A 130473-nucleotide genomic window follows, 5' to 3' on the forward strand; every position below is an offset into this window, starting at 1 on the left:
AGACAAACAAAGCTGTCCCCTCTGCTCCCACTTTCCTGGGCCCGAAAGCCCAAGGTCACCCTGAGGAACTCCTGCAGGAGTAGATCCATCTACCTCAGAGCCTGCCCAGCCAGGTCTGGGCAGCTACCTCTCGCCTTAGGAGTCTCCGCCTCGTGACCAGACTCCAGGCTCAACCTCAAGCAATAGTAGGGGGAGGGCAGGCAGGGATGTGTATGAAACAGCAAGCCCCAGAGAGACAGCTCTGCTGCCAACTGGCCCATTCCCAACTGTCTCCTGGTGCCCACTAGTCAGTGACCCTGGTTGACTCTCCAAGCCTCAGTTCCGTGATTTGAAGGGGAGAGGGTAAGCTCCTTACTGGCTCTGGAAAAGGACTTCACAGACCCTCCCTTCTGAGCAAATGTCCAGAAAGTATCATGTTTCTTTGTGAGGTCCTCAGCACCTCTGACTCAGTTTCCCCACTGAGGGTACCCCCCATGCCTTTGCCATCGTCCAGGCCAGGGTGAGTCAGGATGGTAGGAGATGCACCCCTCTCTGCACATCCTGTTTTCTATTAATGGTTTCCAGGTGAGGCCTTGGTTGCCCTGCAGAGGAAGGTGGGGGCACTGGAGAATTTAGTAGGGGGATGAGCGAGAAGCAAAAACAGGAAGGGGGTGGGAGCAGGCCATGGAAAATTCACAGCCAGGAAACCCTCCGCCAGCATCTGGCTTACATTAGGCTAAGCAGGCTTCGGAGTCCAAAGCTGAGCAGAGATACTGTTATCCGCAGGCCGGCTGGGCGGGGTATAACGCTGGTGGGGAGGGACCCAGAAGGACCCAAAGGCTGACCAGAGACAATAGTCAAAGTAGAGGAGGAGGAAGTTAGGGGATGTGCCTGTGACATTAGGGCAGACCCTCCATGAAGGTTACTGCCTCCCGTAAAGAAAAATAGTTCCCATTTAATAGATGGCTGAGTCCCAGAGAGGCTAAATGATTTGTTCAGGGTCACACAGTCCAGGAAGAAATCTTTTCCATTTTGAAAGGGACAAAATGGAATGGAAGTTGAAGTTAGTTGTAAGGCTTGGGTGTGAGGCTCAGTATTTATCTTGCACGCACAAGGCTTGGGCTTCAATCCCCAGCATTACCACGACCATCCCGCTCAGAAGAAAGAGAACATGGGAAACAACTTTGGGAAAGAAAAGGCAATGAGAGCTGGTTGGCTATGCCTTAGAGGCTGATAATTCACTTTATGGAAACTGAGACACAGAGCAGCTGAAGCTACACTGAATTGCCCGTCAGCGCTGGTAGTTAAGAGGCTTAAGGGGCTACTGAGTACCTGTGGTCAAAGGCAAATAGCAGCCAGTGCTAATAGAACCAGGTTGCCCTGTGTTTCAGTCAGGGAGGACAGGGATAGGCAATCTCTAAGGGATGTGAAGCCTGAGGCATCAGCACTGGGGAGTAGCTTCCTTCCTGCTCCCAGGTAGATCTTGTCCAGCTCACAGCCCACAACCCTGGAAGGAGGCCCATGTCTTCCGCTGCCCGCTGAGCTTCAGGAGTTAATAATTAAGGGTTTAAGAAGATAGAAGCCTGTCTGGGAGGCCCCGCCTGGCCACTGGGCTGCTGCTCCTGAGAGATAGCAAAGGTTAGTGGGAGGCTCTGCCCAGCTCCGCTCGGAGGCAGGCTCTGCTGCTTGCCCTCCTGGGGGTATCCAAAGGGACCTCAGCCTGGCCCACAGGCATGGAAGCCTCTGACAAGCCCAGGCAGTGCCCTGCCCGAGGATCATGCCCAGTGTTCTTGGCCATGAGCTCAGGCACTGTCCGCTATGCCCCATCGGGTTTGGGCCCTGTACCTGAGAGGAACTTTAGAGAGGAGCCCTGGGATGCAAACAGGTGAGCTCTGGTCTTGGGACACTGAGGGGAGGAGGGAAGGGGGGTCAGAAGTGGCTTTGAACAATGGGTTGTTTTGAATCTGGAAGAATTTCAGGAGCTTTCTATAGGGTGGGCACTCAGAGAAGAGCCCTGATTGTCTGGTTTAACTTGAGGGTTAGACTAAAGGCAGAAACGGAAGCTCAGAGAGGACAAGATACTCATCGTAGGTCACAGTGAGAAACAGACACAACTGCAGAATCTGGGACTGATTCATCCAGGCTGTCTCCCAAGGCTCATGTGTCTCCAGCCTTAGCCTAGGGTCTGCGGCTAAGGGTAAGGAGCTGGGGATGGGAGAGTAGACAGGAGGAGGTAGTGTGGAAGGAGGAAGACGAGACTTTCAGTGGTTGGTGACTATGGACACATCTTTAAGTTCTCCTTCCCCACTGGCTGGGCCAGACACCTAAGAGGAGTTCAGTAACCCTTCGAGGGCTGGCTGGACGCAGCCGCAGCTTCCAGCAAGACCAGTGGCTCTGGACTGTCTCTTGGAGAAACTGCTGTAAAGAGCTTCTGCCTCACCATCCCCGGCTGTGTGACATCAGGCAGCTTCCTCAGCTTCTCTGAGTCCATTCCTTTCCAGTGGCACGGTGCTGCCTGGAGGAAACTGTACGGCTTGGGAGTTCACAGAGTCTAGATGAATAGACGAGAAGATATTTTTGGTTGGCAACTACTTGCCAATGCTCTTAGGGTGGTGACCACACGCTTGTCCTTTGAGGCCTCCCTCAAGGGCTGTCAGGATGAGGCCTCTGCCTCTGGCACCATAGACCTTTGCTGACATCTTCTCCCCTTTATCTGCCACTAATGCCACGGCTGTAGTTTATCTCTGCCCTGGCTTTTAAAGCAAGGCCCCTGTCCTGAACTCTTTGTGTCTTTTCCTGCTTCCCCTGGATAATAACCAGCACAAGGGGCAGGAAAACAGCATTTGCTCCAGGCTTAGCTGGTGAAGGGTTCGAGTCAACAAAAACATGTTGACATGGCTTTGGGCCAGCCCCTAAGCTGGGCTGGGCTGGGCTGGGTGGAAGAACACAGGCAGCTCCAAGAAGGGGTTGGTCCTTACCCAGGAGAAGGCATAGCCTGATAAACACTCCAGAGAGTGAAGAACACAAGAGACCCAAGCTGAGAGAGTCTGTCAGGTGGAAAGGATGCGCTGGAGGACTGTCCAGGTTCCTCCCGCCATAAGATGCCAGCCGTGGGAAAAGATTTGGATTCCAGCCTGGCTTCCACTTGCCAAGTCCTTGTTCCTATAAGCTGGGAAAGGAGCACTCTATCATTTCTTAAAAAATATTTGTTTATGTGTATATGTCCATGTGTGGGTTTGTGCACAGTCATGCAGGAGCCCCCAGAGGACAGAAGAGGGCTCAGGATCCCCTAGAGCTGGAGTCAGAGGAGGCTGTCAGCAGCCTAATGTGGGTTCCTCTGCAAGAACAACGCAAGCTCTTACTGGCTGAGCCATCTCTCCAGCCTGACTTTTGTCTTTTGAAAGGAGACACTATTAGTTGGTGAAGATGTGTCCTAGGTAAGTTGAGGCTCTGGCAGTAGAAGCCCTTGAAAGCAGGTCTGGATTCCATAAGTCAAGCATGGTGGCACACACCTGTGGTCACAGCCACTGAGGAAGTTGAGGGAGGATCATTCCAGCCCAGAAGCTGGAGATCAGTCTAGGTAATACATGACTCAGAACCCCTGAGAAGAGGGGATTAAGGGAGAGGGAGGGAGGGAAGGAGGTGGGGTTCCAGCCTGGAGGGACTCCTGCTTTTGCAGGGTCCTTAGACATCTCAGAAGGGGCAGCAGATTTGTATGGATGAGTGAATGAGATGTGTTCTCGAAAGCCCAGAGGGATCTGCAGACCCTGCCTGTGGGAGGTGGTCCTAGCAGCACTCCAGGGGGGTCAGCTATGGGCTCTACTCATTGGATCCTGATCTGAGGCTGAACTTCATTCGGGTCAGTAGTCTGGGCCAGGTTAAAAGCAGGGCAGAGGAACTAAGGGACAGGTGACCAGTGGCCAGGGATTCAAGCTTTTCACAGATTTTTTTTTTCTTTTTTCTTAAATACCTAGGACTGACAGGTGCTTGTGAGGCTGATGGAGTAGTCTCCAGAGCTTAGGATGGCTGGAAAGGCTGGGATGAGCAGTGTTCAGAGGTACATGGGGAGGGCCCTGGAAAGCAGAATTGGTAAACTGGGCAAAGTAGTGCTCTCTTGGGTTAACTTCTCAACGAATGGGACTAGTCTGGGGTCTACTCCACCCCTTTCCAGAAGTCAGTGTCACACAGGGACTGATGCAGAGCTCCTCACTCCAGAAAGTGGTAACAGGGCTAGAAGTCTGAGTGAGTGTGTAGGTGGTGTCTGGCCGCTTTGAGTGACAATCTGCACGAGGATCAGAGCTGAGACCCCCGGGAGGCCATTGTAGGTTCTCGAGCAAGGGTGGTCCAAAAGCACGAGGCAGAGTGTAACTGGGAAAGGCCGAGGCCAGCTCTGGCTGAGAGATGACGGGACCAATCCGGCCCTCGCTCCGCGGGATCACCGTCCCCACGCAGCTGGAGGGACGGGGCTGGGCCGGCAGAGGGGCGGGGCTGGGCACGTGGCCTGGGGCCGCCTCTCGGGCACGTGACCCGCCCAGGGCAAGGGAAGGGCTGGGGTGGGGCGGAGCCGCGAACCTTGGCGGCCAGCGGGACAGACCTGCGGTGGAGCGATTGACAGGCTGCAGGGCAGAGTTGGCTGTGCGCGTGGACGCTGCTGCGGCAACGCGGAGAGCGGGGACGCCGGGATGTGGAGCGGGTAAGTGCCCGCATGCCCGTGGATCTGCGCTCGTTCTGGGCCGCGCTGGCCGCCTGGAGTGGGAGAACAGGAGGGGTCACCGCTGTTGTTTGCACCCCACTTGAGAGATATCTGTACTCCTTGCCCTGCTTGCAGCGGAGGGTAGCATTGTACCGTGAGGACACGCTACTGCCTGAGAGCCTAAAGGACCTTGGCGGGACCGATCTGAGTTGCCCCAGGCTGGGAAGGTGACAGCGCCAACTCCTCCTAGTCCAGTTGAGCTCATGAGAGAAGTGGGGGATGGGGAGATGAGTGGTAGTATGTATACCCCAAAGTAAATCTGGGACACTCATTTAAAGGAGGGAACACCCATGAACTCTGGGGAAACAGTGCATTTGAGAAAGCTAGCTGTGTCTCTTCAAGGTCCCTGGCCAGTTGACTGGAACCTTCTGATTCGAGATGGAGACGGGTCTGTGCTGACCCGCAGTCTGGAGCAGAACAGCACAGACCCTGAGACTTGAGTGAGCCTTTCCCACATCCCTCACACCCACTCCCATCTGTTAGGACCATTATTCCTGTTCTTGGTCAATCAATTAGGAGATCCTGCCCCGTGTTCACAAAGGTTGGTGCCCTTTCTTGAATTTGAGCAAATACCTTCTCCCTGGCCTGGACTGGGGTGTTCCTACTAAGGACTATCCCAGGATGAGAGGAAGGAGGAAAGTCCCTGGAGAGTGAAACAGGTGAGATCTATCTCATCTCATGGGCCCCAGCTGAGCCTGACCCAAAATCCTAGGGGAGAAATGGGGCTTCCACCCCAGCCAGGGTACCAAACCTGAGTTCATGTGATGTGTGGATAGGCTTGAATCTTTTAGAGGAAGCAGAAAGCAGCCTATGTTTGCTGGAATTTCACTCCAGGGAAAGAGGCTAGCTAGGCTTGCAAAGTGTTTGGGTGGGTTCCTGGTGCCTGCAGAGATTGAGGCAATCCTGCTTGGGGATACATGCCTTTGATCCTGTCTGTTTGAGGAGCAGCCTGGTCTGAAGGAAGTTGTGAGCCTTTATGCTGGGTGGACCCAGGCAGTTGCTGTGTGACCCTCAGGGTACAGGTCCCCTTTTCTGGGCTGGGACCAGCTTGAGCTCTATGTGTGTGTCTGTCTGTGTACACACGGGGATCAGAGGAGATTCCAGGTGTCTGCCTCTTTCCCTTGTAAGTTCCCTTGAGACAGGGCCTTTCCCTTAACCTGGAACTTGTTTTTCAGCTAAGTTGGTGGCTAATATACCCCAGTGATCTCATGGTGCCATGTCCCCTCAGTGCTGAGCTTGCAGGTACCTATGGCCAAGTGGGATCTGAACCCGGAACCTCATGCTTATACAGCAAGCATCCTTACCCACAGAGCCCTCCCTCCAGCCCTTGGACATAGGGACCAGTGTCTGACCTTCTAGCATGCACTTAAAGCATTCCACTCCCTGCAGCGGTTTAGAGGGACCATGCTTGGGGTCATACATTGCGAGGTCACTCTACGTGAACCCCTCTAGAAGTCCATGTCATCTCTAAGAGGTATATCCTAGGTGCTGTGGACCCTAGCTCAGGAAGAGTTGGGATCTGGGCAGTCCAAGATTCCTGGGGCTTAACTTCCTGCTGTTAAGATGGACTGAGCTATCACTCTTGGGTGTTTGTTCGTGGTGGGGTCCTAGGCGGGGCTGAACCAAAGTGACTGGATCCTGTAGAAGCCAGGAGTAGAGATCCTTCTTAGGATCCAGAGCACAAACCTTGAACTGGCAACTCTAGTCTGATTTTTGGAATAGAGGAAGTGGGCACAGGGTCTCATCTAGCATAGGCCGGCCTCAGACTCCCTGTATAGTCAAGGATGACCACCTCTCTCCATTTCCCAAGGACTGGGATCCTGGCATGCACAGCAATACCTGGTTTATGTGGTGTTGGCTTGGAATCTAGAGCCTTGTGTGTGCTGGGCAAGTGTGCTACCAGATGAGCGGTAACTCCAGCCTCGGTCCTCATTTTGGTTTTCTTTGTTTCTGGACACACAGGTTCTTGCCATATAGACTAGGCTGACCCAGAACTCCCTTTTAAAGAAATTTTTATTAGTGTGCAGGGTGTGTGTGTGTCAGATGGGGGAGCGAGCACCTGTGTGACCGCACACATGTTGAGGTCACAGGACACTTTATGAAGTTGGTACTCTCCTTCTACTTTTACATGGGTTCTAGGAATTGACCCAAGGCCCCCAGGCTTACACAGCAAGCCCCTTCCTCACTTAGTCATCTCAGTGAGCCTGGCCTACAATTCTCGATCCTCTTGCTTAGCCTCCTTGGTGCTGCACTGCTGTGCGTAGTTGTCTAGCCTCACCTTAAGGGGCAGAGCCCAGACTGGGCTTCTCCTCCATGTCCTATAGTTTCATAGGCGTGTGGTCTTGGCCATGCGTCTAGATGATGGAGTGAGGATGATACATACATTAAAATTTCTGTACTCTGAATTTGGTCATCGGAGTCCAGAGTGTGGGTTCTGGACTTTTCTGTCACACTGAGCAGCCATATAACATTGATGTGGCCCTCTGGTCTCAGATTCCCCATTCACTGGGTGGGACCAAACTCTAATGAACTGCTAAGAAAAATAGTTGAGATCACCCAGCTTCCTAGGTGTCAAGGGCCATGCCTTTGCCCCAGGCAGTGACTAGGGAGTTCCAGAGTTGAATCTTGAGCAAGTCACTTCACTCTTCTGGGCCTTCCCTGCACGGAGGACTCCTGCCCTGAGACTTAGTCACAGGGGACCGAGAGCACTAGGGTCAGGCAGAGAGGACTAGTGCAGCCCCTGTGATCTCTCCATCCACCGTGGCCTTTCAACAGACGGAAGCATCATGCCTGCTGTTTCTTGCCCAGCACATTGGTGTCCAGGATCAGACCAGACCCTCCATAGAGCCCTGCCAGTCCTCACACTGGAAATAGAATCAGTAAACCTTGGGGAATGAGGCTGGGAAGGTACAAAGTGAAGAGGGTAGGGAGAAAAGGATGCCATGGCAGCTCCTGGGAGCGTCCTTGCAGCTATGGGTCAGGATATAGAAGCTGGCAGAGTAGGCACTAGACACATGCTATATGTCAGTGGTCTTAGGGGTATGTGTGTGTGCACACGTGTGTGTGCGCGCATGCAAGTGTGTGCACATGTGCACATGCATGTGCATTTGTGTGTGTGTGGTGTGTGTGAAATCTTGAATGAAGCGTACAGAAAGCTCCCCCCCCCCAGAAGCTTATACAAGCAGAACATGTGGCCCTCACTTAACCAGGCCTGGTCTGGCTCTTGGTGGAGAGACAGAGGCTTGAGTCCCCCTCTTGGGCTGATCTGGCTTACCCTGGGGGCAGTAGCAGGAAGAATCTGGCCTGACCACCTGTGTAGTCTCTTGATCTCTTCCTTCTACTTACTAGGGTCTGCTGCTGTTCTTAAAACCCTCCCCTATCTGCCCCTGTCTCCTACATTAGTGGCCTAACATCCCTCCCACCCTTTGCCCTATTCCCCTTCAGCCCACCCTGTCTCTTGCCTGTCCCTTGTGCCTCTTTGCCTTGGCTCACTGGATTCTGACCCAACTCCGGATCCCTACCATCAGAGAAACAAAATGTGTCCCCCCTTTCTACCCCTAAGCCCAGTCTCAGATGCTTGCTGTTCCTGCTGGTACCTCCCAACAGCTGCCACTGTCCTGCCTTTTCCCTTTAGCCACCCACAGCACCCTGTAGTTCCCAAAAGCCCGAGCCACCCCCTTTCGCTTCCCTGAAGACCCCCCCTCCCACTTCCTCATTCCCATTCCACTGTTCTCATTTAGCGTTCCCTTGCTTTTAAATTAGCTTAGTTAATCAATTGCTGTGCTGCATGCTCTGCCTGCCCTCCTACCCAAGTCCTGCTCCACCCCTGCCCATGCCCACAGACCCCCTATAATGCTTTGTCTGTGGCGTGTCCCCTCCCAGCTCATTCCTGCCCGGCAGGCAAGACAGCCCTAGGTATCATGCTTCACCACTCCACCCTTACTTGGGCTCTGTCTCCAACTTCCTCAAACCCCATCTGCATCCTGCCTCACTTCTGCGAAACCTCCATTCATTCCTGCTTGTGAGGGGCAGGTCACATGCTGTTTGTGCTGTGCCTGCAGTCTGGGTCGAGTTCCCATCCTACCACCACCTCCTTGCTGTGTATTCCTGTGTATTCAGGCCAGTCACCAACCTTCTCTCATGCGTGGTTACCTTGTTGTTAAAATTAGATTGCAGAGCCCTCCTCACTGCAACACTGTCATGATGCCTATAGTGGTTGGCTTGGTGGGCTGGTCTGAACCTGAACCAGGAACCTAGAAACCCTACTACGTACTTGTTGGTTTGGGCCTGAAGACTTAAGAGTGTGCTGGACTTGTAGGCTGCTAATAGAGAGCCATAAAACCTTCCCTGGCATCTTGTTGCTACCTGAACATCATATGTCTGTCATTCTTGGTCTCCTGAATGAGTCTGAATCCTGCCCCAGTACCATGGCACTGCCTCCCTGAGAGTCAGTTCCAGGCAAGATTTCTGTAGCTTCCTGGGGCATAGGATGTGTGCTGCCAGTCCTGGCCTCCTCCGGTTCCAGAGCTGCGCTCAGGGCCCCCTCTGCTGTTTATTTAGTGAACCATTGTGGCCTGGAAGAGAGAAGGGATTCTTAAGCGTAGAAAGAGCTGCAGAGGGCCATGCCCACTTGCTGAAGAGTCCAAAGAAGGCTGGTTTGTTCAGGCTGGGTGTAGAAGGGTTTCAAGTGATCCTATTTAGCTCTGGACAGGATCTTCTGACCCAACGAGGGTTTTTGAGTGTCTGCATAACTAACAAGCTACAGAGTTCAGGAGTTCTCCTTCAGTTATGCTTAGAGGATAGGGACAAAAAATCCTTGCTGCCTGCTGGAGTGAGAGTTGTAGCCACTGCATTCTATTTCCTGGGGAAGTGACCCAGGAGAGCATTTCCTGTATGTGGGGGCCCTAGGCTCCTAAGTCAGCTTCAGGATGGGGGATGCGGGACACCCATCTGCCTCTGACCTTGGCTGGTTTTTGTTTTTTGTCCCCCCACCCCCACCCCAGGAAGGGTTTTTCTGTGTAACAGTCCTGACTGTACTGGAACTCATTTTGTAGATCAGGCTGACCTCAAACTCAAAAAGATCTGCCTGCCTCTGTCTCCCAAATGTGTGCCACCATGCCCAGCTCTAACTGTGAGTCTTAATAACTGTCGTCCCTAGAAGAGCCATTCCCATCCCATAGTATGCCTCACAGAAGAATGTATTTCCAAACTGGGCGGTGGTGGCACATGCCTTTAATCCCAGCACTCGGGAGGCTGAGGCCAGTGGATCTCTGTGAGTTCGAGGCCAGCCTGGTCTACAAGAGACAGTTCCAGGACAGACTCCAAAGCTATAGAAAAACCCTGTTTCAAAAAACCACAGACACACACAAAAAGAATGTATTCCTAAGGACCCTGGACTGAGGCGGTACAGGGATGGTGGATTCCCAACCTACCGGAGATCTGTGGGGTTGACATACTGGTTGATGTGTGTGGGCAGTCAGAGTCTGGCTCACAGGGACCTGTGGAACCCTATTCTTCTTTCTCTGAACTTTATGGATCACCAGAACTGGCTTTGCAGCTACAAAGTAAAAAGGGAGGAGGGTCTGCAGACTGGAGTGTCTGCCAAACACACATACCACACACACACACACACACACACACACACACACACACACACGCTGGGGCTGGAGAGTTGGCTTAGTCGTTAACGTGCTATAGCAAGCAAGAGGACCTGAGTTTGAGCCAAGCATGGTGGCACACTCTTGTAATCATAGGGAAACAGAGTCAGGAGAATCCCTGAGACCCCTGTCCAGCCTAAGCAGTTAGCAAACCCCAGATCCCAGTAAGAGATCTTGAAATAACCCTGGAGGGGCCACATCCAAGGTTGACCTCTGGCCTCCATATCCATATACACACGTGCATATACCATTACAGACACATAGACACTGACACACAGACAAAACTCTCAATCTCTGGCCAGAGTTCTCATCCCGTACAGCTACCACAGCACTGTTTGGGGGCTCAGGCCTCAAGAACCCTGTGTCATCAGGACCTGCCCCCCCAACAATGTTATATTGGGAAAGTCTGTCTGTCACACACACTGGTGGCATGGTGAATCTCTGTCCTTATTTTATATCCACTGAGGCCCAGTCCCTGTCAATTAGGGCCCAATTCCAGGAGCCTCAAGGCCACATGTTGGGCCCATTCCAGAGCAGAGAGATGGCTGGCCTGGGCAGTGGACTCACTGCTATGGTCGCTAAGATCTCACTTTCTTTGTGTTACTCAGAGGGAAACTGAGGCTCAGAGGTTCTTTGAACTTCTCAGGGTCTTGAGGACAGGAGAGAGGGACAGTCCCCAGTTTCATTGGCCTTGTGCTCTTCCAGTGCAGGCTTGGCTGAGCCCCTCCCCCTGCCTTCCCACTGTTATCAGTCAGTCAGTCCAGCACCCCACCCCCCAAACCCGCCAAGCCGCTGTTCTGAAGCTGCTGGCTCAGGAGCCCCAGATTTTGCTGAGCAAGCGAATCCAGAGGTGCTGTCTCGGCACAATGGCCACTGGCCAGACCTTCCTCTCTTCCCCTCCAGGGTCTGCTTTCTAGGGGGTACTGTAGCTTGGAGGTGGAGGCTGGTTAAGGGCAGTACCCTCAGCACACCTCAGCAAGTGGGGAGTCCTGAGGCTTCTTGAAGAGGGGATGTTTGTCTGAAATCACACAGGAGGCCAAGGAGAGCTGCATTTTGCTCCTCACAAGATCCAGGGGTGGCAGGAAGTGGATATGGTATGCCTGGGCTATTTGTAGAATCTTGCTGCCTGCTGAGGTCTGGTGCTTCCTCTCTGGCCCACCTTTGTGAACACCTATCATATTGATAATGCCATTAACGATGCCATGTTATTGATGCAGTTCGATTTGCTTTAACTATGTTGAGGAAGGATCCCACTTAACTGCCTCTTCTGTATCCAGGTTTTTTGTCTAGCTCCTTCAATTCTTGGGAATGACAATCACTGGGACAGTCCCCACCTACAGTGTAAGAGTAGAGACTCATTCTAAGCATCGATACATTTATATTCATGTGTCTGCTCAACAAATGTGAACTGTGTTTGGACTTAGTGCTGGCCACCTCTACATACCAAGCACTGCCCTGCGCCCTAGGTTGGGGATGGTGGATAACAAAGGTGAATGAGTTCTGCCTTAGCCCCTAAGAGAGTTCATGCTTGGTCACTCTGCCCTTGTGATATTCCGGTTACAGCTTGTAGTGACTCTATTTTACAGATGGACAGACAGAGGCTCAAGTGACAGGTATGTGGCCTAGGCTTAGTCCCTGGGTTCAGCTCTGCAGGTCTTGAATCTCCAGTCTGAGTGTGCTGATGCCCTTGTTTGCCTTGCAGCCCATCCCAACCAGACGAGGGCCTCCCGACAGGCCTCTCAGCTGTCTCAGTCCCCTGGAAAAACCTTGGCCTCAGCAAAGGTCACAGGGAGTCCCCAGGAGGCCTGGTGGAAGCCTCTGCATCCCGGAAGGAGGCCCAGGGTGAAGAACACTCAGCAGCTGTTCCGCTGGATGTGTCACGCCTGCGCAGCTCCTCCATGGAGATCCGAGAGAAGGGCTCAGAGTTCCTGAAGGAGGAGCTGTACAAAGCCCAGAAGGTGGGTGCTCCAGGGTAGGGTTGGGGACTGAGGAAGAGCAGCCAGACTGAGTGAACCCAGATAGCTGTGGAAGGGAAGAGGGGTCATCACATGCCAGGCCTGTGCTGGAGTCCTGGGGACTCAAAGGAAGATGCTGGTTTAAACCAGGGCTCCAAGTGTCCTAAGCATGCGCTCCACCACTGACGTCTCAGAAGTCTTCAATTTTTTTTTATATCTTAACTCATCCAGAAATCTGCTTCTAGCTCTGCTAGGCTGCTGGGCTGGGGTGTTAACCTCATGCATGGGCTAAAGTACCACCGATTGTCAGACACCAGTGAGCTGGTGGTCCCAAGCTTCATACCAGGCTGGGGAGATGGTGCCTGCTTAGGGCAGGCTGACAGTCTCCTGCCTGCCCCAGGAGCTGAAGCTGAAGGATGAGGAGTGTGAACGGCTTTGCAAGGTGCGTGCACAGCTGGAGCAGGAGCTGGAGGAACTGACAGCCAGCCTGTTCGAGGTACGTTGGGCAGCCTGGGAATGGGTGGCCCAGGTAGCCAGTGTCTTGTGACCAGTCATGCAGAGATGCCCCCTCTTCTAGGAAGCTCACAAGATGGTTCGGGAAGCTAACATGAAACAGGCTGCATCAGAAAAGCAGTTGAAGGAGGCTTGGGGCAAGGTGAGACCCATCCCTGTGTGCCTAGTCCAGCCCTTGATGGGGTGTACTGGCCTCAACCAACAAGGGCATGCAACAGGTTCCTCACAGATCTACTCGGCATCAGGAACAGGAGAACCAGGTCTGGGACAGGCAGGATGGGTCTGAATTTAAGTAGCCCAGGGCCTCCAGACTCCGTTGGTGCTCCTATTCCACCATGAAGATTTGTTTTGGTCTGCTGTAGTCCAGGAGGACCCAATGGTTATTTCAGGTTTACCTTCTGACTGCAAAGCAGAAATGTGGGCCATGGCTGTAGAACACAGGCAAGCAGCTTCCTTTCTCAGAGCGCTTGGCAATCAGTAAATGTGGAGCTTGAGCTGTTCTTGGCTTCTGGAGATCTCTGAATACACAATAGAAGCTCTAAGAAGTTCCCAGAGAAGGCCTACAGCAGAGCCTCCTGATGTGACCAGAGGCAGGCCATGTCTCCTCTTAGCCTTGGTGTCCCTATCTGTAGAATGGATGACTTAGAGGTTGTTCTAAGGGCGAGGGAGAGCAACCAGGCTAGTTACTGCTGGGGCTGCTTGGCTGTCAGGCCGTGGTAGCCATGGTGATATTAATCCTGCATTGGGGTTGATGGTCATCTTGTCTGGGCCAGATTGATATGTTGCAGGCAGAGGTGACAGCCTTGAAGACACTGGTCATCACATCCACACCCGCCTCTCCCAACCGTGAGCTCCACCCACAGCTGCTGAGCCCCACCAAGGCTGGACCCCGAAAGGGCCATTCACGCCATAAGAGTACCAGCAGTTCCCTCTGCCCAGTTGTGTGCCCCACTGCAGGGCATATTCCTACCCCAGACAAAGAAGGCAAGGAGGTGAGGCACAGGCTATAATGGGCTCACAACAGGGAGGGGTGATCCTGCTTAACCAGCCAAGTGAGCATTCTGAAGAGCCAGCTTGACCCCTCCTGTGGGACCTACCACCTGTCTCTTCCCTCTCTGGGCTTTCAGGGTCCCTTGAACTATGAAGGGTGGGCAGGCTCCTCCGATTCCAAGCAGGAGGTGGTAATCTCTGAACTTGAGCAGTCTTAGAACCTGAAGGTCCTCTCTCAGGAAACCTCTTCAGAGATGCACTCCCTATGTTAAGAGTGACAGACATGTGCCACTGGACCTCTAGAAGGGACTACCTGGTGTTGGATGTCTAAGACCACCCTGTACTTATGTGCTCGAGGGTCCTCAGTACTGTGCTGAGGCAAGTATGACCTTAGAAAAGCATTTCTCTCCTGCCTCAGCAGGGAAAAGGGGAGGGAGGCTTGGTCCAGGCATGACCATGGGTCCTGGGGTAGGTGTTAGCTTCCGATACTTCACATGCCACATTCCCGCCATCCCCCTCAGGGGGAGGAACTGTGGGGGACATGAGAAGACCAGTTCAGGCTGTATCTGGTGAGCGCTGGACAGACGTGGGGTGAGATCCAGCTTCCTGGGGCTCTTGTTGAAGCCCATCCTAGCTCAGAACTCTCTCCTGAGCTTATAGGGAAGTGCAAGCAAAGCCCTCTCAGTCCCCTTCAGAGCACTGAACTTCTCATTGGACACTGACATTTCCTCCTTCCTCCTGTCTCTATGTCTGTCTGTCCATCTGTTCACCCATCCCCGGGCCCAGCCTGGGCTGCCCCCTCTACTCTCCCTGCTGCTGTGCGTGATCCCCAGCAAGGCCATCCACCTCACCTACGAGCCAACCTGGCAGCTCCCATCTGGGGAGCCGCCCACAGCCCCCAACTCTGCTTCCTCTCTCTCCTTTTCCCGACAGGTAATGGCTCCTTTAGAGGCCACCTCTTCTCTCCCCTCTGGGATTCACTGATTGTGCATGCAGCCCAGGGCAGGCCATCATTGCCTCCTCTAGTGGGCAGCAGGGAAACCTGTGAAATGTTCTCTCCTGTGTGCATGTACCTATATGTGCATTCCAGATGTACAGAGACCCATGGGTTCCTGTGGGGACCCCCCAGCTTCTTACAGGCTTGCTCTTGGTATTTTCTTCCAAACATAGTCAGTAGCAGCACTCAGGCCAAGGCCCTGGATCCAAGTCTGTAATTTTACAGTGCCAAGAAACTTAATGTACACCCAGACACAAACTGTGTTTTTCTAAATTCTTTGGTGCAAAGGGCAGATAGGACCTCTTCTTCCCCTGGACTCTGCTCCCCTGCATGGCTGCTGAGGACAGGCCTGATGGTCCACTGAGCCCTCTTGCATCTCCCTCCTCGCCTCTCCATCAACTTTGCCTTCTCTGAGGTGCTCACTCTCATCCCTGACTGCCCCCACTTGGCTCCCCTCCCCTGCAGGTAGATACAACCCTGTTTTCAGAGTTCCAGGCTTGGAGGGCATCACCGACCCTGGATAAGGACTGCCCCTTCTTGGAAAGGGTATACCGGGAGGATGTGGGCCCCTGCCTCGACTTCACAGTGCAGGAGGTGAGGTGGGCTGAAGGGCCCAAAGGTATGGCCAGCTGGGAACCCCGTCCATTAATTCCCAGTCACCCAGCACCTCACGGCTCTGCCCTGCTCTGCTACAGCTCTCAGCTATGGTGCGGGCTGCTGTGGAGGACAACACACTCACCATCGAGCCTGTGGCTTCACAGACTCTGCCAACTGCGAAGATGCCCACCGTTGAATGGAACACCACCAAGTAAGCTTAGTGCCCTGGGCCCCTCCTGCTTGGGTGGGAAGGTCCAAAATGGAGCCTCGGGCAACACCCTAGGGGACTAGGACAGGATCCTGAGTCTAGATAGGATATGGAGCCTCAGGGTGGGTGGGGACAATAACATTCAGGGTGACTGTCTCCTACAGTTTATGACCTAGCCTAGGGACTCCCAAGAGATGAATACGTCCTTGACTAGCATGTACAGTGTCATGAAACCCATCCCCAGCACTTTGTAAAACCAAGTGTAGTGGCATACATCTGTGATCCCAGCACTTGGGAGGTAGAGGCAGGAAGATCAAAAGTTGAAAGTCATTCTTGGCTATATATAGCAAGTTCAGGACAAGCCTGGGCTACACAAAACCTTGCTTTAAAAAAGAGAAAGCAGTAAAAAGAAGAGAGGAACAGTCATCACTGTCCCCATTTAGGACCAGGAAGTATCTTTGACAAAGATTCCTGCTGCCAACTGGGGTATCTCTTCTGGCTGGCGTCGTCCGTGCTCCCTCTCCCTCCTCTTCTGTCCCACAGAGATACTGGACTCTGCTTTGGTGTATAAGTGACTGCTAGCAGCTGGCTCTATCTCTTGCCAATAAATTATTCACAGCCCTGGTAGTTTACCTGCACACTGCTCAGCCAGCACTGAGCAGGGTAGCAAAGGAAGTGAGCAGTCAAGGAAGACTGAGGGTCAGGCATGTTCCCCGCCCTTGGCATTCCAGAGCTGGCCTAGGGACTGGTCCCACAAAGGAAGCCTGGCCACACAGAGGGAAAATCTGAGCCAGCTTTACAGGCAGAGGGAACAGAATGAATGCAGGCCAGGGAAGACGGAGTGTAAACACCTCAGAGTCAGAACCTAGCTATGGATCGGGGAGCTGGGGTTGAGTCTCTAGGAGTTGTTTGAGGCCAGAGGGCCCCTGCCCTTTAGGGTACCAATTCACTAGGTGGGCGTTTTAGGGGTCACCAGCATGTGTTACCTTAAAAGAAAGTTTTCTGATGACCTTTCACTGAAGGTTCAGCCTCGCAGTGAAAAAAAAAAGGCAACAAACACAATCAACTGTCCTTTACTTGGGATTCTGTATTTCCTGGACAATAGGGCAGCTACAGGGAAAGATGAGTTAGACATGGCCTTTGGAGATGCTCCTGGCTGCAAATAGAGAAGAAAGGTAAAGAAAGTAAGAGCGTTGGAAGAAGCTGAGGGAATTCAAGCAGAAGGAATGATGTAGGCTGGGGACATGGCAACCAAGTGCAGATGTGGGGGAAGGGGCCCGGATGTGGGGGAAGGAGTCCAATAGGTGATGCTCTAGACTTCATCATGAAGGCAGGAACCAGTGGAGGAGTGAGATTTGTGAGTAGGAGGCTGGACAATGGGCACTCAGGACCACAGAAACCTAGTATGTGGGTAGCTGAAGGTGGTGAGTTTCCCAAACCTGGCTGAGGAGAGAGGTGGCATGGGAGGGGTTTCTTTGTGAGGCCTGGTGGACAGGTGACGACACAGGGCTGGTTGTGGATATAGGAGACAGTCAGACCAGAATTCAGTTAGGGAAAGAGGTGATTGGGTATAAGGTACCCAGGAATCGGGGGGGGGGGGAGTTTTAGAGGCTGTAGAGAGGGAGGCTTTGTTATACTTGGTATGATATGAGATTGACGACCAAGCTCCTCTGCCTGTGTGGAGAAAGGAACATGGCTGGGTGGTAGGGGTGTAAGGGAGTAGGTATGGATCCAGCTGTGTTCAAGGTCTTTCCTGAGGACTCTTGCCCCATCCCACATATTTGTTTGGCCCCCGGGCTCCTTTGGAAACTGGGAGGAGAGGGAAGGGGAGGCCAGGCCCTACTTCCCATCTGCTTCCTGTGCTAACTCTGTGCATCCTCTGGCTGGTACATGTTCCCTGCCTCTGTGAGTCTCATTCAGCATCTTACGCTTCCTCTGTTCTCCTCAGCACGTGTGCCCTGAGTGGACTGGCCTGTACCTGCCACCACCGAATCCGCCTCGGGGACTCCAAGAGTCATTATTACATCTCACCATCATCCCGGGCCAGGGTGAGTCATCCTTCACAAGTGCCACTTGGCTTGTTTGGGACCACAGGGACTAGAACTCTGGACCGCTGGCCTGGAAGCGCAGCCTGAACTACTGTCCTCAGAGGTGCAAAGACTGACCCTGACCATAGCCAGGCCAAATGTCTTGTTTTCCTATTGCTGTGTGACAAATGACCTTAAATATAGGGGCTTAAGATAACAACCTCTCACAACCCAGTTGCTATGCAACTAAAGATAACCTTGAACTTTGATCCTCCTGCCTCCACTTCCCACGTGCTGGAATTATAGACATACTCTATACCATGCCTGGTTTTTACCAGGTTAGAGATTGAACCCAGGGCTTTGGGTATGGTAGGTTAGCCCTCTACCAGTTGGCTATATCCCCATCCAAAAGGTAATATACTCTTTTTTGTTTTGTTTTGTTCTGAGACAGGGTCTTTCTATGCAGTCCTAGCTGTTGTAGGACTTGCAGTATAGACCAGCCTGACCTTGAACTTAGAGAAATATGCCTGCTTCTCCTGAGTGCTAGGATTTAAAGGTGTGAGCCACCATGTCTGGCTGTTAAAACACTCTTATTCTCTCACCTTTCTCCTGGGCCAGGAGACTGGACACTGATGCACCAGGCAACCCCAGCCCAGGTTGCAGCCTGCAGTCAGAGCTCAGCTCAAGTAGGTTCCTTTCTGAGTTAAGCTTCTGCGGTTGTCGGTAGGATTCAGTTCTATGTGTCCCTGAAAGTCTTTGTAAGCCAGGGACACCCTCAGCTTCTACCACATGGCCTTTAAAAACAGGGCCACACAGTCTAGACATGGAGTCTTTGGACTGAAGTGTAGGCAGCTCCTACTTTGTATCTGCAGGGTGCCCAGAGCCTGTTCTGTGACTTTAAGTCCCCTTTATCTCTTCCTAGCCCAACCCACAGGTCAATAGAACCTAGTCTCTTGCAATAGTATATGCAACACTTTCTTTTATTGTGATCTTGGTGTCCGGTGCTGCCTGGCAAAGCTGTGTAGTGGAAGAGACCTGAGCTGAGGAGGGTCTAATGGTTTGTTATGTGATTCTTGGCTCAGACAGACTTAGGGATGAGGTGTTGACCAAGAGCACAGCCGTGGAGAGAAATTCTACCACTCTGCCACTCCGTGCTCAGGAGCCTCTTGTGGTTATCTCCCTCCAGCTACTCACCCCGAGTCAGAGTTGCGTTATCTCCCCTCCCCCAGCCTTGTTTCCCCTTCTCAGCACCAGGCTCAGCCACACCTGGCTGCTCCTATGCTTTCTCGCACCATCCTACCTTTGGCAGCCTCCCCCAACGCCAGTTCCCTGCACCCTTTCTGGCCTCTTGGCAATTTCTATGGGTTTGGAGGCCTAGCAAGAGTGCCAATCTTACCTACAGTCTCTTTCACTTACCAGCCTCTGGTTGCCTTACATGTAGAGCTTCCCATTTCCAGAATCCTGTGGAAGGACTCTTGTGGGCCCAGCTGCCTGTTCCTCGGCTGGTTTTCTAGATGCAGAGACTGCACGGGCATTTCTGGAACTTTACAGTGGGGTAAGGGAAGCAGGACGAGGCAGGGAAAGGAGGCCAACCAAGACAGGGCTTGGCTTTGGCTTGATCCAGAGGGAGTCCTGAGCTCGGAGCTCCCTCCCATCCTAGCCAAAGAGCTGGCCTTGTGTTCCTGCCATAAAACAAGGCACCATGGGTTCAACGTCACCTAAACCCTCAGAAGCAGTGAGATGGGGCCAGGCCTGGGGATGGCCTCTGGGCTAACAACAGAGCCCCTCTTCTCTATGAGAGTCTTTGGGGCTGCGTCTGTGCAGTAAACGAGCCTCTAGCCATACTGGGTTCTCAGCTTAGGGACAAGGCAACCTGGGAAAGCAACTCTAATTGGTTTTCATGGACTAACACGAGTACCTAGTTTATGTCTGGTGGGTCCAGACTTCCTTGCTCAAAAGGAGCCAGGTCTACAGGGGACTAAGCTTGGATGCTGACACAGGCTGCCTGATTTCCTCTGTCAGTTTGACCACTTCCTAACTCCGCACTCTACCGGTCTTTATCACTGGCAGAATGTGCATGGTGAGTGTGTCTCGCTTGCTGCATTGCTTACAGATGGTTACAGCAGTTATTCTTAGGAGCTGTGGGAGTCTTGCGACTGTTAATTAAACCTTGGAAGCCGAGCTCTAACAGAGTCAGAGAGCACCCCCTGGCTCTTCCAGGTACCTGGGACTTACTGTTCCAGGATAGGGTCTCCATTGGCTTTTGGAGGGGATCCTAGGGTATGGGGAATCTGGTGGGTCACACCCTCTCCATTCTGCCCACAGATCACTGCAGTATGCAACTTCTTCACCTACATTCGCTACATCCAGCAAGGCTTGGTTCGGCAGGATGGTGAGTGCCCCCTAGTGTTCTTTTCTGGGATAGTTCCCAAGGGAGGGCGATAGGGCAGAATCGGGCTAGTTAGGTGCCTTCCAGGACTAGCTGTCTGGCAGCAGCAGAGGTAGGACCCTACAGTTCCTTCAGTAGAAGGCCAGCAAAAGGAAGTATTGTACATTAATAAAGTGTCCCAGATCCTCCTTGGTGATGGATTCTGCTTCACTGGGGCAGCAAATCTGGCACCTTCCACATATCTGGGTCATGCTGCCTTTTCTTCTGCCTAGAAATCCTTAGGGCCAGCAGAGACAGCATTCCTGTTACTGGCTTTGATATTCAAGGTTCTTTATGATGAGTCTCTCCTGTGACTCTTTCTTCTTTATGGCCACCAAAACATGGATTCCCTGCCTCCTGGGTCCTTCCTTCTCCAGACACAGGGATGCCCTGGGCCCTGCTCATTGCTCTGGGTCAAGGTGGGAAAATATTTGCAAATATAGAAGTATAGTTCTGAGCCCACAATGATGACAGCTGTGTGTCAGAGGGTGTGTGTCTGACCAAGCAGAAAGGGTGCTCAACCACTGCCCTGCCCTAAGTCAGAGGAAGCCAGGGCAGTTGCCTGAAGTGACCATGAACTGTCTCTGTGTTTGCAGCTGAGCCGATGTTCTGGGAGATCATGAGGCTTCGGAAGGGGATGTCGCTAGCCAAGCTTGGCTTTTTCCCCCAGGAGGCCTAGGGCATGGCCCCAGGCCTGAATTAGGCTCTGAGCTAGAGCAAATGGCTGCCTTGGGGCAGATAGCAAGAAATCCGGGAGCCTGCTTGAGCCAGAAGCTGAAAGGACAGATAAACAGTCACGCTGTTGAGACAGAACTAAGTCCCACCCATTCCTCCTGGGACAGACGGAAGTCAGCCTGCCCTGGACTTCATGAGATGAACCTCTTACCCACTGGGCTCTGTTGCCACCAAGAGAATTTCCAAGAAAGCGCCAAAGACCAAGGAGCTCGGAGCCATATCGGGGAGAGGCTCAGCCCTAGGGAGGGTACCCTTGAGCAGCCAGTACCCCCTCTACAATTTCCTGCTGCTTACGAATGCTCTGTTGCTGTCTTCAGAAAGGGATTGTTCTAGGGTGACTGGATTTCCAGAGTATGCTCCGTTACAGCCTCTAAGCCCTGGGTCACCAGCACCCCCTTGTGGCCATCTCTTACCCTGTTCCCAGGTGACCTCATTAGACTGCCCAAGTGTCTCCAATCTAAACACGATGGAGGGATAACTGCCCCCGAGTGCTCTGAAAATGAGTCCAAGCCCGCCCCCCGCCCCTCCATTCCTCTGCATAGAGGCCTCTCTTTCTCCTCCCTCCCTAATTCAACCCTGTCTCCAGGAGGTCCTGGTCCTAAAATTGCCAAAGGCCTGAGCCCTTTCTTCCCAAAGTGTGCCACCAGAGGAACCTCAGGATGTAGTTGTGGGCAGGGGCCCTGAATGTGGGACTGGATGGATTGTGCAAGCTACATAGGATCCAGACCCTGTTTTACCCATCATAGCCCCCTGGGAACTGGGCTTGGGGTATCCAACCTGGACGTGTCCCTCACCACGCCCCATTTCCTTCAAGTGGAATGTAACACGATCTCTATTTAATAAAGGAAGGCTTTGTTGGTAGGGGCTAGGCAGCGGTGGCCTTCACTCCTGCGCCCTGGGGCTCTGGCCAGGGCTTGGGCATCTGAAGGAATGAAATCAAATCCTTTCCTGACTGCCCTCGTGCTTGGGATTAAACCCAAATCCTGACGCCACCCCCACTGCTACCACCACTTACTTGCTGTTGGAAGACTGTTGGAGTTGTCCTTAGTGTTCCAGTTCTGATCTGTGAATCTCCTAGCCCTCAGAGATGGCCCTCGGTCTATTAGAAGCCCGTAGTCAAAGCATCTAGGCTTCCCAGGGGCTTGGCAGGACAGTGCAAGAATGATTGGTGCTACCTGCCATGGGGCAGATAGGGACTTCAGAAGTGCTGGATTGGCACTCTTAGATGGGTCGTTAGCAAGGCATGACAGACACAAGTGGAAAGAGGTGAGGGTCACCAGAATCCCCAGGGACCTCCAAGTAGGTCTAAGGAGACGTCCTGTGGTTCCTGCCTCTGCCCCACCTGTAGGGCCCTTTGTGCTTTCTTTTAAGGAGGCACAACAGATTCTGGGTGCGGTCAGAGGTTGTCAGTAGCCTACAGGAACTTCTCTATTGGCCTGCAGCCCGGGTGCGGCTGAGATGGTAGATGAGCTGGGGGCTGGCCTGAGCTCTGTCAAGGTCCTCTGCCCTAACGGGTTCTCCGGCCAGTAGCCTGTTCCCAGGATTCTCCTGCCTCCGCTGCACCCCTTGTTCTCCTGTCCCCTCCCTGCTCCATTGTAACTCATCCTTTCCTATCTTCTCAGTCCCTGTAGACACCTGGTCACTAACCAGACCCCCGTCACATCTACTCATTCATTTAACAACACAGGGGTGATCTCTGTGCTGGACACTGGCGATAATAAACACAGCAGTAATGCATCCAGGTCCCCGGATGGAGGAAAGTAAAGACGAAGAAGGGCGGGGAAGGACTTGGTGGACCAGATGGCATCCTCCGCGTCAACTCTGTGCACCTGGGGACAAGGGAGGAGGAAAACCTGAGCTCTGGACTTAATCAGTCCCTCACCTCTGTGTTCCTGGCTCAGCCATATGCAGAATCCCACCTCACAGGACCAAAGAGACACCAGGAGGCACTCCAGAGGCCTGTGGAAACCCCTACTTCACTGACTACTTGCATTTCTGTTACAAAGCTTTGGCCAAGATCAGGCCACAGGTGGGGCCATCAACACAGCCACACCTTGGTAACAGCAATGAATAGCTTAGCACTAGTCATAGCTCCCAGCCCTCTCTGAGCCCATTGTTTCAGCCTCTTAGCAACCTTAAAACATGCTCTTTTCCCTCACAGAATGGACAGAGGCATTGGGGAACACAAAGAGGTCTTAAGGTTGGGGTTTATTTAACTCAGTGGTAGAGGCTTGCCGAGCAAGCATGAGGCCCTGGGTTTAGGCCCCTGTTCCGGAAAAAAATCAAAGAGGTCCTAACTCTCTGGGGCCCATAGTATTAGTGTTTTGTGTTTTATACTAAACACTCAAAATGTGCTACGTTCTTTGCCTCTGTAATTGACACAGAAGGCTAGGGGTGTAGATCAGCAGTAGAGTGCTCAAGGCCCAGGATTTGATCCTCAGCACCACACACACAACAAAAGAAGTGAGGGGCTGGAGAGATGGCTCAGAGGTTAAGAGCATTGCCTGCTCTTCCAAAGGTTCTGAGTTCAATTCCCAGCAACCACATGGTGGCTCACAACCATCTGTAATGGGGTCTGGTGCCCTCTTCTGGCCTTCAGGTATACACACAGACAGAATATTGTATACATAATAAATAAAAAAAAAAAAAAAAAAGAAGTGAGATTGCATCTGGGCTTCAGGCCAAAACAGATTGAAACAGGGCTGGCATTTGAACCTAGGTTTGCTTTCTATCCTATACCCTGTTACGGTTGACTGTGCTATCCAACCTGTGAGGTAGTTTGGGGCTCTTACTCTTGAAGCTGATAAGGGAGGTTAACTACCATCGGCTACACAGTTGTTCTTATATTTTCTAAATAACCCTTTTGGGCGTTATTTGGGCATAGGAATCATTTGAGGCCTCCTTGGATAGCCCTGAGTCTGGCCTCTAGGCATGAAGGCATTGAACCTGACTAAGCACATTTACCTGGTGACGCACCCTGAGATATCTCACTTTACCATCTGCCAAATCTGCCCGATTTGAACCCTGCCAGTGCTGGGACCTTGGAGCCAGTTGCTTTTCTCATTTATGAGTTGGGATTATGATTTTTTCCCCCTCATTCTCTTCCCTCATTCGATCATGCATGCATGCATTCATTTGGTGTTTATGAGTTGTATGTTTGTGTGTGTGAGTACACACGTACCATGGTGCACATGTCATAAGACAACCTCTGGTGTCATGTTGGTCCTTGTCCTCCCCTGAGTCTTTTATTGTCCATTACTGCATAGTCCAGGCTAGCTTCTGGGAATTTTCCCACCTCTGCCTCCTACTTTCCCATTAAGAACACAGCTGGATCAAGCTTTCCACAAGTTCTTTGGGTCTGGACTCAGGTCATGAGGCTCACACAGCAAAGTGCTTTGCCCACTGAACCATCTCCGCCATACTGTGTTTTTAAAAACATGCAATCTTGTCCATTTTTAAGTGTAGAATTATCGTTGTTTGGTATATTCATACTGCCATGAAACCAATTTATAAACCTTTTGCATCTTGCAAGACAAATGCTACGCCCATTAGACAGCTGCCTATTTCCACTGCCCCTAGATTATGGGAACCAGCATTCCACCTTCTGCCTCTGTGAATCTGACTCCTCTAGAGACTTGCTGTAAATGGAATTATAGCATACTCATCTTCTTTTGACTAGCTTGTTTCATTTCATGTAATGTCCTCAATATCCATCCATGCTGTAAGACGGCAGGATTTCCTTTTGAACAAGGCTCTCCCTTGTTCTGCAGTATGTGTAACACCCTGCTGTGCCTGTCCATTCACTGAAGAAGACACAGGCTGCTGGTACCTGTTGATGTGTATGCAAATATCTCTTGGAGACCCTGCTTTATAGTCCTTTTGAATAAATAACGAGAAGTAAGCTTGTTGGCTCACATGGTAGTCCTATTTTTTTTTTTTTTGAGGGCTGGAGGCGCATCTTTAATAATCAAGTACAGTGAGGAGAATGGAGAGGAAGGGAGCAGCTACACCAGCTGCTGCTCTGCTTGGTGGCGGCCTTGTTGGCCAGGTCCTTGGCCTTCTCTGTAGCTGCCAGTGCCATCTCCTTTGTTTTTTCTTTGGCCTTTTTGGCTGTCTCAACGAGTGTACTGGAAGGAGCTTCCCCTTGTAACTTGGCCAAGATGTACTCAAAGCCCTTCATCGTCTTGGTCACATTGTTTTTGAACCGGGCAAGGCCAAATTCCTGGACAGCTCGAGAGACACCAAATAAGCTGGAGGAGACCCAGGCTTCCCGACGGATTTCGGTCCAGCCGCTGTTGTCAGAGCTCACACAGTAAACACATCGTTCCTCCACCACCATCAGCTGGGCGTGGTTGATGTTCCAGGTGTAGGTGGTCATGGTCTGGTTCTGTGGGTCCACAATCAAGTCCTCCAGGATGTACACCGAGTGAGCAACGTTGGCAGGAAAAAGTCGCTCTGCCCAATGTGGCATCCTGTTGGTCTTGGTCAGGAGTCTCCGAGACAGAAGCTTCTGGTCAGGGGTCACCTCCCGGTGTACTATGTCTTCCGTTAAGACATGTTTGCTATAGGGATTCGGGTACCGTTGCCAGAGGCAGCGAACATTTGGTCCCAGGAACTTCGGAGCACGCTCTGGCCCAGGAAATACTTCACCATCGTCCCGACCCGGACGGGCTCAGCACCCGTGCAGCATCAGGGTGAACAGCCCGGGGGTCGGGGGCACGTGGCTCGGCGCACGCCCACTAGGCTCGCAGCTCAGTCACCGCCGCGCCGCGCCCAAGTCCCTACGGCCGCCATGAGGGACTATAAGCGGTAGTCCTATTTTTTAGAGGGCCCTCCATGCTTTTCCATGGTGGCTGCACCGTTTTAAAGTTCTAGCAACAATACCCCAGGGTTCCAACTTTTCTGCCTCCTGACCAAATTTATTTTATTGGTTTTGGTAGTAACCGTTGTATGAGATGTGAGATGGCTTTGATCTGCACCCCTAGTAGTAATGTGTGTGTGTGTGGGGGGGGTCTTTTCACCTTCGCTGCACATGTCTGTGTCTCCTGTTCTTACCAAGGGGTGTTTTACGGAGATGTGTTCCACCGTAGTGGCCGATAGGCTTGTGGTTGCTGGCCTAAATGGTTCCAAACAGCTTTTACAAAATTCTACAGTGCCCATGGTCTCCACTCCTCCTTTCTCAAAAGAGCTGCACCCTGAACTACTAACCCAGCTCATGATGTGATCTGTAACTCAAGCCAAACCCTAGAGTTCTGACTTGTGTCCTTTTTGACTGAGCTCTGGGACTGCTCTTTGTCGGGTCGGTGACTCCGGAGCTTTTTCTTAAAGCCACTGCTTGCCTGTCCAGCTTGCTGAGCCTCCCTGGCACTGCACAAACATCCCTTGGATCCAGGACAGTAGCTAGTGGCTCTGTAGGGGGTGGCAATTTCAAGGCATCCAATAAGAGGTCTGAGTGGAAGCTCCCACTAGTAAAGGATTCAGCTTGGACAGAGGCAAGGGTCTGCATTCAGGGCATTCAGGGGACTCTCCTCAAACCTCAAGTTTGCCCCCCCCCTCAAAAAGTAAAATACTCCAGTTGGTTGGCTTCCCTCCCCCTCCTATACCCACATACCCTGGCAATGACCCAATGGCAGCTCAGGAATGTCGAGTGATGCCTCTCCCTTTCTGAGTGGTCTGAGAGGCCTCAGCTGCCCGGATTTGGGGATTTGGGGACAATGGAGCCTCAAGTTCCCCCAAACCCTGACTCCCTGCAAGGTGCAAGTTCTCCAGCACCAGAGATCAGAGTGACAGAGTGACCTAGAGGTGACCCCAAGGCCTGCAGAGAACTAAAGTGGGAAGCTGTTTGTGTAGGAGGTAGGGAGAGGACACTCAAGAGTTTAGGCTTTATGGGAACACACAGCTAGATACAGGTGGGAAAAGGGCCCCATATCACCTAGAGATTCCATGTGGCCAGAGAGGGTAGTTCAGGCCTTGTCCTTGGTTTATCTAACCAATCTATCCAGCCTTCCCTTTGCTGACTGTCCTGGTAAGGCTAGGACACAGGGATTTTACTTACCCAACCCCTAACTGCCTCCCATACCTGAGTCCAGGCCAGGACCCCAGGGAAGGAGCCCTTTGATGGCTCTTGAGCCAGTCATATTATAATACTCAAATGGGCCACCAGGCTTGGATGCAAGAGGTATATGTATTCCCTGGGAAGAGTAGGCTCTCTTCATTCCAGTGCTCAGTGTGACCATGTGAGGGCAGCAGTACCTGCTGTCCTCTTTGGCATGGGCTGCTGTATTCTCTTGGTGTGCAGAAATGGGGTTCCAGGATTGTGAAGAGCCTGGTAGAAAGGAATTAAACTCCTGTCTGCGGCAACATCATGGGTCTCTGGTTGTCCTGGCTAACCAAATCAAGAGTTCCTTGAACTACAGAGAACTAAGAGGTCCCTTTCTTCAAGCTCTGGTTTCCTGCAGCACAAAAGTCATGGGTCTTCCATCTCTGTGAGTTCTGCAGCCTAAAACACATTGGCAGTAGATTGGACATGTTCATAAAATAATTCCAGAAATTTCCAAAATGCCAAGCTGGAATGTGCCACACTCTCCATACGAAGAAAGCAGTGCGTCTGTAGGCTGGCCCTGCTGTCACCTCTCCTCATGTCACAGGTCCTGACTATCTCCCCACCATTCTTTAGAGAATTGGTCACCTCTGCCTCTCTTCCTGCCCTGTGTGTTTAGGCTTGGAATGGTTGCAGCTGGGCTGAATGCCTTCAGCCTTTTATTCTTGTCATTGTTCCCTAAACAATGCAGTGAACAATTATTTATAGAGCATTTCCATCACATTAGGTATTATAAGGAATTCCGAGATGGTTTAAAGTGCATGGTAGGGATGTGTGAAGGTTTCATGCAAATACTACCTTAGATAGGCAAGGAGCACAGGTTGATTTTGATGTCCACAAGGTGCCTTACAGGCCAGGTCTCCTGCAAACTCTTACACAGGCCAAGAGGAAATGTTAGCATACTGGAGAAATACACTTAAAGGTCTGGAAAAGATTTTCTCCAACCCGCAGGTCTGCCTCACCTTTCTGTCCTGAGTCATGCTAGGGTGGAGTGAGGGAGTCTGTTTTAACTAGCCCTCAGGGAAGTTCTGATAGAACTTCAAGTTTGCCAATCGTGGCGCCTGTTGGCATGAATGCTTAAGTTTTAGGGACTTGGTGTAGACATCAAAGTAATTGTACATTTGGGAATGTAACTACACTCTCAAGAGGATTTCAGTAAGTCAAAAATGCTACAGAAGTGGGGGCGGGGAAGCGGGAGGTAGTAACAAGCAAGCCACCCATTGCAGACTAGTCCATTCTAGCGATGCAGGCACCAGTGCTGCCTGCCCCCTCCTCAGTGACCATCCTGGGCATCCCAACCCTGTATGCAGCCAAAAGGGAGAAGAGGTTATCCGCCCCAGCAGAAGGCTGTAGAAGGCCTCCTTGGGTGGATGTTGAGGGTTTGTAGGGGGGCGAGGTTCGTTGTTTGAAGGCTGTTGTTGACAGTCACCCTGAGGTAGTGTTCTCACCTCTAGCCACCGGGATGCGTGGCTAAAGCCACGTGACATATCTAACTGCACTTCCCAGCCCCTTGGGGCTCAGACCCGGGTTCCTCTTGGGCCCCTGAGGGTGTGCCCGGGCGCAGCGGCCTGCAGGACTCTCATGCGTACCGGGTCCCCATTCCCCTCACCCCGCTTCGGCGAGTCCGAGGAACTGGGGGCGGGACAGGGGGCTGGGCCGGGTGTGGTGGCCCCCGAGGCCCTCGCGGGTGGGGTGAGCCCCTTCGCGACACCGCCCTCCCCGGATAGCCAATGGAGGTGGAGGTGCCGCGCCAGGATTGGAGCGGGCGCGGGACTGGCCAGCGCGGGGGCCGGGACGAGGGGCGGGCGAGGCGAGTGCTGTCAGCGCGGATATAAGGGAGGGAAAAGTTCCCTGCGTGGAGAGCCGGGCAGGCGCACGCTCGTACGGCGGCCGCAGCGGCAGGGCGGAGCCGGCAAGGCGGGCTACAGAGGAAGACCCTCGATCGCGACCTCGCCTTCCACGGTGTCTCTCAGACCTCGGCAACGTTCCGGAGTCCGGAGGACTTGTGCACAGCGGCCATGGGTGGCGTCGAAAAGCTCGGCAGGAGACAGAAGCCGCGGGAGGGGCCCACACCGCTGGGGGCGCCCCTGCCCATCTTCCGCTGGGAACAGATCCGTCAGCACGACCTACCAAACGACAAGTGGTTGGTCATCGAGCGCCGTGTCTACGATATCAGCCGCTGGGCACAGCGGCACCCAGGGGGCAGCCACCTCATCAGCAACCACAGCGCGGAGGACGCCACGGTAAGCTAGCCCACAGCCAGCGGGGTGGAGCCTGGCGCTAATGATGGGTGAGAGACGTGGGTCATAGGTTCCTAGTCTCATTCCACCTGCGGACCTTAGCATCCTTTCTGCTCTTTCTGACCTTTGACTCCCACAGCCTGGCTCCAGAGTTGAGATGGAACCAGGGCTAAGGAGGTCCCTTTCTTGCATGGAGGACCCGCGGTTGGGTCAGTCTGTGCAATAGGTCTCTCGGGGAGGAATGGGCCCATAGGGTGGGTGTGCCGTGAGAGGTAGATCCCACCACCCTAGGTAAGGACCCTCACTGTCGTACTGAAGGTCTCATCTCTGCTGTGAGTCTCTCAGACTAGTATCTGGTGCTTCCAAGTGAGAGGGGCAGGGCTGGGTCCCTACCGACAGGGATTTGCCTTCAGAGACTAGGGGCTGGGCAGCAGAGCTTGGGCAGGGTGTAGACTGTTCTGAGGGCCAGTGACTCACCTCTGCTGGGCTGGCAGCTGCACGTGGGAAGACTTTGCCAGGCTGGGTGGGCCTCCACGGGAAGCACAGTCACCCCAGGCACAAACTGGCCCCTGGGGACGCTGGCTTCCCATTCTCAGTCCACGGCTAGACAAGGAGGGATGTGGCTGGCCAGAAGGACTATCTGGCTGGAGCCCAACGGTAAAGCAGTTTCCTAGACCCTTCCTCCCTCAGCCACCCTATGTGGACAAAGGTTTGAGGCCATGATGCTCTGCCCTCAATTGTCCAGAACTGTGGGTTATTCACAATGGGTACCAGGAAGATCTTCAAGACTGGAGAGAATGAATTCCTAATGGAAGAACTTGGTGGCAGCAGAGGAGATTTTGCCCTGTCCCAGGACTGTCACTGTCCCTCTCCACCCCCCATTTATTCCAAGCAACTGAGAGGCATAAGAGTGAGAAGGTTCTTGAAAATCATCGACCTTGGACCATAGCATGTATGTGCATGCATGTGTCTGTGTGTGCATGTGTGTATCTGTGTGTGCCTGTGTGTGTGGGTGTACATATGTGTGCGTGTGTGCATGTGTGCACATGCGTGTGTTCCTGTCTTTCTACCAGGGCATGGTGAGCACGAGGTGCCACAGCCTCTCCCACAGAGCCCTGGCAACCCTGTGAGGATTGTGTTATAACATCGGATAGGATGCTGGGTAGGAGAGGAGAAGGACAGTAGAGAGCACAGACTGATAGGTTTTTTCCTGCTCAGGGCCAGGCCTGGACAGGGGCCCTCCTACATGGGATTCCTAACTTTATGCCCTGAGACCTCCATCTAATGGTTTTGCAATAGCCACCATTTTGATTCATAGCCAGTAAGATCTGTTAGGAAAACATCTCTCTGCATCTTGTAGCAGGGTTCTGGCTTTGCCATTGAAGGCTATGAGAGGTAATTCCTCTGAACCTCAGTTTCCTTATTGATCAAGTGGGGAGAGCTGGACCCTATGGCAAGCCAGTTAAGGGCAAGACCATCCCTTCTCAACCATGCTGCTATGTCGCAGCTGTGTGTTTGGTAACTGCTCTTTAATATATGTGTGCGAGCTGGAGAGTGAAGTGGGACCATCACAGCATTCCCAAGCCTTTGCTAGGTAACCTCTAGCCCTGTCTGTAGCAAGAAGAGATTGCTATAGTCCCCAGACATTGGGGTGGACTTGCTAAAACGTCCTGGTATGCTTAAATCAAAGGGTTGGGAGGAACCTGGGTTCAGCAGACCCCAGTCTTTGTCTGTGATGGACCCACAGGGAAAACCATGGATTGGACTGGTCCAGTGCCCTGTGCGATCAAGTCTAGATGTCAGTTGTCCCATCCCAGACCCTGCAGCTCAGGTTGGGGGTGGGAGGCTGCTGTCCACTTACATCAGCCCAGCCGCCCATCAGCTGTTCTCATGTCCAGGCAGCAGAAGCCTTCCTGCCAGGAAATTCCCAGAGTTCTTATGCCATGAAGTCAGCTTGTGACCATCCTGGGATACAGAGTCTGGTGCCCTGGGGAGAGCACTCTGGGCCCTGGGCCAGGTTTGCCTAAGAAGTCATGGTCACCCTGAGACAAGAAGAGCCAGTCAGAGAGTACAGCCCCTGCTGTTCATAAATATGTGAGGATCACACGCCAAGCACCTACTTTGTTCTAGACTCTAAATTCAATGTTTGTTATTGGTACTGTTTCTTAATCCTAAGGCAAGTATAGCTGCTGTTATTCCACTTTACAGATGAGAAGACATATGCAGAGAAACAAAGTGACTCGAAACAGTGGCAGGTGTGGGATTTGAATGCACAGCCATGCTGTTCCTCATCTTGGTTTCTCCGTGATGGGGTCCCCTAACTCTGTCCATGAGTATCTCCTATGCACCCCCATCTCTGCAGCTGCAGCTGTGAATAAAACATTTGCAGGGACGGAGTGTCCAGCAAATGGATCAGCTAAAGCAAAGACACAGACCACATCATTTATACCCGAGGAATGCAGCATGGCTGAAATAGAGAACAGTCACGGGGAGGGGGAATCAAAAGGTAGACGTGCCAGACTCACTAGATGCTTTTGTCCTTAGAAGGACTTTGGTTTATTCTAAAGAGGGAGAAGATCCAGGGAGGGGAGAGAATGGAAACCAAAGGGGTCTTCTTTATCTTTAAAAGGATCCTGAAAGGTTGGGACGAAGCTTAGTTGGCAGACTACTTGCCTAGTATTTGGGATGCCTTAGGTTCCATCCTTAGCGCCGCATAAACTTGCTTGTGGTGGCATCCACCTGTAACCCCATCACGAGGCAGAGACAGAGAACTTGGAGTTTAAGGTCTCTCTCGGGTATGAGGCAAGTTTGAGCCCAATCTTGGATTCATGAGACCTTGTCTCCAAGTCAAAGGACCCTTGGGGTTAGAGAAATGCCGAGTGGTGAACGGTGCATGCCACTCTTTCAGAGGACCTGCGTTCTGTTCCCAGCACCCACATTGGGTGACTCACAACCACTGGTAACTCCAGCTGCAGGAGAGCCAACATCTCTGGCCTTTGTGTGCACCCATGTTTACATATTATCCTACAAACACACACACACACACACACATAATTAACAATAGAACAAAATAGAATCATCTTCTAGAAGGGCAAAGGCTTTAAGATATCAAGGTAAGCAAGATGGGGACCTGCCCTCTCTTTGGGGAGGGAATTCAGAACAAGTGATCGTGTAATTGGGCTCCAAAGAGTGAATGTGGATACAAATAGAGTCCAGCATTGTGGTGCAGGCATTTAATCCCAGCACCTGGGAGGTGGAGGCGAGACCATGAGGAGTTGAGTATCCTCCTCAGTTACACGTTGAGTTTGAAGCCATCCTGGACAACATTAGATCTGATAGCAAAACAGAACCAAAAAGAAATATACTCGAGTTATCTCTGTGTTATCTTTAGAGAAGGAGCTGACCTGTCTGCACACTGTGACTCTATTTCCCATTCATTGTGGCAGGGATAAGATGGCTTTCATTTTGGTTTGACTGTGGGGACGGTGCTGGGCACCTGGGTGACTGGTTAGCACTCAACTGGTGTAGTTATGGGGAAGGTGAGAGTTTCCCAGCAGTCCCTGGTGCCCATTAAGCTGAAGCACTGTCAGCTTGAGAAAAATTCAAAGTCCAGCAGACCTGGCATCCATCTCCTTGTGACCCCTTGGGAATGATGAGCTAAAAGTAGGACTGGCTGATGCCACTGTCAGAGGCTGTGTCATAGAACTTTCCGCCAACAGTTATTGACTAGGCTCATTCTGAGAACTTTGGATGTGATCATTGACTTATTTCTAACAGCCTTCTGAGGTTGGGTCCTATCTGTTGTGTAGATAAAGAGACTGGGGCAGAAGATGAGCAATGGCATGGTACCTTAAAATGACAAAACCTTCATCCCTGTCCGTGTCTGAATGGGAGCTGAGAGGGAACAGGATGATGACCAGGAAGCTCTGAGGTCTAGAGAGGGCAGGATGGCCTCAACCACCCAGAACCAATGCCCACACCCTGTTCCCACCAACCACACCAGCTACTTGAAAGTCCTACTTCAGCGAGTCGTCATTCTGTGGGGCCTGAGTGGGCACTGGTTTGTTTTGTTTGAGTCAGGCTCTCATTATGTATTTTCCTGGCTGGCCTAGAACTCATTATATACATGAAGCTGGCCTCAAGCCCACAGAGATCAATCGTCATTTCCCTCCCGAGTACTGAGATTATAGGTACAAGCTACTATACCTGACTCTGGTAGGCTTGACAGGTGTCTTTTCCTGTGGGCTGAAGTGCCCACCCCTCCCTGTGAGGAGGGAGACTGGCAGGAATGCAGTGTGCAGAGTGGGAATAATGGTGACCTCAGAGTGTCAGGCAGCCTTCCCCCCTTTCTTCCTGAAAGGGGAGGCTTCCCTTGGCTGTCTTGGAGTTTCTGATAAAAGAGTCAGGTTTAAAGGGCGGTGGTGGCAGAGACAGGTTTGAGGCCAGCCTAGTCTACAGAGCGAGTTTCCGGATAGGCTCCAAAGCTACACAGGGAAACCCTGTCAAAAAAAAAAAAAAAAGGTCAAGCTCCAGTGGTAAAGCCAGAGTTCATTCGTAAAGAGGATCACGTGCCAGAAGACTGGGTCATTTTCAGGTATTTGCTGAGAAAGCAACATCTCTGAGGCCAAGGGTCCTGGCTAGTAGAGAATCAAACGTGTGTTCCCACCCTTCACCAGGACCCCAGGGATGCTGAGGAGCCTGGGGCAGCTTCCCTTGAGCTGGGCTTTGCTGCACAGGCTAGAGCCGCACACACATACTGATACGGAGCTATGTGTCCTTGCTTCCTTGTCCTTGCCTCAGTTTCTCCATCTGTTGGGGAGGGTTACTAATAATGTTTTCTCACGCGTCGGGGAGAGGGTGACAGGAACAGTTTAGTGCAGAGCCTTAGTCCCTCTTGTCTGTTTTCCATTTGGATGGCAAGAGCGGCGGGGGTGTCCGTGGAGACCCCAGGCCCCCCTCTAGCAAAGGTGGAAATAGGCAGCAAGTGCGGACCCAGATCACCAGAGCTGCAGCAGCTCTCCCTGCTTCCCCACCTCCCCACCTTTGTGGAACATTCTCCTTTCTTTGGCTGGAGACCAGAACTTCTTCCCTCCCTTTCATGCCCGGGGTAGAAGGAGGTTGTCTCCCCCATCCCCCAGCCTTCCTGTCCCTTAGGCGGAGACTCAACTAGGTCTTGACCCAACACAACACATTTTTACTCCTCTACTCAAACGTGCAGCCGTGGCTGTCAGCAGCAGGTGCGCAGCAGAGCCCTGGGGTGCAGCAGAAAGCTGGATAAGGGGCTCCTGTTATTCCCCAGGCCTCTTCTAAGTGCCTTACCCCCCAGCAGCCTGTGAGGTTGCGTTAGTGTTTCCCATCTTTCTGAGAAGGACATGCAGAGGGAAGGGGGGCAAGCCTGTCTGGGGCTCCTACATGGAGTCACAGGTTCCATCTGCAGGACAGCTGTCTCCAAACTGTACCCCACCCCAATCCCCAGTCAGATGCTGTGCAGAGCTCGTAGTGAGCTGGGGTCAGACCAGGGGCTCTGCTTGTCTGGACTCTGAGGTTTACACATTCTGAGGTTGTATGGACACTATAAAGAACAGACTCAAGTTCAAATCCCAGCTCTGCCACTACAAATTCTTATACTGGGACAGGTGTCTCAAGGGAAAAAAGTTCACAACCCTACCCTGGGAGGTGAGGAAGGCTGACTCTTGTCTACTTATCATCTGCATGTGGAAACTTGCCCTAAACCAAACCAGGTCTATCTGTAAACAGAGCCTACAGGGCTCACAGGGAACTTAAGTTTGCTATGCTTTTTTATTTTTATTTTTTTCAGATTAATAAAAAGTTATGTGCATGAGTGTTTTGCCTGCATGTACATATGTGCATCACATGTGTACCTAGTGCTCACAGAGGTCAGAAGGTGTCAAATTCCCTGGAACTGGTATTTATGATGCTTGTGACCACCATGTAGGCGCTGGAAACTGAACCTGAATCCTCTGCAAAACCAGCCAGTGTTCCTAACCACTGAGCCATCTCTCTGGTCCCCCGTGGTGTGCCTTTTGATTCGGGCAGTTTTTACCCACTCTTCCCTGAGACTCAATGAAAGATTTCCAGTTTCATTTACTTTTGACTCTGTGTGTGTGTGTGTGTGTGTGTGTGTGTGTGTGTGTGTGTATGTGGTGTGAAATCACAAGGTTTGATACATATATCCCTTAACCTTTCTGAGTCTTCCTTTCTCCCTGGCCCTTGGTCCTTGATCCCACAAAGGAATACTCCAAATGACCCAAGCTAGAGTCCTGGGAAGGTCCCTGCTGGTTCTCAGAGTCCAGGAACCCACCCTGTGAGTGTTCTCCTTGGTGCTCACTCACTCCCAAGGCCCCAGCCTTCTGTCCAAGGGCCTAGGGCCACTTGCCTGTCCCCTTCCCACCAGCTGGAGCCTTGACCTACCCACCATAGAAGTTTCTGACCTGGCCCCAAGGGGGCTCACACCTTCTCTATCACTTGTGGACTGAGCTGACTGCAAGACCCTTGAGTGAACCTGGTTCTGCTCGCCTCCCTACAGTACAGAACCATCTGGTGTTCGTGTCGGCTGTGACCCTGGGCACACTTCTAAGAGTTTGACTCTCACTTGTTGCGGTAGTGGGTGGCTGTGTGTGTGAGAGAGGGGGCAGCAGAGAGAGGAGAGAGAGTGTCTGTCTGTCTGTCTTCCCATGCCCCAGGCTCTGTGCTCAGGTAGAGAGGTTTCAAATCACCATCAGCTTTATACAACATAGATGAAACTTGAGGATATTAAGCTGTGTGGAATAGGCTAATCACAGAGGGACAAATGCTATCTGACTCCATTAAAGTAAGCTTCCTAGAATAAGGCTAGAGCCGTAGGAACCAATGGTGGGGTTGGGGCTGTGGAAGGAGAATAAGGAGTTGAATGGGTATAGCCTTTCATCTGGGGAAGAGGAGATATTCTAGACATGGGTGGGCACACATCAGCACAAAGGCCCTTGATACCAATGGACATTACACCTAAGAATGATGAACTTAGATGTATTTTGTAGATATTAATAATAATAAATATAATAATAGAAGACTGGGGATGTAGCTCAGTGGGTAGCACATTGCCTAGCACCCACAGAATCCTTGGGTTCAATCCCTGGGAGTGCACAAACCAGAAGTGGTGGTGTGCACCTGTAATCCCATCACTCAAAGGCGGAGTCAGAAGAATCAGAAGCTTAAGGTCATCCTCAGCTACAAATGAAGTTCAAGGCCATCCTGGACTATGTATGATGATACTGTCTTAGAAACAAAGATGACAGTAAAGTTTATGTTGTGCAGTCCAATATCAGAAGGGTCCTGAAGATAGGAAGTAGAGGCCTTTGCCCGAGAATGTACAGGCTCAAAGTCACATGGAAGTGGAGTCAAGAGAACCCCAGTGAGCCTGGGTCCAGGCAACTTCCTGTAGAACCCCATTCTCCTGTGTCCTTGCCCCTCCTTCATCTCCAGAGGAAGTAAGGGCTATGCTTTTATAACCTCTTCTGCTGGGTGGGGCCCAGGGACCCATCCAGCCTGGGTTATTTCAGAAACCACACCTTCCTAGCTCCCCAGTTTCTAGCTGTCTTGGGTCAGTGACCCCCTAGATATGATCTCTAAATAAAGTCTCCTTCCTCCAAGGACTCTTCAGAAATGTCCTGCCAGTAAGTGTAAGGACTATGGTCGTTTTAAGCTTCATTTTATTTTAAAATTATTTTATTACTTATTTTCTCTGCATGTGCATGTGTACTGTACACATGTGGGTGTGTGTAGGAGTGCCCACGTGCATGTGGAGGCCAGAGGAGGAACTTGGGTGCCCTGCACGATCACTCTCTACTCCATTCCTCTAGACAGACTCACTGAATGGAGATGCACTGGCAACCTGCAGGCTCCTCCGTCTCTGCCCTCCCCCACTTCCCACCCAGTGCTGGGGTTACAGACTCACATAGCTATGCCCAGATGATTTCTACGTGGGCACTAGGGATTTGAACTCAGGTCATCATGCTTTTACAGCAAGTGCTCTTCCCACTGAGCCAACTTCCCAGCCTTTTATTTTGATAGACACTTAATAAAGCCCCTGTTCCTGTGACCAGTGGGCTATTTCAACACCTGTATACAATGTACAATGATCAGGGTAATTAGCTTGGTGGTACAGTGGGGTGACTGTAGTTAACAACGTCATTTCTGTTTCAACCTACACAAGCTGGTAGACTCTTGGACAACAGGAGGACCCTGTTCTTTGTCAGACTTCTGCAAAGGTGTCTTTTTTCAGCATCTTGGAAGGGCCCTCAGTCCCCTTTCCTAGGGCCATGGGGACAATGGCATCCAGTCACCCTCTCTGCGTTTGAAATTGCAACTGTAAAAGTCAGGTGACTGCCTGCGGCTAATGAATGGGCGCGATGTGATATCATAGGCAAACAATGAATGGTCTAAGCACACAGCAAGAGCAAGGTTGAGGAAGAAAGGATGAGGGAGCCCAGTCACCTTTGTCCTTATCTGTCCTATCTCTCTCTTTTGTTTTTTTCCTGTATAGCGGCTCCTCATCCCTGCCTCAGTTATTATAGAAAGACACAGGAGTGCCAGGCTTTTCTGTTCTTAAGATTATACTATCTACTGAGAATGCAGCTCAGTTGGTAGAGCGCTTGCCAGTCGTGCGTGGAGACTCTGACTTCAGTTCTCAGCACTTGTGTGAACTGGGTAGGCATGATGACGCATGCCTGTAGTTCCAGCACTAGGGAGGTTGAGGCAAGAGTATCAGTCTAGGTCATTTAGCAACTATTTAGCCAGGGCTACATGAAACTATGTCTCCAAAAAAAGAAAAGAATAACCAAATAAGTTTAACTGCTCAATATCTTCCTCTCATGAATCTAAGAGCTCAATGTGTATGGCCTACCACTGACTGGCCTCAAGTGACCCAGGGGTCTTCAATGACAAGTCTCCCCACACACATTTTACCCACTGTTGTGTTGATAATTGGATACATTTAACAATTGTGATCCAAATCTTATATTCTGTAGAAAATACTGTGGCATACAGAAAGCTTTTTGGAAGGCCTAAACCTTTTCATGGATGGACTCAGTCTTTCTGCAGTTCTTTCAGGCATATTGAGAGGAGAACCCTGTGCTGGATGAAGCAGATGGGGCATGGCAAATGAGGGGTGTTGAACAGGATACCTGGGACCTGGGGCAGACTAGGGAGGGCTGATAGGTAAGGTTGATCCTCCCGGGTTTTTTTCTGACTGCCCAACGTCTAGCCGACTTTCTATCTGGCTGGCTGTCCATCAACAGTTTCTTTCTGTTAGTTTTAAGAATTAGATTTATTCAATTTTTGTATGTGTGAGTGTTTACCCTGCATGTATTTACATGTAACACATGCATGCTTGGTGTCATGGAGGTAAGAAGAGGACATTGGATCCTCTGAAACTGGAGTTATGGATGGATGTCGGCCCGCACATGTGTGCTGGGAATCTAACCTGGGTCTTCTGCAGAGCAACAAGTGCTCTTAACCACTATGCCATCTCCACAGCAGTGCAACCGCCTTTCCACCCCATTTCTGTGATTCTTCCTGGGTGTTATATGATTTGTGTTTCTATTCACTTGACTGTTTGTTCTCCTTCAGGATGCCTTCCACGCCTTCCACCAGAATCTCCATTATGTGCGCAAGTTCCTGAAACCCTTGCTGATTGGAGAGCTAGCCCCAGAGGAGCCCAGCCAGGATGGGGCTCAGAATGTGAGGGAACAGCTGGAGGCTTGGGGGCTTTGCCTGTTGCCTGTAGCAGCTTGTTCTATATTACTTCTGGGGTACTCAGGATGGGGGCTGGGTCTGCAGTCCCTTTGGGGCCATAGTCAAAAGGTGAAAGTCATAGTGATGTCCTGTAGAAGTAAGGATTCCAGATTTGACTTAGCTAGGTACTTGCTGTGGGTCTCCAGGTGAGGCCTCTTTCTGCCCCAAGTTCTACAGTGAGGATGTTTTTGAGTCCCAAAGGATCTCTCTATTGGCTATGGTTTTCTCTGCTTCTCACCCACCCCACACCTTTGGGATCAGGGAGAGACTTAGCTGCTAGCTAGTGCCCCAGCTTACACCCTGGCTGGTGTTTTTGTTCCTTTATCCATTACCTTTGCTGATACCTGGGCCCAGCAATGGGCAATGGGATGGCTTAAGAAGCAATGAGAAGTTTCTGTGGACTCTGGTGGTCGTGCTTCCTCATCTTCTGGACTACTCTCCTGCCACAGGCCCAGATGATCGAGGACTTCCGAGCCTTGCGCCAGGCAGCTGAGGATATGAAGCTGTTTGAAGTTAACCACAGTTTCTTTGCACTCATGCTGAGCTTAATCCTGGTTATGGAGTTGCTGGCCTGGCTTATCATTTACCTCTCGGGCACCGGCTGGGTGTCCAGCATCCTTGCTGCCATCATCCTGTCCTTATCTCAGGTAATTCCAAGACTATGCAGCAGATATGGGGTCCAGCACATGTGGAAAACTCAGGACAGTTTTTTTTTTTAATGAATGAAAGAAAGGATGGATGGATGGATGGACGGATGGATGGAGGATGATGGATGGACGGACGGATGGAGGATGATGGATGGGTGGGTAAGTAAGTGAGTAAGTGAAATGTTAGAGGCCTTTAAGATGTGCCAGGTCCAGAATGTCACAGCCCTGTGTGTGATAGGACTTGCGTAGGTGAAGAAAAGGCCTAACATGAAGGTCATGGCAAAAACTCCAGCAACAAAAAACAGATTAGCAAGAGAAAAGCCTAGAAAATTTATCTGATCATAGTCTTATATGGCCAAAGAGCCTTCAGATTAAAGAGCAAAAGACCAGGGGTGAGCTGATGTATGAAGCATGAATAGCCTGTAGGAATGGCCTCAGACATGAGAAGTCTGATGGAAAGAGAATGAGAGGGTCTGAGCCAGTGGAAACAGACTGGCTCAGAAACCTGGCAAGGCCTGGCTGCTCAGACTTTTCTTGGCCTCTTTCTGAGGCATTCTTCCCTCCCAGGTATGGGATGGAATGCTTTTCCAAACAGGTCTTACGCACTCATCTCAGATGAGGTGGCCCTCTGTAAGGTCAGGACCAAGGCAAAAGGGAAATTAAGAGTAGTGATTTCAGGCTTTGGGGGAAGAGCAGCCCTGTGTCTATGGCCTGCCTCAGGTAGGGGAAAGAATTCTAGGTTCTTTCATTTGCCTTGGGGGATGCAGGGAAGCAGGAGATAGGAATCTATGAGAAGAACAGAAAGTTGGCTTCTGCAGCCTGTATTCAGAGGAACAGTCTTTCTGAATCTCAACCTTTGCATACACGCATACCATCAGACTCAGGTGCATTGGTCCAGTAAAAGAGGCAGCTGGTTCCAGCAGAACATCCATAGTAGGTGAAGCATAAGCAGCGGGTGGACCCCTAGTACCAAAAGGGGCCTAGGTAGCGTCCTCCACCCTTGACCTCTTCCTCCCCCCAGGCCCAGAGCTGGTGTCTGCAACATGATATAGGCCATACCTTCATCTTCACGAAGTCCAGGTGGAACTATGTGGCCCACCAGTTCGTGATGGGGCATTTGAAAGTGAGTGTGAATCTGGGGGAGCGTCCAGGCATGGAATCGGGGCTCTTCTGGGTCTGCTCAAATGTGTGGGTACCAAGTAGGGGCACAGCCCGACTCCACCCCTGAGATCCCTTCTCCACACAGGGCTTCTCTCCCCATTGGTGGAATTCCCGCCACTTCCAGCACCATGCCAAACCCAACATCTTCAACAAGGATCCAGATGTGGGTCTGGCACCTGTCTTCGTCCTGGGAGAGTCATCTGTGGAGGTAGGTGGCAGGGATCATGGACACTCAGGACAGGCCTGCAGCTAAGGGGCCTTAGCAGGGACTGAAACCCCATGCTTGTCCCCTAGCTTAGCCTTATTCCAGCTCTAGGTTCGGTCCTTCTCCCATCTCCTAGCCACCTGGGGATGAGTGGCCCAGTGGCTAGAATCTAGAGTTGCCGTTGACCTTAGCCTCAGCCAGCCCCCTGACTTTGGCCTGGAGAGCTGCTCTCCCCAGCTGACACCTGTCTCCACAGTATGGCAAGAAGAAAATCAGATACCTACCTTACCACGTTCAGCATCTGTACTTCTTCCTGAGTGAGTACCTGCCAGCCCTCTGGGGTGGGGCAGGCCCTCAGCCTATGCTACCCACCCTCCCCAGAGTCCCTCTACCTGGAGTCTTAGAGTGTTCTGTAACTGCTTCTGCAAACAGGGACAGGGTAGACTCAAGGACAGAAATGTGTAAGGCTGGCTCCTGACCTATACAAGGGACAAGGGAGGTGGGAGACAGGGACAAGAGCCAGCCACCAAGAGACCAAGTATGAGTCAGGCCCTGTGGGAACTGTGAGGTCATCTCAGTGGATAGGTCCGCATTTATATTCTCTCCTCCACCCACCTCACCCGGGTACCCCATCCCTATTACTGCATACCCCATGCTCCCTTCTTGCAGTTGGCCCACCATTGCTCACCTTGGTGAACTTCGAACTTGAAAATGTGTGGCACATGCTGTGGTACATGCAGTGGATGGTGAGTGTACTGCTCGGGACCACAAGTATCCAACTTTCTGGGAGAGGGCTTCAGGGGACAGTCCTTTCCATCCCCGAGTGTGAATGGGTGTGTGTGGGTGGGTGGGTGGGGGTGTGGGTGTGCAAGGAGAGAGTATGCACTTTGGGGTATGCGGTGGATCTCTTCTGTGAATGAGCTCCCCTCATGGGGAGAGTCACTGGACTGACTGCCAGGCACCTGTGTCCCAGGCATGGGCTGCCCTACTGCACCCTCAAGGTCACCACCATGGTCAGCTCTAACTGGTGACATGGCAGGGACCTCATCCTTTTACTTAGTCATGAAAGCAGAAGCCTGATGAGGGGCAGTGGCCTATCTGGAACCCTGAAGCAAATGCAAAAGAGAGTTGAATGACCCCAGCCCTTCCTCCTGTCTCCCAGTTCCCCCCATCCGTGGAGGCTACTCAGCACTGTCTCTGTCTTCCTTGTAGGACTTGCTGTGGGCTGCTAGTTTCTACTGCCGCTTCTTCTTGTCCTATGCTCCCTTCTATGGTGCAACTGGGACACTGTTTTTCTTTGTTGCCGTCAGGTATGGGCAGATTCAGGGTGGCAGGGAGTGGGGAGGTTTCACGCAGGCGGGGGACCCTGACCACAGCCCTCCCTGCTTAGCCTGTTGTCCCAATGTAGGATGGGTGCCAGTACCACCTCTTCAGGTGGCTGTTACGATAATCAAATTTTAGCAGGGTGGCCAGACCCTGGGGCTGGTGAGTCTGAGGAAAGCAGCTTGACTTGGTCATGGGTCTGTGGGTGGCTCTCAGCCTCTATGCTCTATGAAGTTTCTTTAAATGTCAATGCAGAAGCAACTAGATAACTCTATTGTACAGATGGAGAAGTTGGGGCCCAGGTCTGGGTTCAGCTGTATGTATGCCAGCCTCCACTCTGAGCTGGATTTAGGGCAGTACCAAAGCCTCCCTCACAGGGTCCTGGAGAGCAACTGGTTTGTGTGGATCACGCAGATGAACCACATCCCTAAGGAGATTGGTTACGAAAAGCACCGGGACTGGGTCAGCTCTCAGGTAGGCCCTGGGGAGCCTAGTTGGAGGACATGCCAGCTGGGGAGTCATGCTCTGGGAGGGATCGGGCCCTGCTGAAGCTGCCAGATGGTGGGGTCAAGGTTCTGAGCCAGCTTCCCTCACTTGTACCCCTCCTGCCCCTGGCAGCTGATAACCACCCGCAATGTGAAACCTTCGTCCTTGGTTAGCTGGTTCACTGGGCACCTCTGTTACCAGATTGAGCACCAGTAAGTGTGGCCTGTAGGGCTTTCTGGGTACAGGGTGAGGCCAAAACCAGGGTCCAGGACTCACTTCTCTGTGATCCCTGGAAGATATGGCCTAGAGGGTGAGGAGTAGGTGGGCTGCCTCTGGCAGCTCCCCACTCAGATCTTGCCTTCCCTCCCAGCCTCTTTCCCACGATGCCAAGGCACAGTTACCCCAAGGTGGCCCCCCTGGTCAAGGCGTTCTGCAGCAAGCATGGCCTGCAGTACGAGGTGAAACCCTTCTTCACTGCCATAGTGGACATCATCAGGTAAGGCTGCGCTGAGCTCCTAAGGTTGCATAGACTAGTCTCTTCCCAGTCCATGCTCACTCTTGACCCAGTCAGAGAGGAGCCCTCCCTCACTACTGGCTTTCTAGACCTTTCCTGATCAACTTGTTCCCCAGCGTAGAGATCTCATGGAGCCCTAGAAATATGGCAGTGAGTCAGACAGGCTTAGAGGTTTCTGCCTCTTGGGAACTGAAACCAGTGTTCTAGCTGGGGAAACAAAGCAAGCATTTGTAGGGCTGGGGAGTTGTCTCAGTAGGTAAAGTGCTTTCTGTGTAAGGATGAAGACTTGAGGTCAGACCCCTGGCACCCATGTGAAAAGCCAGGAATGATGGCATGTGCCTGTAATCCCAGCACTGGGGAGGCAGAAACAGGGGATCCCTCTAGGGTTTATTGGCCAGTGAGCTCCAGGTTCAGTGAGAGACCTTGTCTCAGAAAATAAGATGGAAAAGAAATAAGAAGATGCTGGACATCAACCTCACACATGTAACATGCATTCACACCACAAACACACGCAGGTGCGTGGTCAAACAATGAGTGCATGATAAAATTTGAGAACCATTTTAAATAACATGTAACGAGAATGAAACCTAGGGTGGAGGCAGGAAAGGGGATGTGGAGGGTCAGGCGGAGGGTGTAATATTGCTTGTGGCATAGCAGGTGCAGAGTGTGGAGAATCTGCCATGTGAGCAGAAGCAAGAAGCTGGGAGACAGCTGGTAACTGGGGAAAGGGCACCTGGCTGAAAACAGAGGCCCTGCGGAGGTCCTCAGGCAGGAATGTGCTGGTTTGTGGGAGGAGAGGAGGGAGACCACCTCACTTTTAAATATTACAAAGATGCTCTAAAGTGCGCATGTACTCTGAGCAAGAATAGAAGCGGAAAGGGGAAGGCCAAGCTGCTTGTAGGGAGGCAGGGCTTAGGGGAGGGCTCAGTCTCCAGGAACAGCCTTGGAGGTAAGAAAACAGAGGTTGGATTCCAGACCTGTGACATCTGTACATTGTTCTTTTCCTGTTCTTGTCTTTGGGATTATGATGGGGGCAGGTTCTGTGCCCCATGTCTTGGGTTGCAGAGCCCAAAAGGGAGAGGCAACAGGGAGAACCAGATGAATGATGGCCAGACCCACTGAGGCTCACAACTGGACTTGGCCACCTGCCACTCACCTCCCTGTTGCAGTCCAGATTCCACTCTGGTTAATGAGTACCTGGCCCCACACAGCTGCCTGTCTTGGGGAGGGCGGGGGATGGGAACCCACAGGGATGTCTTTACTCAACATTCCTTATGGGACACGGGGATGCTAATACCTTCCAGTTGAGTCCCTGACTCCCATTCCCAACTCTCAGATCCTTGAAGAAGTCTGGCGACATCTGGCTGGAGGCATATCTCCATCAATAAAGACAGCGCCCTCTTGGGTGGCAAAGCAGGAAAGTATACAGACTCCAGCAATCACTAAGTCACTGGGCAAGATGGACAGCCCTCTTCACCCCCTGCTGGGGCAGCCTGCCTGGTCCTCGACATCTTCTGTTCAAGAGCCCTATGGCTGTGGCACTTGTTCAGCAGGACCAGGGGTAGAACATAGCATGTTTTCCTAGAGCAAGAATGGGAGGAAAACTTGTTATTTTTATATAAAAAGCAACTCAGACACATGGAGCCAAGTGTTGAATTTTCATGGATTTTCTGCTTCAGATTTCCTGGAGGGGGTATCAGTGTGTCGAGACGGGGCGGGATGTAAGGAGTTTCCTTCCATGCTGGGGACTCTGGGTCATGGCGGCAACAGCTGCTTCCAGCTCAGCTCCACCTCAGGGCTTGGCCCCTTTCTGTTCCTACAGTCAGCAGCACCCTGGGATGAGTTATATCTGAAGGACCTGGGGTTGAGGGTCACATCTGCAGAAGCCTCTGAGTTGCAGGATGGAAAGCCCATGTGTTGGTACTGGCCTCCTACAGTCTTCCACACAGGAGGGTCCAGTAGTGGGGAGTTCTGCCAGACTTGGCACAACAGTTACAGTGCTGAGTGGGCAGGGACTCGGGTGGCCATTCTGTCACTAAGTCCTTGGAATATGAGGACCGTTTCTTGAGCAGGGGCTAGCCTCCCACTTGGCCTCCAGCTGTCCATCTGGATAAGCTGACCATATCTATCAACTTTTGGACATCTCTACAGGGAGATTTTGCTTAAATCTTGCTTCTCCACTCCCAAAGTACTAAGAATGTTTCCTTCTGTTTATACTAAGCACCCCAGTTTGGGAGGACATACACACTCAGTGCTTTAGCCATACGAGGCAAAGTTCTCCACCACTAACCTAAACCCAAGCTTGGTGAGAAGAAAAGAGAAGGCCCAGTGGACCCTTTCACCCCCAGCACAGACACTCCATGACTCCAAGCTGGGCTGCAGATCTTTAAAGAAGTTTCAGCAGTTTTAGGCAGTAGCTAACCCAGCAGAAATACCGAGCTAGGGTCTCCTGAAGGAGCAGAGGCCGCCTCACCAGTTTGGGGGGGACGCCCCACACCACTCTTGTCCAGCACTTCCATTGCTCCGGACCGCTGTCTTTGAGAGGGAAGGATACAAATGGTGTAGTTCTGCTCACACAGTTCTCTGGTCCTGCCCTGTTGTCTGAGGTTTTTTGTCGCGTCCAGTTCCCGCAATCATTATGTCCCAGAGAAACCACACAGAGGTCTACTTTAGTTATAAACTGATTGGCCATCAGCTCAGGCTCCTTATTAACTCTTATAACTTATATTAGCCCATTATTCTATTATATGTTAGTCACATGGCTCAGTACCTTATTCAGCGAGGCAATCACATCTTGCTGCTTCTGTGGCTGGGATAGGACGGCAGAGGAATGGGCTTCTTCCTTCCCAGAATTCTGTTCTCATTGGCCCACCTATACTTCCTGCCCGGCTACTGGCCAATCAACATTTATTTAAAATATAATTGACAGACTACAGACCATTCTCCCACACCACTGCCTCATGGAACGTGAATGTTTCAAGACCCAAAGACATTTGAATGTTCACAGAGACCGTGAGGCTGGTTTCCTGGCCTCTTCCTCTAACCCGGGGATGTCCTCTTAACCCATGGAGTTCCTTCCCTGCCCAGCTCAGCTCACTGTCAGTGACTGGTGGGTCCCCAGAGCCTGGCCAGAGAGGATGACAGAGACACTGGAGGTGTAATGTCCTTCTCTCACCCTGGACCAGGAGAGCATGTGATGGGTCTTCCTCCATTTACATTCCCTTCCAGGCCTGCAGTAAGCAACAGAAAGCTCCCTATGACCTCATTGCCCAGGGAAGTGCCAGCAGGAACCTCCTGGAGAAGGCTAGGGAAGCAGAGGTTGGTAGCACCACCATCTGCTGGGTACCCACCTTGATCTACTCCATTTAGCTTCTACCTCCCTTTCTTTGGAATTAGGTGAGGGCTAAGTCATGCATGTGTGAGGACTTAAGGCTGCTTGATCTCAGGGAAGGAATCAAGCTCTCAAAGCTAAAGTATCACTTCCAAAGTGGTGAGAAAGAAAAATGATGTCCCAGGAAGGCTCTTAGCAAAAGGCTGGGCTCAGAAGTGTTATTTCTAAACCTTATGCACATGATCCCATGCCCCTGGGCTAACTACTTGGTGCCCCGAGACACCCTTGTTTTCTCTAGACTTCATTTTTCTCCTCAGGTACTATCCTGTGAGAGGCACTTCTAAACCCTGTGCCCATACCTGAAGCTACTTAGGCTGAGACAGGGGGATCACAAGTTCAAACACAGCCAAGGCAACTTAATAAAATCCTGTCTCAAGATGATAATAATATTTTAGGGTCTGGGGATGTAACTCAGTGGGAAGATTGTTAGTCCAGCATGTGTATGCCCTGAATTCAAGCCCTAACACTAGAAAGAAACTACTTCCTGCCTCAAAAGCACCGTCTTTCTATATTGACTGTTCCCACTTCAAGAAGTCTCCTCTCTGTCTAAATCCTTAGTACCACATAGGTGTGACCAATTCAGGGAGGTCTCAGAAGGGCTCTCCCTCCGCATACTGTCTGGCAGCATTTTGTCTCCACACTGGCAAACGGTCAGCGTTATATTGGTATCTCTGACATTGCTTAGAGACACGTCCTGTTTAGAGGAATCATTACTGAGCCTGCAGCACCACCCAGGGGTATCCACACAACTGCAGTGTGGACCATGTTTCATGCTGCCCCTAGTGGTGGCTCAGGGGATTGCGCTCTCCCTCCAAATCCAGAGTTATCTAATACCTCGTGGAGACCCCTCCCTGCCTTTAGGTCTCTTCCTGGAGCCGATTACTGTCCCTTCTTCCTCTCTGTCATCTATGTTAGCTCTTGGCAGTGGGTCACCTCCACTCACCTGAGTCCCATTTCCCTGCCTGTATGCTTCTCAGAGCAAAGATGCAGAGATCATAGACAATACTTATCAATGGGACAGGAAAAGGCCTTGGTGGCACCTTTGAAAGACCCCACTTTACCCCTTTTTTATTGTCTATACAGCAGGCCTGGGTCAAGAAATAAAGTTTCCTGGGGGAAGCCAGGGCTTATTCCTTCAGTCCACCGACAGCTAAGTCTCCCACCAGCTCACAGGAACCAGCCACTGCCTTTGTGGGTGTGGCTGGCAGTGGGGAGATAAAGGCCTTGAGAAAGGACTGTGCAAACAGACTGTGTCCTTAAAGACCTCAACACTTTCCAAGCCCTGCTTCCTGTTACTGGTTCTCTTCATTAACTCTTGAAGCAAATGGTTTGAAGACCCAAATGCCTTCAAAATCCAAAGAAAAGCATCAGTAACAGCAGAAGGCAGTAGGGCCAAGACTGTGATGTCCTGGTCTTGAAACACAATGTGTTCCATTTATCGCGAAGCCAGTCTGGCTAGAAGTGTAAAATCCTATCAATCAATAGAACACTGGTGTCCAGAAATGTACAGAAGTTTCCTCCAGTCCATTCCTAGGTCATCAGGTGATCTGTGGGGACCCACTGCTGTCTGGTCCATCTCGCAACAGCTATCCTCACCACAGGCCTTCCCAAGTCAGCACAGCAAAGCCAGCTGAGCCTCAGTGGGCTCACAGCATGGTAGCTCAGGCTAGTCCAAGTGGCTGCAACCTTTGCTCCAAACCTTCTTGCTAAGGGTCTCCCTCCCCCCACCACCCCCGGTGGCCCTAAAGGCTCCCACGTGTTCAGATGGATGTATGAGGAACTAGTCAAGCTGCTGATCACCTCTGGGCCTCCAGCTAAACACACAGATGTGCATGCACAGATATCCAGGCTGCTCCAACAGTCCCACCTCTGGGGTCTGGTGCCTGGCGCATGCTCATTCTACCTCAAAGCTGGTAGGGACTGTTTTCAGTAGCACCCTAATCCTTATCATCTCCTCCACCCGTACTAATCACCCCACTGTCTGCCTCTACCCGTGGGGTCTCCTGTACAGTATAACATTTGGCATAGTAGAGGAAAGGGAAAGAAATAGCCTTGCTAACTGGGGTAGAAGCACGAATTCTTCACGTATGCTCTGAGTCATCTGTTGTTGCTGTGCTGACTCAGGCTGAGCAGCTTCCCCACTCTGGTCTTAGCCCTTGGCCTGGGAAGTGTTAGGGTTTGATAACTCCAGGCTTTGAATATTAGGGTCATAACTTTAGTAGGGGACAGAAACCCACAAATTGGGGGATACTGGTCAAGAGTCTCAGCCAAGCACTGTAACAAGAGAGGAACAGGTACAGCCATCCTCAGCTCTGGACCTTAGGTAGTGCTCAAGGACAAGGCGAGAGGTAGGAGTGTGTGTAAGGTAAGGTAGTTACCACAGAGGAGACACAAGCTCAAGATGGGGGCCTAGATTTCCCTGGTATCTTCACAGCCAAGACCACCCAGCCCTGCAGTGTTCTCTTCAGTCACCCTCCTGCACCCCAGATCGCTGGGTGTCAGATGCCATAGACCCTGGATTCACAGTTGGCAGGCTGATGCAAAGGTGAGGGGCCCACTTGTTTGTCCCGGCCATCCGGCTAGCTTATACCTGAAATAACCACACAGAAACTGTATTAATTAAAACACTGCTTGGCTATTAGCTCTAACTTCTTTTTGGCTAACTCTTACACATTAGTTTAACCCATCTCCATTAATCTGTGTGTCGCCACTCGGCAGTGGCTTACCGGAGATTCTAACCAGCGTCCATCTCAGGCAGAGGATCCATGGCTTCTCGGACTGCCTTTCTTCATCCAGGCATTCAGTTCTGTCTTCTCTGCCTACCTAAGTTCTGCCCTATCAACTAGGCCAAGGCAGTTTCTTTATTCATTAACCAATGAAAACAACACACAAACAGAAGGAACGCCTACACCAGCAGGCAGGGCTCCCCCAAGCAGCAAGTGGAAGAAAGGCATAGGTGAGTAGCGAGGATATGTTCACCAGAGTCTGCCACCTCCAACGTCTCCAGTAGACTTACCACTCAGGTGAGGCCAGGGCTTGTGCAGTCAGATAGAAATCAGCAGCCTTGGAGCCATTCTACCCAAAGCCTCTCTTTTCTTCAGCGTGGAAACTGTGGCACCAAAGGTCCTGGAGGTGAGGTGGCAGAGGACTCATCCAGGGCGACTCAGTGGATCAGTGACAATGTCTACCACCCCAGCCCTGTTCCATCCAGCCTCAGTGTAGTCACTGGGAACCATTCCCACACAGTGTCTACTATCCATCCCTGTCCCTCTCTGGCTAGGTCCTGGTCATCCATGGGGATGCGATCTCTGCTGGAGCTCTCCCTGGCCTTTCTGGGAGCAGCTACAAGGGCAGCAAAGAACCTCTGGAGTGCTGGCCGCCATGTGCCTGATGTCTTGCTCTTCCCTGACACATCTGGAGTGAAATGGCCCGCTGAGCCTGTCAGAGATGGGTGCTCAGAGAGCAGCAGCATGGGTCCAATCACAGGGTGAACTGGGCAAGTACCTCTGGTGTAGATTATTGTGGCTTCCCAGGTTGGATCAGACAGACCTAAGACCAGAGTCCCCTGTGTGTGAACAGTAACCAGGGCTGGGATGCTATAGGCCTTCCCCAGGCTATAGACTCACCAAGCCTCCACGTGGGCACAGCAACACAAAATAGACACCTCTGTTTCCAGAACCTTCACTGCCTCTCCTGGAGAGGATCAGGGTTCTGTTTGCTACTCGCCTTAACAGTTAGGCCTTTCTCCTGTGGGGCAAGTGCCTCCCTTCCATACACACATCCATGCATTACCATACCCATGCATACCCGTGACATTAGCATACAAGAGCATTAGCCATCCATTGTTCTTACTCAGCTACAGGCAAGTGAGAATAAAATTACATTTTTTTTTATTTCCCAAGAAAAGTAGAGGAGGGGAAACAATGTGATACAAATTATGATCAGCTCCTTACAGGTTCTCTGCCTCTCTCTGTGGAGCAACAAGCAGTTGGTCTCTCTTGACTGGGGGTCCTGGAGGACTTCCCCTGTTGTAGGCTTAGCCTCTCTTTCCAATTTAAATATTGGTTAGTCCAGTTAGATCTCAGGATGACACAGCATGGGTCCCTTCCTGATACAGCCAGCAGACATCCCCCCTCCCACCTGCCCTCACATGTCCCTCATGCCCTCAGCCTTCCTGACCTCCCCCTTCCCTCTACCCTCTTGCATGATCCTCGCTGGGTATTCCCAATGGCCCTCCTGAGAGACGCCACCCCACCCTGTTCCTCCTAACCTGACAGCAGCAGCCTCAAGCCACAGCTTACAGTATGGCCTTGATGGCGAAGCCTAGCTCTACCCAAAGGGCCTTGGGGGAGCCTGGCAAGGGGCATCTAGATTACCCTCAAGCCCAGCTCTCTCTTGCCCTCCTATCAAAACGCATTCTGTAGGAAATGTTACCACAACAACATCTAAAACAAACAAACAAGATTGTAAAAATAGGAAAGAAGCTGTGAGCGGTCAAGTGCTGGCCATGCTGGCCGTGCTGGTCACCCTGTCCTGGGGAGAGCAGCTCAAGGGCTCTCCTGCAAGGTCCACATTCTCTAGTCTCTAGGGACTGGCCCCCACCCTGGGGTCTTGGGGCTTTGAATTAAGAAGCATCTGGTCGGAGTGGGAGATAGGTCAGGCTCCAGGCTGGCCAGTCCCCTCCTTCCGCCTGGCCACCACCTCTGCTGAGCCCATACAAGGGACAGTCCCTTTGGTCTCTGGAGTTGGGTAGATGGTGAACTAGAACCTACACAACCCCAGGGCCTGGAGCTGTGATGGTGGGCGTGGGAGAACTTTTCCTTGGGCCTCAAAGTCTAAGCTGGCCCTGGGCAGCCAGAGGGAGGCCCTTATGTACCAATCCCAGCCGAGGGAAGGACACCCAGAACACAAATTATGTCTTCACCCAAACAACGAGACCATAGGCTGGCAGGGAGTATTGAGTCAAGTCCTGGACCCTGCTCCACAGAGCGGGTCTGTGGGGACAAGGGAGTGAGGATTAATGTCTGACGGTTAGGCTGCAAGAGCAGAGTCTTATACCAGGGATTTTTTAGGTGCAGAAGTTAGAGGCAGAGATGCAACCGCTAGCTTCAGCCACTCTCTCCCGCTCTTTGGGAGAAGAGCCTGGGAGGCAGAGGCAGAGGGCACAGGGCTAGGACTAACAAAGGGGGAACCCCATGAGGATAGGATGGGGGGGTGGGGAGAAGAACAAGAAAGGATGCAAGACCAAGTATGGGGAACGTGAGCCAGTGGACACTTTAGTCTCATGAGAACCCTTCAGAACAAAAGCCCTCCCCTCCCTCTGGCCGTCACTCCAACTGTGCCCCTCTCCAAAGGGTGCCCTGAGGACTGCAGCTTCATTTATGGAGGTAGGCATCCAGCCACAGATCCCCAGACTTCTTCAGGGACCTGTAAAGACACAGAGAGAGGACCAGGGCTCAGGAACCAGGATGGAAAGGTGCCAAGGCTTCTCGGCAGTGGGACATGAAGGAGGTCATGCTACCCATCTCAGCTACTGACCAGAGCTTGCCACTTACCACACGGGCAGTGGGCAAGGAGAGAGAGGAGGCCTTCTTCCAGCCCTGAGTGGACCAGAGGCCAGAAGTCCCTACTGTGAGCTGGGGTCTCTACTGTAAGGCTTGCCATGTGCCTCTCACCCCCTCAGCCCCACCGCACCTCTGGCCCCTCCCCGTGCCTCAGAGCCCTAGCACCTGCCAAGCCCACCCCTCACCTCACAATGTCCAGCAGGGCCCTCAGCAGTGACTTCTCCTGGTACTTGATGCCGTGCTTGGTGCAGAGAGACTTCACTAGCGGGGCGACCTTGTGCAAGTTGTGCCGTGGCATGGTGGGGAAGAGGCTGAGGGGGCAGGTAGGCAGAGTGAGTACAGGGCAGGCCCCATGCTCTCCACCTCCCCCCAACAGCCCAGGGAGGCAGGCAGGTCTGAGGCCCTATCTGCAACCCGGAAAAGACTATGCAGCTCCCACCAGCTGTCTACAAGGGTTATTAGTGATGTACAGAGGGGCGATTTATGAGCAGCGGCACTCCAGAAAGCCATATTGGTACTGCACAGCCAGAGACATGGGTCTCTGTGTTATGGCTCATGCCTGTAGTCTCATTATGGGGTGGACAAGGCAGGAGACTCCTGTAAGTTCAACTCCCCGCTTCAAAAAAACAAAAATCAGATGGGAGATGATGAGAAGAATGATCAACGATGAGACAAAAGCAGATGCACTAGGGACAGTCCTTCGGCCACCCGGGTATCAGACAGGCTATCGATCAGGTCCTCAGTTTCCCGGTCAATAAAGTGGGAGTGAGTTTCTCTGCCCTGGGAGATGGTCTTCAAACTTTCTGTATCTGCAGAACAGCCACACAGGAGAGAGCCCCTCTCCTGCCCAACTGTGTTCTCAGATGGTGCAGTGGCCTTGCCAATGAGAGAAGGTAGACCTGCATGGCACCCTTGGCCCGTGGGTTGGTGACCACTGCCCTCCTACTCCTTGTCTTTCCTGCCCCACCCCCACCTGCTGGGCCACACTCACTGATGCTCAATCTGAAAGTTGAGATGCCCGCAGAACCAGTCATTGAAGAAGGACTGCTCCACATTGCAGGTGGCTGTCAGCTGCAGAGGGGACAGGGGATAAGTGGCTGGGGATAAGAAGAAAACCAAAGGACCTAGACTTACCTCATAAAGGTCACCTTACCCAGGGTATCAGGGCCACCTCTCTAGTCATACCATTCTACCTGGAAGCCTTAGCCCACCCAAATTCCCCGAGGATCCTCTGGAAGATTCCTGCCATTCCTTCCATATTTTCTTCTGTGTCGTTCACTGGGTTTACTGGTGCCAGAGCTCAAACCCAGGACTGCATACATGCTAGACAAGCCTCAGCTGAGCTACATCCCTAATCTTTCCCACCACCCTTTCCTGCTTAGCTCGGAGGCTGCCAACAAGCTACAAGAAGAACTAGGGAAGCCCAGCATAGCCCTGGATCCACCGAAGTAGCCAAGTCTGGGTGAAGGCACGGACAGTGGGGTCCGGGCTTTGCTGGGTCTCTCACCTGGCTGCTGAACCAGTCCCGGTAGTGATCAAGATCAATCTCCATGACGATGTGGTTCATCTGAGTGACCCACACGAACCAGTGACTCTCCAGAAACCTAGAAGACAGTGCAGCTAAGCCTCAGGGCGGGAAGCCACACAGAAATAGACACGCTGTACCTACCCTACCCCCATGGCAGGTAGGGTACAGGCTTCACATCACAGAGTCAGTGCTCTCAGAAGCACAGGGTGAGCCAGCAAAGCTGGGGTACCTGATGAAGTTGAGGAAAACCAGGGCTCCCAGGATGCCGTAGAAAGGGATGTAGGTGTAGAAGAAACGCACATAGTAGCTGATGGACCAGGCCAAGTCCTATAGGGGAAACATGATTAGACTTTACCCGCCCTACCCTATTTGGCATAGTGTACCTAACCACAGAGGCATGTATACACACAGCTCACTCCTTGGCACAGGTGCTCAGAAAAAAACCACAGCAGGCTGCTAGGAAGTTGGAACACTGGGCCATTCGCAGTCTGACACTTGCTTAAGCTACCTATTTACATGGAGTTTGCATGGTGAGTTTCAGGAAAGAAATGGGATATTGGCTAGCAGGTAGCCAGTAAGTCCAGAGGACTGTAATATGAGCCCCCAGCAACATATGGTCAGTCACAGGCCACCCTCACCCTTGTGCCTGCTCAGGGCACCTGGATTTCCTTCCTTTCTCAGGAGGGAAAGGGCCAGGAGACACATACTGCCCCTCCCTGCAATCCAGCCCAGGTCACTTCTCAGGTTGGACTCTCTTCTTGGGCCCTCACCCTCCTCACTTTGTCTGCCCCTCCTTGGAGTTGGTAGCAAGGTCCTAAGCTTGGATATCTCTTGGGAAGCCTCTGCCCTCTGTCACGGGCTCACAAGCCGTCATTCTGCCGAGAGATCCATGTCTCTCCACTTCCTCTGCCACTCAAGTCATGTGTCTTGACTGGACACAGCAAGAGCCTCCCATGTAATCCAAGTGGCCATAGAGCTTTGCAGGATCCAGAAGTCCTCTTGCCTCAGCACCCCGACTCAGCTCTCTGTTTTGGTAGTCGGGAATGCTCGTGCCCAGCCTATGCTTACACAGAAAGTTATTTCATCAAGGACCGGCCTCTCTGAGGCAGTGGGAAAACCCTGCAGAAGGGCTGGAGAGTTGGTTCACCGGATAATAGCACTGGCTACTCTTCCAGGGGACAGGTTCAATTCCCAGAACCCATATAGAGGCTCATGGGCATCTATAACCTTAGTTCCAGGTGACCTAATGTCCTCTTCTGGCCTCTGCAGGCACCAGGCAGTGCACAGATACACATGCAGACAAAACACTCATACACATGAAATTAAAGACAAAACCAAAACCAAACCAAAGATCTTGAAATGACAACAATCTGGCACACTGGTGACTTAGTTCAGGCACAAAATGGAGAAGAAAACCAGGATCATATTGGTGATGACAACATGGCAGATTCCAGAGTGATTTAGAGAACAAGGGTGGCCTTAGTCAGTGCTTTCTTGGTTGCAAGGAATTCAATAAGGAATTGAAGCTGGTCCTTAGTGCCATTCCAGGTGATCAGAGTGCTGTCAGCTAAGTAGGAAACGGGATGAGCATCTCAGGAGGGTCGAGGTAGGAACAGATGCAACAGCTAGAAGTGGCTGAAGACAAGATGCTCATATCTGGCAAGGTGCTGGTTTTGGTCAAGAGGAGGCATAGCAAGCTCTAGTCATACTTTGATCACCCCCCAACCTCATACCCTGGGCTGAGTTTGAACTCAGGGTCTGATGCATGCTAGGCAAGCACTCTGCCACTGAGTCACATCCCCAACCCCATTTTAATCTAATATTTTAATCATAAAGGCAGTGCATAAGTATGTATGTATGTATATGTGTGTGCACACACACACATGCACACACACACACACACAGAGAGAGAGAGAGAGAGAGAGAGAGAGAGAGAGAGAGAGAGAGAGAGAGAGAGAGAGAGAGAGAGAGAGAGAGAGAGAGAGAAATGCATGGCCAGGTATGGCTTGGGAAGTAGAGGCAGGAAGATTGTGAGTCTAGCTTGGGCAATATAGTGAGGTCCTATTTCAAAATTAAGTAAGTAAGTAAATAAATGTATGGAAAGCCTGAGTAAACAACAGGGAGACTATCAAGGTAATTTGCCTCGAATAATCAGTTCCAGGAAAGTGGGGTCTGAAAAGTATCCCAGGCAGTGCTGTGGGTGCCATGAGCACTCTTTCAAACTCTTAGGGCTTCCCATCTCCATTCTCAAGGCTAGGGTCTCCCAGCCCCCACAGAATGTACCGGTACAAGACAGTTCTTCACCAGGGGCTTTGTGGGATGTTTACCACCCCTCTTGGCTAGATGCCAGGCTAGCATCATCTTCCCACTGCTAACTCTGATAATCATAAATGTCTCCAGATACTGCCAATGGCCCAGCAGAACTGTCCAGGACCTGGTTACAGCTGCTCTGGATGCAAGGCCTGGGAGCCTGTCAGAGTCCCCTGGCTTGATTTCCCCTCCTGCTCTTCCTAGTTGATGCTTTATTCTTTGTGAAACAAACAACACACACACACACACACACACACACACACAAATAAATAAATCTAGGGATGTAAAGGTGACTCATTTTCTCTTAACTGAGGGCCTGAATTTGATCCCCCAGGATCCCCTGCATGAATGGTGATGTGTGCTTGTAACCCCAGCATTGAGGAGACAGGATCAGGAAGACTGTTGGGGCTCTCTGGCAGCCAGTCTAGCCTAATTAGTGAGCTCCAGGCCAGTGAGATCCTGACTCGAAGGAGGAAGATGGTGTTCCTACAGATGACACCCACGTTTGTCGTCTAGCTGCCACAAACATGGACACACAGTAACTGTAATGCTCATTACAGTACAAAACACAATAGCTGTATGTGCGTGCATATGCCTAGGATGTGGGTACACACACACAGAGCGAGCGAGCTGAGACGTCCTACAGATATACGGCGCTGCTGTGTGAAAGTGAGGTGACTCAGTGTGGGGGTGTGGGTAGAGGGATGTGGCATCAGGAGCTCACTATGTCCCTTGGTGTCATACTGGGCAAGGCACAAACTTTCAGTCTCAGTAATTCTCATTGTGAAACTTTGCCGTTGTCTTTATTGATGTGGGGCTCTTTTGTTTGTTGTTTGTTTGTTTTGTTTTGAGACAGTCTTATCTTGTATCCCTGACTGGCCTGGCACTCACTATTAGACCAGGCTGGCCTCAAACTCACAGTGGTCCTCCTGCCTCTGCCTCCTAAGTGCTGGGATTAAAGGCGTGTGCCACCATATGCAGCCACTAATGTGATTTCAAAAGGCTAAGAACACATAGTAAGGGGCCTTGCACCTGTCTGCTCTCTTCTGAGAGCAGGGACCAAGTTTTCACCCCAGCTTCAAGTCTCTGCCTGTGGGAACTACTCCCCAGAGCTTACTCTACCATGGGTAGGTATTCATCTTATACAAAAATCACAGTTGTACCACTATGTAAAACCAAGCTTGCCTCCTCAAACCCACACATAGCCTGCCTCCATCGCTGGAGGAACCTCTAAGCCTATTGTTTTAGGTAGAACATGCCCTCTTTGATGGCTAATTTTGGTTGTCAACTTGACTATATCTGGAATCAACTAAAAGAATCACAGAAGAATGAAGCTTTTGCTTTTTAAAAGCCTGCTGGCCCTCACTCTTGCTGCCAAGTTCATCTATCCTTTTGCTGTGGAATCCTTCACTGATGTTAGAATCCACTCTCTAGGGATCCTCTGGGACTCCAGCACCAAACTGGGACTGCTGAGACATCCAGTCTCAGGGCTGAATGACTACCAGATTCATGGCTTTTCTGTCAGAAGACAACCATTGTACTCCTCTGTCCACTGCCTATAAGCCACTCCATCATGTGTGTGTGTGTGTGTGTGTGTGTGTGTGTGTGTGTATTCATTTTATCAGTTCTGTTCCTTTAGAGAACTCTAACACACCTTCCAGACTCATACACTGACATTCTAACCCCCAGCACTTCAAAAGGCAATGTCTTTGGACATGGCTAAAGTCCTTGCTAACAGAACTCATTAACACAAGGTCATTCCACAGGGGTCCTAATGCAACAGGACGAGTGTCATCCTATGAGAAAGGAACAAAGCTGGGGGTACAACTCAGCTGGTAAAGTGCTTGCAACTTTAATGCCCCAAACCTATGTACAAAAGTTGGAGACCATGGCACACACTTGCAATCTTGGTGCTGGGGAGGTAGAGTCAGGCAGATCCTGGGACTTGCTGGACAGGCCAGCCTAATCTGTAAGCTCCAGGTCAGTCAGTGAGAGACCCTGCCTCAAAGGAAGTGACGCCTGAGGTTTCTGTGGTGGTTTGAAGAAGAAATGCCCCTACAGAGGCTCATAATTTGAATATTTGGTTCCCAGCTGGTGGAACTGTTTGGGAAGGATTAGGAGGAGCAGCCTTGTTGAAGGTGCTTAGTCACTGGGGATGGGTTTTGAGGTTTCAAAAGTGCACATCATTCCCAATTAACACTCTGCCTCATAGTTGTGTCTCAAGATGTGAGCTCTTAGTTACTGTTCCAGTGCCGTGCCTGCCTGCCTGCCTGCCTGCCACCATGCTCCCCGTCACGGTGGTCAAGAACCCTCACCCTCTGAAACTGTAATCCCCCAACAGAGTCTTTCTTTTATAAATTGTCTTGTCATGGTGTCTTGTCACTTGAATAGTAACTAAGACTGTTGTCATCTGGCCTCCACATGCACACACATGCAAACACATGCACACACATGCAAACACACCTATACATATACATGGATGCACAAACACACACACAAATACACATTAGTAAAACAGGGGAACATGGGAACAAAGATACAAAAAGGCCTAGAAGGAAGATGATGCAAAGAAAGACAAAGGAACCTGGTCATCTACCAGTTAAGGGGAGGGGCCTGGGTCCCCACCCCTACTCCCCAGGCTGCTGTCAATTGGTTTAGATTTTTTTTGCCTCCAGGGAGTAAGAAGATATGTTTCTATTGCTGAGGCTCTCCACTTCCAGTGGATAGTCACATTACCCCCGGGAACTTTCTAAAGAACTCTGCAAGGGCAATGACTGCCAGGTAGACTCCCTCCAGGTATGTACTGGAGGCATCTCACAATTGACATGCTGTAGCCTTTATGACCTTCTTGGCTCATGGCTTTCTTGGCTCTGGTGGCCTCAGAGACGGTCCCTTCCTAAGACTGATGAAGCGGTTACGCTTAGGAAGAGATGTCTGGGGATTTGCAGGCCCAGAGAGGCGCCAGGAGCTCAGTGCCCCAGCCACACTCACCCACGGCTGGCCAGCATCACTTGACTTACCACCCAGTCCCTGCGGACGATCATGGTTTTGATGATCTGGTACTGGAAGTACACAGGGATGAGCAGCGGTGGTCCAACTGTAGAGAGAAAAGATGGCCTCTCAGAGGTGAAAGAACTGGACGCCACCTGCAGGGCAGCTCAACAGTCAGGTGTCTGGGAGTCTAGAGGAAGGTAATGGGTCCAGACAAGTTTGCACAAGCTGGCTGCTGGCACCACCATTTTGGCGCTTTGAGAAGGGTATGGGAGGAAATGGGGCAGATGGGCACACCGGGGTGAGAGCACGGCTGGGGACTTCTGGTACTCGCACTCACCCAGGAAGAAGTATTCATGCTGGTGGTTGTAGGGCAGGTAGTTCAGCTTCTTCTTGCCGTACTGAGGAGAGAGGAAGGGAGTACAGACGAGCCTCAGTCCCCCACCTCCAACCTTCTTTCCACGCACTGACCTCAGTGGAGACCTCATCTCTTTCCCACCTATCTGCATCTGGGTTCAACAAGGCTTCTGCTGCCAATTTCCTTGAGCCTGGCTACACTGTAGTGTTTTTTACCGGAGTTAGGGTGACTTATGCTTAGCCACCTATCTGCAATGGATCAATTAAGGAAATGGAGAAAACAGAGAAGGGAGATTTAGTCAGTGTGATCACACTGTGAAGAAATGAATTAAGAGGTCCAGTAAAACACACTACACCACACCCCTATCCATCACTGGGATCCTAAAAGGAGGTTTGGGTTTAAACCAAAAGCAAGAGGTACATATAACTAAGCGGATCTGGTCAAGATGTGGCCCTGTCCATCACTGACCTATCTTTGTCTCTGTTCCAGTCTTTCCTGCAAGGCAGTCTGACAAGTTCTCAGAATTGGGTGAGATCTCTCTGGGAGAAAAGCTCTTCCCTGGCTGGCACCAGGCTTCAGCCTTTTCCTTCTCCCAGCATGTAATTCCTGGGTAATTTCCAATTTCTTGGGGTCTATTATTCAATAGTCTGAGAGCCAAAGGGAATGGGCATAAGTTTCTATCTTAGAATACCTTCATTCCTGCCAGCATCGTGAGGCTAAAATCCCAGGCCAGCCCTCAGTTTGGCTGCCAAAGTTCAGGCTCACAGTTAATCACTACCCAAGGCCATGAGAAGTAGGCCGCCTGTTTGTCTGTCTTTTCTTTCCTTTCCTTCTTTTTTTTTCTGTTGTAGTTTTGTTGGAAGTGTTGGAAATGGACTTCAGGGCCATGTTAAGCAAGTCCTCTGCCACCGAGCTACACTCCTAACCCTTGGCTGAACTTGGAGATGAACAATAAAAAAGTTTACATAAGCCTAGGTACCCCACGAGGAACTTCTGGGACTGCCTCTACCCCTACCCGTTCGGGAATGACAGAGGCTCCCAGGTCTCAATGGGGCACTCCCTGGACACTGTTAACAGCTAAGAGAAAGCAAACAAGAAAGAAATTCTTAACAGTCACAGTCCTGAAAACATCTATTCTTGAGATTTTAGAGTCATTTCTCAAGGTTAATCTCTTCCTCAGCGGTTCTCGACACAGGAGGAAGCCAGTTAGGCAGAAGAGGCCCTACATGACTGAAGAGATGGTTCATCTGTTAGGAGCACTTGTTCCAGAGGACCCAGGCCTGGTTCCCAGCAGGTGACCCGCAGCCATCTATAACTCCAGCTCCAGGGATTCTGATGCCCTCTTCTGACCTCTCTTGGGCATCATGCACTCATGTGGTGCACATACACAAGAACAGACAGAACAGTTATATACCTAACATAAAATATGCATGGAATAAAATAAACAGAAGCAGCAGCAGCGTCACCCTTTAATCCCAGGGCCTGACCCTAGGGAGCAGCCCCCCAACACTGCCACAGATCAAGGAGCACCCGCTCTTTTCGCTTGCAGTGCTGGACAGGGGGTGGAGTGGAGTGGAAGGGGAGCGTAAGTCTGTGCTAGGAGTCAACAGATGCAAACGTAGTAGATGCTGCTTCTTGCCAACACAGAGCCCATGCAGGTCCCCATGTCTCTCTGAGCATGTTTGGATTTTAAGTTATTGGTTGTTAAGCGTTGTCAATGGGAACTTCATAAACATAATGACAAGCTGACTCCCGGACAAGGCCACCCTGCCCTCTCCAGTCCCAAAACTTATGTCGCCCTCCTAGAACACTTCTGGGGATCAGGAGAGCAAAATGAGTTACAGATGAAAGAAAACTTGGATGTCTCCTAAACTGACACCTCTGTCCCCCAAGTGAAAACAGAGTGAGAAGTGTGTGTCAAAAATCACAGAAGTCCATGGGCTCCCACAAGGCAGAGGTATGGGTGGGAACAAAGTCCGGTCTGTCCCCAGAATGTGTGTCTCGATGCCAGTGGCCATGGTCACACGCCTGCCGAAGGACAACCAGAAATGATCCCTTTGTTACTTGTAGCCTCCTGTGTCTTGGCAAGGACCTCATGCATTCCCAGAAAGTATGTCGTGGACACATAGTCTGCCATTAGAGTCAGGCCTGAGGTTGGCCTAAGATAGGTCAGAGCCAGGGAAGCCTCAGAGGGGCCTTTGATGGTTTCCCAGGAAAGGTAGGGAACGTGAAAGGTGGGCACAGAGGGACGAGAGATACCCCCCCAATGTGCCCAGTGAGTTTGGGGAGCAGCCGCCAGGGGAACATGAAGACAGACCCTGAGTCCTGCTCTGACCTCCTCCCAGGAGTCAGTGAACTGGAACCCAAGCCCAGACTCTGAATGCAGGCTTCCCAGCCCTGGTTGTCCCCTTTATCTGTTCCCTCTGGAGACAGTATTGGCTAGTTTTATGTCAATGATAGGAAGTCACTGGAGAGGAGGGGGCCTCAACTGAGATCAGACTACAGGCAGGCCAGCAGGGCCTTGTCTTAGTGATTGATAGGAGCGGATCCTGCCCATTGTGGGTGGGGACGCTACTGGACTGGTGGTCCTGGGTTCTATAAGAAAGCACACTGAACAAGTCACGGGGAGTAAGCTAGGAAGGATTTCCTTACGGTTGGAAAACCCGCTTTAGATGCAGGTGCACCATGCCGTGCAGTCCTCCATGGCCTCTGCATCAGCTCCTATCTTCAGGTTCCTGCCCCATTTGAGATCCTGTCCTGACTTCCCTCAGGGATGGACTATGATGTGGAAGTGTAAACCAAATAAACCCTTTCCTCCCAACATGCTTTTAGTCATGGTGCTTCATCATAGCAATAGTTACCCTAACTAAGACAGAGACTGAGCATCAAGGACGATCTTCAGGTCAGCAGAGGCCAGAAGGCCCCTTAGAGGACTATGGGAGAGGGTCACCAGGGGAGACCATTTGAAGGTTGTATTTGCATAGCCAGTACTGTTTCCATTGGCTTATGGTCACTATGGGGGCTAACTGAGACCGTAGGGCTGCCTCCGGCTGTCTCCAGTTGGTAAGCATTGTTGGCTTTCAATATCCCTGATTGACCCAACATGGCCAGGACACCACAGGCAGTGGCAGGTCTCAGAACCAATCTCTATGGATGCACAATCTTAGGGATGCAGGAACCCAGAATTTGGAAACAACTCTCCTTTAAGCCAAACTGCTTAACCTCTGTGACCTTTGGGTTCCTTGCAGCAAAGTGGAGGTATAGTGCATACTTCATAGGGATTCTAGAAGCCCAATGAATGAAGGAGATACAGAGGCATTATGGGATGGTGAGCAGTGTCATTTATAGTGACATATGCATTCACAGAGTGACATGCTGACACAGCACTGCATGCCTGTTTCCAACTCAGCAGCCTCTGAAGGGACAGCTCCAAAGGGATGTTAGGGAATGGCTGAGCCACCTCTCTTATTCAAAGCTCATTTAGATGGTTAATACTGACTATCAACTTCCTGGTGAATCTAGATGGAGTTCCTTAAGGTTGGAAAACCCGCCTTAGATGCAGGTGCACCATGCTGTGCATTTGGGTCTTAAACTGAATAAAAAAAAAGCAAACTGAGCACCAGCATCCACCTCTCCCTGCTTCCTGACCAGCCTTCCACCCTGATGGACTGAATCTCCGCAAACTGTAAGCCAAAGAATCCTCCCCCCCTCCACTAAGATGTTTCTTGTCAGGCTTTTCAGTCAAAGCAATGAGAAAAGAAACAGGCACACCCACGAGAAAAGAAACAGGCACACCCACAGAACACAAACTGTGTCTTAGGGACACCAGGCCCTGCCCTGTGATGCTTCTCCAGCTTGTTCTACTTGGCTCATGGCTTGTCAAGTCAGAGGATCAAGAAATCGATGCAGAGAGGAGCTTTAGAACACTCTGAGTTAGGAGGGTGCACATGTGGCTTCTTTTCAGAAAGCTGGACTTACCAACAGAAAGAGTACCAAGGGCTGGCAAGCTGGTGTCCTGGGTGGTAGCTCTACCATGACTTTGAGTATGTCATTTTCTTTCTGCCTTAGAGGTTCTAGTTACATAATGGCCGATGACAGCTCCCGCCTCACAGGTTAAATGAAGAGTATATGGTGTTGTGCACACCCGGGGTGCAGGTCCACAGACTCACTCAGCAAGTTATTCTTCCTTCCAGCTGGCAGGTGCTGAGGCCAAACTCTGGGGACCAAAGGATCCTACTCATCTCCTCTCCTGTCCCACAAGGGAAGGAAGCTGGGGGAGTCAGTGCAAGTTGAGGGGAGGAGCCAGGAAAACAAACGACATTTTTACTAACTAATCTGTTGTGACCAGAGCCCAAGATGGAGATGGTGGCACACAGAGCTCTCATCTAACTGGGACAGCTGAAGACCACAGCTGGAACCAGCAAAGGGCAGGAAGCAGAACGTACTGCCAGCCCTGGTGTGACGAGCTTCTTCACCACAGGCCAGATGTGATAGTTAGTAATGCCTGTCAACTTGACAAGATCTAGAACCACTTAGGAGATAAGCCTTCGGGACATGTCTGTCAGGAATTACTTAGGACAGGTTAATTGAAGTGGGAGACCCCCTTACCTGTGGGTGGCACTATTCCTTAGGATGCAGTCTACGACATATATAAAACAGAAAGCAAGCTGAACACCAGCATTCACCTCCACTTCATGACTAGGAACACAGTGACCAGCCAGCCCTGTTCCTTCCACCTTGCCTCCTCTAAATAGTAGCGACTACCCTGGAAATCTAAGCAAAAATAAGTCCTTTCTTTCTTAAATGGCTTCTTGTTAGGGTTTGGGTTTTTTTTTTTTTTTTTGTCACAACAATGAGAAAAGTAACTAATATATAGAACTGGTACCAAGAAGCGTGGCCATTGGGTGATAATCTTGACCATGTGGTTGGTAGTGCTGGGGACTGGCTTGTGGAAGGAATGGGGAAGAGTTTGTGACGTAAGCTGAAGAAGCCCCAAAATGCTGTAAGCGGGGCTTCCTGGGTCAGTCTGTGGGGAGTCTGGAAGATCAGAAGGTTGAAAGACTGAGGGCTGGGGAGGGCTGGCTCATGAGGTTTGGGAAGGGGACAAGGGCTCATTCAGGAAATGGGCAGGAGGCCACTTGTGTGGTATTCTGGCAACGAATCTGACTATGTCCTGAGAACTTAGGTGAGGCTGAATTCAATAGCAGTGGATTAATTAATGTGTTTGGTGGAGGAAATCTCAAGGCAGAGGACGAGCTGTCTGTGGATCAGGTCAAGTTTATATCAAAAGAGCGACACGGAAGGGCAAATGGTAAAGATTCTAGTAGGCTAAGGGAATGGGCTCAGATAAACAGAAAACTGTAGCCAGCACTTAAACTACAACGGAGGCTGTGACTGTGACTGCTGACAGAGGCTGTGACTATGACTGTGGACAGAAGCTGTGATTGTTAACAGAATACCTAACTGTCTTCACTGTCATAATAGGAAAGTTGTCCTCGGGTGAAGGCCCCACCTATCAAAGGCTCCAACTTATAAAATGCAATCCCATTTGAAAAGAGAGATCCTGAACCTGTAGAGATAGCTGGGCAGTTAAGAGCACCTGCTGCTTTTTCAGAGGACCTCGATTTGATTCTCAGAATCCACATGGCATCTCACAACCACCCGAGATGTGAAAATGAGGTATAAGTTACAACGAGACATCTCTTCCTCCATTGTGTTCAAGATGCCAGAATCATGGGATACCCTCCAAGGAACACTGCATGTACACAATGGAGCCAGCTTGAGAGAGAGGCTAGGGGTGTGCAGGCAGCACTGTGGCAGGGACAAAGCTCCCCAAGCTCTATTGCAATCCCTAGATGCTGCAAATGGAGCTTTAGATTTTGGCGTTTGCCATGCTGGGTATCAATCCTACTTTGTTTGCTGTGACCATCCTTTAGGGATGTGAATGTTTACTCTGTGCCAATGCATGCTGGAAGTATGGAATGGAGGCTTCAATGTTACAGGTGCTCACAGTGAGGAGGCTGCCTGAGTTTCAGAAGAGACTGTGCATGTACAGTTATTTTTAGTTGTGTGTGTGTATCTGTGTGCATGTATGTATGAAGGTGTCCACGGAGGCCAGAAGAGGGTGTCAGATCCCCTGGAGATGGAGTTACAAATAGCTGTGAGCTGCCCAGCATGGTTTTCTAGGATCTGAACTCTGCTAGGAACTGAACTTGGGTCTCCTGGAAGAGTAGCATTGATCTCAACCAGCTCCTGCACTGCAACTGTTAAAGACAACAGAGACTGTTGGGAGTTGGACTGAATGCATTTTGCACTGTGAGATGCCATGAACTTCAAGAACAGCAGGGGAAGGCTGTGGCCTAAAAGCGGCGTGTCTGGGTTTAAGAGATGGCACTGTGATAGTTAATACTGATTATCACCTGGACAGGCCCTAGACTCACCTGGCAACACCCAGGAGGGGTTATCTAGATTAGATTAACTGGGGTGGGAAGACCCAGACTAACCGCAGGCAGCGTTACCCCACATGTTGACCTCCTCGACTGAATAAAAGGAGAAAGCAAGCCGAGTATCAACATCCATCTCTGTTCCCAACTGCAGATGCCACAGCTAGCCAGCTTCCTGCTCCTGCCATCACTGCTTCCCTACCTCGATGGAAAGTACTGCCTTTATCTCTAAATCCTAATAAACCCTCCCTTCTTTAAATGGCTTCTTGTCAGGCATTTGGTGGTAGCAAGAAGAAACAGAAATAATGCAGCAGACACAGGCAAGGTCATGGAGAGGGACCTTTTGGGTTTGAAGCGAAGCGTCTGAGGAATAACAAGGGCCTTCCTTGTCTGTCCAGAGTTGAGGGGTGGTTTGGCAGGAGTTGCCACAAGGTCAGTTGCTGCCTCTGAGAACTCACAAACTCATGTACAGAGCAACGAACAACGCGGCCACAGCCGGCACTGGAAGGATGCTAGATGCCCACCCAAGTTCCCAAAAAAGAGGGCCGCATATGCCCTAGGAGCTGGGGTGGGGACCAAAGGTCCGCCGGAAACAGGAAGGTAAGTAGAAAGTAGGGCACTTCACAGATGCATAGAGGGGGGAAGCCCTCAGGCCGGAAGGCTGGCAGGCTCCCACTTCTGGGAACATATTAACTATACCATGGGAACAGTGACATGGCAAAAGGGAGGGGTGGCAAACAAGACTGTTGAGTTTACCATTAGGCTGAGAGTTCCCACCCAGTGCTGAAACCCCAGGCAGAAATAAGAGAGTGGTGCCAGTAGAGAGAAGGCATTGGCCTCCTTATTTATAAGAGTGTGATTGACTGATTGCCTTCCCAGGGCAGCTGAACCAAAGGAAAAGCTAAAACCATGAAGAGGCCTCAGGAGACACTACCTGGGCACAACGAGCCAGCCATCAACTGCTTCCTGCATACTGAGGAAGCCCTGGCATCAAAGGGCACAATGCACATTTTAAAAGGAGCATGCATGAGATATTATGCAAAGCAGAAAGCTTTGTCCAGGTCACACAGCCAGCATCTGAGGGAGGCCCAGCAGTCTGGAGTAGACATTGGAGTATAGGAGAGCTCACTGCTGTTTGGGAAGGGCGACTCAGCCCTTTAGGGGCTGAGGACATTGACTGACTCTAGAGAATGTAGAAGCAGATCATTTCACACCCAAATCCTCCCGGGGAAAAGTAACAAATCGAGGTTCAGTGACACGGCTCAGAGGCTACAGGAGCTTGCTGCCAAGCCTGAAAACCTCAGTCCCATCTCCAGAATGGCAGAAGAACAGAACTAACTCATACAAGTAGTCCTCACATAGACCACACACAAATTAAATGCATCCTTGTAACACACCCCCCCACACACCCCAGCTAAAAGTTGAGATGTGCAACTATAAAACACTGAAAATATTATGTGTAGAGAACTTTCCTAAACTGAAAAGAAATCCAAAAGAGAAACTGAATGCACATCGCACCAACCAAAGGACGCCCTCCCAGAAGCCATAAATATGAGCAGGTAGTGCAAGATTGCTCTTAATATTTCAGTGACTCCAATTCCCTTGTGGCTAGTCTGCTCTGGTCATCCACATCTGAGGTAAAGGCCTTGGCGGGCATCAGCTTTTTGGAGCCTGGGATGGAGGCTTAAGGCCCTGAGGCATAGCCATATGTGGCTCTGTTGAGCCCATGTGCTGGACTTGCAGTCACCCCTAGTAGAGATCAGGATTCCCTTTAGGCAAGCATGGTCTCCTGAGTACTTGTACACAATTCAACCAGAAACCCAGGAAATGTGGTGTTTCCCTTATAAACACCTGATCACCCGAGAGAGGCTTTCCGCGGACCCTGTGATGCTGGCCCCCATCTTCAAATGCCACTGCCAACAGGACAAGCCAGCTCCCACGACCTCCCTCCCAAAGTCAGCCTGCATTTGAGAAGTGAGATGGGATGGCTACAGTGCAGCTGATCTGCAGAGCTGGAGATCCTCACTTCCTTTGTTTGCCAGGAACTTGGGACTATCTGTGAGAAGAGCTATCGGCTTTACCGCAGATGTTAAGGAAGACTTTGTCCTCACTATCAGGAGACCTCAGAGCAATCAGCTCTACTATCCAAACACTTTTAACCAAAGGCTAACAGGCCATATCCTAAAGCAAAGACAGGTGTTGGACAGAGAATGAAATCCCTGCCTAGCCACAGTTCAGAACTGTGGCTGATGTCCTGTGCATCTTGGGTCAGACCAGGATATAAATCAGAACTGAGGAGGAGAGGCTCTCTCATCTATGTTACGAGTCTTGGATACCAACACAGTTAGGATACTCCTTCTATGACCCTGCTCCCATAACTGCCTACTGAGGGCTCTGTTCTGCCAATCACTGTCATTTCCCATCACGATGTTGGGACTGAACCAAGCCTTGAGCATTTCAGGCAAGGTCTCTGCCACTGAGCTATACCCACCGCTTGACTTGTGTCCACCCTCCGTGTATCGCCAAGATACAAACATGGATAGATGTTTTCCCTCTTCCTTTCTTCCTTATTGTAAATTAAACCCTACCCTACTTTTTAAAAGTATAGAACGATCACCCCCCCCCCCCTTTTAAAAGACATTTCTTGCTATGTAGACCTGGCTGGCCTCAAACTCACAGTATTTCCCCTATCTTAGGATCCTGCTGTCTGAGATTAGAGGCATACACCACCATGCCTAGATTGAGCACATTCTTTAAGAGCATCAAGGGTGCCTTATTTTACTTCTCTATGTAATGTGTTTGGATGTTTTGCCTGAGCGTCTGTGCAGTATCTGCATGCCTGAAGAGGCCAGAAAGACTAGAGTTACTGATAGCCGTGAGCTGCCATGTGCAGGCGTTGGGAGCCGAACCTGGATTCTCTAAAAGCACAGCCAGTGTTCTTAACTGTTGAGTCACCTCTCCAGCCCTAATTCATTTCTTAAAAATTAGCATTCTTTAAACTTTTCCCCCATTTATGTACATGTGTGCGTGTGCACGCATGCCACAGTACATAATGCATGTGCAGAGGACAATTTAAAGATTTAATTCTCTCCTTCCATCATCATGTGGGCCTCAGGGATCAAGCTCAGATTATCAGGCTTGGCAGCCAGCATCTTTACCAACAGAACCACCTCACTAGCCCTTTATTTTGTTTTCGACAAAAGCCTCATTAGCTGGACCAAGTTAAGCTAAATTTGAAATCCTCCTGCCTCTATTTCCAGAGTTCTGAGTTCTAGCCTTATCACCATGCCTGGTTGGATGTGCCTTTAGTGGAAGAAAATGAAGTGGCTGGGGGTGCAGAATCAGAGGAGAAAACTAAAGAGTTCAATGGCAGAACATGTGCTTAACACGTGTGAGCACAACACTTACCCCAAAGAGGGAAGTTGGGATCAGTAGCACAAAAATTTCTCATATGAAATAATATGCATCCTGCTAGAATATGTAAAATGGAACAGAACGGTACACAGCCCCCAAGAGTGAGACCAATCCCCTTGCACTCCTAGAACACATTAAAGCAGGGAGCTGCAGAAGAGAAGGCCTATGTTATTCGAGTTTTGTTTCTAAAGAAAAAGGTAGACGCATGGCATGGTAGTTTGGATAGGAATGGCCCCCACAGACAGGAAGTGGCACTATTAGGAAGTAGCGTGGCCTCCAGGAAGTGTGTCATTGGAGGCAGGTTCTGAGGTCTCAGAAGCACAAGTCAGTTTACTTCCTGTTGCCTGCAGATCAAGATGTAGAACTCTCAGCTCCTCCAGCACTATGTCTGCTTGCAGGCTGCCATGCTTCTCGCCATGCTGATAATGGACAAAACCTCCGAAGGTGTGAGCCAACCCCAATGAAATGTTTTCCTTTCTAAGAGTGGTTGAGGTCATGGTGTCCCTTCACAGTAATAGAAACCCTAACAAAGACAGATGTTCATATACACACAGAAAACGTTGAGGGCTGGAGACAAGGTTAGTAGCAGGTACTTACAAAGCTATCTAGCTTCTCACTAACAGTGGTTATTATTGGGTCCATAAACTTGAGGCCAAGAGGTAATAAAGATAAATAAAACACTGAATTACATTGCTATACTGTTTCAATATTTACAACAAGTATGTCCTATGTTTATAATAAGAAAATAAAATGATAGTAAAATAAGTGTCCCAGAAAAGATCTGAAGGCTTATCCTGGGCTAATTTGTGAAAGACCAGACCCTATGACACTTCCTGTCTTCTGTCTGAGCCTTGCTTTCTCATCTGCTCTTAAGGGCGGCTTGAAAAAGCTGCTGTTCTCCAGATAACACTTCCTGCACACAGATTGGCCTACTGGACCATCATGGAGGCCTAGGATTCTGCCTTCTTGAAAAACTTGACCCAGTTTCTTGTGGGCAGAAGGGACGAATGCACTGAGCATACTCATGAGGTTCTGTGTCCAGTTCTCTCAAGGAAGGCCATTCTACGTAGATTGCAGCTGGGCTAACTCAGGGCGAACAGGAAAGGGTTCTGAGCAACAGAAGGTGTGGATGTCCTGGCTGAATGCTGACCCTACAGGACTCCTTCCTTCCTCCCATGACACCTCCTAACCAATGCCATCCCCTCACTCATACCTCAAGGGGCTGCCACTCGCCAAGGACAAACAGGTGCCGGCTCTTTATGTCTGGATCCTTGTGGAAGATGTTGGGCTTGGCATGGTGCTGGAAGTGTCGATGGTTCCACCAGTTGGCGGAGGCACCCTATAAGAAAGAAATGAGGTGAGCCACGAAGGTCAATGGGCCCCTGACCTTGCAGTGATGGGTCTTGTCAGGAACCACATCCTGGTACTTCCCACACAAATGACTGGCTTCTCCATCACAGATGGGGATCATGCCTGGAGTCCCTGGAAATCAGATGACAGCCCTGCCACTTCTGAACCTAGAGTACTGGTCAGTTTTGAAAGAAGTTAAGTCACTTCTCCAGCCTCAGTTTCCCCAGTACTGAGCAAGGGGAAAGGGCTTAGAAACTGGGAAATTATCTCTACCAGGGCACCAGCAGTTTCTCTCCTGACTCATGTGCCAGAGAAACCATGATGTTCACACACACACACACACATACACACACACACAGAGAGAGAGAGAGAGAGAGAGAGAGAGAGAGAGAGAGAGAGAGATTCAAAAATAACCATGACAGAAACGAGTCAAATGTCCCTGAAGTGGAACTGCAATGTGATATCCATACAACAGGATGGTTTAGCTAAACCATAAGAAGGAATGACCTGGGCCGGCCAGGAGAATGGCTCAGTGACTGAAGGTGCCTTCCCCAAAGCCCGAGGGCCTGAGTTTGATCTCTGGGACTCACATGGTAGAAGGAGAGAACCAACTCTTAAAAGTCGTCTCTGACTTCTGCATATATGCTGCGCTGCCCCCTCTCCCCAGTTAATAAAATCACAAATATATGAAAAGAATGGACCACCAACACATGATATAAGCACGAGTGATCCAGAACTACTGCACAGAGTGAAAGAAGCTAGTTAAAAAAAAAAAAAACAAAATTCCCACAGTTCATGATCTCACCGACGTGAAGCTCGGTGGAGGAAAGCTGATGGCTAAGCAGGGATGGGAGCAGCGATGAGGAAACAGGGTTGGGATACTGAAGGGGGCTGGAGATTGTGGGGACTTATACAGTGGGTGATGAAGATGCTCTACAATTGTACGCTGGATATATAATCTGTGAATGCTCTCCCAATTTCACTTTAAATGAGCAAATGGCTCTCTGTGTGTATTATATCTCAAAACCACTATTTTATCTAAACTTTTCCCATGGGTCAAAGGCTTCCATGTAACACCTGAAACTACCAGAGGAAACACCTGAAGGTCTAGGCACAGGCAGCCATTTTCTGACCGGACACAGCCAGAATCGGCAAGTGTGGTGGCACTGAAGAAACAATTGCTAGTGATGAGACGGGAAAGGGAGTCAAGCTTTGCCAACTATTCATCCGACAGGAGAGGAATGCAGAAGAAGGGTACAGTAGGAGACGCCAAGAGAAGAAATAATCCATTCAATAAGTAGACCGGTGAATTGACGCTGCTGCCTGAAAAGTGAGTACAGACGGCTAGTCTATGACAAAAGACGCTCACAGTCCTTGGCAACAAAGGAGACGCAAATCACCATGCTGAGACTGAATCACCCCAGTTTAAACAGGCACCACCGAGAAAACGAGCAATGAATGCTGCTGAAGAAGTGTGTGTGTGTGTGTGTGTGTGTGGGTGTGTGAGTGTGGTGTGTGTGTGGTGTGGTGTGTGTGTGGTGTGTGTGGTGTATGTGTGTGTGTGTGTGTGTGTGTGGTGTGTGTGAGTGTGGTGTGGTGTGGTGTGTGGAGTGTGTGGTGTGGTGTGTGTGAGTGTGGTGTGTGGTGTATGTGTGTGTGTGTGTGTGTGGTGTGTGTGGTGTATGTGTGTGTGTGTGGTGTGGTGTGTGTGGTGTATGTGTGTGTGTGTGGTGTGGTGTGTGGTGTGTGTGGGTGTATGTGTGTGTGTGTGGTGTGGTGTGTGTGAGTGTGTGTGTGTGAGTGTGGTGTGTGGTGTGTGAGTGTGGTGTGTGTGGTGTGTGCGTGCTGTGGTGTGTGTGAGTGTGTGTGTGAGTGTGGTGTGTGTGGTGTGTGTGCTGTATGTGAGTGTGGTGTGTGGTGTGTGAGTGTGGTGTGTGTGGTGTGAGTGTGTGTGTGTATGGTGTGGTGTGTCTGTGGTGTGGTGTGTGTGTGAGTGGTGTGTGGTGTGTGTGCTGTATGTGAGTGTGGTGTGTGAGTGTGGTGTGTGTGGTGTGTGTGTGTGTGGTGTGTGAGTGTGTGTGTGTATGGTGTGGTGTGTCTGTGGTGTGTGTGGTGTGTGTGGTGTGTTGTGTGTGAGTGTGGTGTGGTGTGTGTGGTGTGTGTGAGTGTGGTGTGCTGTGGTGTGTGTGAGTGTGGTATGTGTGGTGTGTGTGAGTGTGGTGTGGTGTGTGTGAGTGTGGTGTGTGTGGTGTGTGTGTATGGTGTGGTGTGTGTGTGGTGTATGTGTGTGTGTGGTGTGGTGTGTGTGAGTGTGGTGTGGTGTGTGTGGTGTGTGTGAGTGTGGTGTGCTGTGGTGTGTGTGAGTGTGGTGTGTGTGTGGTGTGTGTGTGTGTGTGTGGTGTGTGTGTGGGGTGTGTGTGTATGGTGTGGGGTGTGTGTGTGTGTGCTGTGGTGTGTGTGTGAGTGTGGTGAGTGTGTGTGTGGTGTGGTGTGTGTGTGTGGTGTGGTGTGTGTGGTGTGTGAGTGTGGTGTGGTGTGTGTGCTGTGGTGTGTGTGAGTGTGGTGTGTGTGTGAGTATGTGTGTGTGGTGTATGTGGTGTGTGTGAGTGTGGTGTGTAGTGTGTGAGTGTGGTGTGTGTGGTGTGTGTGAGTGTGGTGTGGTGTGTGTGAGTGTGGTGTGTGTGGTGTGTGTGTGTGTGTGTGTGGTGTGTGTGTGGTGTGTGTGTGTATGGTGTGGGGTGTGTGTGTGTGTGTGTGTTTGGGAGTGCTGATTCAGCGCTGGTGGGAAAGTAGATGAGTCCAGATACTATGGAAAACAGTATAAAGGTTCCTCATAAACAAAGCCAAAAACTATTACATGACCCAACTCTACCACTCTTGGGATAGATAACAGACAGACTGTCAGACAGCACATGATACTCCTGATCACTGAGGCTCTACGAAGGACAGCCAACTCTCCTGGACACGGTGGCTCACACCTGTAATCCCAGCACTTGCAAGGTAACAGCAAGAGGATCGGGAGTTCAAGGTCAGCTTCAGCTAGGCTGGAGACCAGCCGGGGCTACCTGTGACATGATATAAATAAATAAATGAATAATAAAAGCTGAGTGTGGAATCTGCCCAGGCACCTTTCAGTGGATGAACAAATAAAGAAAACAAGGTATATAGACAACAGAATATGATTCAGCCATATTATGACATTTGCAGAAAAGGAACAGAACTGGAGATCATGTTAAGAGAAATAGCCTGACTCAGAAAGACAAAAGCCATACATTTTCTCTTAGATATGGACTCTAGATTTGAAAATGAAGACACGAAGGAAAAGTGAGACCATCTGGGAAGGAGAGGGAACCAGCATGAGGGGAGAAGGCAGCAAGGGGGGTGGTAAAGGAGGAATGCAAACAAGTATCTTGTACAATTGGGTGAAAATGTCCTAATGAAATCTTAAATTTTCAACAAATCATATAGGCTGAAAAAAAATCAATATAAGTCTACAAAAAATATACAGGCAGTTGAGTATGGCGGGCGGGGGGGGGGGAGAGATCCCAAGTTTTCTCAGGATGGGAATATATCTCAGTTGATATGGTGCTTGCCTGTCGTGAGTCCCTTTCAGTGAACACTGACATCCAGGAGGAGCCAACATTTAGATGGCATCCTAGTCCCACAATACAGGAAGCACAGGAAAGGGGACTTATGTATTTATTTGAATACCACGGGTTGCTATGGCACCAGTTCTTAGAGCCTTCTTCAGAGGTGTGTCACTTAACAAACTTGCCAGGTGGCCCAAGTCTTTTCTGTCCCTTCAGGAGCAGGTAAAACGTTGACCCATAGATGGCTCTGTGCAAAAAGGTTCTCACTTGGAGGGTGTTTTAGATACAAAGCTTCTGAACACTGACAGCATGGGCGGTAACAAGGAGGAAGAGCCGTGGCCTTTACAGTGACCTCAAGCCCCGGTAGGCAGCAGGCTTCGAAACCCATCCCAGCAAAAAGCAGCATAGTGGAGAGGGAAAGCTCCTAGGTTTAAGGAGTCGAAGACGCGTTCACATCAGAAGCCCTTTTAAAAGGAACAAAATTCCCAAGAGAAGCATCGGATGGAAAAAGCCCTGACACCATACACCTAGGAGCAAGGACTGTAACAAGCTGGCTTCAGCCGACAGTGCACCGACCTAGAGATATCTGTGGAGTGAGGAGTGAGAGTCACCGAGGCTGCGCACACTCCCTCCCTGGACTTGGGACCAGGCACCACATTTCTACTGTTCATGCTAGCAGTCCTGCTTTGGGTCTCTCCCATTCTTCACCAGCCAAAGTTCTAGTTATCCTTCAGCAATTCCTCTTCTAGGGGGACAGAGAAGCAGCATCTGTCTGAGGACTCCATGTTCTCAGAATAAGGGGCGATTGGTGTCTGCTCCAAGGCAGCTGCTGGGCTGGGCCCGGGGGGGGGGGGGGGGGGGGGGGGGGGAGCCGCAGTCGGAGGCAGTGGTGAGCCAAGAGGCAACATGCTTATCTGAGGCCAGGCTGTCCTCAGACCTCCTTGGCCTCCCGAATACTAGGACTAGGTCATCGGATGCACACCACACCTCGGCACAAGTACCAGCCAGCGGGGCTGGGTCATCGGATCACAGCCTGGGGCAAAAGTTTTTCTTTTGCCAGTATGCACTCTAGCAACTGCATCTATAATACGTTCAAAATCTTCTTTGGTGCTCATCTTGTTTTCAAGTGAGAAATTCTGAGCTTGAGACACTTAAATAGTTGTAGGTTGGTGGCAGAACAGGTGCCTACCTAGCATGTGCAAGGCCCTGGGTTCAATCCCCAGCACCACAAAGTTCTTAATAAAGGAAAGGCATACTGATTTTGTTTTGATAAAAATAAAATACTTCTATTTAAAATAATTTTTACAGACTATTTTATGTTTTGGCGTTCTGGAGTTAAAGGCGTAATCATTTAAAAAAGAATATATTAGCCAGGCTTGGTAGCATGTGCCTTTAATCCCAGAACTCAGGAGAGAGGCAGGTACACTTCTATGAATTTGAGGCCAGTCTGATCTATATGGGGAATAGAAGGCCAATCGGGGCTACATAGTGAGACCATGTCTAAAATAAAGGGGAGAGAGAGAGAGAGAGAGAGAGAGAGAGAGAGAGAGAGAGAGAGAGAGAGAGAGAGAGAGAGAGAGAGAGAGAGAGAGAGAGAATGAACCACCACACCCAGTTTATATGGTCCTGGGGATGAAGCCATTGCTTCAAGATACTCAGAAAGCATTCTACCAACTGAGTTATATTCCCAGCCCCCAGAGTTCCAATTTTACAAGCAAATGCTCTATAGAGAAGCCAGCCCTCCGCCCTGCCTTTGTCTGATGCAAGAGCTGTGTTTCAAGCTGTCCTTCAAGGACTCCAAGGCCTTGAGGCAGGAAAGGCCCTCAGGACCAGAACCTGGAAAGAAGACACAGTCCATCTTTGTTGGTGGTATGGGGAGAACAGGAGCAGTGTGTAAAATGTTTCTTTTCTACACAGAGGAGGATTTTAGGACACAGTGGACAGTGCAAAATAAAACAAAGGCCTTGTGTGGACACCCTCCTGAGGTTCTGGGAAGAGTCCGGTTCCCAGCCCTTCGAGGCTCAGGGCCAGGCAAACTGCTAGCTGGGGAACTGCTGAGCAGATCATTGCTGGCTCACTCACAATCCAGTCCAATAGCAAATCAAGAGTGTAGTGGGGTCATGGCCAGAGAGCAGAGATACTTAACCTGGGCACAGGGCTCCTCCCCAGCTGAAGACAGGAGAGCAGAAGTATTGGGGACCTAGTTTTTCTGAGGAAGCAACTAGATGCTATTGGGATGGACCGACTACGGGAGGCAGTGGGGTTTGTTTGAGAGAGTATGTTATGGTTTGAGCCTGGCACAGCTCCATGAACTTGCAGGCTGAACCTTCAGTCCCATGCCAATGGAGCTCTTTTAGTAGTCAGGAGGAACTTGAGGAGATGGAAGAAGTAGATCAATGGAAGGAGACATAACTTTGAAGGCTTTTCTGCTGCCTTTCTTCCTCACAGTCTTCTTCCTGCTCGACTTGAGTTAAGTAGCTTCTACCAGCAGTTTCTGCCTCACCATGGGCCCAGAACTGACAGAGCCGAGGGCTGTGGGGTGACACTTCTGAAACCACAAACACTGAAAAAAGTCCTCCCTCTCCTACAGTTTGCGTCTTGTTACAGCCATGAGCACAGTTGGAAAGAAATGATTTCCCAAACGGGCAGCACCTATCAGATTAGCTCAAGGTCATTGGCAAGCTTAGCTTTGTAGACTCAACTCCTCTCCCGTGGGGCAAGGCCTCATGGAGCAGAACCAACTTACTGTCTCCATTTTTAAAGAACTTCAGTCCTTTGGGTTGGTTAAGTATTAAACAGTCTGATATCACTCGCTGAGGACTTACCTAAAAAATGACAGTAGAGGTGATTTGCAATTCCTGACTTACAACGGCTTTTGATTGTGTGGCAGACAGCCACAGATCATTAAACAACCAACACCCTGCATGGCCTTCCAGGGCTAAGCAGTGAGGTTTGGTGGATGAAGGGAATTACCTATGTTTCTAACTTGGGATATTTTCCATTTACAAAGAATTGATCTCATAGGGTGATCACCAGGCTGCTGATGATAGTCCCCTCTACTCTCCAGTCTTCCCATTTTCAATGTGTGTGCACGTGAAGCTACATGTTTGAGGGGAGGCTCCACGCACGTGGAGGCCGGGCAGTTTTAGGTGGCATCCTCAGAAACACTGTCCACCTTCTCTGAGACACAGTCTTGCACCGGCTTGGAGCTCAGCAAGTAGATCACACTGCCTGGCCAGAGAGTCCTAGGATCCCTCCTGTCTCTGCCTCCCTAGTGCTGGGATTACAAGAACGTGACGGCCTTTTTACATGTGTTCTGGGTATCAGACTCGGGTCTTCCTTACTGAGTCATCACCTTTACTTACCTTTAAGTGACCGATGACGAACTTGTGGACAATGTGGTTCCATATGGATTTCTTATAGACAGAAAGATGGCCATAATCGTGTTGCAGCCATCCAGCTTGGGCCTGGGGAAAGAGGGTTGTGAATGTCATTGCAGCATCAGCAAGCAGTCACGAGGGATCTGAGGGGTGGGGATGTTCAGAACGTGGTCAAGGGTGTCAGGCCTCACCTGAGAGGTAGTGAGGATAAAGGAAGTGATAAGGGTAGGAATCCAGCCGTTGCCAAAGTATGAGAGGGTGAACCAGGCGATGCTTTCCATGACGATGATGTGGGACAAGAGGAGAAAGAAGAACAGATGGTTGGTTTTGAACAGGTTCATGTCCTCGGCAATCTTCTTCAGGGCCCGGAAGTCCTCGGTGATCTGGGACTGTTAAGCATGGACACAGAAAGGAGTTAGCCACTAGACCCTCCAGGAAATCAGGCATTCAAGCACAGGACACACCAGAGTTGTGGCAAGCACCTTGAACCTTGTGTGATCACTTACTAAAGATATCACAGCTGGATAAGAGGCAGAAGAAAAAGTTGGACTCCAAAGCTTGTGCTTTTAATCATACTAAGTGAATTAAGCCAGTCTCAGAAAGACAAATATTTTATGCTCGCTCAGTTCTCTCGTGGATTGTAGATTTTATAAGTAGATAACATCTTATATGTACAAATGACACTGAACTAGAAATAAAGCTTTACGGGAACAAGAGGGACTAATAGGGCTGGAACGATGGCTCAGCAGTTAAGAGCACTGGCTGCTCTTCCACAGGACCTGGGTTCGATTCCCGGCATCCAATTGGTGGCTCTCAACTGTCTGTAACTCCAGTCCTAGGGACTTCCGACAGCCTCTTCTGGCCTCCAAGGGTACTGCATGCACATGATGACATAAATGCAGGCAGAGCGTTCAAACTCATAAAGTCAAAACAAAGTTCTTAAAAAATTAAGGGACTAAAGGAGGTAGAAGGAGGGGTTTGGGAAGGGAGTGGGAGGATATGGGGCAAAATGCTCCAAGGACACTGTATATGTGGGTAAAAATGGCCTCCTATAACCCCATGCAATAATAACAACAACAATAATCGATAATAAGCAGCTTGTATCTCTAAACCAATGTTCTCAGAAGTGTTATTCACTACAGGCAAAAACCAGAAACAGGAGCTGGAGAAATGGCTCGGTGGTTAAGAGTGTAGCTCTCACAGATGACTGGAGTTGTTTCCAGCATCCACGTCGGGCCCCTCACAGTGCCTGTTCTTACAGCTCCAGGGGATCTGATGCCCTCTTTGGGCCTCTATAAGCATTCACATGTACATGTGTACACATACACACACACACACACACACACACACTTTTTTTAAAAGTAGAAACAATCCAAATATCCAGTGATGGACAAGGAGCTAAGTTCCAGGTATGGCTATCCTTCTGACATTGCAACACAACATTGTCGTATACAAAGTCCATACTTGAGAACTTTTCCTATTCAAGTTACAACACACACACACACACACACACACACACACAGTAATGCTTTAAGTTTATAATTTTGTGTTAGCCTGCAGGTTGAGTATACATGATTATGTTTTGTACATAGACTGTTCAGCCTTAAAAACAAAAGAAAATTTGGCACATTCCTACAATGTGTACTATAACAAATGAAGTTTATGCCAAATGAAACAGGCCAGTTATAAAAGGACAAATGTTTGCATTAAAATGTTATAATGAAACCTATTATTCTGTACAGTCAATATATACTAGTTGCCAGATATAACAGCTCACACCTATAATCCCAGCACTTGAGAGGGGGCAAAGCAGGAGGATCAGGAGTTCAAGGCTAGTCCGGGCTGCATCAGACCCTATGTCAAAACAATAAAGAAAACAAAATCAATGAAAATATATACTAATACAACTCTGTTTTGTTGTTGACAGGGTTTCTGTGTGGCTTTGGAGCCTGTCCTGGAACTCACTCTGTAGACCAGGCTGGCCTTGAACTCACAGAGATCCACCTGCCTCTGCCTCCCAAATGCTGGGATTAAAGGCGTGTGCCACCGCCACTCAGCTTACACCAATCCAATTTTGTAAAGGACAAATACAGTATGATTCCACTTATGAGGTGCCTGGAGGGGTCAAATGCTTTAGAGACAGTGGAATGGTGTTTGGCAGGGACTGCAGGGAGTGAGGAGCTATTGTGAAGGTCATAGATTGCCAGCTGGAGATGATGTGAATGTTCTAGAATGGATGGCGAAGGTAGCTTTACAACAGTGCAATTGTTCTACACGCCACTGAACACTACGCCTCAGAAGAGAGCACTTGCATCTTTCACTACCTGACTCTGTGCAGGTACAGGATGGCTCCTGCTCATGACCACTGAGGGTGCCAGAGAAGCCACAGTGAGTGTTGAGCACAGGGGCCAGGAAGGCAGATAGTCCTCTATGGAGGACCAACCAAGAATCCAGGCCAGGAACGAGCCTATGTCCTGCCAGGCTTTGCTGGGGCCCTGAGGTAGAGGCTAGGAAAGAATTACTCCAGCCCTGGAAGGGAACAGAGGGGGCCAGCCTGGTCTGGTTTCCCTCAAGAAACTTCTCTGCCCTGGATGGCAGTTGGAGATGCCATCTCCCTTGGACAGGCACAGCTGTTAGTGGCCAGCCCTCTCCTACTGGCACCAAGGCCACACGTAGTATGCCTGTTGAAGGGATACTCTGAGATCACGGTGTGCCTCAGAGGACCTGAACCAGCTGACTCTACAAGATGCCAGGCCAACAGGCTCAGGACACAGGGATGGGTCCCCTCAGCCCCTCTTAGGGCTAGGAGAAGCCTAGGCTCCATAAGAAGGGGGACTCTAGTAGGGAAAGGTGAGGATTGAGGGGAGAATGAGGAACCCTCAAGCGTTGGGGAAACTCTGAAACATGCTGCTCTACACAGTTCCATCACGCACGCGTGCCAGGTCTGGTCTATAAGCTGCTTCACCACCCAACACTCAGTTGGTGAGGCCTGGGGTGTTCTTTTTATATACTGCCATTTGAAGTCCGGCACTCAGTAGGGCACCGGACTCAGTGACTGAAGCCCAGCACGCAGTGGGGCATCAGACTCAATGACAAAGGAGTAAATGATGGTCTTTCTCAAAGTGACTCGTTCCAAACAACCACCCTTCATTAGCTGATACTGTCTCACCATTCTGCCCTTTCTTACATAGTCGTGTACCAGACCAACACCTGGCAGCTTCGTTGAAACAGGGGGCAAAGAGACCAGCTGGGAGAGAGGGGATGCCATTAACTGTCACCCAACCGGAGACTTCAGGGGATGCTCTGAGGTCCTCCCTGACCTACAGTGCTCAGGGTCTCCTGGACGGGCTGGAAGACTCCTGTCGCAGCCCTGACAGTGGGATCCTGGGGAGAAAGTACTCTCACCCCTGCAGTTCATCCAGCCTCGTCCCACTCCCACCAAGTCCCACTTACGCTCTTGCCACGGTCCAGGCTGGGCTCCTCTGGGGCCAGCTCACCAATCAGCAAGGGCTTCAAGAACTTGCCCACGAAGTCGAGGTCCAGGTGGAAGGCACGAAAGGCATCCTGGAAAGCAGAAAAGCAGCCAGTAAAGCTGAGCCCCAATCCTCTGCAGGAAGGGATGGTGCTGAGCAGCATCTCCGCCCAGACAGCACATGGCTTCCCACCACCCGGTGGTAAGGGCTCACCCCAGACTCAGCCCCCGGATGCATTCCCATTGCAGGTCTCCAGCAGCAAACAGGAGCCATCCTGAGCTTCTGCACTGGTACCAGGCCTGCTGAGCTGTCCAAGGGTCTATGGACAGACAAGACTCCAGGGAGATGTAGTCAGGTAGGCACCGGACTCAGAGAAGACAGTCCTGGCCTGCTCCTGAGCTGAGTGTCTTCCACAAAGTACACCAGCCACCACTCCGGAGATCTTATCCACGTGGTCACAATTACCAGTGAAGGAAGAAGACCCAAAGCGGGGGGTGGGGGGGGGGTTAACTCAGTGAAAAAAGCGCTTGCCCAACATGGGTGAGGACCTCAGCTGGATCCCTAACATTCTGAAAATGAGTACAGCATGGAAAATGTACTTAGATGATATTCAACAGTAACAGGAAGAAAGATAACATGAAACCATGTAAAATAATTCCTGAAAACCTTGTCACAGGGTTCAAGATCTAAACTATTGCTAAAGGCATAGGTTATGCCTTGTTTTATTTTCATTAGCTTGCAAATTCCTCTAACGTTACTATTATGTTCTGCATTTTAATCTTTCTTGTTCCGAAGATGAAGTAAAAATATGATTAATTCTGGCAACATTAGAAAATGCGCAGAAGAATGAAGGAGACAACTCATCACCATGTGGGAAGTGTTTCTACATGCTTCTTTTCCATAGACCATAAATGACAAAGATTATCTCCACAAAATCAAGCATCTCTCCTGGAGGTGAGTCTGCACCAGATGCTCCAGGGTGTGTAACTGGATGCTCCAGTTTCACGTTTACCCTGCCTTCCACCACGCATTCAAATTGAGGCACTGCAGGATTGAGTTGAACATATGGTACCAGAAAAAGCAACCAAAAAACCAACATAGTGAGGCAGGGAGATGTAAGCGTGGGGCAATGGTCTAAATGGAGACATATGAACCACAGGCTTTCACTAGAAAGGCTCCTGTTTGGAGGGAAAACAGATGTTACACAAGACTTTTAGGAGGCAGATGTGAAAACAAAAATGGGCATTGAGTTTTTGATCCAGTGGGGATTATTAACTTTTCAAGGCAGGGTTTCGTGCCATCATCCAGGTTGGCCTTTAAGCTCATATGTAGCTAAAGATAACCTTTATCTTCCTGCTTTAATCTCCCAAGTGTTGGGACACAGGCATGTGCCACCGTGCCTGGTTTATGCAATGCTTGGGACTGAATCCAGCAGCATGCTAGGCAAACAAAGATGAACCACAGCTCCGGCCTCTAATTATTTTTGTGAATGTGACAGCAGGATTATGATTATCAGATAACATCCTTAGGCTTGGGAGAAGACGCTGAAGAACTCGGGGGCACGTAATATGATTCTGCAACATTTTTGCTGTTTTACTTCTAAGACTTCTTTAGATTTATTTATTTTATGTGAATGAGTATTTTGCCTGCATATAGGAATGTATATTCTATGTGTTCCTGGAACCCAAGACAGTCAGAAGAGAGCACTGGATCCCTTGAAACTGGAGTTACAGATGGTTGTTAGCTACAATGTGGATGCTGGAAAATGAACCCAGTCCTCTGGAACAGCACTGTTCCTAACCACTCAGCCATCTCTCCAGCCTGTTTTACTTCATTTTTTTTTACACATGTGTTTATTTGTGGCATACCCAGCAGATGTGGAAGTCGAGGACAATGTTTGGATTGTCCATTTTCTCCTTCCACCATATGGGTCCCAGGGACTGAACTCAGGTCACCAGGGTTGGAAGCAAGTGCACTAACTGATGATTCGTCTTGCCCACCCTGATTCACTCTTTTGAGACAGTGTATCATGTGGCACAAACTGGCCTCAAACTTGAGTAGCCAAGGTTGGCCTGGACTCCTTATCCTCTTGCCCCTACCTTCTGAGCACTGGGATTAAAGGCATGCACCACCATACCTGGCTTTGATACAACTTAACTTGTCTACACATAAGGAGAAAGCAATGGAGTCAAACATGACTACTGGTGACTCTCGGTTTAGAGGAGGCAGTTTTCTTTAGCTTTCGGCCTCTGCCTTTAGAAAGAGGGCCATATCAGTAATCCCATCAAGGCCATCACGTGAACCACAAAGTAAGATTTGGTTCCAGAGAACAAAAGAGGAGCGTTTAAAAACAAACAACAAACAAACAAACAAACAAACTCCTAGCTGAAGGGAAAGGGCAAGATTAAATCAAGGGACCAGTTCAAAACCAAGGCTCTTTCAGAGAGAGAAGCCTGCTCTCAGGAGCCTCAGGCAGGCAGTGAAGAGGGTGGACCAGTTCTGCTAGCCTCAGGCTTTTCTACAAGAAATAAAAGCAGGCCAGGCGGTGGTGGCACACGCCTTTAATCCAGCACTCGGGAGGCAGAGGCAGGTGGATCTTTGTGAGTTCGAGGCCAGCCTGGTCTACAAGAGCTAGTTCCAAGACAGGCTCCAAAGCTACAGAGAAACCCTATCTCAAAAAAAAAAAAAAAAAAGAAAAGAAAAGAAAAGAAATAAAAGCAAAAAAAAAATTAAAATAAACAAAAACAAAACTAGCCAGACTCTTAAAGACCAGCAAGAGTTGTCAAAGTCAAGGCTTGGGACTGGGTCCCCTCACAATAGACAAGAAGTCCCCAATAAGATTCCTCTCCACTGGTTGAAAGGTAAAGTTGGGTGGCTAGCAAGTGCCTCAGCCCTTCCTGCCCCCACACGCCACCCCTCCATCCAGGATGCCTCCAGCTATGGGAGCAAATGACAACCCTGTCTCAACCTTGGTTCCTCCTTAGCTATTTGCACAGGGCTCTGGGACAACCTCAGCCCCCTGAAATTAGGTGAGGGACATTAGCCACATGCCAAGAAAGAAGTCAGGGCCTTCAGCGCCTCAAAGCTTCCTGGCAGTGAGGTTCTGAATGCTGGGGAGTGGAGCCAGACTGCAGTCTAGACCACCTGCCTCCAGGAACACCTCTTACCAGCTCAGAAAATGAGTGCTCCGTGGGACCAGCACACTGTTCTGGCCAGCACAGCAGTCTCTAGAGCAGGCTTTTGAATACATCAAGTTCCTTCCCACACCCATGCTGGAGCTGGAGCACCTGCTTCAGCGTTACCTGTCCGAAACGCTCCCCAGTGACACATCAGAAAACAGGCTTCTCTGTTTCCTTTCCTTCATACCCATGTCAGCGTCACCAACTGAGAGGCTGGGGATTAAGTGCTTGTCACGCAAGTATGAGGACTGGCGTAGGAACCCCCAGCACTCACATTAAATGCAAACTCTGCAACACCAGTGCTGAGAAGACAGAGACAAGAGATTCCCATAGCAACATGCTACCTCAGTAAATAAAGTGGACAATAATAGTGGAAAGGTACCTGGTATCAACTCTGGCCTTCACGAGCACACACACACCTCGCATGCCTATATATATGTATGTATATACATACACATACATACGTATATGAACTGCAGATAGGGCTCAGCTGGGACAGTGATTGCCTAGTGTGCAAAGGCCCTAGGTTCAATCCCCAGGACAGCACAAACCAGATGTAGAGGTGGAAACAGAAGTTTAAGCTGTGGAAACAGAAGTTCAAGCTGCTTTCGGTTACAAGGTGAGTTTGAAGTTAGCCTCAAGTACATGAAATCCTCAAAAAACAAACACACAAAATTGTGTGGCATGCTCACCATAAAGCCTGTCACCTGCCACCTACAGAAGAAAGAGCCACATCTAACCTGTTGTGACCGCCACCACACACCTGCTTCACAAGAGAGTTCACAAGGCTTGAAGAACCCCAGGGCCCAGTGGCTGTGAGCCCTCTATTCCAGGATGAGCTTCCACCCTGTAGTCCAGGGAAGACTCTGTCCTCTGCCATTTTTTTATACAACCCAATAGATACTTCTGAAACACGGGAGCTTTTCATCCTTTCAGGCACGCACACCATCAGGCTGGGCTAGTTGTCCTTTCATAAGCTAGGAGCAGAGCCACAGGAGTGACCGGCGTCATCAGCCACTGTTTACTCAGCTCTGAGAGGTAGATCTTTTTGTTGACATTTGTTTGTGCGGTACTAGGAATGAAACCCAGGCAAAAAGAGCAATACATTACCAAGTGACATCCTAGCCTTTCGGGTCCTGCTTTATTGATGAGACGAGGCCTAGGCTTGTGACCTCACTTGTCCACGGTCATACTCAGGAGTTGGCTGGGCAAAGCCTGGGCTAGGACCTACTGTTGATCTTTCTACTGTTAGGACAAAGTCTTCTTTGGGAACTGATCACTTCAGACATCTCTGCTTCAAAGGGCCGTAGATGGGCCTTGAACACTAATGGTTCCCAACAGATGACTGGTTAGAGGAACGTCAAGTTGCAGAGTGGGCCACAGTGCAAGGCAAGACCAGGCCAACCCAAATGATGAGTTTGGAACCAGGGTTAGAAGCGGGCTCTCTTTCTCTGACAGGGAGAGAAGCCAAGTCTTTCTAGGAAGCAGGGCTAACACTCTGGGAAGGTGAAAATGAGTGGCACTCAGGTGCAGAGGAGGTCTGCATGGGCACCTGGTGGGCTCAGAGGCCCAGATCCTTAGGCACTGCACTTGCCGATCGTCTGCTCTTCCTCCTTCCGCAGCCATCCAGCTGCCTTCTCTAGGCACAGCCTCTGCCCCTGCCCCCTCACACCAACCTCAAGCTCCCCAAGCCTGTTTCTGACTGTGCCCAGGCTCTTCTGCACAGGACAGCTATAATAAGGTAGCTTTCCACATCCATGAACTGAGTCCAGGATTTGAGAAGTACAGGCTCAATAAGTAAGGCACGCAGTGTTCTTTGACGACTGTGCAAGGCAGGAGGGACCCTGGAATTCACAGGCGGAGATTTTAAAAGATGGCAGACACCAGGGATGTTGGTTTCTGACTTCCTTTCTGCAGCACATAGGTGCAGGCAGGGCACAAAGTCCACTGGTCTTGTCCCCTCCAAGGAGAAGAGGATGAATAGGTAGGCAGCATTACCAGAGCCCATGAGCCCCTGGTAAGAGAATATCTACTAACACAGGATGTGTGGACTTCCCTGGCTAAAAAGAAATAAGTCCCCACAGAGACAGAGTGGGTATGGAGGTATAATGCCATTTCCCCCCTTTTCATGTATGTGTGTGTATGTTTTTGCATGTGTGCATGTACAAATGTGTGTATGCATGTGGAGGCCCAAGGTCAATGTTGAGAATCATCCTCAATTGCTTTTCTACTTTATTCACCAAAGCAAGGCTTTACAATCAAACTCAAGAGTACATTGGCATGGTTGGTCTCGCCAGCCAGCTTGCTCTGGGGAATCCCATCCCTTCCGCATTCAGTGGCTAGAGTTACAAATCAGCTGCCACCCACACCTGGTATTTATGTGGGTTCTGGGATCCAAGCTTCATTCTCACTATTGGGCAGCAAGCATTTCAACTACTAAGCCATCTCCCCAAATTGAATTTGTATTTTATTAGAACCACTACAAGGGAATGCTGGGGCTTGATATGGGGTCTTCCTTCCACCAAACTGCAGTGGGCAGGAGTCACATGGCTCCTACTCAGCTAAGGAGAAAAGCTGCCCTCCAGGCCTAGAAACTCCCAACTTAGGTTCTCTTTTCCATACCCTGGCGCTCCTGCCCTGTCTACAGAGGCACAATTCCATTTTCACAAGAACATAGATAGAAAAGGCTGAAAGACGGAACCCACCTCCGGCCCCCTTTGCCTTCCTTTGACTCTAAGGTAAGTAAGCAAGGCAGACGAGCCAAAAAGCATAGATGGAGAGGTGAGTGTCTGGACATGGAGGACCTAGGTTCAAGCCCAGCCTGAGAAAGAGAAAGAGAGACAGAAATCCAGTGGATGCAGGCCATGTCTGTGAATTATTCATCTTTGCGCTGAGGCCCTGCTCAGAGCCCAGTTAGGAACCATGGAGACGCTGCTTAATGAATGTTTGATGAGCTCTTGCCGAAGCTGAAAATGCACACGTGGGGCTCATTTTGCACTGACCAGATTCCCAAGAAAAGTGCAAACACTTGCATGGGGCATGGGAGACAGCTCTTCGTGCCTACAGCAAATCTAAGACAGAAGAAGCTCTGGGGGACCAGCAGGAAATGACCAAAGACATAGAAAGAAGAGGAGAGGGAAGGACAGAGAGCAGAAGGTGAGGCTGGAGAGCTCGGTGCCAGCAGATCCTGGCTAGGGCTGACCACCACCTAAGCAGGGTTTCTGAGCCTCAGGACAGCAGCAGGACTGACCACAGGCCAGTGGCAAGGCTGACCTGAGAATTAAATGAGATAATATTCCTATTCCAATGGGTTTGTGAACCGCAAAAATTACATTGTTTTTAGTCACAGAATCTCACTATGGTACCCAGGCTGGCCTCAAAACTTTGGGTTCAAGTGATCCTCTTGCTTCAGCCTTCTGAATAGCTGGGGCTCTGGGCACAAGCCACTAAGTGACTTTTTAAAAATTTATCTGTTTTATGTTTGTTGGTGTTTTGCCTGCATGTATATCTGTGTGAGGGTGTTAGACACCCTGGAACTAGGGTTACAGACTGGTGTGAGCAGCCATGTGGGTGCTAGGAATTGAACCCAGGACCTATGGAAGAACAGTCAGTACTCTTAACCACTGAGCCATCTCTCCAGACCCATACTAAGTGACTTTTACTAGAACAAGTGAGGCCAGGGTCTGACTACAGAAGGACCAAGTGACAAGTGCTCCATCCTTCCAGGGAAGAAGTGAGCACTTCTGAGGTGTTTCCTCAGAAACAGACAATTTTCCACTGGACACCTAGATTATACTCATTCTGGCTTCCTTGATTTCTGTACTCACTCCCCTTCCATCCCAGGTCAAGACATCACAGATATCTTTGGACCTGGGCCAAACCTCAGTGTGTCCTGTCATCCCCCCTCCCCACCCCCAAGGTCTCAGAAAGAAGGCAAGGCCCCTACAGGCAAAGCTACTTGCAAAACAGCCTGGAGAGGGATTCCTGCTCCTGAAGTTCTCTTTGAAGATCTCCACATTGCCCAAGGCCTTTTTCCAACCTGGTCTCAGACAGTTTAAAAAGGAAAAAAAAAAAAAAAAAAAAAAAAGAAGAAGAAGGTGGCTTGGGGGATGCCAAAGAAAACACAAAAACACCACTGCTTCCCTAGCTCTCCTCCAACTCGGTCTCCAGGGAGTGTGTTTTGTACCCCCCAAAATCTTATTTAGGAAGACAGTAAGCCTTGATGCTGTGGCATCAAATGAGTTTGCTTCAATTTACTCAGTTTCCTTCTCCATGTCTCTAGGTGACACATTCCTTTTGCTTGTCTCTTAGCTTCCCATTGTGTCCATCCTCCTCCACCGGGGTGGGAGTGGAGATAAAGACGGGGGTATCTTCACCTGATGACACTATGCATGGGGCACGCCCCATGACCGTATCTGCAGCCTACACCGAGTACCACCTCACCTTTCCTATCACGGGGTGATTAACATCCCAGAGACCAGACTCGCAATCAATGAAAATGACACAGAAAACAGTGAGGTCGGCAGCGAACTACAAGTCGGGCTTTTCCCACACAGCAGCAAGACATTCGGGTATCTGATGGCTTAGGTCTGAGCACAGACATTCGGAAGAAACCAGGTCAGGGAAAACACACTAAGAACTTCCAAAACAAGGATGAAATATGTCTGATTTCTTCAGTAAACTAGAAAGTTCAAGGCTGTTGTTCGACTGAGCTTCCACACAAGAAAACCTATTTATCTCATGAGATGGAATAAGCAGGTCAAATCTATCACATTCATCGACTTACTTTTTAGGACTTGTTTTGAGGAGAGCCTGGGAAGTAAAGAGCCGTTGACATTCACCTACAGAGTCATGTACAGACTAGCACCACAAAACAGGGAAAAGGCCGGGCGGTGGTGGCGCATGCCTTTAATCCCAGCACTCGGGAGGCAGAGGCAGGCGGATCTCTGTGAGTTCAAGACCAGCCTGGTCTACAAGAGCTAGCTAGCTCCAGGACAGGCTCTAAAGCTGCTGAGAAACCCTGTCTCGAAAAACCAAAAACAGTAAAAAGACCTCCACCTACGTACGAGCTGGGCCATCTTCTCACTGGGAAACCAAGGTCTTTGGTGTGGAAAGGTCCAAGCTAGGACACTGGAGGAGTGTGAAAATCTTACACCCACCCTAACTGTGATTAGCATCACCAGCCCCATGCTTAAGCAGGGTTCACAATCAAGGGAAATAGGTTTTAGGTACTGTGAATACGGCCAGTCAAGCCTCAGTCTTGAAGATTGTATCCTGTTGAAAAAAGTCTCCAGTCCATTGATTGTTTAGAGTATGGCTACCTCAGCTGATCTCAAAGAGAAGAAACGAGGTAGAAGTTGTACGAATTGAAACTAACAAACTTGCACAACCAAAGCCCACAAACAGATCAGCACCCTGGACTTTCAGTGGAATGTGGGTTCTGAGTTTATCCCTCTTCTAACCTCTTCCCACTCATCTTTCCCAAGTTCTCTTCGGCCTCGATCTTTTCCTCTGCCTTCAGCTCACCACCACCGCCAAAAAACGCCCCATCTTCCTCCTTGACTTTGCTTGTCCTCTTACCCACCCGACCTCACAATCCTTGACAGTTGGGGGTGGGGTTCTATGAAGTTGCTGAGCTACACATTAGGTGTGCATAAAAAGGGCAGTCTTGGTTCCAGAGAGGCCCCTGAGATTCCAACGACCTCCAGGAGTGCGAGAAGGAAGGGTGATCCTGACAGGATTTAAAAACAGAGGACTATTGAGTTGAATGTCCGAGAGTAACCCCAGAGGCAGATGGACCTGTTGCTAAGCCAGTCTTGGTGCTACCAAATTCACCTTCTAGACATCCTCTGGACTTGGACTTTGCAAAAGCCAATCCTTTCGTCTTCCATCAATTACCCACCCGGTTTCCCAGAAGCCTGGCACTTGGAGTGAGTCGGGATAATCCTCGGGAGCGTGGGAACCTGAGCTACTAGGCAGTCTCTGTAGGGCAGCCATTGTGGACTTTCTCAGACAGGAGTCCAAGCAGGAGCGAGTCCTGGCTGGGAACCAGCTTTCCTTCTCCGCCCCCCTGGTCTGGAAGGACAGACCCACATATGGCTGCCCGCTCTCAGGCGCCTCTCTGGGCGCCCAAGGGTGGCTGGCCATTTTCCACATGGGGAGCGCCAAAGCACGAAGGCCAGATCGCCCCCTTGGGAGAGTCCCTGGCTCCGGCTGGACTGGCGCGCGGTATGCACTTGTGAACATGCACCGGGCACAGTTTGCCACTGATGGGACTTCCACAGAGGTGCTAAGGCCGGGGTCCAAATGCTTGGCCCAAGTATGCCCAGCTGGCCCAGAGAAGGACTAGTCCGGGCGCGAGGTGAGTAGGTACACTTTCTTGCCCTCCTGGATGTCCTGCGTTCCATTCACAACTGGAGATCTGTTTGGCGCCCAGGAACTCCGGGTTCCTGACACCGGCCTGCAGCGGACAAGGGTGGCTGGCACCCCCATACCCTTACCGTAGCATCTTCTCCTGAATAGTGTCCGATGACTCTGTGGCCCCCCGGGTGCCGCTGGGACCATTTGGAGACATTGTAGACCTTGCGGTCGATGACGAGCCACCGGTCGGTGCGCAGGTTGTGCTTCTGAATCTCCTCCCAGCGGAAGGTGGGCATCGGAGTCTTGCACTCCGTGCTCCCCTCACCCTGGTTACCTCCCTTCCCCATGCTAACTGTCCGCCCTGATGCCCCGTGCACTTGGGTCTCAGAGCGCCCGCGGCTTGCGGAGCCAACCGCCCCTCTCCCGGCCACAGTGAGCAGTCGGCGCCCTCCTCGCTTTCGGCTTTTGTCTTCTACTCCTCCTCCCACCCGCCTCCTCCCCTCGCCTTCGCTCCTCCTTGCCTTCACTGGCTAGCCAGTATCCCTGCCTTCCCTCTGGAGTATCCCTAGCTTCTCAGTGCCCCCCAGCGGTCCCCTTCCTCCGCCTCACCCTCGGCCCGCCTGTTGTGGACTTTTGCCTCTGGTAAAAACTCCCGGGAAACTCAGGGCCTCGACGCCTCCTCCACCCCCCAGCCCTCAAGCACCCCTCCCCGCGCCCCGGGCTCTGCATCCTCCAGAGTTCCCCGCCACCCGGGTTTCCACAGTGATCAGCAGAGCGCCTGCACCAATCAGGGCTCGTCGCCCCGCCTGCCATTGGCCCAGGAGGATCTTTCGAAGGCCAGCGGGCTGGAGCCGCGGGTCTCAGGCTCCCCCCTCCCTTGCGCCCGCCCGCAGGGAGGCAAGCCCTGCTGGGAGGCCGGCGACGTGTCCGACCTCCTCCCTTCGCGGGCTAGAGTGGGGAAAGCCGGCAAAGAGCTCAGTGGAGCTTGGAGGGCGAGCAGGGGCGGAGGCTGGGCTTTTCTTTTGCGAGCTTCAAAGCGCGGGCCCATACAGCCCGCGCTCCGGAGATTTGCACCTGATGCCAGCACAAAGGAGGCACAACGGCTGTGAAGAGCAGCGCACGGCCTCCCGCTGGACTGTTAGGTGAAGTCCCTCTGGCTAGCTGGAACTGAGACTCCGGTATCTCACATTGTCTGCTCGATCCACATTGTTTGTTACTCCCTAGAGAAAGGAGCCTGAAGCGGGTCTCTAACCAGGACTCTGAATCCTTTCATTAAGACCATTTTAGAAAAGAACCATGGAGCCTCTACTTTCTTCCTCATGCTAAATGCGGCGGGGGTGGCCACCGCGGAGGATGCCAGGATGAACTGGACACCGTTCTTGTCTTGGACTGAGGAAGAGCACACAGCCTGGTTGGAAAATATGAAAACAGTAAAAACCCACGATTGATTTGACAGTAGTGTACCGACTGTAGGAGGGAAAGACACTGATACCAAAGGAGTAGGGAGAGGGGCCCTATTCACTAAAGTTTCACCACAATCCTATGAGATTGTTATAGCTAACTTCAAAATGAAGAGCCCGAGGTTAAGAAAGGTAAAAGGGTCAAAGCACACATGGTTAGTCCTGCTTTGCCCCTTCCAGACTTCGGGCTCCCTTGCTCCTCATTACCCTGGTACAAAAGAAAATGCTGGTGCAGAGGTTAATGCCGTTTCCACAGTCCCTTCCATAGCATTCTCTTCTCATCCGGTGCTGGCGTCCATCAGGAGCATCCTTTCTTTACTCCACAAACTTCAGACTCAAGGAGTGTGAGGCTTCCTCAGCTTAGAGGGAGGGGGAAACAGACATCCAAACAAAGGCTTGCCTAAAAGATAAGAGAGAAAGAAGTAGGTGTGGTGGTCCAGTCCAGGAAGCCAACAGTCAGAAGCCTGAGGCAAGCTATTATCATGAGTTCAAGGCTGGCCTGGGCTGCAAGGCAGGCTCTTGCAATGGGAGGGAGGCATGAATATTAATAGGGAGCAAGACTGGCTTTTATGCATGTTAAAAATTTAATGTAATAGAGTCAAGAAAACTTTTTTTTTCTAAAGATGGATTGCCACAATATGCAGATAACTTTAATGAAATTTTTTTAAGAGTTGTGAAGCTCCACGGGATGAATGAGAGTTGAACGGGGGCCCCAGTAAACGTCTCACAGCTGAACCTTCAAAGACTGAAGAGAGAACAAGTAAGAAGGCAGAATAAAGGGATACAGGGCTCAGGGAATATAGGGCTGACGGTGGGGAGAGTTCAAGTTGGGAGCATACCCACATGCCTACGGATAGACCAGGACTGAAGGCTTCATGGTGGGGGCTGTGAAGAGTGCTAGAAATTCATCAGTCAAGGGTGTGCTCAGATCGACCGGATCTGTGGTATGCAGAAAGAATGTCAAGGCTTGGGGCTGTAGCTCAGCCAGAAGAATATTCATCTAACATGCTTTAGGCCCTGATTGAGATTTTCAACATGGTGGCACACACTTGTAATTATGGCCCTTCAAGAGGTAAAGGCTGGATGATCCAAAGTTTAAGTTTATCCTTGCTACAGACTGAGGTCAAGGCCAACTCTTTGAGATCGTTTGGAAGAAGGGAGGGAGGAAAGGAGGGCTGAAAAGGTGACTCAGGGGTTAAGCACATGTGCTGTGTTTTCAGAGGACCCAAGTTTGATTTCAAGCACCCGTGTTGGCTGGTTGGAGGTGTGCCTATAATTCCTTCCACCTCCAGGAGATTCAACACCCTCTTCTGGCATCCTTGAGTACTTGTACGCACATGCACACACCCACACATAATTAAAGTAGTTTTTATGGTTTGTTTTTCGAGAGAGAGCTAGATAGAGCTATAAGAAGAAGAAGAAGAAGAAGAAGAAGAAGAGAGAAGAAAGAGAGAAAAGAAGGAAAGAAGGAAAGAAAATCCAGAGGCGGCTTAGGACTGGAAAGGGATGCAGGCAAGTCAAGAGTCAAGGAGAACAATAGGGTGAGCTAAATGATCTTCAGGGAGAGGTCAGGAGGTCTGGGTTAGGCAATGGCTATAGGAGGCTGGTCCCACACCAGATGTGGCCTGACACTCTCTTCTCTGCCTGATTGCTTCTTCTGCTAAGATGGGCTGGTGAAACTGTTTACTTAGAGATACCAGGATACCTTACAGTATCCAGCCCACGCTAGAACCACCTAGGAGAAGGGGCTATCTCAGATATAGAGATGCAGTTCCTTTGGCTTCTCTGTGCCTCCGATTCTGGCACCCTGCATTCCCACCAGCACCAAGAAATGAAGCTTGCTGGGACCCCACCAGGACATCATTGTGATTATTGATCTTTATCAGGAACAAGAGATCAGCTTGGGTGGCAGGGATTCCAGACCCTTGCATCATGCCAAATGGGTAAAAGACCAGGCCAAATCCTCACATGTGTAGGGAGACGTGTCCTGTGGGGATGGTGCTCTCACACATGGTGCTCCCTGAGTTGGGAATAAGAGTTTTCCATTTGCCCTTCATGGAGACTCCGGTGGCTGCTCCATGGACTGAAGAGTCTAGTTACTCAGGGGGTCAGTGAAAATGGATCACACTGCTCAAACACCCTACACTTAGTAGGGTGTCAAGAGGGAATTCAAGATACAGGTGCCTTGTAAGTAAAACCAGAAAAGAGAAAACTCAGAAGAGAGAGCATTCTAGTGTCTTCCATCTCTTCTTTTCATTGTTGGTCAGTACGGCCATCTTTAAAATCGTCTCTCAGGTTGCGTCCTTCTCATGTCCTCGCCTCCAACTCTAAAAGCTCACTTGTCGGGGACCATTGTCCTCAAAAAAAGATAGCAGGGGCCATTGCCCTAAGGATGTTTGTGGAGAACCCGCCCCACATTCCAACTATCTTGAAACGTGTTAATAGAATCACATGTTTCGGCTTACACCAGGGGTGCTGACTGATGACCTTCGCTACCCCGGCAAAGTTCCTTCCTACCCCTACCCCCACCCCAAGCCAAGTTCCTCATTCAAGGGCTATATAAGCCACAACCATTACCCTAATAAAGGGAGACCTTGACAATAGAATCTTGCTTGGTCTCGTTTCTCTCTCCGGCCCATGTCTTGCAGGTAGCGCCTCTTCAGGAACCCTAAATAGCTGACCCGCTGGCAGGGTACACTCATTTATTACCAGACTTTCTGCATAGTCAGCCCCTTCTTGCTTTATTTCCTATCCCCCGTCATTGCACACTTTCCAGTTCTAAAACACGTTGGTCAGCTTCCCATGACAGTAACAAGCACTGTCAGATCAATCTAAACATGGAAATGGTTTGTTTGCACTTGCAGTTTTAGAGGCTTCAAGTCATGGTCAGTTGATCTCACTACTTTGGACCTGTGGTTTAACAACATGGTAGAACAAGTGCAAGAAAGAGATAAAGTTAGGAAGGGTCCCAGGGCTAAGAGATGGCTCAGTCCATAAAATGCCTGTCACACAAGTATGAGGACATGAGTTCAGATCCCCAGTACTCACTTACAGAGAAGCTTGGTGTAATGGTGCATGTATACAACCCTACTTCTGGGGGTGGGAACAGAGACAGGAAGACCTCCAAAGCTGGCTGGCCAGCAAGTCTAGCCAATTGGTAAGCTCTGGGTTCAGAGAAAAACTCTGTCTCAAAAGACAAACTGGAGAGCCATAGTAAAGGATACTTGGTGTTAATCATCTCTATTCGCCACATGCATACATGCGCGCACACACACACATGCATGTACATACACGTGTGCATCTACACACATGCACACATATTACACACATACATAGAAAAGGTTAGTGTCCCAGTACTTCCTTCAAGGGCACAACTCCAATAATCAGAAGATGCCACTATTAGGCCTCACCTATTAAAGGTCTCATTGCCTCCCAATAGTGCCACATTAGACTTTGAGTTTGAGGTCAGCCTGGACTGGAAGAATTTATCTTAATGCACGGTATGATAGCACATACCTTAATCCTAGGACTCAGGAGACAGAGGTAGGCAGATCTCTGTGAGCTGACAGATGATATACTCAGAGTATTCTGGGAGGAAGTAACTTTTTAATGTAAATTGTAGTAGTAATGCTCCCCTCCCCTGCAACAAAAAGACAAACTTCTTAGACTGAAGATTGCCACGGTACCACCAAAAGATACTATGCAAGCTTCCAAGGGAAGGAAGCAACTAACAGTCCTACCCAGCTGCTACTCCTCTGAGTCAAGTCAATGAACAGCGTAGCGAGATCGCCATAAAGGGGCAGTAGTGGCACTCACATCTTGGTGGAAACCAGCAGTTGTCAAATTGGACTAGAGGCCACTCGACATGAGGGAAATCATGCCTGGTTCTAGAAACCTAGTCAACTAGGGCTCGTGAGGCCGTGGACCTTAGGAAAGGATCAACCGCTGCCACTTTGCTAGACCAATCTAATTCCTTACTACATTCTCAGTGTTCTCCCTATCCCTCCAGAGAAGCCACCCCTCATCAAAGAAGCATCTCTTTTTCACAGATAGAGACCATCACAGGAAACTACAAGTTGACACAATCAGCAGATGGAGGAAATCGCAGCCCTAGATGTGGATACATCTTCACCACGGTTCCGTGGACGTGGATACATCTTCACCACGGCTCCGTGGATGTGGATACATCTTCACCACAGCTCCTGCATCTATGGCTCAGGGGACATTGAGGAAAAGGGAGCAGAAAGAGTGTGTATCAGAACGCCAGGAAGTCTGCCGTGAAAGAGTCCACAGGGGCAATGGCAATATCAATAAACACGTTAATGTGGAAGTGGAAATAATATGGACAAAGAACTACAGGCAACTGATAACTGCAGGGAGAGGAGAATTAGCCTCTCCCAGAGAGGAGTCCTCTTTTGGCTATCCAGTACGAACTAGTTAACCCTGGAACCACATACACACAAACAACACAGACTCATAAGCCTGCATTTGTGTGTTTATGCATATATATATATATATATATAAAACAATAGTAATTTTAAAAGGCTATCAATGTGAGTGGGGCATGGGAGACATGGGAGAGAAGGTGGCTGGAGGGAGGAAATGGAAGGAGGAAGTGGTATAGTTATTTTTTATTTAAAATTTTAAAAGAATTTCAAATTTAAAAAAAGTAAAAAGAAAGGGGAACAAGAAATAATAAGGAATGAGCGATGAGGTACTAAATCCTAGAGTACCAAACTTGAGGCCTGAGAAGAACCAAATTAATTGCACAGATTTAGAGAGGTTTATTTTATCCAGGAGTGTGTTCAATAACGGCCACTTTCCTCTACTCAGGGAGCCCAGCTGGGTGAGGTATACCTAGTCCTTGGTTCTCATATCAGACAAGACTGTTGCTTTTACATGTCCCTACATCTCTGTCATGGAAGAACACAGATGTTATGGACAGACTGCTGGTACCAGAGACCCAGAACCCCGTCTATACTTTGGCCCTTGTTGGACACATCATTCTGGACCAGGTTACTTGGTTGCTCTGAGCCTTGGTCTTCCTACCTGAAAAGTGGGTATAACCCTATCTCACAGGTTTATAAAAATAAAATCAGACAATTACAGTGAAGATCAAAAACACTGGGTAATCCTCAGTGTACTAAGTATAAGGGGCTTGCTTGATCTTGGTGCTGCTGTCATTACTGTAAGCCTTGGTGATGGGATGGCTATGCTGGTGCCCATGTTTGTTTCTGTCTTTAAGAGTTCTTAACCATTCATTCTGCACCAGGGACTGCCTTTACCAGCGATGAAGTAAGGCTCAGGGAGGTTTCCTGGCTTGTCCAAGGTCCCACAACTTCCAAGCATTGAGGGGATTTGTGTGATCCATAATCCACACCATTTCCACCACATCACACTGCCTGAATGAGTCTCATGTCTAAACAGTAAGAAAATGGTTAAGCTTAAAGCTGTTCTCTCAAGCACTCAAGGACATTTATTGCATTCCCAGCAATGCCAGGCACAGAGTAAACAAACCAGGCAATGTCTGTGGATCTAGCGGCCTTCCCTGGGAGAAAGCCTGGCCCCAGAGGCCTTGGGTTCTCTTTTCAAATGCATTAAGTTCCCACAAATTTGCTCATATCATAATGTCCTAGCTTTTAGAGCTGGAAGGACCTCATTTTAAGATAGCTAAGGGCCAGCACAGAGAATGGAATTAGCCAACGACACATAGAAATGAACAGCTGGACAAGGGCTAGAGAGTCTGAATCAGAAGGTCAACATCTTTCTGTAGTGTGTGTGTGCGCACGCATGTGCTTATATGAACATTCATGTGCATGTTGAGTGGAGGCTTGGTCGATTTCCACCTTCGTTTTTTGAGACAAAGTCTCTCACTGAACTTCAAACTTGCCATTTTAGCTAAAGTGGCTAGCCGGCCAGCAAGCCCCCAGGAGCTACCTGACTCTTTCCTATAGTGCTGGAGTTCTGGCCCATACAACCATGCCTAGCTTTTATATGGATTCTGAGAACCTGTACTCGAGTTCTCATGCTTCTGAGGAACCACTGTACCAACTGAATCATCTCCCCAACCCTGAAGGTGAGTGATTTATTGATAACTGACCCAACACCACAAACACGCATATACACTCGAGTGGTCTTTATGGAGCCAAAATCTCCAGAGGGGTTCAGAATCTAGATTCAGGGGAATCCTCTGCCCTTCTCTTATGAGGACCCTAGTTCCCTCCTCTTACCTTTGGACTCATGGAGAGAGCTAGGGTTGGGGTTCTAATGTGTTTAGAGTAGGATGTGAGGGGACTGTTAAGTCACGGGGGTATGGGTTTGTGTGCATACACACACACTGTGTGTAGGTGCCAATGCATTATGTGTTAAGGCCAGAGGAAGATGTCAGGTATCCTACTTGATTTACCATACAGTTGTTATCTCTGGTGCCTAAGCCTGTGCCACCTAAAAGTGGGGCCATACTTTGTCAACCTCATTTTACATTTGGAGAAACTGAAGCTCGGTAAGGAAACTGGCAAAGCTGGAAGGAACAGTCTCCGTCCAAGTTGGCTTGATTGAAGGAACAGTCAGTCGGTGTTGGCCTGACTTTCAGCACCCACTTAACCCCAGTGAGAGTTTACCTACAGTTTAATCATTCTCAATCTTCCTAATGCTATGACCCTTTAATCTGCTTTCTCAAGTTGTAGTGACTGGTGTAAAACAGCGAGAGCTGGACCTTGCCGCGTCCCATGGCGGGTGAGGGACAGACAACTACGCCATGCAGGCAGTGCTAGAGCTTGAGTGGGGAGTTTATTTAAGATAAAGGGAACAGGAAGGGAAGAAGAACCGGAGAGACAGAGAGGGACCTCAGAGAGAATGGCAGAAGGAAAGAGAAGAGGGAGTGGGAGGAACTTGTCTCTTAATGGGACCTTTGCACCTTCGGAAAAAACTAGGACCCTGGGCTGGCCAGGGTACAGCCTGGATACATCCTGTCAGATGACACAGCAGGTCAGCATGATGCCTGAATTTTACCCTCCAGGCATAAAATTATTTCGTTGTTGCTTCATAACTGTGATTTTGCTACTGTTATGAATCTTAAAATGTAAATTCTGGGGGTCGTGACCCCCAGGTTGAGAATAGGCAATTGTTGGTGCCTCAGAGGGCTTTCCTGACAACCATGTAATGTAATGCACATTATGGAAGGTGCATGGTGCATAAACATCTAGATGATTGAGATATAACCTGTGCACACAGCCAACATGTTGGAGCTAAAAGCATTTTAGCATCTAGTCTATTCTTCTGAGGATCAGAAAGGAAACTGATTTCATGAAGCTGGTGGCTTCAGAATGAAAACCAGGAATTGTGTCTTTTAGCTTCTATTCCAGAGCTCTTTTCCCAGCAAAGCTTTCAGGAATGCAAAGGGCTAGGCACAAATGTCACCCCCATGCTTTGGTGGTGGCACAAATGTCACCCCCATGCTCTGATGGCTCTCTCTTCCTATATGAACTATGAGGTGGGACAGATGAGTTCTGATACACAACCAACTTGGAGAGGCTCAGAAGTACTGCTGAGGAAAGGGAGTCACGGGGCAGAGCTGAAAGAGAGAACCATGACCATAGGCCTGGAGCAAGAACCTGCAGGGGCACATGGCCCAGGCAGGGCCAAAACGGCAAGATCCAGGAAACTTGGTGATTGTCTGGTTTTACATATAAAACGGGAGGAAGTAAAGTGTAGTGGCATTTCATTTCTATTTTAATAAATAAAGCTTGCCTGGAGATCAAAAAGTAAGACAGCCACACTGGCCAGCCTTACAGACCAGGCAGCAATGACACACACCCTTAATTCCAGTAGCCACACTAGTTTGCCATAGAAACCAGACGGTAGTGGTGTGCACCTTTAATCCCAGCACTAGAGAGGATTATAAAATGGGAGGTGACAGCTCTTAGGCTCAGTGAAGAGCTAGGAAAATCACTTGGTTGACAAAATGCCTGGCACACATGACTGTAATCTCATGGCAGAAGACGGGTGGAAGGCAGGACAATCCTTGGGGCTTGCTGCCAGGCAGTCTACTTAATTGGTGAGCTCCAGGTTCAGTGAGAGATACTGTCTTAAAAAAATAAGGTGACTGGGAGGGAATGTGGGGTGCTGGAGAGAAAGCTCAGTAGTTAAGAGCCCTTGTTGCTCCTGCAGGGAACTGGAGTTCAGTTTCCAGATCCCACATCTGAAAGCTCATAACCTCTTACAGCTCCAGACCCCAAGGGATCCAACATCCTCTTCTGGCCTAGAAGGGCCACACACACACACACACACACACACACACACACACACACACACACACAAGCGCGCGCGTGCACGTGCGCGCGCATACACATGAACACACACATAGATATTCATAAAAATAAGTATAAATAAATAAGGTAGAAATCAGGTTAAATAACTCATTTGGCAAAGGCACTTGTCACCAAGCCTGACGACCTGAGTTCAGATTCTCAGAACTTTCCCAGTACAGGGAAAGAAGTGACTCATGAAAGTTGTTCTCTTGAGGCCAGCCTGGTCTACAAAGCAAATTTCAGGACAGCCAGGACTGTCTCACATAGAAACCTTGTCTCGAAAACCAAAATAAGACGATAGATAGATAGATAGATAGATAGATAGATAGATAGATAGATAGGATAAAAGGAAGTTGTCCTCTGACCTTCATACGTGCCCATCCACACACATACATGGTAATAACAGCAATAAGGTGGGAAAAGTGACATGCTGTTGACTTCTGCCTCCATACCCATGTGCACCCCTGTACACATGTGCCCACACACTCATGTGCTCTTGTACACACACACACACACACACACACACACAATGAGAAAGAGAGAGAGAGAGAGAGAGAGAGAGAGAGAGAGAGAGAGAGAGAGAGAGAGAGATAGGCAGACTAGGTACCTGATGTCTACAACAGTTAGCAAATCTGAGAGGTTTCCTAAGAACAGGCTGGTCCATGGTCTGTTTGAAGCTAAGAAACTGGCGAAAGCAAAATAAGAGTCGAAAGGTCTAGGTACCCACACCCCCACCTTTCTTACTGAAGAGACATACATGTCCTAGGTGAAAGCACAGATGTTCCAACATGTGTCCGGTACCAACTGCTTCCGTGGTGCAAAGGCTTTGCCAGATTTGATGATCTGTCCAGATCCCCATAGACCCAGTTGCATCTCTCAACTTCAGACCTAGAGGTGACAACACCCTGTCCTGGCCCAATAATTTAATATCCCTGCTCATTCTCTTCTAGAAGCCAAGTGGAGCAGCTGACTAATGTGCCGGTTTGAGGACAACCAGATGGAGGAGCTTCCATCCAAGCTCCTCACCCTCACTGGGTCTCTCTTGGCTCTTCCCTCACTTGTAAAGATTATGGTGTTGAGTGGGTTACCTCTAATTTCCTTTCCCATCTGTGACTCTACTGGTGGTCCTATTTCCATGTGGTTGGCTGTGGCTGCCGTTAGTGTGTGCAGAGGCCAGCCCATCCCAGGTCCAAGAGCACTGTGTCTTCTGAGGCACCTGGTATCCTAAGGGCCTGCCTGCCTGGAGTAGAACCTGCTTTAGAGCAGCAGAGACAGAGAGTTTCACCTCTCCTTGCTCCTGCTTAGGTCATGACTCTGGGTGTTGACACTGGGGACCTTTCTTCAGCCATTTGCCATTTCCATTAGGCCCTCCAGGTATATCTGCAGCCTCCCAGAATCCCAAAGATGTACAACAGGGGGCCAAATTAACTCCAGGCACATGGAGCTGCTCACTTGCTCCAGACAAGACTGTGACCTCTCAGTCCTTAATCCTAGCCCTCCTGGCTTTGAAATCCAGTCCATCACCTGGCTATAGCACCCCTCCCCCACATTATTGTCCTGAAGCTGCTTCTCTACCTGAAGAGCCCATTAGGGACCTTTCCTCTGATAAGTCCAGAGTTCCCTCATTGGGAGTCCCCAAAACTTCACGTGTGTATGGTGTATGTAAAAATATATTGTATGGGTGCATATACATGTGTGTGTACATTTGTAAATGCCAGAAATAAATGTCTTCCTCCATCTGTCTGTTCCTCTCTCTCTCCCCCCCCATCTTTTCTTTTTTTTTTTAAGATAAGATCTCCATGGCTGCCATTACAGAGTTGAGATTATAGATGTGCACTGTAGCATCTGGCTTTTATGTGGGTGTTGGAAATCAAACAGGTCCTCACATTCGATTGGCAGGTACTTTGTCAACTGAACTAGGTCCCCAGCCCTGGAATCCCAAAACCTTTCTCAATATAGTATTAAGATAGCTCGTACATCTTGACCACCCAGAATGTAAGTTGCTCATGGGAAGAAACTAAGTCTGACTCAGAGTTAAATTCTTGATGAGGATGCCTGTCAAACATTTGTAGAATTCAGTTCCAAAGGAAACTCTGGGGAAGAAGGTGAAGTCATTCACCCAGCACAGCAGCTGGGTGTCCTGACTTGCCGGGCTGTGCTCTAGGTCTCCAGAAGTACATATGGTAAAAAAGTTACACCGTTGGTTAGAAAACTCCACTCACAGCCCAGCTTCACCTCTCAATTGATTCTCTCTCTCTCTCTCTCTCTCTCTCTCTCTCTCTCTCTCTCTCTCGCGTGTGTATGTGCATTGTGTTGTGCATGTTTATGCATGTTCGCATGTGTACAGCCACATATATCCATGTGTGTATGTACATTTCTGCCTGTGTGCAGAGGGGGGGGGCAGGGTCTCTCACTTGAACCCAGAGCTCATTTTTTTGGCTTGTCTAGCTAGTCATCTTGTTTCAAGGATCCCATATTGTTGTAGAATATTATTTTAAGATCTGCTGCATTTGTTTATGCTGTGGAACATTTGTTTAATGATGCAAAGATGTGTTGCGTTTGTTTAAGCTTGTGAAACTGTTACTGTGCCTGTTTAAAACACCACCTGATTGGTCTAATAAAGAACTGTGATGGAGGCGGGTCTTCTATCAATCTGTTGATTTCATTGGTTAATTAATAAAGAAAACTGCTTGGCCTAATAGGTTAGAAAATAGGTGGGTGGAGTAGACAGAACAGGAAGAAGGAAGTGAGGTAGATGGCTCAGACAATTGCCCTGCCTCTACAACCAGTTGTGATGAAGCCAGCCACCAGGTCAGACATGCTGAATCTTTCCGGGTAAGACACACTCATGGTGTTACATAGATTATTAGATATGGGTTAAAGCAAGAGATGTGAGAATTAGCTAATAAGAGGCTGGAACTAATGGGCCAAGCAGTATTTAAAAGAATACAATTTGTGTGTTGTTATTTTGGGGCATAAGCTAGCCAGTGGCCGGGAGCAGGGCGGCAGGAATGAGGCCTGCAGCTCCACACTACAGAACTGAATGGCCAATAGCAAGGCAGGACAAAGGATAGACAGGCTGGCAGGCAGAGAGAATAGGAGGAGAAAAAAGGATCAAGAAACAAGAAAAGGAGGAGAGGAAGACTCCAGGGGCCACCCAACCAACCACACAGCCAGACGTGGAATAAGAAGGAAAGAAAAGATATACAGATTAGAGAAAGATAAAAGCCCAGAGGCAAAAGGTAAACAGGATAATTTAAGTTAAAGAAAATCTCGCAAGAAACAAGTCAAGCTAAGGCCAGACATTCATAAGTAATAAATAAGTCTTTGCGTGTGGTTTATTTGGGAGCTGGGTGGTGGACTGACTCCCCAAAGAGCCAAAGAACGAAGAGTGAAAACAACAACATCCCTCAGCCTCCTGAGTGTTGGGCTTAAATGTGGACAACTGCACATGCCTGGGCCACACATGTGCGCTTTGGGGATCTGAGCCATCTCCCCAACTTCAATCCTTCTTGCATGCCCTCAGACAAGGTACTTCATTCTCACTCATTCATGTAGCATTGGAGGGACATTGTGACGACTCTGTGGTGTACCACTTTAGGTGAAGTGACCTACATCTCTCAGAATTCCCTTGGTCATCGGGTCCTGGGTTAGGGCTGCTCACGACAGACCTGTGTGCAAGATTTGGAAGGCAGAAGTGAAGTGCAGCCATTCTGCTATGCTCTGTAGTTGAGCCGAACAGATGCAGGGGTCACCTTATGAGTGGTCCCTAGGCTGTCGCCTACCTTAATGGCCCGAGGCAGCTGCACCTACAGGTCATCTAGTTCCAGGGCCAGACACATGGAGCTCTGGGGTAAAGGGTGAAGTTTATCTCACAGGTCACCTAAATGATTGAGATTGCAGGTTGTGGAGGCAGATGTGTGTTATTAAAGCTTTTAGGGTCAAATCATAAGCTGTAGCAAAACCCCAAAGCCAGAATCAGCCACCCATCCACAGTGCACCAATTAAAGAGACAAGCGATAGTGAGAGAAGAGAAAGGAGATTTATTCAATGTGACCACATCGGGAAGAGGAACAATTGCGGGGTTCAGCGATCCCCAGGTCTGTCTTTGGGATACTGACTTGAGGTTTGGACATAAATAGAAGAGATGTGTATAAATAACTAAACAACCTTGGTAGCCCCACCCATCACTGACCCATCATTGTCTAGGCTTCAGTCTCCCTTTAAGGTGGTCTGATGAGTTGTCCAAACTGCTACAGACAAAAGTTTCCACTTGACTGGCACCAGGCCTAAGCCATTTCCTTCCCTCGGCATGAGATTCCTAAGGAAGTTTTAATTCTTTTAATTCTTTAGGGTTCATGGTTTCAGTATACTGGTCACAGAAAGGAGGGGTGCTGTGTCCTTTTCGACCTCCTTCTGTCCTGCCATGGGTCTTGCAGCTGCAACTCCAGTTTGTCTCTACCTCAGCAGCCCAGCTGACATCATCCCAACAGACACAGAGACAAACCTTTGTATAGGCCAAGTAGCCAGTTCTTACCTCCACGGTGACCTGCTGTGTGAGAAAGGCTTTATTCTCCATGGCTTACAGAGGTCATGCTTCACTGATGGAACCCGTGTGTACTCTTTGACAGGCATCATCTAAGCCCCAGAGATAGGAAAAGAAACAAGACATTATTTTCCTGGGTCTCAGATTCCCAGCTACTGAGCCAGGCACAGTATAAGCCTGGAATCCCAATACTCAGGGGTTGGAGGTGTGAAAATCACAAGCTGGAGTTCAAGCAAGTTTAGCTGCCACACACCGCAGCCCCGGTCTGCACTCTATGTGCTAGACCCCAGTTCGCAAGCTTCAGGCAAGGGGCTGGAGGTTGAGGATACATACACAGAGACAGACCGACATACAGACCCTCAAACACTGATACCAAAGCCCTCCTTTATTAACACCATGTAGGCTTAAATACACTGCAGTCAATGGCCAACAGGTGAAAAGCCCATCTCTGATCCTCTAAGCTAGGCACAGCTTCTAGTAACTTCAATTAGAAGGTTCTAGCAGGGAAGAGCAGCTGAAGGCCAGGACTCATTAGTCCCAACATCCAGCTGAAGGCCAGGACTCATTAGTCCCAACATTTAGTTATTTAGCAAGACTTTGTCTTTTAAGAGCGCACCACCACAAGAAAAGAAAGAAAAAAAATCCCAATGTGGGGATATAGCTCAGTTGGTAGAGTGCTTGCCCAGCATACATGAAGTCCTGGATTCCATCCCCAGAACTCCAGAGCACAAACACATGGTGGCACATGCCTATAATTCCAGCACGGGAGAGGTGGAGGCAGGAGGACCAGAAGTTGAAAACCAACCTGGACTGACTGCATGGAAAGTTTGAGTCAGCCCAGGCTACATGAGACTCTATCTCAAAATCCATCCGTCCATCCATCTGTCCATCCATCCATCCATCCGTCATCCATCTGTCCATCCGTCTGTCCATCTATCCATCCCTCCATCAGTCACTTCTAGGCAGGTGAGATGGCTCAGTAGGTAAAGGTACGACTTGGATGCCACCAAGCCTGACATCCTGAGTTCCATCCCTGGAGCCAGGTAGTAGAAGGAGAGAACTGGCTCCTGAGAGGAAATTTGTGGTTGTTTTCATTCCTGACTGCTCTGTCAGGTATATGACTGGGTGAGACCTCAGGGGCAAAACACACTTTTTTGCACACTGACGATTGTGGGAGTTAATCCTCCCAGGGCACGGTGAGTCATGAAGCTGCCTGGCTACTGAGAAGAGAAAGGGGACTAACAACAGGAGGACAGGACAGGGACACTGGGGTGGAGTCCGTGCTCTGAACCCCAGAAACAATCTATGAAATCTATCAGTGAAACCCATTATTTTGTATGCTACATGGAGACAGCAACAAAGCTACTTGCTTGTCTTGGCCTTGGAATGTGTCTACTTGGGGCTAAAACAAAACCTTTGGGGCTCTGCCCATTAGTTGGCTCAGTCAAACAACTGAAAGTTATTTATTTTCTGTGTTAATTTTGAGGGCAAAGACCCATGCTTGGTGTGTGGTGAGAGGCCATGGCTACCACAATATGCTACTCAAACTGCCGGGGAGAAGGAGACAGCTGTTTGTATTTTCATTTCTAATCTGTCACGGAATGAGACTCTCCTGAAATGTGACAAAAAAAAAATCACTGTCATAGAAAAAGGAACAGGAAAATGTCAGGTAGAGACTTCAAAAGATTGGGATGACACAGAGATTAGTGCATAGTTAGGGGACTGAAGAGATGGTTCTGCTTTTCCAGAGGACCTAGGTTCAATTCCCAGCACCCACATGGCAGCTCATATTCACCTTTAACTCTAGTTCCAGAGTATCTGACACTCTTCTGGCCTCTTTGTGTACCAGGCATGCTCGTGGTACACAGTCATACACACACAGCCAATACACCCATATACATAAATAAAAGTACATATTTTTAAAAAAAAAAGAATAGCTAAAGAGGAGAGATTATCTTCAGAGTGTAGTTGGTTGTTTTGTTTTTTGTTTTTCTCTCAGGTGAGGGGACAGCCACCCAGCTCCCAAATAAATACACAAGACTTATTCTCACTTATGAAAGCCTGGCCTTAGCTTGGCTTGTTTCTAGTCATCTTTGCTAACTTAAATTATCCTGTCTACCTTTTGCCTCTGGGCTTTTGTCTTTCTTTATTCTATGTCTTCCTTCCCTTCTTATTCTGTGGCTAGTTGTGTGGCTTGGTGCCTTCCTCTCCTTCTCCTTTCCTCACTCCTCTTTCTCTTCTGGAGTCTAGATTTCTCTCTAGACTTTTTCTTTATTCTCTCTGCCTGACAGCCCGCCTATCCTTGTCCTGCCTTGCTATTGGCTGTTCAGCTCATTATTAGACCAATCAGGTGTTTTAGGCAAGCAAAGTAACACAGCTTTACAGAGTTAAACAAACAGAACATAGAGCTAGAGAGATGGCTCAGAAGATAAGAGTATTGGCTACTCTTCCTAGAGGTACTGAGTTCAATTCCCAGCAACTATATGGTGGTTCACAACCATTTGTAATAAGATCTGGTACCCTCTTTTTGCACACAGGCAGAACACTGTATACATAATAAATAAGTAAATCTTTAAAGAAAAAACAAAAAAGCAAATGTAACATAAAAGACTGCATCTTACATCATTAGACAAATATTCCACAGTATAAACAAATGTAACATATCTGAAACTAATATTCCACAACACCAGAGCTCTACAGCGTGGAAGTGTGGAGATAACCTATAGATTATGATATACATCCAAGTACAAACTAGGGTCCACAAGAGGACTCAGCAGGTAGAGGCAATTGCCACCAAGCCTAATATCTTGAGTTTGAACCCTCGAACTTAAGGTCAAGGAGAGAATCAATTTCCACAAGTAGCCCTCTGGCCTCCACAAGCAAGCTCGCACTAACACATGTATCATGCGAACACACATATGAAGTAATAATATACATTTTTAAAAGAAATTTTAAAAACAGCTAGAAGAATCAAAGGTTCATAATCCATAATATTTAAGGAGACAAAATGCTAAATACCCTGATTTGATCATTAAATACTATATACACATATCATTTTCTCATATTGTACTTCATAAATCTGCACAAATATTATATCAACTTAAATTTTTTTTTTAGTTTTTTTTGGGGGGGACAGAGTCTCTTGTAGCCCAGGCTGACCTCAAACTTGACGTGTAGCCAAAGATGACATTGAACTCCTGATTCTCCTGTCTCCATTTCCTGAATGTCGGGATTAAAGAGGCTCATCACCACGTTTAAAAAAAAAAAAAAAAGAAAGAAAGAAAGAAAATGCAAAAACAACTCAGTCTCCAAGGCCAGATGTTTTTATTCTCATAGATGTAGAGTGATTTCACCACATTGCAGGAAACATTCCAAAATGCTGACTCCTAATTACTGCACTTTTCTAGTCTCAGAGCAGCAACTGGCAATTTGTGGGAGGTGTAGAGTGCAGACCATACCTTGCGGATGCCTGCCCATGCTGCCACCCAAGGCCCAGGCCTCTGTCTGCAGCCTGCTGCTTAGGCACTGCCATGGAGGGTCCTGCTCTTTTGGTGCAGGACAAACAAAACAAACCTCTGAGCCACTCAGACCAGGCCTCGCCAATTTTATGATTTTAAAAATGCTAGCAGGTCCCCCACAGAGCAGCCGCTGAGGAGGGCGGGTCGGAGCAGCTAGTGGCGGGGAAAGGCGGGGGGGGGGGGGAGCGGGCAGAGAGGAGACAGAGACATGGACAGACACAACATGCTGAATATTTATTCAGGGGGTTATGGAGGGGAAAGGGAAAAGAGGGGGCAGAGAGAGAAAGAGAGAGGGGGGAGGGGGGAGGGAGGGAAGGAGGGAGAGAAAGAGAGAAAGAGAGACAGGCACGCACACCAAGAAGGGACAGTAAGAGAGATCCAAGATGGCGGAGCAGGGGTGGGGGGAGGTCCGCCGGGAGTGGGCGTGGCTTTCTCCTTAAAGGGCCAAAAGAATAACAGCCAAGGTTCGGGTTTCCCATTTGTGGGATGGAGGGCAGGCAGGGCAGTTAGATAATCTAAATGAAGAATAAAGTGGACTATAACCACTTTCCCTTGTGTGGTCCCAAGCAGCTGCTATTTGCCTGCAGATCTTGATAAAAGGACTTGGCACATTTTGGCCGAGTTGGGACAGAGGCAGAACTGGTGGTGTTTTGCTGGCCCCAACCTTAGCTAAGGGGCTCCTGAGGTCTATGTGATCCTAAAGAACAGCCATGCCGTCCGTCTCTGGGCCTAGAGACACAGAAGGATGAAGGACGAGAAAGACAGAGTCTCTTTTCTGTGAGACGCACAGCAGGCTCAAGGCCGTAAGGTCTGTAGGATACACAGGACTTAGTCCCTCAAGGCTCCTGGGACAGAGTAGGGGTTAGGCCTGTGCCCTTAGAAAGCTTAAGAGTCCTTTGATGTGCTCAGCAGCAGGGACAATGGGGAACCATGTTTGGTAAAGAAGCAAAAGTGATTTTAAACATTTGTTTATTTATTTAGTGTGGGGGCATGCCTGTGCCACAGTATTCATGGGGGGTCAGAGGACAGCTTTCAAGAGTCATTTCTCTCCTTCTGTAAAGTGGGAGCTGGGGATTGAACTCAGGTCCTCGGGCTTTGCAGCGAGCACCCTTATCGCCTGAGCCATCTTGCCCACCCAAGAGTGGACATGTTTGTGTACAGTGAAGAGACTCTCTGCGGGTCCTTGCTGTGGCATCGGGATACTTTTATTTACTAAATATATTTCTCAGCCCCAGAGAGAACAACACACATATGATACACTATGCAGATTGGGCGCTTCCCTCTTCTCTGTTAGTCTACTCACCATTGGTTTCAGCAAGAAAATACTAACTGGGAAACTCCAGAACTAAATAATCCACACATTTTAAATATACTTTATTGCAGGATGTTGCCATATTCACTCTATTTTATTATTAATTATCATTGTTAATATCTTACTGAGCCTAATTTACAAATTAAACATTACCCAAGTGAATACATACAAGAATAAAACATTAATAGGGTCCGGTACTATCGTCGGTTTCAGGCGTCTGCAGAATGACTTGTCAAATTCCCTAAAGATAAAGGGGGCTTCTGAAGCATATCTGTACAGGCTTATGGTAAAAGAAGGGAGGATCTTTACAACGGTTCTTTGGGGTTATAGTTGAAAATAGCCTGGGACACACCAGCTAGGGGTGTGTCCTCTGGTCCTGCCTTTGTGCAGGTGGATGCCACTAGCCAGTGTAATTTGCTCCCACTAGCCTCGGTGGGCCACTGGCACCTCTAGGCGGATGCGTCTTGTCTGTCCACATGTTGCTCTTTGGTTCACTATGACCTCAGAGCTGCGGTAAGAAGCTGCCAGCATACACTGGGCACTGCATGAGGAAGCCTGGGAGGTCTGGGGCAAGCTGTGGTTAGTCCACACGAGCCAGCCCTTCCCTGAAACAGCTCCAAGACAGGCTGTTCTGAACCCATTAGCTGGACGGAGGAACCTTCCTTCTTGCTCCTATATCCAACCTCACGTCACCCTGGCAGTCCTCCCTCCCCACCCCAAGCCCACCCTGGCCTGGCCCGGCTACTCTCTAGGAGCTTCCTGACAATCTTCCTGTTCTATTCAACCGAAGAGATCTGAACATGCAGGTTGGGTCCTGTCACTCCCCTCTGCTCAAGCTACTCTCATATTTAGAGTAATCTAAACTCCTCATGACAAGCTTGCCGCATGGGTTTAAAAAGTCAAGTTCATTCCTGCCTCATGGACTTGACCCAGACCACCACCTGTGCCCAAAGTATTCCTCTTAGGCCCTGCCCATGTTTGGCTCAAAAATCATACTCCAGAGCTCCCTGACTGGCTCCCGCCCATCTGCCGCCCTGCCCCCCTCCCTGACCCTTTCTTTAACCGCACATAGCTGTCATGCTTTGTAATGGTTGGTTTGCTGCTTTGTTATTGTCTTTCTTTCCTCCAGAATGTTAATTTCTTCAGGGTGGGGACCAGGTCCACCTTGCCCAGTACTACATTCTCAGCCCCTAGCAAGAGCCTGGCACATGCTTGGCATCTGGTATGATTCGTTGATTGAGTGAATGTGGGACAGGACAGAGTAAGGTTAGAAAGAAGGGCACCAAGGTTAACATGCAAAGGAAGCCATCTGGCAGAAGACTGGAAACCCTATCTTTCCTGGGTTACAGGCAATGTGCAACATGTGTAGGGAAAGCCTGTGATATACAAAACAGGGAGCTGGGCAGTGGTGGCACATGCCTTTAATCCCAGCACTCAGAAGACAGAGGCAGGCGGATCTCTGTTTGAGGCCAGCCTAGTCTACAAGAGCTAGCTACAGAACAGGCTCCAAAGCTACAGAGAAACTCCCCCCCCCCCTTGAGGGGCTGGAGAGATGGCTCAGAGGTTAAGAGCACTGACTGCTCTTCCGGAGGTCCTGAGTTCGATTCCCAGCAACCACATGATATCTCACAACCATCTGTAATGAGATCCGGTGCCCTCTTCTGGCCTGAGGGCATACATGGAAGCTGAACACTGTGTACATAATAAATAAATCTTAAAAAAAAAAAAAAACCACAGGGAGAGGCAGGTGGAATATAATGAATGACATAAAGGGTCATGAGACTCTCGGCAGGTACTTACGGTTACAAACACTAACCAGCCCTCCCCCATTCTCTCAGGAGTGCCTTTCTCTCCTTCCTCTTTCTTCATAAACTGTCCCTTTCTACTGCCTGGCCTTGTGTCTTTGGAAGGGAGGGCATTCTTTGTCTTTCAACACAGGAACTTGGAAATTCACCAAGTGCCTCCTGGATTCCGATCCCCACCTGTAACACACACACACACACACACACACACACACACACACACACACAAGCTGCAGTTATTAAATGGAAACTCAGCATAACAGCTCATGTGCTAAGGAATCTGTAGCTGAGTCACAGAGAGCTATCCACTATGCAATCCACCATCAAGACAAGTCATTGTTAACATACCAGTAGGACTGCAGGAGGTCTGACAGAAAGCAAACCAGAGGGATATTGGAGCCTGAAAACCAAAACCTCACGGGCCAGAAGGCCAGAGTTCCGGTGCAGTTCACACTCTGCCTCTGTACCTGCAAGCAGCTCCTTCTCCCCGCTGAGCCCCAATCGTCACAATGGCAAAAGAGAAAAATTAGACAACTTACAGGTTGAGCAGCCTTAATCCAAAACGCTGTGATGTAGTTAATCTTGGTCATTCACTTGACATTTAGAATCAGCTTGAAGACTCATCTGGGTAGTCTGTGAATGTGTTTCTGGAGAGCTTTAAGTGAGGGGTGGGGGACTCACACCGAATGTGGCAAGCACTACATGTGCTGGATCCCCAGGTCTGAAGACTATAAAGGAGACATGGCTGGGCCCCAGCATTTATTCTCTCTCGAACTGGACACCATATGGTCAGTCACACCATGTTCATCCCATCACAGGCAGAGCTACCCTCACTGGGACGGACTGCATCTTTAAACTGAAAACCCAAATACAACTTGCCTTTGTCATATCTTTGGTGACGGCAGCAAGAAAAGTAATGGGTACACCCTGTAATTCAAAACCGGTTTGAGCACTGATAAGATATAACCCTTACAAAAGGCCAGGTTTTAAAGTTGGCCACAGTGGCGTGTACCTGGAATGCCAGACTAGGAACATGCAGAAAGGAGGATTGTGAGTTTGAGGCCAACCTATCTCGAAGAAAGGAAGGAAAGAGGAACAGATGGAAAAGAAAGGAGAGGAGAGAAGCAATATGCTGGCTCAGGCTGCAGCTGCTTTTCCAACTCATCGCTTCCTACCTGGCACAGAAAGTGCCAAGCTGGAAGAAGACTGCCCGCCCCCACTGTTTGCCCCAGGCCATGGATGCTACAAGATCCAGTCTCTCTTCTAAGTCCTCAGTGACCCCACCACTTAAAACATTCTGCTTCTGGTCCCAGCTCCACTTCTCAGCCTTCCCTTACTATCCGCACATGTGCCTGGACCACTTGCAAGTCAACAGGCTGGAAGACTACCCTTGCTTGCCCTGCCATTCCTTCTGGGGTCTTCCACCCTGGTAACGTTTGTGGGCTGGGGCAGAACTGAGTCAGAGGGATGAGTTGGAAAGCAACTGTAACCTGAGCCAGCATAAATCACCATCCAAGTAGCCGAGAATCACACCATGTTCTTGTCTAGACTATTGCCTATGGTGATTTATGCTCTGCAAAACAATTCTATTGACTTTTCAGCTGATTTTCACAACTGCCATGGCCACCAGCCAACCTGCTATCTCTCGCTTTATAAGGCCCAGAGAAACAGAACTGATTAATGGTTATCTGTCAAGAATTATAACCCAGGTCCCTATACTCTCAGATGTCTTTTCCCTCTTATGTGTTCTTGGATGTCTCCTAAGATCTTCCCAAAGGAAACACCCTTTATCTCAAAGGCTCTCACCTTGAGATAGTCTCATGTAGCCTAGGCTGGCTTCACACTCACTTAATACATAGCCAAGGCTGACAGACTTTGAACTTCTGATCATCTTGCCTCCATCTCCCGAGTTCTAGGGTCACAGGTGTGCACCACCATGACTGATTTTTGTGGTATAACTCGAGAAACCAGGGCTTGGCTCATGCTAGGTAAGCATTCCACAACTGAACAACATTTTCAGACCATCAAAGGGCTTTATAGATGAATGCCAAAGAGCTGGGGGCAAGGGTACAGGAATGACTTCCCTCAGTTCTGGAAGTCTCCTGCAGAAATGATACACCTTTGACTTTGGAAAGACAAGATGTCAAAGCCCCCTAGACACAGGTCTTCCAAAGTGCTCTTTGTGAGTAAGGAGCAAGGGGGAAGTTTAACCTCCTTCTGCCCCACCCTTACCCCACCTCCCCCGTCACCAGGATCCTGCTGCTAAGGTGTCACCAAGGGATCTCACAAGGCCAGTGGTACTTCACTATGGCGTGAAGCCCTAGGGCTGCAGCTCTGAGCATTGCTGCAGCTCCAGCGGATAGGTTGCAGATGGAGCAACCCACTGTACTTGATCATTCCAAGGTTGCTGAGGTCCAGAAGAACAACACCAAGGGCATCAAAATGACGTCAGTGAATCAGAGACCGTCCTTTACCTGAAATGGCCCAGGAATCCCTAGGATCCTCTTTGAGAGGACCCTACAGCTGTGCCTTTACCCTTGCCCTACCTGGCACAGAAAGTGCCAAGCTGGAAGAAGACTGCCCGCCCCCACTGTTTGCAAGTCTGGCTGTTTTCTGGATTTATCGTGCAAACTAGAAAGGTCAGAGATGAGAGTCTGTGCGTTTATTCAAGGAGAAGTTACAGATTTCTCTAATTACTGCGTTCAGGTGTCTCCTGCTGTGGAGCATGAAGCCTCAGAGGAACGCCACCTCCTTGCCTTCACGGCCCTAGCCCGTGCTGAGAGCCAGATTAAGTTCACTATGAAGGGCGTTCTGCCATTATAGCCTGTGATGCTCCTGGATCCCAAAGTGGGCTCTTCCCTCTGTGAGCCAAAATGTCTCTCCATCTCAGCAGTGAGTTGCCTGGGACTTTCCTTGTTCTTGGAATTCTCTAGTCCAGCTTCAGGGAGGTGAACATGGATTCCCTGGGAAACTATCAGCATCCCACATTCACAGGAATGCTGTACCCATAGCTTGGCTATTCCTGTTTCCATTTTCTTTTTGGAAAGTACCCCAGGGAAGGGAGTCCAACGTGCTAGCGGAGGCCTTGAGGACCCACTTCAAGCAGACTCTGCCAGTGTCATCTGGGAGGCTATAGGCAGTGGGTAGAGCCCATCACTTCATCCTGGACTTTTCTCGCCCCCTGAATCATAAAGATGCGCCTACCTCCTTCTGGGCTTAATGATTAGCATCAAGGGAGGGTCAACAGCCCTGGACTCATAGTCCAGGAAAAGCTGGCCAGGCCTTTATTTACAAAGTGCCTTCCCTTCTGTCATCTCTACATCAAAGCTTTGGAGGGAGCATTATCTTAACATTGATAAAAATGAAGCATGAGGTAAGTGGTCTGAGGTCACGTAGCCAAGGCTGAGCAGGCCTGGTTCTGTGTCAGAGGTTTGTCTACACCTGTAGCTGCCAACATCAGTCCTTGGACCTGTGCTGGGCCCACTACACATGAAATTACGGTTCTTGTTCCCAGAGATGCTGATTCAAGAACACAGAAGCACACAATTTAAACAAAAGACTTCTTTCCTCTGCTCTTCTCCTATGAGGGCACAGAACATGGCTCCCAACATTGGCCTCTCCATACATCTCTGGCTTTCACTAATACTTACATATCAAGTTGAGTTCCATCTCATAGGAGAATCTTAGGGCTGTTCTTTTTTTCATTAAGATGTATTATTTTTATCATATTGTACTGTATTGTTTTGTATGTGTGTTTGCCTGCATGTGCCTATGTGTACCAAGGCCTAAGAAGGCAAGGAAAGAGCATCAGATCCTCAGGATCTGGAGTTTTTTGGATGGTTGTGAGCTGCCATGTGAGTGCTGGAAACAAAACCCAGTTCCTCTGCAAGACCTGCAAGTACTCCTAACTATGGAACCATGAGAGTCTATGGTTTTGATTCTCAGGTCCTCACTATACTCCATGGTCTCTATGTGGCAGCTGTACCTTGATTGTTGAAGTCAGGGTCCTCTGCAAACATTCTCTCCTGTCTTCTCCAGTATTGTCTCTGCTTATACTTATCACATTGAACTCACAGGTACATTGATAAATCAGATGTTTTTTCAAGGCTGGCCTCAAATTCATAATCCTCCTTCCTCTTGAGTGTTGGGATTGCAGGAGTACCTCTCTGACTCAGAATTTATATCCAGATCTGTTTTATTTGTGGTTCCACAGAGCAATCCACTTGAATGAATTACAAGTAAAAAAATATATACCATTATATAAAACAAAACTAACCACAAGTCTGTGCATGAGACTGGTGCCTAGGTGAATCTGGGAGCTGCTACCACATGCCTATTCTCCAAAATCCCTCACCCAACACCAGGCCATTTCTATTTGCTGACTGCCTCCACGGTGTGTCTTATTGACCCAGCCTTCTCTGCTTCTGCCTCCTAGGGCCCTTCCGGGCATGTTGTATAATTTGTCTATTCTGATAAATCACCCAGACTACTGCTATGGCTTCCCCATTCTGGTGGAAAGACAAGCTGTGTTGGCTCACTGAAACTCTTTAATGGAAGAATCAACCTCTTTATCTCAGGCTCAGTCTTCAAGGATTCCCCCTGCAGACAGGCTCTCCCTCTCCTCTAAGACCAGTCATTCATGTGTACCCAGGATCCAGAGCTACATGCCTGCAGGATCATAATTATCACGATCCCTTAGGCTATGACTGAAAGGGATTCCCAGGAAAAAAAAAAATGACTTCAGCTGGAAGTACAAGGTGCTGCCTCTTGGCTCTATCAAGGAGACCAGGAGAGAGGACCTGAGGGAGCAGGGCTTAGTGTTATATAAATGTATGTGTATATTTATTCATAACAGTGTACTGGAAATAGCCAGGGATGGAAGCAACCCAGTGTTCATCAACCAATGACTGGATGGGTGAAATGAGGCATTTGCACACAAATGGAAGCCTATTACTCAGCCTGAAGAAGAAAGGAATCAGGGCACATGTCCTCAGCCCTTAGAAGGTCAAAGTAGCAGAATTGTGGCTCTATACTGAAACCCTGTCTCAGACGACTTTTAAAAATGTTTTATTATTTTATGTACATGTGTGTGCACACCCTAGCGTGTGTGTATGTACCACATTCCTGAAGGAGCTGCTGGGAGGCAGAAGAGGGTATCGGATCTTCTGGAACTGGAGTCGCAGGTGGTTGAAAGCCACTGTGTGTGTTGACTCAAACTTGGGTCCTCTGGAAGAGCAGTAAGCCTTCTCAACAGATGAGCTATTTCTCCAGTCTCAAGATTTTTTTTTAACTGAAGGGAAGACTGCTGGGGAGGTGATTCAGAGGGTAGGAGTGATTGCTATGCAAATGTGAGGACCTGAGTTAAATCCTCAAAACCCAGGTAAAAGTTCAAACATGGTTTTACACATGCCTATAGCCCCAGTGCCGTGGGGAGGCAAACCAAAGATCTTAGGGCTTTTCTGGCTCCTAGCCTAGTTCTACCCTGTCTCAAAGGAATAAGGCAGAGAGTGACAGAGCAGACACACAACATCCTTCTCTGGCCTCTATGTGTGTGCATACACATTCACACACAACACACACACACAACTGATATGTGGCCATACGCTACATATGGATGATCTTTGAGGATACTGTGCTAAAATAAATCAGGCGCAAAAAGACAGATGTTGCATGTTGCCGTTTAATATGTGAAGTGCTTAGTCAAACTCACCCGGACAGAAAAAGAACGGTGGTGCTAGTGGTTATGGTAGGAAACAGGAGCTGTGTGTCTTAGGTACGGATTTTCAGGTTTTCAAGAGTAATGGTCTCACACGATACCAAAGTATCCCATGCTATTGAACAGTACGCTCTAAGATGGACTAGATGGTAAAGTGTATATTATATGAATTTTACCACAATTTTAAAAAATGCAAAAAAAATAAAAAGAAAAAGAAAAAAAAGAAAAAGCCGGGCAGTGGTGGCGCACGCCTTTAATCCCAGCACTCGGGAGGCAGAGGCAGGCGGATCTCTGAGTTCGAGGCCAGCCTGGTCTACAAGAGCTAGTTCCAGGACAGGCTCTAAAAGCTGCAGAGAAACCCTGTCTTGAAAAACAAAAAAAAAATAAATAAATAAATAAAAATAAAAAATGCATGGTGCTTGGAAGATGGCTCACCAGGTAAAGCATTTGTTGGACAAGTGTGAGGACCCAATCTTGGGAGCCCCAGAACCCAAGTGAAAGCCTGGTGGGTATGGTGGCCACTTGCAATCCCAGTGCCTGAGAAACAAAGACAGGATTCCCAGGACAAGCTGTCTTGCCAGACAAGTTAGTTGGTGTGTTCTAGGTTAAACTGAGAGACCCTGCCTCAATATATAATGTGGAGAGCAATTGAGGAAGACATAGCTGTCAATCTTGAGTCTCCAGATGCACACACACACACACACACCCCTCCACAAATATACACCCCATACATACAAGCACTCACACTCATATGTGCAAGCACTTACATTCAAATGTGTGCTCTCCACATGCACACACACATAATTTTTTTGAAACAAACAAACAAACAAACCTCTGTGTTTTCAGGGTGGGCAAATGCTTTCCGCAAGGTGAACAGCTTTCAGTTCCTTGGTCTGTACAGCCCCTACTGCAACTCCATGACTCAGCTCTGCCAGTGTGGCACAAAATCAGCCATAAATGATGACTACACGTATTCATCTGTCTAGTTCCAGTAAAACTTTATTAGCAGAAGCAAATAGAGAGTGAGCTTGTGATCCAGTTTCTGGAGGCTACTGACATGAGCTTCTTGGGTCTGTGAAGTGAGTTCCATGTTAACACATATTTTTTTCTGAGATGTGATAATCTCAAAAGGTCATTTTTCCCAGAGAACAATGACAATTTTGAAACTTATCCTAATATTGCCTTATTTTCCTTTTTTTCTCCTCTTGTCATTGTTGTGAGGCAGAGACTACATATTCCAGGCTTTTCTGAAACTCAGTGTATAGCTAAGGATGGCTTTGAATGCCTTCCCCTCCTGCACCCATATCCAGTACTGGGACTGTAGGTGTCCACCACCATTCTTAGTGTCGTTAAAACAAAAACAAGTCAGCAAATACTCTGCCTAGGATCTCCTCCTGGAGCTGGCCTTCCTGACGTGTTCCTCATTCACAGTCGAATCAACCCCCAATGCTTGTTTTTCTTTTGTGAAGGGGTCTGGTGGAGAAGTGGAGAAGACTGGTCTGTGTGAAGGCTGGGTGCAGTCAGGGCATGGCTAGAGAGGTGACTAGGGGCTGTAACGAGAAGCCAACATACCTGGCTAGAATCCCTTGTAGTGGTTCTCAGTTCAGAGCCCTCCAACCCCATTTCTAAGGGCTCTTCTGCGGTCATCAGTCTCCAGTGGGAATGACAGAGAGGCAATGGAAAGACGTAAAAGTTGGAGAGCTCAGAGCAGGAGAGAAGGCCTCTCTAATGCTGCTGCTGACTGCTGAGAATCCTGGGTGCTCTGGGCATGGGATCCTCATACTCCCACCACATCTAGGTACATTCCCCAGACCCCACAACCAACATGGGCTTATATCACTAAAACCATCTGCTTTCTGCCTGGGAAGTGGCAAGTAATCCCAAGAGGGGACCCGTACTGACTGGGCAGCCCTATTGTCTAAGGCAACTTCATCAATTATTCCTTGATTCTGGCCATAATTAATCGCTGAGGCCCAACATGATATTTTATATTTTCAGAGTCATATTTACTTTTTCCAGTGAATGATTGCAAGGCTTTCTGTGTGGTCTATAATTACAGACAGGGTTGGTCCTGTTCTTTGTACTGATCAGTGCCACAGTGCCAGAGGAAATGACTTGCACAGCACTTGGGTGTCACTGCGGGCCTGGGTCGTTATGACTGTCCCTCTCCACTTCCTCATGTTTCCCTTGTATGAGGACAAGGAGCTGTTTTGGTGTTACTAGACTGATTGGGGAAGTCAAACAGCCTCTTGAACTGTTGACAGTCTGGTCCCAGCAACGTGTGTGGTTGTAAAAAGGTCTGCTCCATTTCGGATAGAAGAATGTGTTGTGAATCTCCAGCCCCTTAACCCCTGCCTCAGCACTCCTGTAAACACAAACCTAATCTGATTACTTGGGGATTTCTGTACCCTCTGTACTCAGATTCTGATTTGCTGGCTGTAGTGGTGCCACTAGCTAAGGGCTTGTTTTGCTGTGACAAGGTCTTGTTGATTTGATCCCGGCTTCCTGTTAATCACAGTGCATTCTCAAAAAAAACCCAAAGTCCTCCTCTAGGCAGGCACAGCCTCTGGCCTGAATGAGCTTGTCTGCAAGCATGAGGGTGCAAATTCACTCCTCCAGCTCCTGCACAGAGCTGTGGGGGCAAGGCATAGTCACGGATAATCAAGGAAGTCACTGGCATGGCAGCCTTGGAATGCACTCTGCTGCCTGCTCATGCTTAGAGTTCTCCAGGCCAGCCTCTGGCTACTGTCCATTGCAGGAAGAGGCTAGTCCGCCTGACAACTGGTGTGATCTCCCACAAACATTCCCCATTTTCTTGGGTAGCCTACATATCCACGGTCAGGCAAATCCCTGCAGGCCCTTCCCAATCCACCTGTCTGTATTCCCTGCACTTGGGAGACTGAGGCAGGAGGGCCAGGCTGGACCATATGACACTCTGTCTCAAAGAACAGCAAAAACCAACAACAGCAGCAAGTTAAGAACAAACAGTAAGTCCGCAATTCCACGCCTACATTTATTCACAAGAGAAATGAGGTGCATGTGCCCCCCAACACACACACATGCCCAGAAATGATCTGCTGGCTTTAGCCATAGTGGCCCCATATTGGAAGCATGCCAAAGGTCTGTAAAAGCAGAAAGCTCAGGGGCCAGTGAGAGGGCTCAAGAGGTAATACAATTGCCACCAAACCTCAGGGACTATCCCTAGGACCTACATGGTGGAAGGAGAGAATTGACTTCCACAAGGTGTCTTCTGATTCTCTTTGCTCACTGTGGCATGGGTGTCCCCACCACCACCACATAGACACAAACTTAAATAAACAAATGTGATCAAATCTTTGTTTGAAGTGGTGAAGCTGTGGGTAGAGACACGAGGAGCCATTAGCCAGAGATAACCCAAGCATCCCCCAGTCAGCCTCTGCTTACCTCCATACCTGTAACTTCATCTTTTTTATGTGTATGGGTGTTTGCTTGCAAGTACGTCTGTGAACCATGTGCATGCCTGGTACCTACAGAGGCCACAACAAGGAGTTACATCCCTGTTTGCTGGTGGTTGTGAGCCACATTTGAATGCTGAAAATCAAACCTGGGTCCTCTGGAAGAGAAGTCGTTGTTCTTAACCCCTGAGCCATTTCTCTGGGGCGCTGGAACAGGATTTGAATCAGATCCAGCCTGGAGTTCTGGTGGAATGTACCTGGCAGCTGCTGTTTGTTTTCATCTACTTCCCATGGTCTCACACATCTTCATGACTTTAGATAACAGACTCCCAGCCTTCTATATACAGTCCAGATATGGTTTTTATATGGTTGGACATTCCCCTTCCAAACCTCCACTGTTAAAACTTAATGATCAATGTGAAAGCACTAAGGGGAGATGAAACTCTGCGTTCCTCCCTTATGAACAGAATTAAAGAGACTTCACACAGGCTCCACAACTGTAAGAGCTATGTCTTTGTTCCTTATGCTACCCAGCCTCAAGTATCCTGATAGAATAGCACAAAATGAACAAAGACATAGATAAATATGTTTTGAAAGTTTGTGATATAATGTGGGGTTTTATTTGATTTTTTTTTTTTGAGACAGGGTTTCTCTGTGTAGCCCTGGTTGTCCCAACTCACTTTGTAGATCAAGCTGACCCCAAACTCAGAGACCCACCTGCCTCTATACCACCTCCCTCATGCTGGGATTAAAGGCATTTGCTACCACCACTTGGCCATAATGTGCTTTTTTTAAGAAAATAAATCTCTGTTAAAATGACCAATACCATTAACTTAAGGTAAAATCTTTTTTTCCTTTACAATAGCATTAACATCCTAATTACACAATGCAGTCTGGAAAGAGATTTTAAAACTTACAATGTAGACATAGGATTTGCTTTTAAAATATCAGAATCAGGCCGGGCGGTGGTGGCACACACCTTTAATCCCAGCACTCGGGAGGCAGAGGCAGGCGGATCTCTGAGTTCCAGGCCAGCCTGGTCTACAAGAGCTAGTTCCAGGACAGGCTCTAGAAACTACAGGGAAACCCTGTCTTGAAAAAAAAAAAAGAAAATCAGAATCAGGGCTGGTATGCAGCTCAGTGGCTAGGGTGCTGGTCTAGCAGTCACAAAACCCTGGGTTCAATCCCCAGCACCTCATAAGCGAGGCTTGGTAGCACATGCCTGTAATTCCAACACTCTGGGGGTAGAGGCAAGAGGATCAGAAGTTCAAGGTCATGTTTAACTAGATAGTAAGTTTAAGACTAGCCTGTGACAATAAGGCCTTGTCTCAAAAAAGTTAAACAACAAAGACACCACCAGTGAGAGTTCTGTGCAAAGCTACAGGTGCCTCTTCAGGCATAAAACCCTTGTTTGTGGCATTCTTGAGGACTTCTCTTGGAAGAAGAAAGTATGTCTACCTGGTCAGAGCTGGAGACAAGATGGGGCAGACAGCCAAGCAGGAGGTTTTCAGGGTAGGCAGTGTTATGGTTTTGGTCCCTGTCCCTTTAAGAGACAAGCCACGCCCACTCCCTCCTCCATCCACTGAGGCGGGCTGATCTTCCGCTTCAGGCCTGCGCTCACTCTCTTTTCCATCTTCTTGGAGAGGTAGCTTCACTTCTCCCTCTCTCCCCACTTCTCAGCTTCCCCCCCCCCTCTCTTTCTCTCTCTCTCTCTCTCCCCCCCTCCTTTCTCCTTCATAACCCCCCTGAATAAATATTCAACCTCACTCTGTAAGTCATGTCTACCCATGTCTCTGTCTTCTGCCTGCCCACCATGTGTCTCCCTGCCTGGGACCAGCCACTGCTCGGGACTGGCAGCCATCTCTGCCTAGGACTGGCTGCTCGCAGGGCCCGCTGTCTGCCGCCACATGGCCTGCTACCACCATTTGGGACTTTATAGCATTTGCTGCTTGCCTACAGCTGTTGCCTGGGACTCCGTGGCATTTTTTTAAAGAACAACAGAAAGGACACAGATCAAACCCCTTGGGCAGCTGAAGGTCTTCAACCCTGCAGAGAAATAGACTTTTGCAGTAATTTCCCCCACGGCCCTGATGCACAGGGCCAGCGAGTGTGGGGCACCTTGCTCCCAGCCCTGCCCACAAACCCACAGACCCAGTGTGCCTATTGCTATAGAAAATAATGACAAATGTCTGGAAAGTTAACCACCTCCCTGGGGTTTGGCACAGTTAATCAGAGTTAGAAAACATCTTCCACCTGGTGACATGGCGTACACGTGCAATAATCCCAGCATTCAAGGGGAAGCTAAAAGCAGGAGGATTGCAGCCTCAGAATGAAGTCAGAGCTATGTATTGAGACTGTCTCAAACCATAACAAAACTAAATGACAAAAGTCCCACAGACATTCCTACTCATACTATGGTGTGTGTGTGTGTGTTTATGGATGTGAATGTGTACACATGCACAGAGGCCAGAGGAAATGTCAGGTGCCCTGCTCTATCATCCTCTGCCTTATTCCTTTGAGGCGGGATCTCTCCCTGAACCTGGAGCTAGGCTGGTGATCAGCAAGCCCTAGCAATTCTGGCAGCTAACAAGACAAAACATAGGTGCTGGGATTTGAACTCAGGTCCTCAATCTTGCTTAGCAAGCACTCTTACACACTGAAGCATTTCTCTAGCCCCTACTCATACTATGTGAACTCTACTTCACTTACTATTTTTTAGGTTTAATAATGGTCTTTTGTTTTCAGTCATTATCTTTATAAATTACACAATGAAATACTTACAAATGAAATGCTGATATCTTGGAATGGCGCCAAGATACAACAGAGGAGACAGAATCTCCATGAGCGCAGAACTGGGATCTGGCCCATGAGTGCAGGAGACCGGCAAACTGTTTCCTCTGCTCCATTTGGAGGGTTTTCTAACAGGGAAAAAGAAGTCCTTGGTGTTCCACACTTATCTCCTGCATCAACACCCTCCAGCAAAGGTGTCCCACAGTTATCTCCAAAAGCTTAGTCTTTACTGACCACAGCTAACTAATCTCATCTCTAATTCAAGCACTAAGGTCATGGAAGGCTAGGGGAAGGAGGAAAGAAGAAAAGCCAATGAGAAACACCTTCAGACGTCCCCAGAAAGAAGGCCTAGTGGCAAAGCCTTGGCAAGCCCTAGAGCTTCTCCAGGTAGGTGCAGACCTGGCTGTTTCTCTGGGCGCTCTGGAACTGGGCTGACTCACAGGAAGAGACTATTGAACTTCTTGAACTCCTGAGAGCAAAACCACCTGGCCTGATGAAACCTGTCCTATACATGGGTGGTGTCTGGGCTTGGGAGCAGTGGGAATCATTGCTAAAATGCTGGTAAATCTAAGAATGTAGTTCTAGGGCCCAGGACAGCTCTGGCTCTGAACAGCATTGAAGTATTCAGATCACTAAGATTTGCTGGGATTCTTAGGGTCTTCGGGGTCAAAGAGGAGATGCTGTGGCTGACTTGGCTAGCTCAGGCATGGAGTAAGTTTTTAGATTTCCCCTTCTTCTAGGGGTGCCTGGAATCTTGTTAAAATTCAGGAATGGCCTTCCTGCTATTTCCTGCCAGGTCAACCACAGCCCTCTGATGACTCTTTACACAGAATACTGAATGAGGCTCCCCGTTTCACTAGCTGTGTGGTTCAGAAAGGCAAGTGGCTCTTTACATTACAGAGTGAACAGGTCTGAAGCGCAGCAGCATCTCCAACTCTGGACCCCTCCCCAAGCTCTAGAACAAATTCTGGAGATCAGAAAGGAGCTAGATGCCATGGTAATTAGTGGGTACCTGTTGTGAGAAGAAGAAGAAGAAGAAGAAGAAGAAGAAGAAGAAGAAGAAGAAGAAGAAGAAGAGGAGGAGGAGGAGTCGGTAGGAGGATTGCTCCGTCTCGTGTTTCCTTCTCCCCTCCGCCCCTCCTCCTCCCTCCTCCTCCTCGCCTCACTCCCTACCTACCCTCCCCCCCTTCCCCCCTCCCTGGGATTTAGTGACTAGGATTGTTCATGCCTGGCTTTGGCTCTGTCTTCTCTAAATGGACTTCTGGAGAAATGAGCATTGCTTTAGGGATAGATAAAATTTGGGTTCCCCCACCCCTTCTTTCTTTTTAGAGCCATGTGATGAACTTGGCCCATGTTGGGGGTGGTATAAGACAATTGTCTATATCCTGTCAATTATGTTTTAAATAAACACTGATTGGCCAGTAGCCAGGCAAGAAGTATAGGTGGGACAACCAGACAGGAAGTAGAGGCAGGTCAATGAGAACAGGACAGTTCTGGGAAAGAGGAAGCCCATTTCTCCCTAGACCTGTCCAGACTCCGAAGAAGCAAGATGTAACATGCCCCGCTGAAAAAGGAACTGAGCCATGTGGCTAGCATATACTAGAATAATGGGCTATTGTAAGTTATAAGAGTTAATAAGAAGCCTGAGCTAATGGGCCAATCAGTTTATAACTAATGTAGACTTCTGTGTGATTCTTTGGGACTTAACGACTGTGGGAACTGGGCAGGAATGGGGACGAATGGGCTTCCTCCTTCCCAGAATTCTCCTGTTCTCATTGGCCCACCTCTACTTCCTGTCTGGTTGTCCTGCCTATACTTCCTGCCTGGCTACTGGTCAATCAGCATTTATTTAAAACTCACTGGCCATCTGGTACTTACACATAAAAGTCTAAGAAGCAGTTACTACAGAGATTCTAACAGGCAATATGCTGGCTAACCCATGAAAGCTATTCTCACTGCTCTTTGGGGAGGCCTTGGTGTCCACTGACTGACACTATGACCTTTGAGTCACCCGCAGACACATCTCTAGAATGACCTGAGTGGGTGATGTTTCTCTTATTCACTTTCTTTCACGTGTTGGTAAGTTGTACATTGTAATTAGTATTAGAGGTAGAGGTTAATATTCTGAAACAGGCTTAAACATAGATCCCAAAGCTCATCTATTGCTAACAGACTAGTAGAGAGGCAGCAGGACCCTGTATATGTTTCTTAGAGACTTCCAGAAGCTCAGGGAAGCCAAACATGGTGTCACCTGACTGTGACCACAGCATTTTGGAGGCAGACGCAGGAGGACCATGAGTTTGAAATCAGGCAATACAACATAGGGAGGACCTGTCCAAAAAAAAAAAGGAAGAAGGGGAGAAGAGGAAGGGAGCAACGGGAAAGAAAGGGGAGGGGAGGGGAGTAGAGGGAAAGGAAGAGGGAGTGGAGTGGAGGGGAAGGAAGGGAAAGGAAGGAGAAGGAAAGACTTGAAGGAAAGGGGGGCACGTGGGAGACTCTAGAGAATAAAGAACTACTCATTTACAGTTCCAAAACCAGAGCCACCACACCTGAGACAGGATCTTGCTTTGGTGCCTAGGCTGGCATCAAATCCATGATCCTCCTGCCTCATCTTTCTGTGCACTGGGACTACAAGTGTGCTGGGCTGAGCTTTGTTTAATTTTTTTTGTTCACATATTTACTTTTGAAACAGGGTCTCAGTGTGTGGCTCGGGCTGGTCTAGAACTCACTGTATAGATCAAGCTGGCTTAGAACTCAGAGACCCACCTGTCTCTGCCTCCTGAGCTCTGGGATTAAAGGCCTGTGCCGCCATACCCACAGAGCTTTAATTCTTAAACAAGACTTCCTCTCCCACCCCTGCTATTTCCAAACTGAACATGAAATGGTTAGAAACGTAAAGTGAGATTACAAAAGATCAAGCGACTATGCTAGTGTCCCCCAGATGAACAACAAGGATATCTTGGGTCCCAACCTGTCTGATTAGAGGTTCTTGCCTCAGAGCCCTTGAAACACTCAGGAGTTCTGCCACTTGGCTTCTCTCTAGGTGGCTGGAGAGGATGAAATGTAACTGATCATTGGGTAAGGAGTGTCCTTTTGGAGTGACCCAGAGGCTTAAGCACCACACAGAGGTTACACAACACTGTGGATCCACCCAGAACCTCTGAGTTGGATACTTTTCAACCCTGACCTTTATGTAACATTCATTTCTATCTTGAATTAAAGAAGAGAAAAACTCAAGGGCTTCTCCTTTACCAGGCAGGCACCATGGCTCCTCCCTGCCCTGTTTTGCCAAGTTCTCAAGGCTGAGACCTTGCTAAGACAGCTCGGGCTTTGGATATCTAGAACAAGAACCTTCCTGTTAATTTCCCCAATAATCTATCTCTGGAAATTGTTGACAAGTGAGTCATAAACCTCAGGCTCTAATTTGTGGGGTTCCAGAGGTTATAATAGGGCCCAGTTTACACTGCTATCAGAGGGGTGGGGGACAACTTTAGACAACTCTCTCTGAAAAGTTTATTTCAAAATATAATATTCACTTGTGTTCATATGACTAAGTTCCATGGATTTTATTCTGGGAAAATCAGAAAAGCAAAGTCTATTGTTAGCACAGACAGAGGACAGGACAAGGGTCTGCTTACAAATCATGGTTCTTGCTCTAAGGAATCATCCCAGGACTTCAAGGAGGAGGGCAGATGAGGTGCTTTGAGGTAAGGGGACATGATAAGTTGTCTGTGAGGCTCTCACCACTCACTCCATTGGTTTTTTTGAGGATACATATGTGTGCTGGAGAGAGGGCTCACTCAGTAAAGTGATATCCAAACAAGTGTGAGGACCTGAGTTTGACCCCAGGATCTAAGAGCCAGACATAGCATGTACGTGTCCATAATCTCAGTGCTGGGGCAGTGCAGGCAGGAGTTGTCCAAGGCCTTGCTAGCTGGCCAGTCTAGACAAATCTTTAAATCTTCCAGCTCCAGATTCAGTGAGAAACACTATCTCAAAAAATAAAAGTGTGAGAGATGGCTCAGAAAGGAAATGTGCTTTGCTGCACAAGCCTGACGACCCCCAGGTCCCACAGTGGAAGGAGAGTGCTGACTCCCAAGAAGTGGCTTTTAACCTCACATATATGCTGTGGCAGGTACATGCTTGTGCACGCATGCTAATAATACATAGCATATTTGAATTTGAAAAAAAAGTAAGGTGGGGGAGCTGAAGAGATGGTTCAGTAGTTAAGAGCACTGACTGCTTTTCCAGAGAACCTGGTTTTGAAACCCAGGATCCACATGGCAGTTCACTACCAGAAATTCCATATCCGGGAGATTGAATGCCCTCTTCTTGGCCTCTGAAGATACCAGGCATGCATGTGGTGCACAGGCACACATTCAGGGAAAACACCCAAACACATAAAATACATTTTTAAAGCCGAGCAGTGGCAACGCCGAAGCATGTGATGAATTAGCATTGGAATAAGGGGCGGGTTCCGTAAACATCCTTAGGGCAATGACCTCTACTATCCCTGTAAGGACAATGGTCCCTGACAAATCCATCCTTTAGGACAATGGTCCCTGACAAATCTATCCTTTAGGAAAATGGTCCCTGGGAATTGAACTCAAAGTCTCTGGAAAAGCAGCCAGTGCTCTAAACTGCTGAGCCACCTCTCCAGCCCAAATAGAACTAATGTGGGATTCCCCTCTGTATGTTGTGAAAACCATTGGTTAATAAAAAACTGTCTTGGCCTGTTGATAGGGCAGACTAGAACTAGGCAGGGAAAACTTGTCATGTCCCATGATCCCTGACATAGTAAACTATTTTCCTTAACTGGACCGGTACAAAGGCGCAAGAAATAACCAGATACAGCTTCCATCATCATGGAAGGGCATCTCAGGCTTTACTCTATTCTGAAGATCTACAGGCGTTATTACATCAAAACATCTCTTAATCCCGCCCCCCCCCCTCAACTGAGGTAGATACCTCATTAATATTCTCTTTCTGGGGGAAGCATCTAGGGACAGCACCTGCAATTAAGTCATCAGCTTCAGCAAACACCTCTCCCCAGGCGATCTACATTTTTAACAAAAGAGAAGGAGTAGCACATCCTGGCTATTGCTGAGGGCAGTGACAGGCTGTCTGCAGGTCTATGACCACCTCAGGTGGGCCTATGGCTTCAGAGCCTGGCTGCCACACCATAAAGAAATATGGGCCTACAAAAACTAAACTGAATTCTAGGAGAAAGGAGGCAGAGTCAGCGAGAAGCCATGTAGCCCTGCCAGTGTTGGATGGAACTTTACCCGGTTAGCCACAGCCTCATGGCGGAACTTTACCTGGTAAGCCACAGCCTCGTGGCAATACACAGATTAATGGAGATGGGTTAAGATGAGTTAGCCAGCAATACGCTTAAGCTATTGGTCAAACAGTATTGCAAATAGTATGGTTTCTGTGTGATTATTTTGGAGCTGAGCAGCCGGGTTTTAACTAGCTGTCTCCTACAACATAGAACCATTTTAAATTCTACAAATTCCTTCTCATTCTTGTAAGTTTTCTACCCTCTTTTACTGTATGACTGACTCCATTGAGATGTATTGAGTCTATTTGTCTGCCACTTAAACCTGAACTGGCCATATGATTTGCTTTGACCAAAGGTTTATTAGCAACAATGATTAAAGCAGAGAATTGGAACTGCTTATTCATTAGTGTGCAGACTTTCTTTTCCTTCCTTCCTTCCTTCCTTTCTTTTTTCTGTTTTTGTTTGTTTGTTTGTTTGTTTGTTTTTTGAGACAAGGTTTCTCTGTGAAACAGTCCTGGCTGTCCTGGAACTAGCTCTTGTAGACCAGGTTTGCCTCTAACTTACAGAGCTCTACCTGCCTCTGCCTCTGCCTCTCGAGTGCTGAAATTAAGGGTGTGTGCCACTACCATCCGGTGAGTGCCACCTTTCTTGTTGCTGCTGTTCTTCTACCTCCACCTGAGACTGGGTGCCTGCTGGGAAGTGTGTGGCAGTCACCCCCACCTGAGCCAACCTCCAGACATGTGAAGACCCCCTAGCCCAACTAGTTTACAGACATGTGGTCAGGCCATTCTAGGTTGTCCAGTCTCTGATGAACAAGCCCAGACCAGAACTGCTTAACTGTCCCAACTGATCTTGAGCAAATAAAAATGCTTGTTGCTATCAGACACTATGTCTTGCAAAAGCCAACACACAAACACACACACACACACACACACACACAGAGAGAGAGAGAGAGAGAGAGAGAGAGAGAGAGAGAGAGAGAGAGAGAAAATATCTCTGCAAAGATTTTGTTAATAGTCTATATAGTTTGTCTGAAGGTAAGAATTTTAGGTCAATAGCATGAATAAGAGATTTTTTTCCCCCACTGTATTTCTTGGGGGGGGGGTGTATGTTTAAAACAAGAGCTCATGTATCCCAGGCTGGCTTCTAGCTCACTATGAATTCCTGATCTTCTTGTCTTTACCTTCCAAGTGCCAAGACTATAGACAGGAGCTCTGTGCCTAGCCTTTCCATACCTCTTAAACCACATGAATGAATCTACTCCAAAAAATAAATAAATAAAGTTGAAATAATTGAAATAGTGAATATTATCAGACCTGACTTGTAGGAAAAGGTAGTTTCAGTTCATAAAGCACACTTGTCAGACTTCAGAAAACAACAACTACAACATGAGTGTATGGGCTTCTTGTTCAGTTCCCTTTCCTCAGAATGATGAAGACCTTTGTCCCTTAGCACAATGAAAGCTCAGTGTAGTATTCAGTGCTTGACTTGGCTGTGGTTGATGGAAGTGCTTGAGCGTTCACAAACCTGTAAGATCCGAAGCATTGTTTCACTTACTTCCTGCTGGGGTCCGACTGAAGTTCTCCTTCTTTTATTGTGGTATTCTGCAACACTCAGGACTGTTTCGTCATGTCCTTCCATCCATCTGTGCCCTGTGCCCCGTCTCT

The 130473-nt window shown here is 49.3% G+C and overlaps 4 protein-coding genes and 1 long non-coding RNA gene across 7 annotated transcripts; 3 read left to right on the forward strand and 2 right to left on the reverse strand.

Annotated features, from left to right (window-relative positions):
- Positions 1–4548: 4548 nt before the first annotated feature.
- Positions 4549–23389, forward strand: Rab3il1 (RAB3A interacting protein like 1). 2 transcript variants are annotated; one of them, XM_038310195.1, is made up of 11 exons: positions 4549–4672; positions 12092–12347; positions 12745–12840; positions 12922–12999; positions 13631–13849; positions 14634–14780; positions 15310–15438; positions 15540–15652; positions 17598–17697; positions 20002–20068; positions 20701–23389. In XM_038310195.1, exons 1-11 carry the CDS (start codon positions 4662–4664, stop codon positions 20781–20783), a joined length of 1299 nt encoding a protein of 432 aa, XP_038166123.1. In that variant the 5' UTR covers positions 4549–4661; the 3' UTR covers positions 20784–23389. The 2 variants fall into 2 exon arrangements, with proteins under 2 accessions (XP_038166123.1, XP_038166114.1); XM_038310186.1 differs by lacking the exon at positions 14634–14780.
- A 1402-nt stretch (positions 23390–24791) lies between these two features.
- LOC119800133 (PRELI domain-containing protein 1, mitochondrial-like) lies at positions 24792–26180 on the reverse strand. The gene is given in 2 exon segments (XM_038310208.1): positions 24792–25429; positions 25432–26180. Coding segments are annotated over 2 exon segments (684 nt in total). The 5' UTR covers positions 25493–26180; the 3' UTR covers positions 24792–24806.
- Positions 26181–28785: 2605 nt separating this feature from the next.
- Fads3 (fatty acid desaturase 3) lies at positions 28786–44950 on the forward strand. The gene is made up of 12 exons (XM_038337414.1): positions 28786–29182; positions 38807–38917; positions 39421–39618; positions 40640–40741; positions 40865–40987; positions 41241–41301; positions 41654–41730; positions 42197–42294; positions 42685–42781; positions 42926–43005; positions 43164–43289; positions 44644–44950. Exons 1-12 carry the CDS (start codon positions 28958–28960, stop codon positions 44693–44695), a joined length of 1350 nt encoding a protein of 449 aa, XP_038193342.1. The 5' UTR covers positions 28786–28957; the 3' UTR covers positions 44696–44950.
- Positions 44951–50571: 5621 nt separating this feature from the next.
- On the reverse strand, positions 50572–91245 carry Fads2 (fatty acid desaturase 2). 2 transcript variants are annotated; one of them, XM_038330482.1, is made up of 12 exons: positions 90779–91245; positions 81080–81190; positions 77818–78015; positions 77612–77713; positions 70520–70645; positions 59432–59492; positions 59121–59197; positions 54020–54117; positions 53770–53866; positions 53254–53333; positions 52448–52573; positions 50572–52125 (listed from the first exon to the last, which is right to left on the reverse strand). In XM_038330482.1, exons 1-12 carry the CDS (start codon positions 90983–90985, stop codon positions 52074–52076), a joined length of 1335 nt encoding a protein of 444 aa, XP_038186410.1. In that variant the 5' UTR covers positions 90986–91245; the 3' UTR covers positions 50572–52073. The 2 variants fall into 2 exon arrangements, with proteins under 2 accessions (XP_038186410.1, XP_038186419.1); XM_038330491.1 differs by lacking the exon at positions 90779–91245 and adding an exon at positions 85042–85173.
- A 5480-nt stretch (positions 91246–96725) lies between these two features.
- Positions 96726–102735, forward strand: LOC119814612. The gene is made up of 3 exons (XR_005285440.1): positions 96726–97154; positions 97997–98174; positions 101358–102735. It is a non-coding gene; the product is annotated as an uncharacterized LOC119814612 (long non-coding RNA).
- The last annotated feature ends 27738 nt before the right edge of the window (positions 102736–130473 follow it).

This window comes from Arvicola amphibius, chromosome 1 (assembly GCF_903992535.2).
Source record: "Arvicola amphibius chromosome 1, mArvAmp1.2, whole genome shotgun sequence".
Classification (NCBI taxonomy): domain Eukaryota; kingdom Metazoa; phylum Chordata; class Mammalia; order Rodentia; family Cricetidae; genus Arvicola; species Arvicola amphibius.

Bases quoted from the DNA above. Each gene is read 5' to 3' on its own strand.
- Fads2 (XM_038330482.1), bottom strand. From the start codon at position 90,985: ATGGGGAAGGGAGGTAACCAGGGTGAGGGGAGCACGGAGTGCAAGACT. The intron at 53,334-53,769 runs GTGAGAGACCCA...TCCCCTCTGCAG, and splicing joins GGGACTGGTTCAGCAGCCAG to CTGACAGCCACCTGCAATGT. The intron at 52,574-53,253 runs GTGAGTGTGGCC...CTGCCCCCTCAG, and splicing joins AACTTTCAGATTGAGCATCA to CCTCTTCCCCACCATGCCAC.
- Fads3 (XM_038337414.1), top strand. From the start codon at position 28,958: ATGGGTGGCGTCGAAAAGCTCGGCAGGAGACAGAAGCCGCGGGAGGGG. The intron at 40,988-41,240 runs GTAGGTGGCAGG...CTGTCTCCACAG, and splicing joins TGGGAGAGTCATCTGTGGAG to TATGGCAAGAAGAAAATCAG. The intron at 42,295-42,684 runs GTATGGGCAGAT...CCTCCCTCACAG, and splicing joins TTTTTCTTTGTTGCCGTCAG to GGTCCTGGAGAGCAACTGGT.
- Rab3il1 (XM_038310195.1), top strand. The intron at 12,348-12,744 runs GTGGGTGCTCCA...TGCCTGCCCCAG, and splicing joins AGCTGTACAAAGCCCAGAAG to GAGCTGAAGCTGAAGGATGA. The intron at 14,781-15,309 runs GTAATGGCTCCT...CCTCCCCTGCAG, and splicing joins CTCTCTCCTTTTCCCGACAG to GTAGATACAACCCTGTTTTC.